Consider the following 143,704-nt stretch of genomic DNA (forward strand, 5'->3'; position numbering starts at 1 on the left):
GCTTGTCCTGAATGGACAATATGACTTGATGTTTCCGGGGAGGCCGCACCAGATTAGCCAGTAGTTTTCCCATTTTCCCGCCCCAGGTGTTTAATCTATAGCGTTGAAAATATATATCCCGAGCAGCCCTCTGCGTCAATAAGGCATCGATCTGCTGCCGAATGGCCAGCAAGTGAGACTTATCCTTTGCAGAGAGTGTAGCACAATGCTTCATGCGCAACCCCTGGAGCTCCTCCAAAAGAGCCAAGAATCCCAACTCCTGTTTTTTCCGCCTACAGGACAAATAAGCTATAATGAACCCCTGCAAAACCGCCTTAGAGGCCTCCCAGGTCATCGGGTCCACATCCTCAGTACTATTGTGATGGCTATAATCTAACCACTGTTCACGAAGGTATCTATGAAAATCCTGATCTCAATATAAGTAGCACGGGAATTTCCAGTGGCGTTCCTTCGGGTCTGATGTAATCAGTACTTCCATAACTAGGGGGGGGGAGTGATCCGACAAAGGAACCTCTTCTATAACGATCTCCGCCACCCGGGAGAACAGATAATCCAACCGGGCATAAATGTGGGTGAGAGTAAAACGTATAGGTATGTTCCGTGGGGTGCAAAGTCCACCACATGTTCATCAGATGCAAATGACTGAGCAGAAAATTGACCCCCTTGGCTCCATGGTCGCCCGCACCCACCCTCACCAGGCTGCAGTCCAGAGTGGGATCAGCTGTGATGTTAAAGTCCCCACCCACAATGGGTTGGTAATCTGGATACATGGCAATCTTGGCTAGGAAAGCAGAAAAAAATTTATGATTATACACATTAGGAGCATACAGATTACAGAATAATCATTTTTGGCCCCACAGTTCCCCAAGCGCTATGATATATCTACCACCTGGGTCTTGGAGGACCTTATGGAGATGGAAAGGCAGTTGTTTATGAATCAGGATAGCAACTCTTCTCTTTCTGGTACCAAAGGAGGAGAAACAGACCTCACCCACCCAGTCCCTACGGAGCTTAAGGTGTTCAATAGCAGAAAGGTGAGTTTCCTGCACAAAGGCAATGTCCGTCTTCCTCCTTTGGAACCAGGCTAGGATTTTCTTCCTCTTGATAGGTGAATGAATGCCATCCACATTCAACGTGGCGATTGTCAACTTAGTCATGGGCAGAAATACCTGCAGATAGAGAAGCGGATAACAAAACATCCCATGTGCAAAGGTGACCCCCCAGCCAGGACTCCAGCATAGATAACAAAGGCATTACACCAAAGTTGTTCCAAGGTAGTAAAACAGCACTCACACTCCCCCCCACAACTGCCAGCCACACAAACACCCAGACACACCAGCCATACCCCCCCCTCACACACTTCCCAATATACACCCCCAAGCCCCCAGATTTGCAGGCGCGGGAACAGGTGACATCGCCATCTTAGAAGCAGAAGAGACAGACTTACTTTTTGGATTCTTAGCTGGTTTCGTATGCATACCGTGCTGGAACCGCCGAGAAAGGATACACACTTTGTACCACTGGACCAGAGGGACCCACTGGTTGTAGCAAACCTGAGCTAGCAACACATTACCAGTCATATAGCTGATTAAGGAGACCGTGAGTGGTGGAGCTCAGCAGCAAACATCTGTTCAAGGCAGACGCATCATGTGACCGCAGAGACTTGTTCTAATTGTCCACTGCTTTTCTTGAGACAATCAGCCTGGCATTCAGTGGGGATAAAAGGTAGACTGGATCCATTAGTTAACTAATCCAGAGAGGGATGGAGACTTTGAATATTACTGTGTTTCTACCACATTTGAACTGGGTCATATAGGACATCATTGTCTCTTAGCTAATGAGGCTAAAAGCTTCCCTGTGCTGGACAGCAGTGGCACCAGGTCTTCAGGGCACTGGGAGTCTAAGCAGAAGGGATGGGAATGTGCACCCAATGCTCCTGGAGTATGGAGAAGAGTACAGTTCCTTGGAAGTACATCTTGCTGTTACGTATTTTTAGAGAGGGTATTTCCTAGATTAAATGGATTTCAAAAATAAAAGATGAATCGATATTGGGAACTCTGATGGGCTAAGCCTGTCCTGCTGAGGTATTTGCTGTGTATTTCCACTACACCTGACCGTTTCTGCACGCAATGGTAATTATTAAGCAGGGAGCTTATCCAGGCACAGGACTTTGGGCTGGTGCCTCCTGAGAAGCATGTCACAGAATATTTGGGGTGGAAAAGGGGAGTATAAGTGCATCATCTCCTATCCACCGTCCTCCCCAATAGTGGCAGATGAATGAATTGGCGTAATAATAATAATATCGAACCCATTAAATCAAGATGTATATCACTGATGCCTGACATAACATGTCCAGAATCACAAAATTCTGAGGGTTATGGTTCCAGGATAATTATTCTAGAATCGTAGAAAGATGGAGCTAGGAGAAACCTCCGGGAAGCTAGGTCCCAACACAGTTGTTTTGGTTTTGATAGGCTGCATTTTTGGACAGTGTTGTTGATACAGAAGGCTTCCCTTGTGTTGATTTTAGTGTATTTGGTGAAAGCTCAGTTTGAGGGTGGGGAGGGAATCATTTCTGACGAGTGAGCATCATTGAGGCTTTCCAGCCTGTTTTAATTTCTGAAGGTTCAATAATAAAGGTCTTTGCTTTATAAATTTGGTATGACAGAGAGGGGATTGTGCTTGGACAGAGCTTGCATGGGTTTTTGTCAATCCAGAGTCAGCCCTGAAATAAACCAAACTTCCTAAAATAGTGGTGGCCACTGCTTGCTTGAAGGGAGGGGGCCGCAGAAGTTAGTTGCAGGACTTCAATGGCCCCCGCTTTCTTCTCCTGTCTGGGGATAGGAGAGCCTCTACTGAAAGGAACTGGTGAGGTCTCCCTAAATGACCAGAGGCCATCTGCTTGTCACGGGGAAATGGAAAAGGCTCAATCAATGTTCCCAATTTGGTCCCAGTCAGATTTGTAGGATATCCACAATGTATACAATGCAAAGCAGACTGGCAAGAGGTTACTCCAGGACCGTCTTGGGAAGTACTAGAGAGGAGGAAGGAGTGGCCTAGTCGTTAGAGCTCCACCCTCAGCACCCTGAGGTTGTGGGGTCAAACCCCACACTGCTCCTTGTGAACCTGAGCAAGTCACCTAATCCCCCTTTCCCCAGGTACATTACATAGGTTGTGAGTCCACCAGAACATAGAGGGAAACTGCTTGAGTACCTCTTTGTAAAACACTTAGATAACCTTGATAGGTGGTATATAAATACCTAAAAGAAATAAATCACAGCAGCAAGGGGCAGAATTAGAAGAAGTGGAGGGGGAAATGATAGGGGTAACCAGATGTTGTCTGAAAAAAAGAAAGAACAGGTGGGCCCTGTGTGACCCCTCTCCCCTATACATTTAATAGAGGTGAAGATTTCAAGTGTGCTGCCCTCTGGGGGCCACTTACCAGATCACAGCCAAAAGTCCTGAGCCCTGGATTTATTTAGGGTTTGTGGGGTTTGGAGCTAGAGAATGACATGGGGACAAATATTTCCACGTCCCCGCAGGAACTCAATTTTCCCGTCCCGTGCCCATGAATTTTGATGCTGTTCCTGTCCCATTCCTGTACGCCTTAACCGCACAAGCCTCGAACACTAATGATTTTAAAGTGTTTGAAGCTTGTGCAGATGAGGACGGAGCTTGCAGGAAGGGGGCAGGGACAGGAAAAGAACTCACCAGGTCGGGACAGGAAAATGAGTTCCCACATGGAAGACAGGAAAAATGTGTCCTCGTGTCATTCTCTACTACAGAATACAAATTTTCCCTATTCCCGCGGGATCTCTCTATCCCCATTCTGTCCTCATGAGCTGTCCCTGCCCCATTCCTGCAAGCTCCATCCTCATCTGCACAAGCCTCAAACACTTTAAAATCATAAGTGTTTGAGGTTTGTGCGGTTAAGGCAGAGCTTACAGGAATGGGACAGGGACAAAACTCGCGGGGACAGGATGGGGATGAGTTCCTGCGGGGACAGGGAAAAATGTGTCCCCGTATCATTCTCTTCATGGAGCTACCACTGAGTGCACATTACCAGCCTCGGCCAGTCCTGCTTTTATCCTGGTGCTTGTTTGGAGATGGAGTCTTTCCCAGTTTGTAGGAGGAAGGGAAGAATTGGTGCCTTTCATGAAAGTGATAAAGCCTAGATTAAAGCTATCTTCATGATATGGGAGTGTTGGTGACAGGGTATATTTGGGGTTCTGAGATTTTTTTGGGGGGTTGAGGGATGGTGGATCCTGTTATTCACAGCTGCTGGGTTCACACACACTGCAAGTAATACTACAACTCCCAGAATACATTTCTTTATTGTTTACAGATATGGACAGGACATCTTCCAGCCCCAGCATACACTCACTCTGCAAGTTCCAGGATGCACTGGGATTCTCCTGTCAGAACATGGAGGTGCCTGGCAGCCGCTCTGACGTTAGCAGAAGCTTATCTGAAAATGGAGGGCAGGGAGGGTCTCACAGGCGGGCTCTACACATGCTTCACAGCAGGGTCTTGCGCGGTACATAAATGATAGTGAGGGTCCTGGGGGGTGCTGGGGGGGGAGAGCATTATAGACCTTGACACTTGCTAAGACATGTTCAGTCTCCTTTCTTGGGGGATCCCCTCAGATAAGGTGGGGTTGTCATGAGGCAGTGGAATAGTAAGAGTCGGGGCAAGGGGGCAGCCCGCCCTGGGCATCATCTTGCTTAGGTCACAGGCACCTCCCCTCGTCTCTTCCTCCTGCCATGCATGCTCCCCTTCCCTTCCCCCTTCTTCCTTTTTAACTTTGGCTCGAGCAGCCGCCAACTTGCTGCCTGCGCTGGCTTTGGCGCTCTCTCTGATGTCACTTCTGGGACCCATGCCTAGGAAGTGGCGTCGGAGACAGCACTGAAGTCGACACGGGCAGCAAGTTGGTGGCTGCTCATGCCGAAGTTACAAAGATATGGGGAAGGGGGCGGGGAGGAGCGCCACCACCCCATGCGCCGCATACCCTCCTTACAGCACTGATATGAGGTACTATAGGGATCAGTCTTTGGTCTGATTCTTTTAAAATGTTTTTCTAAGAAATATTGCTGAAAGGTATTGGGGAAGATTTGCCTTTTTCTGGATAATATCAAAAAGTGTAGCAAAGCTTCAGGAATGGTCAACATGCATCCGAACTACAAAAACCTGAGGGAATGGTACAGATTAGAGAAACTGGGCCTCTTCTCCCTCGAACAGAGGAAATTGAGAGGGGATGTGATCGAAACATTCAAGGTACTGAAGGGAACAGACTTAGTAGATAAGGACAGGTTGTTCACCCTCTCCAAGGTAGGGAGAACGAGAGGGCACTCTTTAAAGTTGAAAGGGGATAGATTCCGTACAAACGTAAGGAAGTTCTTCTTCACACAGAGAGTGGTAGAAAACTGGAACGCTCTTCTGGAGTCTGTCATAGGGGAAAACACCCTCCAGGGATTCAAGACAAACATAAGAACATAAGCAATGCCTCTGCTGGGTCAGACCTGAGGTCCATCGCGCCCAGCAGTCCGCTCACGCGGCGGCCCAACAGGTCCAGGACCTGTGTAGTAAACCTCTATCTATACCCTTCTATCCCCTTTTCCAGCAGGAAATTGTCCAATCCTTTCTTAAACCCCGATACTGTTCTCTGCCCTATAACGTCCTCTGGAAGCGCGTTCCAGGTGTCGACCACACGTTGGGTAAAGAAGAACTTCCTAGCATTCGTTTTGAATCTGTCCCCTTTCAACTTTTCCGAATGCCCTCTTGTTTTTTTATTTTCTGAAAGTTTGAAGAATCTGTCCCTCTCTACTCTCTCTATGCCTTTCATAATCTTGTAAGTCTCTATCATATCCCCTCTAAGTCTCCTCTTCTCCAGGGAAAAAAGTTAGACAAGTTCCTGCTGAACCGGAACGTATGCAGGTGGGGCTATTCTCAGTTAGGGCGCTGGTGTTTGACCAGACGGCAACTGCATGAGCGGACTGGTGGGCACAATGGACCACTGGTCTGACCCATTAGCGGCAATTCTTATGTTCTTATGAGTGAAGAGCTTATGTGCACGATGGAATAGCAAGACTTGGGTGTGATATTATGTGATGATCTTAAGGTGGCCAAACAGGTTGCAAAGGTGACGGCGAAAGCTAGGATGCTAGGTTGCCTAGGGAGAGGTCGGGCCAGTAGGAAAAAGGAGGTATTGATGCCTCTGTATAAGACTCTGGTGAGACCTCATTTAGAATATTGTGTACAATTCTGGAGGCCACACCTTCAAAAAGATATATAAAGGATGGAATCGGTCCAGAGGAAGGCTACTAAAATGGTGTGTGGTCTTTGGGATAAGGCGTATGGAGACAGACAATCTGTATACTTTGGAGGAAAGGCGGGAGAGGGAAGATGTGATTGAGACGTGATGTAAATACATATGAGTCGAGTCTCTTTCAATTGAAAGGAAGCTCTGGAATGAAGAGGAACAGGGTGAAGGTGAAAGGGGATAGAGTGCTGCCGACTTATCTTTTGCCAGTGTCACTACATTCGCATAACCCCTCTCCTCGAGTCATTTTGTTGGCTTCCTGTCCATTTCCGTCTAGAGTTCAAACTCTTCTTACCGACTTACGAGAGCATTCATTCTGCAGCCCCTCAATACAGTGCATTCTTGCTGTTCGCTGGGCTTGGTTCCTAGAAAACCCTGGGAATACCGATAACGTGAATATAGAGCCATTGATCCTATGGGGAAAAGAGGGTTAGGTTCCTATGCAATCCTGTTCACTGTACACTTTTGCTGCCTAACTCCATAAACTCATCGTTTCTTGTACCCTTCTTGTAAAGAACAGCTTGCTTATTCTGCATTCAAAAAATGTATTTTATCCACTGTTTTTTTTTTCTGGAAAAGTACAGTTTGTACAGTCTTATGGTGTAACAATGCTCACCAATAACTCTATCAATATCTTTATTCACATGGAAATACCCTATGCGTGGCCGTGAATAAGCAAACATTCCCATGAATAGTGAAAATGGTTATTTATTTTGTGTGAATAAGTGAATCTGCGGATAGTGAGAATGCACTGTATCTCTCCTCTTATCTCTCTGCCTACACCCCTCTCTGGCGACTCTGTTCAGCTAAATCTCTCATATCTGTACCCTTCTCCGCTGCAAGACCTCCATCTTGCTGCACCCTATGTATGCAGTGGATTTCCTGAGTCGGTACATCAAGCTCCATTTCTATCCCTATTGAAATCTGAGGCTGCTTTTAACCATATCGTTTAATTAATTCCCATAACCAGTGAAACTCTCTAATTCTTTAGTTGTTCTATTTGTCTTTAATGGACTAAACACTGTCAAGCGGGGACTGTCTCATACATGGTTGTGTACAGGGCTGTGAACATCTTGTAGTGCAACAGAAATGATAAGTAGTAGAAACAGAATAATCTAATAGAATAAGGAAATGCATCTTTAAAGAAAGCATGGTGGATATGTGGAAGATCCTCTCAAGAGACATAATGGAGTCAAGGATGTATCCAAGATCAAGAAAGCATGGTAGAAGCTCAGAGGATCTTTGAGGGAGAGGAACATAAGAATTGCCATCAAGCCCAGTATCCTGTTTCCAACAGTGGCCAACCCAGGTCCCAAGTACCAGGCAGAAACCCAAAAAGTAGGCTGAGATTGTGATGTCGTAATGCCTCATTCCACCAATGCCTAAGAGCCAACCTCATCAGTGATGTCACAATGGCTCCATTGTCCTATACCAGTGGTCTCAAACTCAAACCCTTTGCAGGGCCACATTTTGGATTTGTAGGTATTTGAAGGGCCTTAGAAAAAATAGTTAACGTCTTATTAAAGAAATTACAATTTTGCATGAGGTAAAACTCTATAGTTTATAAATCTTTCCTTTTGGCTATCTTAATAATAATATTGTAATTTATAGCTAAAGAGACTTATGATCAAGAAACTGTTTTATTTTACTTTTGTGCTTATGATAAACGTACCAAAGGCCTCAAAATAGTACCTGTGGGCCACATGTGACCCCTGGGCCACGAGTTTGAGACCACTGTCCTATACAGTACTTGGCTCACATAAGAACATGAGAGCTGCCATATTGGGACAGACCGAAGGTCCATTAAGCCCAGTATCCTGTTTCCAACAGTGGCCAAACCAGGTCCCAAGTACCTAGCTAGATCCCAAGGAGTAAAAAAGATTGTAGAGATTAGTAGTTGGTATGGATGGACAAACTGGAGAGGCCGTTTGGTCTTTGTCTGCTGTTAATTTCTCTGTTTCTCTTTTGCTAACTGGGTATGTGAATGAGAGCTCTCTATTACATGTGGGGGGCCACAGTGGGTCTGCTATATGCCAGGAACTGCTCCCTGTCCTTTTAATGCTGAAGGAAAATGCTTGAGTACCTTATTGTAAAACCGCTTAGATAACCTTTATAGGCGGTATATAAAATCCTAATAAACTTGAAACTTGAAGGAACAGAAGAGGAAAATCCAGATTGTGGGCATTTCTCCCTCTAAGGATTAGCCAGGTGCATCCACATTTTTTCTCATGTGCTCAGCTTAGAGGGAACATAGGTTGTGGGACCCTCAGACTGGGGTCAAGCGTGGTACATCTGCGAAAGAGCTGGGATCTGCCAGACGGACCCCTCCTGTTCCACACACACCCCTTCTCTCAGAACACTGGGCCAACATTTCAACATTAAGCAAAGAATTAGCCCCCTTCCCCCCCAAAGGAGAGATTTGGAAGAGTAACACAAGACAAGACATCTTATTCGGATAATAGCATCACTTGTCCTCCCACAGTCCTCTGCTGCTGATGGTAAGAGCTTCGGGGTGAAACACAGTCCATTCTGGGATTTCCACCAGTAACCTGGAAGGGCCAAAAGGGGAGGAAGAGGGTGAACTCAGACTCAAACTGAGGGCACAGCATGTACGTCACGGGGAGAAGGGAGAAGAGTGAGGATGTGGAGGGTCAGTGGGGAGTTCTGGAGGGTCAGAGGCTGGGATAGTGGGCAGTGCTGGGATTTGGAACATTTTCTTGGTTACTTACCTCTCTCTGATCTCAGCTGAAGGAAGCAAATATTATTGGGGCGCTGTTGAGAGAAGAGAGAGAAAGAGTTGGATGCGGTCTGTCTCTACTCCATCCCCCACAGGCAGTGTTTAATGAGGTACCCCCCTCCCCTAGCCACCCCAGCGTACCTCTGACCTCCAGCCGGCAAACCACCTCCGCCTCCCCCAGGTCATTCACGGCTTTGCAGGTGTAGGTGCCCCCATCGAAGGGACTTGGCTTGCGAATATTGAGGGTCAGAACACCTTGGTTATGCTTCATCAGGTATTTAGGGTTATCTCCGATCTCCATTTTGTTCTTCATCCAAGTAACACGGGGCTGGAGGGGTAGGATGAGAGAGACATGTAGTGAGTGGGGGAGGAGATCCAGTCAGGCCAGTTACTGTGTCCATACTGGCCTGTCTACATCCCTACTTCCAGCCACAAAGTCTCATATCATGACCCCTAGAGTCTCTCAACCCTTTCAGGAAGTACTCTATCCCCTTATTTCCCAGCATTTCCTGTTTCTCCTGCCCTGGATCCACCAACCCTCTCCCTCTCTCTCTGTCTCCACCTTATCCCCGCCTCCCTCTCCCATCTTCCTAGCATCTCCTGTCTCTCTTCCTCCTGGCCTGGATCTCTATCCCCCACCTCCATCTTCCCAGCATCCCCCTGCTCTAGACTCTCTTTGTTCCCCCTCCTTCACCATCTTCCAAGCATCCCCTGACTCTTCCTTCTACTCTGAATCCCCCTGAGCCCTCCCTCCCCCACTGTCTTCCACTGTATCCCCTCTCTTTCTCCTGCCCTGGATCTCTCTCCCCCACCACCATTTTCCCAGCATACCCCACTCAATACTCTCTTTGTCCCCTTCTATCCCCCATCTCTCTTTCCCCCCCCCTCATCTTCCCAGCACTTCCTGTCTCTCTTCTTGAGCCTGGCCCCCACCTTGCTGTGTTTAAACTGTGTCTCCAGGACCCCTTCTGTGCAGAACATATAAGATCAGGTACAGTTTGCTCATGGTCAGTCTTTACGGGGGTCTGCTTCGTGCTGTTTCATAAAACAGCTATTAAAATGTGGTGCTTTATAAAGAAAAGTCACCCTCCCTGCAGATAAAAGTTCACAGCAACAGTTTTTTGAGTTTATCTGGCTGTTGGGATCTGTCCTTTTTCATGGACTCCGCTTGTATTCTGCGACCACCACCCCCTCTCCAGAAGCTGTTGCCTCCCCATCTAATGGAGGATGTGAGAGGAGAAGCGGACCACTGCTTGTGCTATTCAGCTTTTCCAATATTCCCTCCTGTGTCTGCGGAATGGGATGATTCATCGCACACAGTTCATTGCGGGACGCTTCTTCGCAGCTGCAATGAATCATCCCAAGTTTCCAAGTTGTATTAAAATTTGATAAAAACGCTTATAAAAAATTTCTAAGCAATTTATAGTGGTCATAAAAATATTCTTTGAAACATATAAACAAGAGACAGAATTTTAGGGGAGGATAGGAAAGCACATAAAAATGGAAAATCACCAGGAAGGGGGCAGAAATTGACTAGAAGTAATAGTTGTATTTGTTTAGGCCTAGACTCTCTAATTATGAAGAAGAGAGTTAGTCTACCTAAGTATTCTTGTTATCTTTCTAAAGCGTCTGTATAAAGGAAGTATTTGAGGGAGCCTTTAAATTTCTCCAGGGTAGATTCTTCTCTGAGGTACAATGGGAGATGAGTCCAGATTTGGGGAGCAGTAATCGAGATTTCCGTACATCTTGTGTTTAGAACCTTTAATGAGGGGATGGCTAAGAGGTGTTGATTTGTGGTGCTTCCTTCAATCAATATACTGTTTCAGTCCCTCGTCATCTCGACCCTAATTACTGCAATGCTCTCCACCAAGGAATAACCCAGAAGGAAACTCGTTGCCTCCAATCAATACAAAACACTGCTGTTAAACTTATCTACCATGAAAAAAAATACGATCATGTTACTCCTCTTCACCGCAAAGCTCATTGGTTGCCCATCACACACCGCTTCACCTATAAAAATCCTACTTCTTGCTTTCAAAACAATAAAACTGCCATCAACCAGCTTTCATTGATAAACTTTTAATCCCATATGCATCTTGCAGGACCCTTAGATCTAGTAATCAAAATCTGTTCATCATCCCTCCAATATGAGAACTCTTTTATGACACCACTCGCAAATCCATCTTCTCTGTCACAGCTCCCACATTGTGGAATGCTCTTCCCACTGATCTTTGTTTAGAAAACTCTTTGGATAAATTAAAATCCAAACTTAAAATGTTCCTCTTTAAAGACGCCTTTACTCTGTAAATCCCATTTTCTATGAAAATTGATCATCCTTTGCAGAAATCCTAAGACAACCAAAATGCTTCTTTTGAAGTGACCTCCCCAACCAAACTGTAGTTCCCTATCCCGTTCTCCTCTTTTTATTTTTATCTCGATGTATTTATTAATCTCTCCTTCCCATCCTCTCCTAATGTATCATGTATGTCTATGCGTAAATGCTCCCCATTTTCTTAGTTTAGATAAGTTTTTATTTATTTCTTTTTATTTTTTATATATATACCAGTATATATATATTTTAATATATGTATTGCATTGTATTGTAAACCATTTAGATACCTGTATGATATGGTGTATTAAAAATAAAGACACTTGAAACTTGACCTTAGTGTCCTTGGGATTGCGTATGGAATTAGGAGCGTATCCAAGAAAGCTGGTAATTTTGATTGTTGAATTTTAAAGGTTATGATGGTTATTTTATAGGCGATTCTGTAAGGGATCGTAACCAATGAGCATTTTTAAGTAGTGGTGTGACATGGTCGAGTTTCCTTGAGTTTGTAATGATTTTTATTGCTGTGCTTTGGATTATCTGCAGGTGTCATTTCTTTTTGTGATATGCCTTTGTACAACGTTACAGCAATCAAGTTTAGAAGGGAATGGATTAGGACATTTAGATTCGTTGGTTGTAGAACTTTTGAGAGTGACCTTATCATCCGTAGTTTAAAGAAACAATTTTTGACAACTGAGCTGATTTGATCGTGGTGACTAAGTTTTTGATCTATCACTACTCCTGCGATTTTAATAGATCTTACTGTTTCAAGACTGGAGTTATTTAGTTTTATCGGTGTTGGTAAAGAAAGACCATCTTTCCATGGGAATAGCATTATTTTTGTTTTGGAAATGTTTAAGTGGGATGGGGCACAGGGAAGAGAGGGAATCACATGGAACAAGAGTTCCCTGCAGTTCAGGGCATGTTTGTCTGCAATTCGTGAAGAGAGAAGTCGAGTTGCGGGATTGGTGGCGGGTGACCTCAGGGGGACACAAACTGGAATGAGGACAGCAGGAGAAAGAGGCATAGATGACAGGGCCCCTGCATCATGAATGATTCAGCGCAGAATTGGCTGCAATAAATTTGCCTGCAATGAATCGTCGAAGACCCCTGTGTCTGTGCCGTATGGATGTTGACTCTTTACCAGCTCTCCAGATTTCTGCACCCTGGAGCTGGCGAATGCAGGGTGGGGGTGGGAGGGTGCAGGAAGGGTAGACAGACGCCAATCACAACCTCATTCACAGTGGTTCAGAGAGGTGACGCTCACCTTTGGGTGACCTCGGACCGCACAGTTCAAGGCAGTGGAATATCCTGCGACTACAATGCGATCTATCAGGGGAGTGAGGAACTTGGGGGCCATATTGAAATCGTGTTCATGGAAGTTTGCTGGCTTATAGGCGAGACCTGGAAGAAAGACATACCTCTTTACAGTCACTTTATCTCCCTGTGCCTGTAATCCCCTGTTCTGCCACTGACTTTGTGTGTGATCCTATTTCTCTGCGGTTGAGCTCTAATCCCCAGCTCCATCAATGATCATGACCTATCTAGATTGAGTCATTTCATCTCCACGTGTGGCTCACATCCACTCTCCCAGTTCTGGTCACTAACCACAGGAATTCCCCCCCCCCCCCCAAGGTTGCTCACTCCTCACCTGTTTTCTGAATGTGGGCAGTGTTCTTTGAGACTCCGGGCACTTCACTGAGGCCACATATATTTTCACTGTACACCCGGAAATAATAATCGTTGCCCATGATGAGGTCTGAGACAGTGCAGCGGGTTTGACGATTGTGCTCATAGACCATGAACCATTCCTTGATGAAAGGGGTAAAGAGAGAAGGGAAGGAGAGTGAGATGAAGAGGTCACAGATGTGTCCACTGGCGGAATAAGTCCCAGATAAAATTCTGAAACTAGGCAGACTGTGATACCTCTTAAAGATATCTTATGGTCATATTTTGGCGCTCACACAGGTTCCTTCTTTTGCCCTGGCTGAGAGGCAAAAGACAGGAAGCTCTTCTACCCGGGTGAAGATGTGTGTGGCCTCAGGACATATTGAGTGGAGGTCAGAAGCTTGCAAGAGAGGTGGGCTGAGAGCAGAAGATACCAGAAAAGTTCTGGAGAAGTTGACGAAGGGGTGATCCTGAACTGAGAGGGGGTCTCTCCCTTGTGAGTGTGCTATTGGTGGGTTGGTCTGGCTTGCTCCTGACTTGGAGGCCTTCCTTGTTCTCTCTCACAAACTATGTATCAGGAATATGTTCCCAGTAATGGAGAGGTTAAACTCCAATGCTAAATTGGTGGGCGATGCTTGTGCTTCCCAGATTCAAGCAATTTCGAGCTGCAAATCATCTGCTAATTCTCTCTGATGGATGCTGATCTCCATTCCACACCTCCTAATGGCTCATCCACAGCCTGCACTCCTGCAGCCACAGGGGAGATGATTCTGCTGTGATCTGGTGCACTTACTCCTGTGGGAGCTGCCTATTAAAATGAGTGCTAGTGTCTGCAGTCCAGTTTCCCCGCCCCTGTGAACCGGAAGAATGCACTGGGGTTTTGGCCATCTGCTCCCACTAAGATGCTGCGAGCCACGTGCTGAAGTGAACAGAGTAAACCCTGTTCACTTCAGCACGAGGCTTGCAGCATCTTAGTTAATGTTAAGACTTTCTGTGTTTCAATTAGATAGTGAAGATTCTTACTCCCCGCCTGGCCACATGGCCCTCCCGGGCTTTGCCTTACCATGGTTTTCTTGTCTGCTTTCTGAATTGTGTAACCGAGGATCTCTGAGTTGCCGTTGTCCCTGGGTGGCTGCCACTCAATCAGTGCGTTGAAGCCCCAGACCTCCTTCACCATAACACCAACTGGAGGGCCGGGTTTCTCTGTGAGAAAAAGAGAGAGACCAGGATGAGGTGGAGACGGTGGAGCAAAGTAGCTAAGAGAGAGAGAAGGGAAGGGGGGGGCAAGATAGGACTCTCGTATATATATATAGAGAGGGGCTGAGGGATACAGAAAGGAAAATCTCCAGGGCTCTGTCACCTTTGTCCTGTCATACCTCTCTTTACGCTACCACACATGAGCAGCACTCACCCACCACTCTGATGTTCACGGTGGCCTCATCCACCATGTTCTCGATCTGCACGGAAAGCAGGTACTTTCCGGAGTGTGACCGCTCAGCGGATCTGATGAAGAGGATGGTGTCCGTATCCGAAGTCCTCACGTTCACCTGCTGAGGGTCCACTGGCTGCTCGTCCTTCTTCCAGGTGACCTTTGGCCTGGGCTTCCCCTATAGAACATACAATTAGACTCTGAGAGGTTACTAAATCCACGAGCCCACTTTCCTATAGTTTCCAGAAAAAAGTGTGACAAAAAAAGTGTGACAAAGAAAGGGATCAAAATACACAGAAAAGTCAATTACACCCCCAAATAAGCGTACATGCCAACGGGAACAGGGACAAAGTATTCTTTATTCAATGAAAGTCAGGACACCGCCAGTGTTTCAGCTCCTGGCCTGCCTCAGGGGTCTGTCATATGAATTCCTTTTTTTTTTGTAAATCTTTTTTCATTTTCAAAACTTATATAAAGCGCAAAGTATACAATCAGAAGAAAACCAAATAGCACTTATCTTCAAACAGATAATAAATAAAATACTTTACTCCCTCCCCCTTCCACCTTCCCTCCCTGGATGTGTATAAAGATCATCAAGGAATTAAAGGTTCATCAATTAGTCAGTCTTTAAGTTAACAAATGTCTCTAATGGACCCCATATTTTTTTAAAATTTATATTATTTCCCATTTGTTCTGCATACATTCTTTCATATCTGTGAAACAGAGTGTTTCCCACCATAAAGAATAGTTTAGCCTTTCCCAGCTTTTCCAGTTTCTAGTTATCATCTGTATGGCCACCCCTGTCATGATCAGAAGTTTGCTTTTGTATATGTTTATTGGATTCTTAACAATCAACAATGTCCCAAATAGGACCACATTATAAGATAATGGTATTGATGCCTCAAGTACCATATTAATTTCCCCCCATATTGATTTCCAAAAATTGAGTATCAAGGGACAATAAAACAACAAATGATCCAGTGCCAGCATCTATTAGGTTTAAACTATCCAACTTTTGTAAACGAACATGGGTCCAAAAAATTCTATATAACAGAAAAAAACAAGTTTGTCTCATAGATGCTGACGCTGTACATCTCATTCTCCAAGTCCATATCCATGGCCATTGAGTAGCAGAAATCTGCTGCTTTATCTCAATGCTCCAAATATCTTTTAAGCTTGTTTTGGGTTTTTTATTCAAATATTCAGATATTAATTTGTACCACTATGTTTTCAGATGGATTTCCTAGGGCATCAGGCCGCTCAGTGGTATAAATTAATATCTGGTTATATGAATAAGAAACCAAAAACTAATCTTAGAGACATTTGGAGATGTACAGCGTCAGCATCTATGAGACAAACATGGTTTTTCTTGTTACATTGAACTTTTTGGACCCCTGTTCGTTTACAAAAGTTAGACAGTTCTAAATCTAATAGATGCTGGCACTGTCATCTTGATATAGGGACACTGGATCATCTGCTGTTCTATTGTCCTTTGATACTTAATTTTTGGAAGTTGATATGGGTACAGATTAATGCTATACTTGAGTCATCAATTCCATTGACATATGAGGTAGTCATATGTGGGATGATATAACATCTGAAGCCCTCATTGGACAGATATAAAGGTCGGCTTTTCCTTATTATGACCGGGATAGCCATGCAAATGGTTATTTGCAATTGGAAGAATTGGGATCGCCTTAACTTTACTTTTTGGTGGCCAAATATATGTTTAAGTTATAGGTATGAAAAGATGAATGCGGATATGCTGGGGCATACTAAGAGATTCAAATTAATTTGGGGCCCATTGACATCTTTTATGGATTCATTATAGTTGTCTTTTCCTTTATTTTTGTTGGTATAATACACACACACCCAGGGGGAGGGAAGGTGAGAGGGGGGTATTTCTTTTGTATGGTTCTATTCCCTTATGAAAATGTTGGTTGGGTGGGATTTTTTTAATGTTGTATGGATTCTGATTGATTATAAGTGCATATATGATTACTATTATTTGTATAGATATTGTATGCATTTTTGTTAGCTTTAGAAACTCAATAAAGATTAAAAAAAAATAAAAAATTGTACCACTTGGTGGCCTGATGCCCTTGCAAATTTGTCTGAAAACATAGGCTCGGTAAGCTATACTGATTTTTTAAGTTAAGCCAGTCAGGGAACCATTTATAACCTTGAGATTTTGAGATGCCAAATGATTGTTGCAATTGTAATAAATTTACTATTATCCCAGGACAAGCAGGCAGCATATTCTCACATGTGGGTGACGTCATCCACGGAGCCCCGATGCGGACAGCTTTTCAAGCAAACTTGATTGAAGATTTCAAGTTTGCTAGTGCTGCACCACGCATGTGTGTGCCTTCCTGATCCACTAGAGGGCGCATCCCCTCCTCATGGTCTTCAGTTCTTAGTTTTCCGCGGAGCCAGAAAGCCCTGTCTCTCTTCTCTGCGTTCTTATAAGTGCCTTTCTAGCACCGCGGCTTCTTTATTTTGTTAGGGAGTCGCTGTGCGTTTGTTGATTGATTGTGTATTTCTTTGTTTCAAAAAAAAAAAAAAAAAAAAGGACTTTTTATTGTGTTTCTGCTGGTTCCACCGGCAGGCCCTTCTTGGGCCTCAGCCATGCGGCTAGGCCTCATTTGGCTGCAGCTGTATTTTCTTCTTCCCTGGCCTCTCTCTGGGCTCACCTCGTGTGAGCAGGATGGCCAGGACCATTTTTCCTTCGTTGGAATCGGACTGAGTAGCTTTGATCCCCGGTAAGTCTTCTTTCTTTCTTTCTGTTCTTCTAGCTGCGTTACCTCGGTAATGCCACCGGCTGAGTCTCAGGCATTCCAGGCATCGAGTGCAGTTGTGCCTGCCTCTACGAGACCTTCGAAGCGTGCCTCCTTTCATGGGAATACTCATCTCGAGGTTGCCATTTATGGAGCGCACTGCTGCACCTTTATTACCAGTTTCATTGGTACAGTGCCGACTTCTGAACCTCGATGTGCCTCGACGTCGACTGGAGCTTCGTGCCTCGACATCGACTGAGGCTTCGTGCCTCGACGTCGACTGAGGCTTCGTGCCTCGACGTCGACTGGGGTTTCGTGCCTCGACGTTGACTGGGGCTTCGTGCCTCGACGTCGACTGGGGCTTCGTGCCTTGACCTCGACTGAGGCTTCGTGCCTCGACCTCGACTGGGGTTTTGTGCCTCGACGTCGACTCCGGTTTTGTGCCTCGACGTCGACTCCGGCTTTGTGCCTCGACGTCGTTTGAGGCTTTGTGCCTCGACGTCGACTGAGGCTTTGTGCCTCGACGTCGACTGGGGCTTTGTGCCTCGACGTCGACTGTGGCTTGGTGCCTTGACGTCGACTGTGGCTTGGTGCCTCGACGTCGACTGTGGCTTGGTGCCTCACCGCCACCTGAGGCCCTGTGCCTCGACGTAGGAGGCGGCTTGGTGCCTTGATGTCGTCTAAGGCTTTGTGCTTCGACTTTCTGCCTCGATGTCGGCTGGGGCTTGGTGTCTCGATGTCGACTGAGGCTGGGTGTCTCGACGTCGACGGATGCTTTGTACCTTCGACGTCGGCTGCGGCCGTGTGCTCCGCGTCACTTGACGCTTGTGCTTCGACGGCGCCTGAGGCTTGTGCCTCGACGTCGACTGAGGCTGGGGGCCTCATTGTCGGCTGGAGATCTGTGCCTCGTCGTTGCCGAGGCTTCGTGTCTCGCCGTCGACTGGAGCTTTGTGACTTGACGTCGCTTGGGGCTTTGCCCTTTGGTTGGCGGTGGCCTTGTGTCTCGATGTCGACTGTGGCTTGGTGCCGCAACGTCGCTGGGGGCTTTATATCTCGGCAGTGGCTGAGGCTTTGGGCCTCGGCGTCGACTGCGGGTTTGCGCACCGTTATCGATGGGGGCTTAGTGTCTCGACATCGTCTGGGGCTCTGTGCCTCGGCGTCTCCGGCTCCTGTTCGAAAGGGTTCCCCGCTTTCTCTTCGGTTCATTCCGGGCAGCCGTGACGGAATCTTGTAGTATGGAGTTTGGTTGCCTGGAGGAGACTCTCTCCCTGCTCCGGCTCTATTGCTCCTGCCATGCGTTATCTCGCTTGGCGCAGAGTGTGGCTGAGGATCCGAACCTCCAGGATCGTCTCGCCACTTTTACTTGCGTGAGTTCTGCGCTTCTTGAGGCCTCTCTTGCGGTGGCCACTAACCGCCTCTCAGAACGCGACCGGTCCTTCGCCTATCGGGACGCCTTCAGCTGAATCCCGTCTGCCTTGGTGGTTTGGACTCCTTCTCCGGAGGGGCCCTCTGGATACCTTTCTTGTGTTCTCGGCCTCCTTCGCAGCAGCCGCAATAGCTGCAGCAGCGCCGGGTTATGGTCCAGTCGCCGGCTTCGGCGACTCCTGGCCGTCTTTTTGACTATTCTCGCATAGCCTCCGGGCTGCTCTCCTTCTGGGATTCCTCCCCTCCCTTCGGGAGGGGTGTCTCCATGTCTACGCACCGGGAGTATAGCCTCGCTTCTGTCGGTTGGGCATTCCCATCCTCCCATCTGCGTCTGGTCTAGGCCCTTTGTGACCTGCACTAGTTCTAGTCCGGGAGTGGTTCAGACTCTGCCCGCCCCAGTCTCGGGAGTCCGTCGGGGCGGACCTGGACCCAGTTTGTCTGCGCTCCTTCTTGTCTCGGCCTCAGGGGGTGGCCCTTGTTTGTTTATGGCGGAAGGTGGCCCCTCTGTCCTCGGTCCGCCTCCGGTCTTTTCTGCCTCGGCAGGCCGCCTGTCTGCGCTTGAGTCGGCTGGTGTCTCCGCAGTCTTCAGCCTCGGCCGAGCTGATGCTGATCCTTTTGGGATCATGGGTCTCCACGGTTCATATCCCGATGTTTGCCTGGTTTCATCTTCGTGTTCCCCGCTGGACCCGAGCATCTCAGTGGTGGCAGGATCGGGATCCCGCTTCCAAGCACATTGTGGTGCCTCCCTCCTTGACACGCTTGTTTCGTTGGTGTGCCACCTCTTCGTATCCCCGCATCAGAAGGTTCTGCCGATGGACTCCTCGGCATAGGCTTAGGGGTGCACCTCGACGGCCTTCGGACTCAGGGTCTTTGGTCGGGTGCGGGCCGTCGCAGCCGCATCAATCTGCTGGAGCTCCGGACCATTTATAATGCCGGGGTGGATTTTCGTTATTGGTTGCAAGATTGCGGGGTCCTGGTGCGTCCCGACATCCCAGTGGCGATGTATTCTGTGACCAAGCCAGGGTGTACAGGTTCCCTGTTACTTTGCAGGGGAGCCCTTCGTCATTGGCAGGGGGCGTTACACCACTACTTATTTCTTTGGGCGGTGTATTTCCGGGGCGAGCAGCATTGTCTGGTGGACACGTTGAGTCGCCTTTCTCGGCCGCATGAATGGTCGCTCCATTCTCAGACTCTGCGGCATGTGGTTGTTCGGTGGGGAACCCCACAGGTAGTTCTGTTCGCTTCGCCCCTCACTCACTGGTTGCCTCGATATTGCTCGAGGATGTTCTCCCGGGTTCGCATCGAGGTGGATGCTTTCCTTCTCGATTGGATGGGCAGGTTCCTCTATGCGTTCCCTCCCTTTACTCTGATTCTCAGATCTTTGATGCACCTCCTGTCAGGCTGCACCACCATGATCTTGCTGGCTTCTCTGTGGCCCTGACAGCTGTGGTTCTCCCTGCTCCTTCAGCGTGTCAGGGAGCCTCTGCTTCTACCTATGTTCCCTTCTCTGCTGTCTCAGTGTTGAGGTTTCTGTTGCCTCCCAATCTGCAGTCTCTACACTTATCAGCTTGGTTCTTCGCAACGTGCCTCCCTCCTTCTGTTTCTCTCAGTCGGTGGGGATATTCTCGAGGCTTCTCGTATGGGCTCCACTCGGCTATGCTTTTCCCAGAAATGCTCCTGATTTGCTGCGTGGTGTGCTGAGCACTGCAAGGATCCACTCTCTGCCTCCTTCCCTTCAGTGCTGGATTTTCTGTTCCACTTGTCTCGGACTGGTCTCAAATCGACATCTATCCGAGTCCACCTCTGTGCGATTGCAGCCTTTCCTTGGCCGCTGGATGGGAAGCTGCTCTCCGTCCATCCGACGGTTTCCCGCTTTCTGAAGGGTCTCTTCAATGTTCATCCTCCGCTCAAGCCCCCTCCGGTGGTTTGGGATCTTAGGGTGGTCCTGGCTCAATTGGTGAAACCTCCGTTTGAACCCATTGATAACGCTCTTTTGATCTGTTTCACCTGGCGGGTGGTACTCCTGGTTGGTCTCACGTCTGTTCGTAGAGTCCGTGAGCTGCAACCTCTGGTTGCGGACCCGTCTTCTGCTGTATTTTATCAGGACGCAGTGGTCCTGCGTACTCATTACAAGTTCTTGCCCAAGAAGGTTTCAGACTTTCATCTCAATCGTTCCATTGTTCTTCCGGTCTTTTTTCCGAAGCCCTACTCTCATCCTGGCGTGGTGGCGCTTCATACGATTGACTGTAAGAGGGCGTTGGCTTTTTATCTTCAACGCACTCAGTCTCATCGGACGGTTCCTCAATTGTTTTTGTCCTTCGACCCTACTCGGGTGGGACGCCCTGTTTCCCAGCGCACCTCGTTCAACTGGTTGGCTGCTGGTTTGCTACGCTCAGGCTGGTCTCGCGCTGCATGGTCAAGTCCCGGGACATAAGAGTCCAAGCGATGGCAGCTTCTGTAGCTTTCCTCAGGTCAACGCCTATCGAGGAGATTTGCAAGGCTGCCACTTGGTCTTCGGTTCATTCTTTCACCTCCCACTACTGTCTGGATACTCTGTCCAGGAGCGACGGCCGGTTTGGCCAGTCGGTTTTGCGTAATCTGTTTTCTTGAATTGCCAACTTCCCTCCGTCCCTTTTTGGTTAGCTTGGAGATCACCCACATGTGAGAATATGCTGCCTGCTTGTCCTGGGATAAAGCACAGTTACTTACCGTAACAGGTGTTATCCAGGGACAGCAGGCAGATATTCTCACAACCCGCCCGCCTCCCCAAGGTTGGCTTCTTTGCTAGCTATCTAAACTGAAGACCATGAGGAGGGGATGCGCCCTCTAGTGGATCAGGAAGGCACACACATGCGTGGTACAGCACTAGCAAACTTGAAATCTTCAATCAAGTTTGCTTGAAAAGCTGTCCGCATCGGGGCTCCATGGATGACGTCACCCACATGTGAGAATATCTGCCTGCTGTCCCTGGATAACACCTGTTACGGTAAGTAACTGTGCTTTTTCCCATTCTGAATTACATCATCTACAGTAATGTTTCCAGAGGATTTTAGACTCGCCAATTTTTATCTTGGAGTTTAACCATAGGGATTGACACGTGGATTGTTGTATTGAAACTGAAGGTAAGGCATCAATAAATTTTAATGTCTTCCAGGTAGATTGAAGAATAATATTGTCCTTGTATATTCGAGGAAGCTTGATACTCAAAATATGGTTAAGATGTAATGAGGCCAAGAGATGACTTTCCAGTATCAACCAATCTGGCAGATTCTCCATGAGTTCAGGAAGGATCCAATACATACCCTGACTCAATATAAAGGCTTGATGATACCAGTAAAAATTTGGAAAATTTACCCCTCCCGCTGATTGTGATTTTTGTAAAGATACCAAAGCAGTTTTACCCAGCCATAAAAATTTTATAAAAATCACATTTAATTTTTTATAAAAGGAACTTTGGAAATAAACTGGTAACATACTAATTTGGTAACAAATCATAGGCAAAATCATCATTTTGATGGTTTGGACTCTCCCTCCCACCAAGAAAGATATAATGGATTCCAATGCTCACACATTTCTTTAATTTTCAACAATAAGGATTTTTCATTTACTGTCATTGTATCTTCCAATGTTTTTTGAATCATTATACCCAAACATTTTATTCCCTCTTCCTTCCAAAGGAAGGGGAATGGATCAAATAAAGCTTTTACACAATGTACATTTAATGGAAGAACCTCTGATTTGCTCCAATTTATTTTATAACTGGAAAATTTGCCAAATCGATCAATCAATTCCAGTAAACGAGGGATGGTTGATTCAGGATTCTTCAAATGAAGCAAAATATCATCTGCATAAGCCTAAATTGCATAAGCCTAAACTGCATATGGAATTTCCTGTATCTCCTTTGCCTGTTGTATAGCCAACAAGGGTTCCAAAACAATATCAAAAAGCAAAGGAGATAAGGGACATCCTTGTCTTCAGAGAAAAACGTTCTGAGAATGTATTATTAATATATAATCTGGCAGAAGGGGAACTATACAAAGTTTGAATCATTTGAATGAATCCAGATCCAATTCCAAATCAATCCATTACTTGATTCATAAAAGTCCATTCTATATGATCAAAAGCCTTCTCTGCCTCCAAAGAGTCAGAGAAGGCCAGATCATCCATTGTTTTTGCTAAATTTAGCATATGAATTACCAATCTGGTATTATTTGAAGAATGTCTGAGCAACGAAACCCTTTTGGTGCATTCCAGTCATATAAGGGAGAGCCTTAGCTAACCTTAGAGCCAATAGTTTAGCTAGAATTTTTCCATCTACATTGATTAAAGAAATAGGCCTGTAGTTTGACATCAACATAGGATCTTTGTTTAGCTTTTGCAAAACTATTGTTAAAGCTTCTGCCATAGTACCTGATATCTGACTTTTTGCCAGTTGTGAATGATATAATTTTAAAAGATAAGGTAACAGTATGGTTTGAAAAGATTTGAAAAACTCCACTACCCGGAGCGGATCCAGCTCTGAGAGACTTCAATGCTGACTGGAGTTCTGTAAATGATATAGGCGCCTCACGTTTTTCCTTTATATGCTCTGGAATTTTTGGCCCATTAATTGAATTTAAAAATTCTCTTCCTTCATTTTCTTTATTTGAATATAGCTCAGAAGAATATAAAGCTTTATAATAATCCAAAAATTGCTTTAAAACATCTAAAATGTGGGTAAATAGTTTTTCCTTTTCCATCAGTAATAGCCACAATCTTTACTCTTTTTTTCTTAGCTTTAAGATAATTAGCCAATATTCTTCCCGCTTTATTCGAGTTTCCATAATACACAGCTTGCTGACAAAATAAATCTCTCCTAGCCAATTGTGAGCAAATCTCATTATATTTATATTTAGCCTTCATCGGGGCATTCAAGGTATCATGATCCCATTTTAAAACTAATTGTGATTCTAAAGCAGTAATAATTTGTTCTAACTTAGAAAACTCTAATCTCAGTAATTTATCTAACATGCGCCGAATATGAAATGATCTGCCCTCGCATAGTTGACTTAAACACATCCCATAGAGTTTCCGAAGAGATTTCCTCTGAGGTGTTGAGTTGAGGAAATTCAGATAAAAATGAATGAGTATTCATTCATTTTTAACTGAATTTCCTCAAGAAAGTTTGAGTCTGCAAATTGAATCTCCAGACAGGTCTATTAGCATCTTCTTCAGAAAACTGATATTCTGTCCAAATACCAGCATGATCCGAAAGCTTTTGTGACCTGTTGAATTAAATGATCTGAAACAAAAAAATAATCAGTTCTTGAAAATGATTTGTGAACTTGGGAACAAAATGAAAATTCCCGAGCATTAAAATGTAAAATCCGCCATATATCCTTTAATCCACATGTAAGTGCAAGATTATCCAGACCTAATGATTTTAATTGCCTACTCAATTGATTATCCATTATTGGATCCATGACAGCATTGAAGTCTCCAGCTACGATTAAATTAGTCATAGCCAGTGACAAAATTGTTTGTTGGAGTTTTTTTTAAAGAAATCTGCCTGATTAGTATTAGGTGCATAAATATTAAAAAGTGCCAGGGTATCTTTTCTTGAAGTCATATTAACATAGAGCCATCTACCCATGGGATTAGCCTGAAAGTTATCAAATGTAGCAGAAATCCTCCTATTAACTAGGATTGCCACACCTGCCTTCTTTCCTATTGCTGATGTAAAAAAACAATGTTTCATTCACCCCCTTTCCAATTTAACTGCCTCGGCAACTGACAGGTGAGTCTCTTGTATGAAATAAATGTGTGCTTGTTGTTTCTTAAATTACTGTTACCTGATTTTCCTTTTTATGGGATGATTAAGTCCATTGACATTTAAGGAATATAACTTTAAAGCCATTTTATTTGATTACAAAATCTTAAAGAATAAACTAATAATTTCCTAATGACCAAATTTAAACATAAACTTTCCACACACATCCAGGACCCTAAACAATAAATTCCCCCCTTCCCACCCCCATCCCAGCCCTGTAAATCACACAAAAACCTGTATGCAAACATTTAGACTAGGAGATCACCATCCCCCCTCCCAAGCACCTTAATTTATTCCAATTTAACATTCCATGTTCTTAAAATTATTAATAAGATCAAGTATAAAAACACAATAGCTTATAAATACCACACAATGTAAAAGAACAAGACAACTCATACCTTCTAGGACATGAACATTTGCATGAAGATAATAAATAAATATATATATATAATTAATTCATTATAAACTTTACACTACTATGAATATCAAAATTCATGAGATTCTATTACCTAATTTCAGTCATGTTCCCAGAAATTATCCAGTAAGAAAATGAATAGTTATAAATCATAATAATAAACACCCATATAGAATCTACTGTTAGACGCCATCAAATGAAAACTATAAGGAATAAATGACACCATTATAAAGGCTCTCTTCATCTTAACCATAGTTAAACTCATAAGTACACCAAATGTAATAAAATGAAAATTCAGAATCCACAGAACAAATAAAATAAACAAAGAATTCTAGAGTTGAAGTTAATTCATATAGGGCTCCTTTTACAAAGCCGCGCTAGAAACATAGAAATAGAAAAAAGCAGCAGAAAAGGGCTATAGCCCACCAAGTCTGCCCATTCCAAGTATCCCCTCCCCTGAATTTACTCCCTTAAAGATCCCACGTGAGTATCCCATTTTCTCTTAAAATCCGTCACGCTGCTGGCCTTTATCACCTGGAGTGGGAGTCTGTTCCAATGATCCACTACTCTTTCGGTGAAGAAGTACTTCCTGGAGTCGCCATGAAACTTCCCTCCCCTGATCTTCAGCGGATGCCCTCTGGTGGTCGAGGGTCCCATGAGCCAGAAGATATCATCTTCTGACTCGATGCGTCCCGTGATGTACTTATATGTTTCAATCATATCTCCCCGTTCTCTTCTTTCCTCAAGTGAGTACAGCCACAATTTTTTTAATCTTTCTTCATACGTGAGATCCTTGAGCCCCAAGACCATCCTGGTGGCCGTTCGCTGAACCGACTCGATCCTCAGCACGTCCTTTTGGTAGTGTGGTCTCCAAAACTGAACACAGTACTCCAAGTGAGGTCTCACCATGGCTCTGTACAACGGCATCATAACTTCAGGTCTCCTGCTGACGAAACCTCTGCGGATACACCCCATCATTTGTCTTGCCCTGGAGGAAGCCTTCTCCACTTGATTGGCAACCTTCATGTCCTCACTAATGATCACCCCTAGGTCGCGTTCCGCCGTGGGCCTAACCAAGGTCTCACTATTTAGGGCTTTAATGCGTGGAATAGCGTGCGCTAAAATGCCGATAAGAATCCCCCAATGGATTAACAAGACCATTTAAAAAACATATAATTTACTGTTATGGTCCGTTAAATTAATTATAAAACCATATTCAAACTTTTTTGTTTAAACAATAAACCAATAAAAAGTCTGAATTTCTGACATATGACACTCATACTTTTCCAACATGGACTGCAGATCCTCCCATTCTTTGAGGGTTTTCATTACTTCAAAATCATAATTTAATGCCTGGACAGTTAGAGAACAGAGGCAAATGCAGCTTCAAAACATTTTAATCAGATTCTCTTTTGTGGTGAACCCTTTCTTATTTCAAAGCCTTAACAAAAGAATCTAATTTAGAAGGACACATCCCATGCCCTTTTTTTCAGCTTCTAAGTATGTGTTTTACCTGCTCTTTCAAGCTTTAAAACATGTGTACTAAGGGCCAGATTCACTAACCTGTCCTATCGGGCCCGATCTGGGCAGGTCCAACGAATTCAGCAAACCCCAACATGCATATGAGGGCAATCGGAGGAACGCCCCCATCTGCAGGCACGGATCGCTCTATAGTGATCCCCGCGCATGCGCAGACCATCTGTAGATGGTCTGAGCATGCGTTGGACCTCCGGGCTGTCAGGTTTTTTTTTCTTCTTCATGTCTTGCGCTTTAGCTGTAAATAAAACTTAGAAATGTGCTTTGGCTAATAGATATTTTTTAAGAGTCGAAAGAGGATCTTTTTGGAACCCATGGTTTTAACCCGCTTAAGCCCGCAGGTTAAAACCACAGGCTTGCAGTGCGGGGAAGGGTTGGAGAGTCGGGGCAGGCAGGGTGTTCGGGTTTGGGGCAGGCAGGCAGGAGGCGTTTGGGGCTGCAGGAGGCATTTGGGGCTGACAGGGCAGAGAGCAGGGCGGCAGAAGGCAGGCAGTGTGTTCGGGGCAGGAAGGCAGGCAACGTGTTTGGGGCTGCAGGATAGGGGCTGACAGGGCAGAGAATAGGGCGGCAGAAGGCAGGGCAGCCAGAAAGGGCAGCAACTGATCCTCAGCAGTCACTTTTTTTGATCGGCCAGCCCAGTCGGTGTTGCAGGGTTTTGTTTAGTGAATCGCGTCCCTACCTACTTTGCATGCCGTTGCCCTTATTTGCATGCACGGATCGGAGGATGGTCGGAAGACAGGTAAGTGAATCAGGCCGGGGTCGCAAACCAATCGGTACACAATCGGTTTGATTTGTGAATTTGGGCCTAAGTCTGTTTTTGTCTTCCTGGAGCTGATCTAATAAGATGTTCAGAGTCTGATTTTCTTCTTTTATGTATTCTAATCTGTCTCTGCTTTTGTTAGGTATCGCTTGGAAGTTTCAGTATCAGATGTTAAGTTTTGATTGCATTCTGAGCTTTTAAATAGTCCTTTGCTGGAGTCTGATTTTCATCTGTGCTTTTCCTATTTCCTATTCAGCAGTTTGAATCTCTTTCTTCATTGGCTCACATCAAAATCAACACAAATTTTCCCACAACAGTTTCACCACAAATCCAAAGAGGAAAGTATGCCCAGGTACAATTCATGTATAATTAACAAGGAACCCCCTCATGTCCAGATCACACAACAGCAAAAATAAAAAACGAAGTTAAAATAAAATCCAAAGTTGAAATAAAGATTGATAGCAGAATCTATCTTTCATATCACCCTCTATGTCATCAGGTCTAAATGCTGATTAATAAAGTCCTGTAGTTTAGTCGGGTCCTCATAATGAATGGTTATTTTCATTACTGCTGGATATAGCAGCCCATATCTTGCTCCCATTTGTCTCAGCTGAGGTCTGAGAAGCAGGAACTTTTTTCTTAAGCCAGCTGTGACTTTAGCAAAATCAGGCAGAAGATGGATTTTTGTTTCCTGCCATTTTACCACCCTCATTTGCTTAGTGGTAGACAAAATATCCAAAGCTTGTTTAAAATGCAGTACCCTGAATATCATGGGCCTGGGATCATTTTGACTGTTGGAGGCTCTGGATGGAATTCGATATGCTTTTTCTATTTCCAGAGAATATTTCAGGTTGAGGGAGAGCAACTTAGGCAATAAATCCTCAAGAAAAGATACAGCATCTGATCCCTCTACCCCTTCTGGGAGCCCTAATAATCTAATATTATTCCTCCGTCTTCTGTTAGCTTCCTCTAATTCCTTAGTCAGGTGATCCACTGCTTTATATTCAGTTTGAAGCTTATTCAAACTGTCTTCCATAACTGATACTCGGTGTTTCAACTGTACAGTTTTATCATCACTTATCTGTAACTTCTGGCTAAGATTTTGAACTTCTTTTAATATCTTTAGTTCAGTGGTATTAACCTGAATTGTCTCCCTTATAGCTTTCAGCTCAGATATAACTTGTTCCAACAATTCAGATGTGTCCTTAGGTAATGGAGTGGGTGGATCTTGTTTAGCCCTTTTAGCTGAGATTCCTGCAGCAAATGCTGTTTCCAGTTTAGACTGTCTTCCTGATGCCATATCAGCTGCAGAAGATTTCACAAATCAGATTTTTCCCTTTTGGAGTGTGAATTTGATCACTTGTGCTGTCAAATTAGCTGAATTGTGCTGATGAGGGAGGAACAGTAAAATCACCCAGCCATACTGTCTTGCAGCCAAGTTCCGGAATCCATACAAATTCCTTTTGAAAATGATTGTTCCAATATCGAATTAGATTGTTTACAACTGTCAACATTCAACACGTTTTCAGATCGGATATTGCTGTTCCCTGTAATATACGATGCCTCAGCTGAAGCTTCAATAACTTGCTAAGTTAAATTTCTCTCCTGTCCTCAGGAGGTTTTGCTTCACGTGTGCTATCCGTGCACTATAACCCTTGACCAGGGCTCAATCTTTACATGTCGTAAATGGTGCCGGCATCCTTGAGACCACTCAGGTCTATGGCTCCTTGAACAATAAGCTTGGAAAACTGATCGTGGTGAATGAGAGGAGCTCAGGACCTAGGCGACCACTTTTCCATGAGCTTTACATGCGTAAGTGTTTAGAATTCTAGAAGTTTCTTAGATTATCTATGCATTTTATCCACATAAATGCAATCAGGGTGGGATCCTGTTAGTCTGCAAATTCTGGTAATTTTACCCAACCTCTCTGCAGCTAAAAGCAGGTGTTAATGGTCTGCATAACTGGCAATTGCCCTTTCCTATTCCTCAGCAGCTGCCACCCTAGGCCACTGCCTACTCTTGCTTAATGGTTAAGTCAGCCCTGCCCTTGAACCTTTTGTGCCTTCTCCCTGAGAGATCTCCAGCAGTGTGAGCTTCCTTTCAGCGGTGCCCTGTGAGCAGTGTGAGTTTCCTGTCTGCAGTGGCCTTTCAGTTGTATGGGGGAGGGGAGCCAGCAGTGTGAGCTTCCTCTCAGCAGTAACCTGTGAAAGGTTTCCATTACCTGGAATGGGATCAGTAGATTTATCTGCTCCCCAACTTTTCTGATGTAGGTTTGCCGGAGGTGTCGGGGCAGACGGATCCTGGGTTGTTCTGAAATTCAAAGTAAAGAAATAAAATAAACAAACAGACAGAGCAAAGCCAGGGAGTGATAAAGAGACCCAGAGAGTGAGTGAGCAAGATAGACAAGTACAGAGTGTATGAGACAGGCAGATGGCATGTCTGGGGTGGAGAAAGACAGGTATGAAGCAGTGAGAGTGAACCAGGCAGATGGACAGACAGATGGATGGGAGGAGGCTTAATGGTTATCAGGATCATGCTGAGTGGTGGTGGGGGCAGGAGAATGGCAGAGGCACTCACCGAGGATTTCTCGAATGGTCACGGGCTGGGCTAGGATGGCTGGTTCACTCTTCCCTGCGATGTTCATTGTCCGAACGCGGAAGGTAACCTTCTGCCCTGTGGGTAATCCCTTCACCGTGTAGCCACAGCGCTCCACCAGCTCATCATTAGCCTGGATCCACTGATCAGCTGCACAAGCAGAGAACGAGAGAGGGAGAGAGAAAGAAAGAAAGACAGAGAGAGAAAGAGAAAAAAAGAGAGACAGAATAAGAGACAGAAAGAGACAAAGAAAGAGAGAAACAGAAAGACAAAGAGAAAAGAGAAAAGGGAGAGAAAGGAAAGAAAAGAAACAAAGACAGACAAAAAGAGAGAGAGAGACAAAAAATGAAAAAGAGAGAGAGATGTTAGGGGAAAATCCAGTGTCCCCCCCAAGTATCTGAGAACTAGAACTAGGACGATCTCACCCCTTTTCTCTCCAGGTACTTGAACAAGGGCAACTTCAGGGGGGGGGGGGTGCAGGGGATTCTGACCTCCACTTTCCCAAGCACCAGAGAGTGGGTGAGTTCAGTGTAAAATCATGGCCCCCTCCCCGCCCTCTCCAAGAATCTCAGAATGCGAAGCATGTGAGCTTTTGGGGCTTCAGTCCTGGTGATGGGCTCATCGGGCCCCCTCATATGTTTTGGGACTGCTCTGATAAGTCCCTACCGTTCAGCCTCCAAAGGAATTGTACAAGAATGAAAGATTAGGTTTCTTACTTCTGCTAATCTTATTTCTTGTAAATCTCCTCTGGAGGCTGAGCGACCTGTCCATAATTTCTGTCTGATTTGCAGGTCGCCTGCCAGTAACCAGTAAGCTGGTTTTCTGTTTGTCCCCAGCCTTGTTGGGCATCACATGCTTGTTCCTTATAGATTAGGTTTTTGGGGTTAAAGGGGTCCCTAGGTGGTGGTCCCTTCTGTCCTTAAGGCTGGGTCTACTTTATCCTAAGTTATCCTGTTGTTCATTGTTACTGTTCCAATTTGATGTTGTGCACAGTTTAGCCTTATGTCACTAATTGTTTTGCCTTTGTTTCTCATGAACAGAATTGCTATGTAGTGGGGAGTCCCCGCACCCCTCTTGTCGGTTCTTGTCTTTCCTGTTTGTACTAGATATGCCTGTCTTTGGTACCGACTGGTATTCTAGCAGAAGTACAGGGATATCACCACTAGAGGGAGAAGCTACAATTTTCATTGTGAGTCTCTGCAGCCAAGGCTGATAGTGATTGATTGCATGTGAGCTTGTTTTTTGCCATGGAGATGAGGTTGGGGTGTGGGACAGACTGAAGTGAATTAGCAACCCAGTGTGTGGAGGGGAAACTTTGTGTTTTAACATAGAAAGGGAAGATTATTGAACACGAACAGCACACAGGGTCTGGTATATGTGCAGCTAACGAGTGTGATGACATAAGCTGCTGCGGACAGGGGGGGGTGGTATCTCTGGGCATGAGTTGCTTTTGGTATCCCTCTTGCCTGCATATGGATTCATTCATGCCCCCACTCCCCTTTCTTGCTCATCCCGTACCCTTAACAGACCAAAAACAGTAGACCCTGTTCACTGCTGTTGCTGTGAATAAAACATGGTGTGAACTCACATCCCTCCACGCAGTACTCAATAAGATAGCCATCAATGCCACCAGCTCCGATGCGGTCTGGGGGTCGCCATTTAAGGGTGCAGGTGGTGTCAGTCACATCATCCACTATGAGGTGCTGGGGTGCACTGGTAGGGGCTGGAAGACAAAATGCCATGAAAAGAGACCTGCCGCCCAGGAGTGAGGTTCTTATCCCCCACATACAGCCTCCTCACCCCACACCCACCATCTCCCCACTCTCCAACACAGAGGATCTCACCCCAAACTACTACTACTACTACTTATCACTTCTATAGCGCTGAAAGGCTTACGCAGCGCTGTACATTTTGACATTTATAGACGGTCCCTGCTCAGAAGAGCATACAATCCAACTTGGACAGACAAGACATGACATAGATGCAGAACCCAAGGTGCAAGGAGTTAGGACTTGAAAGCACTCTCGAAGAGGTGGGCTTTTAACTGGGCCTTGAATGCTGCCAGAGACAGAGTCCACCGTAGGGATTTGAGCAGCTTGTTCCAAGCATATGGCACAGCAAGGCAGAAGGGGCGGAGTATGGAGTTGGCAGAGGAGGAGAAGGGCACAGGTAGGAGGGACTTACCAGCTGAGCGGAGCTCTCAAGAAAGGTTCACAGGGGGAGATAAGTGAAGAGAGATAGTGAGGGACAGCCAAGTGAATGCATTTGCTGGTCAGAAAGTGGAGTTTGAATCGGAAATGTATGGGAAGCCAGTGAAGTGAGTTTAGGAGAGGAGTCTCTTCTGGAATATGAGTCGTACAGCTGAATTCTGGACATATTAGAGGGGAGCGAGATGCCTGAGAGTAGCGAGTTGCAGTAGTCTAAGCACGAGGTGATGAGAGCATGGATGAGGGTTTTGGTAGTGTGCTCAGAGAGGAAGGATTGGATTTTGGTAATATTATAGAGGAAGAAATGACAGGTTTTAGCGAAATGTTATATCTGGGCAGTGAAGGAGAGAGAGGAGTCAAAGATGACCCTAGATTACGAGCAGACAAAATAGGAAGGATGAGAGTGTTGTCCACAGAGACGAAGAACGAGGGAAGTGGAGAGGTGGGTTTAGGCAGGAAGATAAGCAGCTCCATTTTAGCCATTTTGATTTTAGATGGTGGTGAGACATCCAGGTGGCAATGTTGGACAGGCAAGCTGAGACTGAGGTCTGGGTTTCAGTTAGAGATATTTAACACAGAGAGGTAGATCTGGGAGTCATCAGCATAGAGGTGATACTGGAAGCCATGGGAAGAGATCAGCACTCCAAGTGAGCAAGTGTAGATTGAGAAAAAGAGCAGTCCCAGGACAGAGCCTTGAGGTACACCAATTGATATCAGGAAGGCTGCGGAGGAGGCCCCACTGTTGCATTCACTGCATACATTGCAACACATCTACAGCCTCATCACATCTCCAGCAGAGAGAATCCCGTCTTGAAGTCCTCAATCTCCTCACATCTATTTTCCCAGACCCTGAGGAGACTGCCATGCTTTGATATTTCATGGCAACAGACAGGTTTCTGAGTGACACACGACTACTATCCTTTCCAGTTTTCACTTTACCCCAACACTACAATGGTTTCTTCCAGAGTGAGGGACATGTGATGTGTAGAGAAGTCATCTGGTTCTACTCATGACTAGAACCTGGATTTGATGGCTCTAGATAAGTCTAGTTCCATTCAGTGACTACCGCAGAGTTCTACTCCCCCTCCCTCCCTCAAACTGCTCTCTCCTCTGGCAGTTGCTCTAACTCACCGATCGGCATGAAGGGTTTGGACGTCTGGCCCTGCTGAGAAATGCCAATGGCATTGACAGCAAATACCCGAATTTCATACATAACACCTTCAATCATCTTGGTGGACTCGTATGTGGTTTCAGTATAGATCTCAAAGTTCATCTTCATCCATCTCTGGCTGCCCTTCTTCTTCCTCTCTATCAGATAACCTGTGGAAGAGAGGGAAGGAAGTTACTCATGTTATCCAAACCCTTCTAACCTATTGACTCAGTTTATCAACCCCCTTCAAGAGCTAACATAACCTGGCACACTCAGATGCCCCACCTATGCTATGTGTGAGGAGTCAAATTGCTTTATAAGTGAGCAGTGAAGGTTTCTTGACTGGAAGCACAGTGAAATTTGTCTCAGTGGTACGTCCCTTGCTGTCTCTAAAGAGAGCATAATCTGGCAAATCTGAGGAGTGAGGTCCTATAGGATAAGCTCACCTGTTACTGGCTGTCCACCATCATATTTTGGAGGGTCCCAGACAACGTTGGCCCAGTCCTCACCCACGCTGGTGATGCGCACAGACTCAGGAGGATCAGGAACATCTGCAGTGGATAGGAGAAAAAAGGGTGAGGAAGTTCTTTTGGAGGACTCCACAGATCTGCCTTCACCTGTTGCTCCCTCACTCTGAATATTAAGGTCTCCACTTTGAGTTTGGAGGGTAGTTAGATCTAGTTCTCCAAACTGCAGCATAATACAATTTGTAAATAACCTCACCAACCCTTTCGCACTTACCCACAACCTTGACAACGATAGTGGCTTTGTCTTGCCCTACAGGATTGGTCACCACAATATCATAAGTCCCTTCATCTGCTCTGATTGCTCCCTCAATTATGAAACTGCTCAACTCCTTCTTGAGCTCCACCCGCACCCTTCCTTCATTTTCCGCAAATTCCTGGAAGAGGAGGGAGAGGGACAGTGGAAGTGGAGGGGAAAGGAGAGAATAAGATGAGATGGAAAGAGACATGAGGACATGCTATGGAGTGTACAGGAATAATCTTATGCTGGAGCTTGAGGAAGGAGGAGCATCATGGGAGCAGCAAGAAATGAAGAATGGGGTTGCATCGGGGAGGATATAGTGCAGGAGCATGGGGGAAGAGGAGTAGGAGAGTATTGGATAGGGGGTGAGAAGTGGGTAGCCATCAGGGACAGGGGTTTTAGCCTACCTTATTGTTCTTAAACCATTGGACAGTGGGAGGAGGTTCTCCGGTGACGGGAACATCCAGACGCAGTTTGTTACCAGCTACCACCACGATGGTGTTGACATGACTGCTGCCTGAACAGTCCAAGTGGATTTTTGGAGGCTCTAGATTTTGGGAGATGGAATTAAGGTGGAAATGTTAGAATTTGTTAATCAAAGATATGGCAGTTGTCTAGAGCCTGAATTCATAGAGGATGCCTAGAGCTCCTGCCATGGATATGTTCCTGGGAGAGAGTTCCTCACCCAGGCTACAGTCTCAAGAGAGAATTCATACCCAGGCTACAATCTCTGGAGAGAGTTCCTGCCCAGGCTACGGTCTTGGGAAAGAGCTCCTTCCCTGGCTATGGCTTCTGGAGAAGGTTCCTGCCTAGGCTACAGTCTCCTGTCTGTAGCTCAGAGCCACATCTGCTGATAGTGAAGAATACGTCATGCGATTTTCTTTCTTTTATTATTTATATACCACTTATATCCTAAGTGGTTTACGTTCAGGTACTTTATCATATTTCCCTATCTGTCCCGGTGGGCTCAAACTCTATCTAGTGTACCTGGGGCAATGAGGGAATTAAGTGATTTGCCCAGGGTCACAAGGAGCAGTGAGGGATTTGAACCCACAGCCTCAGGGTGCTGAGGCTGTAGCTCTAACCCCTGTGCCACACACACCAAACTTTAACCAGCAGAGACGAGCTCTGTACGTCTCTGCGGCCCACAACTACTGAACACACAAGTTTTGGAGAAGTCCACTTGGGAGGTGGTGCCCAGGGCAGGTCTCATTCCACAGCCACTGATCACACCCAAAATATATCTTAGCGCCCCATAAAACAGTTACCGTATTGAAATCATGGGGTTGCCATGGGGGTTCTCAGGTGTGACGAGAAAGCCTGACTCTGGTGCTGTGTCAAGTCAGTGCTCAGAAGGATTTCTTTCTTTCCCCAACTCTTAAAACCCCTCGATAGCATGCAATGAGGACACTGTGCAGTGACAGGGGGAGGAGAAATGAAATTCGGCATGGACTCGATTCTCACCTTGACGGGGAACATAATCAATTTTAACCTCTGCAGAAAGGAGAGAAACAAAATACTGTTAGATATTTTCCACAGCAGAAAAGGAATAAACACTGCAATTTAGTGAGAGTGCAGAACAAGAATGAAATGGTGAATTGGTTCTAGACCCAGTGAGGAAGGGTGAACACAGTGGGGTTGATTCTGGGCACATCAAGGTATCGTGAACATGGTGGGATTGATTCAAGAGGTGGGGTAGAGTGGGATTTGTTCTAGGCATGACAAGGTATGGTGAGATGGTTCTAGGTATAGCAAGGAATGGTAGGATCAGTTCTAGACACATGATGGAATCAGTTCTAGGTGCTATGGAGTTCATTGGGGTCAGTTCTAGGCACAGTGAGGTGATGGGATTTAGTACTATGTACAGTGAGATGCAGAGGGTTTAGTTCTAAGTACAGTAAGGTGCAGTAGGATTGGTTCTAGGCACAGTGCGATGCAGTGGGATTGGTTTTGGGAACAGTGAGGTATGGTGGGATTGGTTCTAGGTACAGTGAGGCACAGTGGGATTGGTTCCAGCCATGATGAGGCACTATGGGATTGGGACTATGTGTAGCGAGGTACAATGGGGTTGGATCTAGGTGTGATGAAATTTGGCCGAATTGGTTCCAAACTTGATGGGATATTTACCCAGGAAGTTGAGTTTGGCAGACAGAGACAGGGCGTAACCATCAGGGATAAAAGTGTAGTCCGCTTCATCTTCAGGTCTCACATCATCGATCACCAGCATGTGAATCCTACAGCAAAACCCATGCCAGAGTCACCTGTGTGGTAATGCCAAATCTTGAATTACCCCCTTTCACCCCCCCATATTTCCAGAAGAGTCTTGGAAAACACAGAAACCTTTGTGGTAAATGCCACATGAAATGTGAAGTGATATGAGCTTCCACCCAGCAGTGCCGTGCCAGTGTTGGGGGAGGGGAGTCCTCAGCAATGTATAGCGAGGTGAGCTGTTGCTCTTTACCTGCCCTTGTGGGTCATCGTGATCCTTTTGCTGGGCTTGATCTCTATGCCATTCCTGTACCATTTGCCGGTCACTTTCTCATCAGAAACTTCGCACTTAAACACAGCTCGTTCTGCAGCCTTCACTGTCAGGTCGGCGATGTCTTGTAACACCTCCAGCTGTTTTTCTGCAGGTGGAAAAGGTGGGAGAGGGAGATGAAGGCAAGAGGAAGGGAGGGATGCAAAAGATGGGGAGAACGTTAGAGGCAAAGGGAGAGAGGAGAGGGAGGAAGTGATGGGACAGGAGGGTCAGTGAGAGGGAGAGACAGAATGGGAGAGAGAGAAGAGAAAGAGGAGAAGAGGGACAGAAAGTGGGAAACCGAGACATGAGCAAAAAGCAAGCAGGGCAGACAATAAAGGAAGCAAGAGAGGTAGAGGGGGCATGAGGAGAGGGATAGAGTAGGGCAGGAGAGATATGGGGGAGCCAGAAAGAGAAACAAGTTGAAGATGTCCCATTCTGGGTCTGATTCTTCCTGTCAGATTTTACTGCATCAGGAAAAGGTTTTTGGCAGAATTAATGACAGGTTAGTTTTATCCCTTATGACGATACGTCCTTGTGATAGCAATCGTGCTCCGTACGAGCCTCACAATCCTTCTGAATTTTGGGGGTTTAAACAAAATCTGCCCCTGACAGGGGTGCCCCCCCCACTGCTTCCCGACCCCCCTTCCCCCGCACCTCTTTAATTTTCCAGGCACAAGCAGCATCACGAACTTGCCTAGGAAGTGACATCAGAGGGAGAGCCGAAATGGCGCGGGCAGCAAGTTCGCGATACAGCTCGTACCGGGAAAATTAAAGAGTTACGAGGAAAGGGGTACATGTGCGCGGCAGGGAAGTTGGGAAGGAGCAGGGGGGGCAGAGAGGAGGCCCGGTGCCAGCGCTCTGGGGGAACACCCCCTTTAATATGCCACTGTATCCTGACACGGATATCCTTTATACACCTTCTGCACATAGAAGATCCCCAACAGGTGCAATGCACTCCCCTCCCCCAACCACCCTATGTCTGACCTACCTTCCACCACCACATCCGCTTCACACTGTCCGCCATTGGTCATCACCTTGTAGCGTCCGCTGTCCTCCAGGGTGGCTTCATTGATGATCAAGATGTGTTTCTTGCCGTCCTTTTTGAACCGGTATTTCAAGGCGTCATCCCTGGTCATTTCCACACCGTCTTTCATCCTAGGCAGGATTAGAAACAGGAAGGCAGAGAGACTCTTGTCAGTGGCTCACAGGAACAGTTGGTAGATGTGTCGGTTTCAGAGCACTCCCACGAGGACGCCATATTAAGGTGATCCAAAACCAGAGGTATCCACAGGGAGTAACACTCACCACATAACCTGTGCTCCCTCCTCCGACACGGTCACCTCCAGCTCCAGTCTGTCTCCCACAAACACCTGTTGGTCATCCAGTGGTTTTTCAATCAGGACAGGCGGTTCTGTGGGAGACAGATAGTCAGAGGGTTACACATGCAGTCCACCATGCCTGGCCCACTTTTTCTTCCCTCCCCCCCCGGACGGCAGAATTTGGCAGTCCCTGCTTCCACTTCCCCACCTCCATGCCTACCTCTCACGAACAGCTCAGTGTAACACTTTTCATCTACACATTGACATTCGTAGGCAGCATCGTCTGCCAGGGTACATTTATTAATGGTTAAGATACGCTTCAGGCCCACATTCTCAAAGACGAACCTGAGAGGGGGTAGAGAGCAGAGCAAAAGAGAGAGAGAGAGAGAGAGAGAGAAAAACAAATCCTGAACTGAGAGAATTCACGAGATCCTCACCAGGACAACCTCACTACCTGGTCTCCTATGTACTGTCAATAGACATTGCGATGGGGTCTCTCTCGTTCCTCCATCACTGACCTCACACACCACTGTGGAGGCTCTCTCATTCCACCCATCTCTGATTCCTGTCATTCCAACACAATATTTGACTTACTTGGCACTGGGTTTGATCTCCTGTCCGTTTCTGAACCATTTCACGTTGACGTCTGGATTACTGATCTCCACGGACATCTTGATCCTTTGACCTTTGTCTATTTGGTAGCAGGAGTCTAGTTTCTTAGTGAAGGCTGTGAAGGAAAATGGCAGTGCATTACCTCTCCCCTCCCTTTCCAGTTACCATCAATATGAAACTGGTGACCACCTCTAAGGTTGAACTAAGGGTCCCGATCCACAACATACATTGACCCTTCACCTCAGTTGCCCCTTTTGCTGCTGGACTAATTAGACTCCCTAACACTTTGAGATGTCTTATCTTGTAGCTAATGAAAAGCTACCAGGCAGGTCTTTGAACATTTCTGCTTCCTATAAGCCTGGCTGGGGCTACTGGGCTTGGCCTCTGCTTTCAGAGACCCTCCAACTGTACTTCTGGCATTTAATCTTGACCTCGTTGCCTTCAGGTTGGACTTCAGGCGAAGAAAACAGATATAGTTGGTTGGTCTCCGTTGACTATTTAAGGCCATGTTAATCACAAGGAAGATGGCTAGCTGAAGAAGGGATGGTGGCCAGTGCTAGAAATGCTGGGAATGGCTAGAGAGGTGACTTCTAAGGCTATTGCTTTGCCTGTCTTAGTACTCGAAATATCTCATCTTTTCATAGGTATGCAAACCCGGTTAAGGTTCTAGCTAACCCATCCCTTTCATGGCTCTCTCTTCTCTCATGGAAATTATTTTTGTGCAGACACTTTCTGAATGTGTCCTTCCTATCCACTCACCATCACTCTTCTTTATCACAACTTTGACCTTCTTGAGTCGCTTTAGCATGCCCCGGAGGTCAGTGACACCATACTGGAAGGCGATGCGCTCGTACTCGCTGGGCTTGGCATTCTTCAGCATCTCCCAGACATCCGGGGGGATCCCTTCAATCCCTTCCTCCTCCTTTTTCTTCTCCACCTCCCTGCAATAAACAAGAGGCAGAGGCATACTTTCAGAATGATGCAGGCTCCAGTGAAACAATGCACACTTTTGAAATAATGTACGATGCGTGCTCTTTCAAAACGCTGTACGCTCTGTCAAACTGGTGCACGCTCTTGAAAAACACATGTTGTTTCGAACTGAGACACACTCTTGAAACGGTGCATGCTCTTTTGAAACAGTTCACAGTCCTTTAGAAAAGTGATCACTCTTTCTGAATAGCATATGAATGCACTCCATCTCAAAAGCGTGCACATTATAGGCATCCCATGAGAAAAGATGAAATGTATTTTTTTCTGCTCGTTTTCATCAAACCAACATCTCTTGAGTGTACCTTATTTTAGGCAATATTTCTTGATGCACACAGAAATTCTTCATTCTCAGTTATGGCCCCTGTTCTTTGGAACTCTCTCCCCACTTACCTTCGTAAAGAAAAATAGTTCATTACATTTAAAGCCCAATAAAAGGCATTTTACTTCTCTCAAGCATTTTGCTCATAGTTTTGGGTTTATATCAGTGTTCTTCAACCTTTTTACACCTATGGACCAGCAGAAATAAAATAATTATTTTGTGGACCTGCAAACTACAAAGACTGAAATTTAAAAAAAAACATTTCCGCCCCGTCTCTGCGAGCTCGGTCCCCACAAACCATCTGATCCCATCCACACAAGCCTCAGTTATGATTTTATATTGAACGTATTTTATTAAAGTATAAAAAGAAACAATATTCTGTACAATTGTCATTTTATAAATATAAATATACAGAGCAAGGACCAACAAAACCCCTGTCTCCAGGGCAGGATTAACCAATAGGCCAGGGGGGCCTGATGAAGGAGGGCATCAACATTGTTTTTTCCAAACGGCGATAGGCCCCTCCAGCATCGATCAGCAACGCGGGCCCCTCCCCGATCAGCAATGCAGCCCCCCCTTGACGGAAAGTAAGACAAGCAAGCAATGCGGGCAAGAAAGGCTACGGGAACTGTAATTGTGCAAGTGGTGCTGCTTTCCCAAAGCTTCCCTCTGACGCAGCTTCCTGTTTCCGCCTGGGTGCATGATGGGGTGGGCAGGGGGCCCAGTGTACTTGTGGGCCTAGGGGCCCTTGACGAATTAATCCTGCCCTGCCTGTCTCCCCTCCCCTTCACATATATCCCCTCTACTATCAAGAAAACTGAACAAGCCAAATTATTACTGAATGCTACGCAAAAATATCATGCTAACAGAATACTGCAGTCACACATGACAGGAATAGTGTTAGGAGAGTGCCCCCTGGTCAGAGAGAGCCCTAAGCCATCTGGAAGCTAAAGAAGCACTGCCTGGGCTTTTCAGTCCTCAGTTATGTCTCTAGCAGGATATATATTTCAAATATGATTTATTCTAACTAGTATTTTAGCCCGTTACATTAACGGGTGCTAGAATATATGTCTGTCTGTCTGTCTTTATTTCCGTGTCTCTCTCTCTCTGTCCTGCTGTCTTTCTTTCTGTCTGTCTCTGTCCCTGGCCCCCTTTGTCTGTCTGTCTTTCTGTGTCTCTCGCTGTCCCTGTGTCTTTCTTCTTTTATTTCTGTCTCCCTTCCTCCCGCTGGCGGTAGAATATATGTCTGTGTTTCTTTCTGTTTCTCTCCATACTCTCATTCATCTTGTCATCTCCCTTTTGACCTCGTACAAATGGCTCACCACTTTCAGAATACCCCTCCCTCTCTCCACTGGTCAGTCTATATCTCCCTGTCCCTTTCTCTTCATCCCCTAGCATCTTTATAGCCCGTTACATTAACGGGTGCTAGAATATGTGTGTGTGTGTGTGTGTCTGTCTTTATTTCTTTCTCTCTCTGTCTCCTTAGCCACTTTCTGTGCTCCCCCTATCCAGCAGTAGGCTTTTCTTCCTTTCCCCCCCCTGTCCATCAGCACCTGGTCCTGCACTCCCTGTCCAGCAGTAGGCCTCCCTTCCTTTCCCCCCCCTGTCCATCAGCACCTGTTCCTGCTCCCCCTGTCCAGCAGTAGGCCTCCCTTCCTTTCCCCCCCCCTGTCCATCAGCACCTGTTCCTGCTCCCCCTGTCCAGCAGTAGGCCTCCCTTCCTTTTTCCCCCCCTGTCCATCAGCACCTGTTCCTGCTCCCCCTGTCCAGCAGTAGGCCTCCCTTCCTTTCCCCCCCCCTGTCCATCAGCACCTGTTCCTGCTCCCCCTGTCCAGCAGTAGGCCTCCCTTCCTTTCCCCCCCTGTCCTTCAGCACCTGTTCCTGCTCCCCCTGTCCAGCAGTAGGCCTCCCTTCCTTTCCCCCCCTGTCCATCAGCACCTGTTCCTGCTCCCCCTGTCCAGCAGTAGGCCTCCCTTCCTTTTTCCCCCCCTGTCCATCAGCACCTGTTCCTGCTCCCCCTGTCCAGCAGTAGGCCTCCCTTCCTTTCCCCCCCCTGTCCATCAGCACCTGTTCCTGCTCCCCCTGTCCAGCAGTAGGCCTCCCTTCCTTTTTTCCCCCCCTGTCCTATGTACTACCTGAGTGCTTTAGCTGTGCTGCCTTGAAGGAAGGTCTACTGCTGGACAGGGGGAGCAGGAACAGCTCCCCCTGTCCCCGCTCTGTGAAGGCCTCCTCCTGGCAGCCACTGCTCCGCACTGGTGTACGCGGCGAAACCGTCTCCTCCTGTCAGCCGCCGCTCGGCACTGCGGGCCTGAAACCAACACCGCGGCCTGCAGGCGCCGACAGCGGGCTGGAAATAGAGGACCGGTGTTTTGGAGACGGAGCGGCCGAGCGAAGCGCATGCTGCCGACAGGCGGGGTCCTGCTCCGGTGTGTCGCTTGTGCACAGCAGCGGGAGCAGCGCCACCAGCAGCAGCGCCGCCATCGCCGCTTCCGGACACTGCGGGAGCCCCCGCGCCTGCACATCACCCTAGCACGCTGAAGCGAGCGGCAGTTGGCTGCAGAGCGCGCGAGGCCAGCTTTTCAGCCCTTGTCGAGGGGGTGAGACAGGCTGGTGAGGAGCTCGGGGGCTGCTGCTGTTCTTCCACTGTGTCGCGGTGGCTGGCTGCGGTCCCGGCTTGTGGAGGTGACCTGCCCAGCGCTTGCGCATGCGCACTCCTACCTGCAAGGCCACGGACATACATCTCGGATCAGGGAAAACGGAATCACGCAGCTGAGTACGCATGCGCGGCTAGCTTTTTATTATTTCAGATGACAAAATAGAAATAAAATTATTTTTTTCTACCTTTTGTTGTCTCTGGTTTCAGCTTTCATCTTCTTTTCACTCTCCTCCTTCCAGTGTCTGCCCTGTCTCTTCAATCTGGCATCTGCCCCTTCCATCCACTGTCTGCCCTCTCCCCCTTCCATATGTATCTGCCTTCTTTCTATGCCCCTCTCCCCTTTCTATCCAGCCTGTGCTTCCTCTCTCCTTTTTACATCATTCATTCTAGCTTCACTGCTTTCTTCATTTTTATCTCTCTTACACCAGATCTAGCATCTTTATCCCTCTCTCATTTCTCTGCTGACCCCCTTTCCAGCATCAGTCTCTCTCTACTTTCTCATTCCTCTGTCTCTCTCCCCTTTTCCTCATCTGATCTCTCCATTCCACCCTGACCCCTTTCTCCCTTCCCCTCCTGTAATCTCCCTGCCAGCTGTTTCCTTCCTTTTTTCCTTCTCCCTCTATCCAACAGTAACTCTCTTCCCATCCCTTTCCCTCCTCCGGAGCAGCATCTCTCCTTCTACCTCCCTCCAGGTCCAGTAGCAGCTCTCTCTTTATCCAGCAGCTTCCCAGCCTTCAACAGTGGCTTCCTCCCCTTTCAGCAGCTTTCAGTACTTGCCTGCAGCAGTAATTTACTTAGGCAGCCTTGGGTCCATTGCCGCCTCTGAGGAAAGAGGAAGTTGCCGAAGTGAATCACTGCCCTGGCAAATACGAGAGCTGCTGGGAGGGGAGACAGCCACTGTCGAAGGCTCCCCATGAACTCGCTCCCACGCGCCCTGACATTTGCGGCCCCTCCCCCCAGTCGGCACAAACAGCGTTGCACTGCAAGCCCTGCTGTCCAAGACGAGCCAGAGGCCCCTACCCACCACCCTACTGTCGAGTCTCTATGAGTGAGTGGCCCGCAGACAGGAAATCTCAGGGCCAGCGCTGCACCACTCGCTCACCCGTGGACGCTGTCAACAACCCGGTGGCAGCCAGCAAACACGGCACAACCCCGCAGTCACATGGGCTCAACCTGTTGCACCTAGAGGCACCTCTCAACCACCAGGTGCCTGCACACATCCCGCACGTGGGTGGACTCTCCCCCTTACGCTACTACTACTGAAAAAAAATAGGCCTGTCATTTACTTCCTGGGTCAGAGCAACAGATACATAATCTGCTGATTACAGGGAACAAGAGAAACACTGATTGTGAGTACTGGGGAAGGTTAGGTGGACGCACAAGCGAGCCGTCGCGTAGAGAAAGCCCAGATGCTCCCGATGGCCCCAATCCACACACTGGCCCTGCGCACCGCCTGGAGCCTGAGGCTGGGTGAAACAGCAGCCTGCCGCCAGCACCACCGCAGTTGGGGTGCCCACTGCTATACACCCGGCAGGAAATTTAACGTCGATCTTGCTGGCCCTGTGTGGACCAGCAGGAATTTTTTGCGGACCAACACCGGTCCGCAGACCGGCAGTTGAAGAACACTGGTTTATATTATGGGTATTCCCTTTTTTTCCCCTTTCCCTATTTTCCTCTTGCAAATTTTATTGTTTTTCCCTTTAAATGTAACAGAGTTTGCCTTGTATTGTTTTCTTCCCTTATTTTATACTTCTTGTAAACCACTTAGATTTTAACATTTTTGTTTTATCTTTGTGGTATATTAAATAAATAAATTGTACGTGAAATGAGATGAGATGAAAAATTGTCCTTTTCCTACATCCTCTCAAATGAATGCATAGTCCTACAATCGCTACTAACCAACATCTACGATACAGCAAATTGGTCTGATCTCTGAATTAATTCTGTAGGGAATGAAGGACATTAATCAAAGTGACTGAACTCTTGGCCATATAGGAACATGTCACTGAGACTGTGGCTCTGAAAGCCATTGACTCGTATGCAAGTCCTAGCGACTTGATGAATTATAGATATAAAACGAGATCGGTTTTGTGCTACTCCGGTAAGGTCTTCCAGCATCATCCCCATGGTTGTTTTCAACATGTCCAACCATCTGATTGCAGATCGCTCTCTTCACCTTGTTCCTTCAATCTTCCCAAACATGATGTCCTCCTCCAGTGATCACTCTCTTCTGACGTTGTAACTTCATCATTTGGGTTTCGAGTAACTTAGCCAGTTTGATCTCTTCCAGAATCGATTTGTTAGTTCTTCTGGTCATCCATGGCACACCTAAAATCTTTCTCCAGCACCAAAGCTCAAATGAGTCAATCTTCTTTCTGTCTTGTTTCCGTAGTGTTGAGCTTTCTCATCCGTAATTGACCGCTGAGAAAATGATTATGTGGACAAGTCTGATCTTTGTTTGGAGTGTTATCTCCTTGTGTTTCAAGCCTATAAACAGAACTCAAACTCTCACCTGATCTGTGACTGAAGAAACTGCAGGATCCCCCTACTGTAGGCTGAAAAATGGTAGCCAAGTACCTACTCACTTGCAGCATATACAAAGGGGCTGACACGTACCTTTTCTTCAGTAAAGCACTGAAATCCAGCTCTCCAGCAGAATCATCCTTGGTTTCTCCCCTGAAAGGAATAGAAAGTGAAAAGAGTGTCAGGCAGCACCAGCAAGTGGCGCTCTAGGAAATGGTGTAATAGCGCTGTCTGCAGAGGAACTCAAAGGAGTCCCAGCCTCTTCCATAGCAGATGCTATGTAGAGAATGGTGCAGGAGCTCTGGGTGTAGGGGGAGGTCACGGCTCCTGCAGTCCCAGCCTCTCCCAGCAGAAGGTGCTGCAGGGAATGGGGCAGGAACCCTGGGTGTGGGGAGAAGTCACAGCTCCTCCAGTCCCAGCCCAAGTTATTGGTCATGGAGGGATAAGATCGGAGAAGAATGGAAGGAGTTGGGAGAGAGGTAGTTTGCTCACGTTGTTGCTGTTCGTTTGAAGCTGTCTAAAATGCCTCCTTTCTCCTCTGTTACTGCTCCTGAAAGGGAAGCAGAGAAATGTGCTTTATTAACATGTTCATGTACTCCTGGAATGTACATAGAGGAGGGGAGGGAAACTGATGATTCTGGGGGTGGAGGAGTCACTGTTCTTGGCAGAAGTGGCAAGAGGACCATTGAGTCTGAGCTTGAATAACTCAGCTACAGACAAGATATAGAGACCTCCCTCCTCTGCATCCCCTTAACCCCAGATAGGATGTAGGCTTCCCAAGCTTCCCCCTTCCCCCCCCCTTGAGTTCCCAACCCTTCCTATTTCCAGATGAGATCTAGAGAGACCTCCCTTCTCTCCTCTCCTCCCCTCCTAGGCTCCACCTTACCGTGAATATCAATTCTAAAGGATGAGCTGTCATATTTGTCCTTAGCCGACACTTCACATCTGTAGCCACCGGAGTCTGCTGCCACCACCTTGTTGATCTTCAGCTCATACGTGTATATCTGTGGAGAGATGCCCACGATTAAAGGGATGGGGACAATGATTGAGACCTGGGAAATCATGGATCTTAGAAGCAGTATTAGCCTGTGCATCTCCCACCTTTCTCTATGTGTCTGCCGAGTCCTTAACCTTTGGGCTGTATTAAAGCAGTTTGGTTACGGAAACATTTTGCTAAATCGTTCCTATCTGTTGTCTCGGTACTGTTCACTTGCTTACAGACCTGCTGCCTACGGAAGTACAAGCTGTTTTTGCCTTCCCTGGACCTCCCTGTAGAGGGAGCTGGAGAGTTTATCTCTGTGAGCCTCTGTGTCTCTGGGGGCCTCAGGGAGAAGGGCAGAATCTGCTGCCCCAGTGCCTCATACCTTCGTTTCCTTATTGTAGGACTCGCTGAACTGGAAGCGGGCTCCACTCTTGATCCCCAGTTCCATCCATTTCCCCTTGAACCATTTGATGGTGGGCTTCACGGTCAGTTGGCTGGAGTCCACCTGTGCTTGGAGGACAATGTCAGTCCCTGAATAGAAGAAATAAAACTTGTGAAACTCTCACTCAGCTATCGAAATTTCTCTCTCTCTTCCCCATCTCCTCCACATCCATATTCCACATAGACCTAGCCCAGTGCTATCTTCACTCTCCTCTCTTCCCCAGAACTATGCCTGAACCACCTGTATCACTCTCCCCTCCTCACATCTTGCACAGGCCAAGTCCTGATGCACCAGACTTCTCTCACCTCTCAATGCCATCCCATAATTTTGAGCCCCTCCTCTCCCCTCTCCACAAATTCACAAGACGGAGCTAATCCTGAGCCTCTCACCTCCCTTGTCCTGCACAGAACTATCCCTGAACCACCTCTTCTTTCTCCTCCCCACACACTGCAGAACTCACCAGTATCTATGGAGATATCTTCTGGCTTCACCACAATGAGTCCAGACAGCTCTCGTCTCTCTTCATCAGGGTTTGAGTCTGTAGAGACATTGAGAGTTTTCTAAGGTCAGACAGCAGGGCAGAGTGTTAACTGAACACATTCTAGTCATCTCTTAGCAAAAAAATGAATTCATAAATTAAAAAAAAGACAGGACAGAACTGATTCTCCTACCGTATTCCCACAGAAAAATACCGCAGTATCAACAGAGATTAAAGATTCACCTACCTCTGAGACAGAGAGGGGAAAAAGGACTGGAATACAGAGCAAATTGAAACAGTTAAAGTTTGGTGGCATAGAAAAAAACAATTGGTAATGCATCTCCTCACTGCAGATACACTGGTGCAGTGATTCAGGGTAGGTAATGCATTCATGTCTCCTCACTAGAGATTTCCTAGTGCAGTGATTCAGGGTAGATAATGCAGTTTTTTTTTTGTTTTGTTTTTTCAACTCCATCTGCGGTAGAGTCACCAAAAATTCCATTTGCAATTGAACTAGTCTTGTCCCATCACTAGAGATTCCCTAGTGCAGTGATTCAATGTAAGTAATGCAATCATGTCTTCTCACTGATTCTGGGTAGGTATTCTAATCATGTCTCCTCACTGGAGATTCCCTAGTGGAGTTATTCAAGGTAGGTAATGCAGTCATGTTTCCTCACTGGAAATTCCCTGGTGCAGTGATCCAGTGTAAGTTATGCAGACATATCTCTTCACTTGAGTTCACCTGGTGTAGTGATTCAGTGTAAGTAATGCCTTCATGTATCCTCACTGGAGATTCCCTGGTGCAGTGATTCAGGGTAGGTAATGCAATTATATCTCTTCAATAGATTCCCTGGTGCACTGATTCAGAGTAAGTAATACAGTCATACAGCCATGTCTCCTCACTGCAGATTCCTTAGTGGAGTGATTCAAGTTAGGTAATGCAGTCATGTTTCCTTACTGAAGATTCCCTGGTGCAGTGATTCAAGATAGGTAATGCAGTCATGTCTTCACACTGGAGACTTCCAGGTACAGTGATTCAGGGTAGGTAATACGGTCATTGTCTCCTCACTGGAGATTCCCTGGTGTAGTGTTTTAGGGTAGGTAATGCAGTCATGACTCCTAACTGGAGATTTCCTGGTGCAGTGATTCGGGTAGGTAATGCAGCCATGTCTCCTCACTGGAGATTCCCTGGTGCAGTGATTCAGGGTAGGTAATGCAGTTATATCTCCTCACTGGAGATTCCCTGGTTCAGTGATTCAGGGTAGGTAATGCAATTATGTCTCCTCACTGGAGATTCCCTGGTGCAGTGATTCAGGGTAGGTAATTCAGTCATGTTTTCTAACTGGAGATTTCCTGGTGCATTGATTCAGGTTAGGTAATGCAATTATATCTCTGCACTGGAGATTCCCTGGTGTAGTGATTCAGGGTAGATAATGCAGTCATGTTTCCTCAATAGAGATTCCCTAGTGGAGTGATTAATTTTAGGAAATACAGTCATGTTTCCTCACTGAAGATTCCCTGGTGCAGTGATTCAGGGTAGATAATGCAGCCATGTCTCCTCACTGGAGATTTCCTGCTGCAGTGATTCAGGGTAGGTAATGCAATTATATCTCTTCACTGGAGATTCCCTGGTGCAGAGATTCAGTGTAGGTAATGCAGTCATTGTCTCCTCAGTGGAGATTCCCTGGTGCACTGATTCAGGGTAGGTAATGCAGTCATGTCTCCTCACTGGAGATTCCCTGGTGCAGTGGTTTAAGGTAGGTAATGCAGTCATGAATCCTAACTGGAGATTTCCTGGTGCAGTGATTCAGGGTAGGTAATGCAGCCATGTCTCCTCACTGGAGATTCGCTGGTTCAGTGATTCAGGGTAGGTAATGCAGTTATTCTCCTCATTGGAGATTCCCTGGTGCAGTGATTCAGGGTAGGTAATTCAGTCATGTTTTCTAACTGGAGATTTCCTGGTGTATTGATTCAGGTTAGGTAATGCAATTATATCTCTGCACTGGAGATTCCCTGGTGCAGTGATTCACAGTAGGTAATACAGTCATGTCTCCTCACTGGAGATTCCCTAGTAGAGTGATTCAAGTTAGGAAATACAGTTATGTTTCCTTACTGGAGATTTCCTGGTGCAGTGATTCAGGGTAGGTAATGCAGTCATGTTTCCTCACTGGAGATTTCCTGGTGCAGTGATTCAGTGCAAATAGTCCAAGTTTTCATAAGTTTTATGGCATTAAAATGATTTTGGTGAAAATATATAAAGTAATAAACAGTCGTTGCATGTGCAATTTGACAAATGAAGAATATTATAAGCTTGGTGCATGGTAGATAATGCAATTATATCTCTTCACTGGAGATTTCCTTGTGCAGTGATTCAGGGTAGGTAATGCAGTCCGGTCTCCTCACTGGAGATTTCTTGGTGCAGTGATTCAGTGTAGATAGTCCAAGTTTTCATAGGTTTTATGGCATTAAAATGATTTTGGTGAAAATATATAAAGTAATAAAGAGTCGTGCATGTGCAATTTGACAAATGAAGAATATTGTAAGCATGGTGCATGGTAGGTAGTGCAATTATATCTCTTCACTGGAGATTCCCTGATGCAGTGATTCTGGGTAGGTAATGCAGTCATGTCTCCTCACTGGAGATTTCCTGGTGCAGTGATTCAAGGTAGGTAATGCAGTCATGTCTCCTCACTTGTGATTCACTGGTGCAGTGATTCAGGGTAGGTAATGCAGTCATGTCTCCTCACTGGAGATTTCCTGGTGCAGTGATTCAAGGTAGGTAATGCAGTCATGTCTCCTTACTGGAGATTTCCTGGTGCAGTGAATCAGGGTAGGTAATGCAGTCATGTCTCCTCACTGGAGATTCTTTTGTGCAGTGATTCAGGGTAGGTAATGTAGTCATGTCTCCTCACTGGAGATTCCCTAGTGGAGTGATTCAAGTTAGGAAATACAGTCATGTTTCTTACTGGAGATTTCCTGCTGCAATGATTCAGGGTAGGTAATGCAGACATGTCTCCTTACTGGAGATTTCCTGGTGCAGTGATTCAGGGTAGGTAATGCAGTCATGTCTCCTCACTGGAGATTCCCTGGTGCAGTGATTCAGGGAAGGTAATGCAGTCATGTCTCCTCACTGGAGATTTCCTGGTGCAGTGATTCAAGGTAGGTAATGCAGCCATGTCTCCTCACTTGTGATTCACTGGTGCAGTGATTCAGGGTAGGTAATTAGGTCATGTCTCCTCACTAGAGATTCCCTGGTGCAGCAATTCAGGGTAGGTAATGCAGTTATGTCTCCTAACTGGAGATTTCCTGGTGCAGTGATTCAGGGTAGGTAATGCAGTCATGTTTCCTCACTGGAGATTTCCTGGTGCAGTGATTCAGTGCAGATAGTCCGAGTTTTCATAAGTTTTATGGCATAAAAATGATTTGGGTGAAAATATATAAAGTAATAAAGAGTCGTGCATGTGCAATTTGACAAATGAAGAATATTGTAAGCATGGTGCATGGTAGGTAGTGCAATTATATCTCTACACTGTAGATTCCCTGATGTAGTGATTCTGGGTAGGTAATGCAGTCATGTCTCCTCACTGGAGATTTCCTGGTGCAGTGATTCAAGGTAGGTAATGCAGTCATGTCTCCTCACTTGTGATTCACTGGTGCAGTGATTCAGGGTAGGTAATGCAGTCATGTCTCCTCACTGGAGATTTCCTGGTGCAGTGATTCAAGGTAGGTAATGCAGTCATGTCTCCTTACTGGAGATTTCCTGGTGCAGTGAATCAGGGTAGGTAATGCAGTCATGTCTCCTCACTGGAGATTCTTTTGTGCAGTGATTCTGGGTAGGTAATGCAGTCATTGTCTCCCCACTGGAGATTCCCTGGTGCAGTGATTCATGGTAGGTAATACAGTCATGTCTCCTCACTGGAGATTTCCTGATGCAGTGATTCACAGTAGGTAATACAGTCATGTCTCCTCACTGGAGATTCCCTAGTGGAGTGATTCAAGTTAGGAAATACAGTCATGTTTCTTACTGAAGATTCCCTGGTTCAGTGATTCAGGGTAGGTAATGCAGTCATGTCTCCTCACTGGAGATTTCCTGGTGCAGTGATTCAGGGTAGGTAATGCAGTCATGTCTCCTCACTGGAGATTTCTTGGTGTAGTGATTCAGTGCAGATAGTCCAAGTTTTCATAAGTTTTATGGCATAAAAATGATGTTGAATATATATATAAAGTAATGAACAGTCATTGCATGTACAATTTGACAAATGAAGTTTATATCGTAAGCATGGTGCATGGTAGGTAATGCAATTATATCTCTTCACTGGAGATTTCCTGGTGCAGTGATTCAGGGTAGGTAATGCAGTCATGTCTCCTTACTGGAGATTTCCTGGTGCAGTGATTCAGGGTAGGTAATGAGGTCATGTCTCCTCACTGGAGATTTCCTGGTGCAGTGATTCAGTGCAGATAATCCAAGTTTTCATAAGTTTTATGGCATAAAAATGATGATGATGAAAATGTATAAAGTAATAAACCATCGTTGCATGTGCAATTTGACAAATGAAGAATATTGTAAGCACTTATAAAGAAACACTGGCCCTGAGGAATCACTAACTTGAAACGGTTGAGCCACCGTTGGGCAACAAAGTTAAGTGTTTCTTTTTTAAATGCAGAGTGATTTGTTTAATACATTGAATATTGAAATTTAATTAAAATAAAAGTGCAGATAAATTTCTTGAAGGACCAATGATTGAATGCACAACTTCAGTTAAGGACATGAACAAGAATTAATGTCCTATGTTTGAGGTCCTTTTATCTGTATTGAGTATATAAACAAAGTCAACACATGTTACAATGATTTTTTTTACTCTCTAATTTTTGTTCATTTGTGATTATTTTGAGTAAAAAATGGTTTCCTCTTTTGGATTGTCTACCGACTTCTAAGCAAAGACTTTGATGCTGAATTGTGCCTGTCTGGATCATTCTGGTAAACTGGAGACGATGGAGGAGTTGGGTTTTCACCGTTTCAAAGGTGAGCAAAGTTATTGTGAAAACCTGTATGATCCCCAATTCCCAAACAAGAAATAAAAAACTGACCATTCCAGTTTCTTTGTTGTTTCGAAAAGGTATTTCAGATATCCCAGAGTATTTGGCTCTCTGTTGGGAACATTTTACTTTCTCTTCATAATACTGTGGACTTGAATTTTATTCAATTTTATTATTGTTACCGTGTTTCTTTTTCTTATTTTTCTACTCAATCCAAGATGTTGATATTTTTTCCTATAAAATCCTGAATGTTTCTCTGCAAGTGTTTTTGCATGTATTAAAAATAATTATTGTTCAAATTGCAAATAAAAAAAGTATTTTAAAAAAAACAACCTTTTTGGACTAGCGCGAGGATATTTAAGGTTGAACAACTGGGCTTATGGACAGTCGGGATGTTTTGTTTTCATTATTCTGAAAATGTGGTATTTGCTGAAGCAATGGAGAGAGGTTGTATTTTTTTTTTTTTTTTTTTTTTTGTAGCAGTCGTTGGATATTATAAGGTCTCAACCTTTTCTCAGTTTTCCTGAAGTAAGAGTGACCAGAAATAATTCATGGGTCTTCACAGCCACAGATTTTCCTCCTTTGCCCCTGTAAGATGTCTTCTTAAATAGCAGAGGCTGAGATATTTCTGGGAACCTGATCAGTTAAAAATGCCCCTGGCATCTGCTCCTTTGCTCCTGGAGTGTCAGCTGAATCTTAAGTTCCTGCTTTTAGATTCATAAATTAGTTTTTATCTTCAAGGCTCCCCCCCCCACACTTTATTTTTTTTGGGTGGGGGGTATTCCTCTCCAAATCTTCTTTTAAGTGTATGGTTTTCTTTGCTTCTCTCCGTGCTGTGGTTGAATAATTTCCACTGATGATGTCGAGGGGGTCAGTTTATATCCTATTTTCTATTGTGATATATTATAACATTGATCACTAATAATATTTGAAAAATGTCTCATATTCACACGCACAGAACTTACCATCCTCGGGCAGCTCCTCTTGGTGGCCTCCTGCGGATCACATAAGGGAAAGGAAGACAGGTGGTTAGGTGGCAGTGTCTGAATACTATGGTGTCTCTTCTCTTCCCAGTCTGAAACCAGTTCTGCTGTCACGGTTGCGGTGGCAGTCCCATGCGGCCTCTCCTTTACAGGCAGGATGCATGTGAGGGATTTTGGGAAGCATGCAAGATCATGAGAAGCTTAGAGGATAATATGAGAGAGACCCTAGGGACAGTGACATCACAGGGTCTGAGAGAGGTGGAAGACAGTGTGACATCATAGGTCCTGCAAGAAGTGAGGGAAAGCATGATGTCACAGAGTTTATGAGAGGATAATGTTGTGATATCACAGCATCTCTGGAGGGCAGAGGATTGTGAAGAGAGTGACATCATAGAGCCCCTGAGAAATCAGGGATCCAAGGACCGGTGGGACATGGTCTGTGAGAGGTGGGAAACAGCGTGATGTCACAGGGTCTGTGAAAGCAAGATCACACAGCCAGATTTGGGACTCCTGACACCTCAATTGGTGAATCTTGCCTCTGTAAGAAGAGCTTGGCCTTTCTAAAAATAAGGTGTGTCTGGAGGATGAAAAGCAAGGAATCCAGGTCCAGAAAAAGAACTTGCTGAGTTGAAGAAAGCTTTCCTTTTCTCTGGTGGATGCTTTCGGCCTTTTTGACACCACGGGAGGACCCTAAAGCTGTGTGTGTAGAGTTTTCTCTACGTGAGACACACGTTACAGGAGAAACATGAGATCTACTTGATGAACATGATACATGTGAAAGACACACATAACAAGCCAGTACTGTAGAAAAATGTGAGACCGATGTGATGGACCGGCACCAGATTGAGAAGAAACACATGACACACATGATGGACTGGTACTATGCTGACATGGCACATACATGATAAATTGGTACCAGACTGCAGAGAAACATGAGACCAGGAATATAGGACACACGATGAACCAGTATCCAATTGTGAAGAATCATGAGACCCACGTGATAGATTGGTACCATGCTGACATGACACATGTGGCATACACACATGACAAACCAGTACCAGATGTGGAAAAACATGAGACTAATGTAATGGACCGAGTACCATGTTGAGATGACAGGAACATGATATGCATGTGATGAACCGGTACCAGATTGAGAAGAAATATGAAACACACATGGTTAACTGGTACCGTGCTGACATGACACATGTGACAGACACACATGACAAACTGGTACCAGATTGTGGAAAATCATGAGACCAATGTAATGGACCGGGTACCATGTTGAGATGACAGGAACATGATATACATGTGATGACAAGATTGAGAAGAAATATGAAACACACTTGATTGACTGGTACTGTGCTGACATGACACATGTGACAGACACACACGATAAATCGGTACCAAACTGTAGAGAAACATAAGACCAATGTGATGGACTGGTACCATGTTGACATGACACATGACAGGAATATGGGACACGTGATGAACCGGTCTGTGAAGAAACATGATACCCACATGATATATTGGAACTGTGCTGACATGACACATGTGACAAACCAGTACCAGATTGTATAGAAACATGATACCAATGTGATGGACTGGTACCATGTTGACATGACACATGACAGGAATATGGGACACATGATGAACCGGTCTGTGAAGAAACATGATACCCACATGATATATTGGAACTGTGCTGACATGATACATGTGACAAACCAGTACCAGATTGTATAGAAACATGAGACCAATGTGATGGACTGGTACCATGTTGACATGACACATGTGACAGAAACATGAGACACCCATGACAGACTGGTACCTTCCTGATAAAACACACATGACTGAGTGGTACTGGGCTGAAAACAAACAAGAGACCCAAGTATCATGTCAATAAGATACACATGACAGGCTAAGGGGAAAGAAGGGACACGTGTGACAGACTATAAGGGAGCCTAAGCAAATATGACATGAATGATGGAGAGCCCCCCATCTCTGGATCTTAGAGCTTAAGATCTTCTCTGAGCCTGGAAAGGAGAGACAACCCCATACCTGAGACCTAGGCCTTGGAAAAATGACTGAATCTCATCTTAAACCCTCACCAGGCCTGGAAAGTTAGCCATTGTGCATCTCAGGATACTCGACTTGGAAAGGAAGGTCAACTACATACTTGTACCTTTGTCTGGGCTATGAAGCAGGACTAGGCCCATTCCAGCCCTTCTAGCCTGGAAAGGAGCGTTCCATCCTCCCATCCATGGAAGGAGGGTCCTCCCTTACTCCTAGATCTTCCCCTGACCTAGAACTGAAGACCTGTGCCCTAATCTACTCAAAGACATTCAACTCTGGAATTTGTTGCCAGAGAATGTGGTGAAAGCAGTTAGCTTAGCAGGGTTTAAAAAAGGTTTGGATGATTTCCTAAAAGCTATTATTGAGATGGACTTGGGGAAATCCACTGCTTATTCCTAGGATAAGCAGCATAAAATCTGTTTTACTACTTGGGACCTGGGTTGGCCACTGTTGGCTTGATGGACCTTTGGTCTGTCCCAGTACAGCAGCTCTTATGTTCTTATGTGAGTCAAGTACTATATAGGACAATCAAGCCATTGTGACATCACTGATGAGGTTGGCTCTTAGGCATTGGTGGAATGAGGCATTATGACATCACAATCTCAGCTCTGGAATGTTGCTACTCTTTGGGTTCCGGCCTGGTACTTGGGACCTGGGTTGGCCACTGTTGGAAACAGGATACTGGGCTTCATGGATCTTCAGTCTGTCCCAGTATGGCAGCTCTTATGTTCTAACATAAGCGCCTACAAGATGCAATATTCACCCTGAACTCCAATGTCCACTGGAGCTTTGCGATCTCATTCATTCAAAATGCTTCTTACCTTTTCCCTGGGGTGCTGGGGCAGAAGCCGGGGCAGGAGCTGCTCCCTTTTTAGCTGCTAAAGAGAGAGAGACAGATGGAGAGATTTTGTTAGAAGTGAGAAAGGGAAAAGATCACTACTGTGTAAATTCTCAACTCTACTGTAGGCTTTCAGAGTTTTCTACCAGTGATCTTGCAAATGCAGTTCTGCTCTGGGGACACAGCAGTGTGAGAAAGGATCACGAAAGCTGAAAATACCAGAGTCTGTGGTGGAATGCAGAGAGTGCAGGGGATTTGAAAATACCAGAGACTGAGGCACAACGCAGAGAGTGCAGGCGATTGAAAATGCCAGAGACTGTGGCACAATGCAGAGAGCGCAGGGCACAATGTGAAAAGCATAGGGGACTGAAAATACCAGAACTAGGGCCCAACAAAGAGAGTGCATGGAGCTGAAAATACCAGATTCTATAGCATAATGCAGAGAGGAGGGAGCTGAAAATACCAGAGTCTGTGGTGTAATGCAGAGTGCAGGGGATTGAAAATACCAGAGACTGAGGCACAACGCAGAGAGTGCAGGCGATTGAAAATGCCAGAGACTGTGGCACAATGCAGAGAGCGCAGGGCACAATGTGAAAAGCATAGGGGACTGAAAATACCAGAACTAGGGCCCAACAAAGAGAGTGCATGGAGCTGAAAATACCAGATTCTACAGCATAATGCAGACAGGAGGGAGCTGAAGATACCAGAGTCCGGAATGAAACATATCAGAGTCTGTGGAATGAAACAGCAGCAGAGACAGCACCATAAGAGAGTCTCTCTCTCTCCATCCTGAGGTTCAGTTTACACCCTGGTTTTCATTACCACACGAATGCCAATCCAGCGTGTACGAGGTGTCTCCCGTTACCAGGCTGGAGGAGTACAGTTTCAGCCTATCTAATAAGTGTACTTGGATGCTTTTCTGTGTTCTCTCCTCACTGCAGAGCAGGGTAAGGGTAGACAGCTCAGACTTTTTCATTTCATTTCTTTCTGGATCTTTATTTTGCTTTAGAGCAGTGGTCTCAAACTCGTGGCCTGGGGGCCACATGCGGCCCCCCCCCCCCAGGTACTATTTTGAGGCCCTCGGTATGTTTATCATAATCACAAAAGTAAAATAAAAGTTTCTTGCTCATATGTCTCTTTAGCTATAAATGACAATATTATTATTAATACTTAGTCAAAAGGAAAGATTTATAAACTATAAAGAGTTTTACCTCATGCAAAATTGTTAATTCTTTAATAAGACATTAACTATTTATTTCTGAGGCCCTCCATGTACCTACAAATTCAAAATATGGCCCTGCAAAGGGTTTGAGTTTGAGACCACTGCTTTAGAGCCAAGATCGTCCAGGGTGCACATGTATGAATCATTGTTTATGTGTGTGCACATGCACAATCAGGAAAAAGTGTACACTGCGCAGTCTATAAAAAGAGCGAATGACATTTTGTCACATACGTGCATGGTCTGTGTTGTCATTCACTGCATCTGCTGAGAGGGGAGACACGCGTGTAACACGGCACAGGCTAGCACAGGGGTGCACATCTCGCCTCTGGTTACACCTGCTTTTCCTTCTGCCTCTGGATACATGGATGGGAACAGACCTGTCCCTGCCACTCATACCCCAAGAAAGAAACAGCTGATTCAGGGCTTGCAGTGTCTCTCCAGAAATTAAAAGATACCTCTCCTGGCCCTGCACTGAACAGAGATCTGGAAAGTCTCAGCTGTTCAAGAAGAGACCTGCTCTCCCCATCCTCAAAAGCCAGACTCCGCCACTCTTAGTGTAAATCTGGGACGGCTACCCCCCCCCCACCTCACACACACACTTACACACACTTGGAACATGAAAGAGTGAACTCACAAGACAAGAGGGACTTGGGTGTGATTGTATGTGATGATCTTAAGGTGGCCAAACAGGTTGAAAAGGTGACGGCAAAAGCTAGAAGGATGCTAGGTTGCATAGAGAGAGGTATGGCCAGTAGGAAAAAGGAGGAATTGATGCCTCTGTATAAGACTCTGGTGAGACCTCATTTAGAATATTGTGTACAATTCTGGAGGCCGCACCTTCAAAAAGATATAATAAGGATGGAGTCGATCCAGAGGAAGATTACTAAAATGGTGTGTGGTCTTCGTCATAAGGCATATGGGGAAGATCTCAATCTGTATACTCTGGAGGAGAGAGGGGAGATATGATAGAGACGTTTAAATACCTATGTGGTGTAAATGTGCATGAATCGAGTCTCTTTCATTTGAAGCTTCAAGTTTTATTAAAATTTTGATGTATCGCAATATCATTAATTCAAAGCGATTTACAATTAAAAACAGGGTCTTAATTATTAACTACAACTGACACACACGAACATGACATAAGGGAAGTAGGGAGAACTACAATAAGCCTAGTAAAGGACACATGAAAGGAAAGTACAGAAGGAGGGTGAAATTTTAAAAGTAATGATAAAATGGAATAGAAAATTAAGAACTGTTAAGAATCTGTTTTCATGGTATCTTGCGGCTCTGCATTGGTCAAAACAGTGTAGCAGCCTGGGAGAACCCTTGACAAAGCCGGTATTGATGGCAAAACGGGTTCCATTGGGCCATGGTTGTTGGTGACCACTAAGATAAGTGTGGACTGTTCTATTGAGTGTGTTATATTGTGTCAAGCATGAAGCATGAGTTTTAAGTTTTATATAGAGCTAATGGAAGAAAACGGAAATATTAAAAATAAAAATTAGTGAGAGGTTTTTTTTTTAGGATTGATGAGAGAAACCCAGCACCTTGTAAGACTCGGTTAAGGCTTATTCCTGAATATCAAGGAAGTTTCTGAGATCCTTTTCCTCTCATAAATATGCTTATTGACTAGTGTTTAGGGGGGATCTACATAGAAACATAGAAATAGACGGCAGATAAGGGCCACGGCACATCTAGTCTGCCCACCCTAATGTCTCTCCCCTACCTTTGCCCTGTGAATAGATCCCATGTGCTGATCCCATTTGGCCTTAAAATCAGGCACACTGCTGGCCTAAATCACCTGTAGTGGAAGACTATTCCAGCAATCAACCACCCTTTCCGTGAAAAAGAATTTCCTGGTGTCACCTCGTAGTTTCCCGCCCCTGATTTTCCACGGATGCCCTCTTGTTGTCGTGGGACCCTTGAAAAAGAAGATATCTTCCTCCGCCTCGATGCGGCCCGTAAGATACTTGAACGTCTCGATCATGTCCCCCCTCTCTCTGTGCTCCTCGAGCGAGTATAGCTGTAATTTGTCAAGCTGTTCTTCGTATGGAAGATCCTTGAGTCCCGAGACCATCCGGGTGGCCATTCTCTGCACCAACTCCAGTCTCAGCACATCCTTGCGATAATGCGGCCTCCAGAATTGCACACAGTATTCCAGGTGGGGCCTCACCATGGATCTATACAATGGCATAATGACTTCCGCCTTACGGCTGACGAAACCCCTTCGTTTGCAACCCATGATTTGTCTTGCCTTGGATGAAGCCTGCTCCACTTGATTGGCAGACTTCATGTCCTCACTGACGATTACCCCCAAGTCTCGTTCTGCTACCGTTTTTGCTAGGATCTCGCCATTAAGGGTATAAGACTTGCATGGATTTTGGCTGCCCAGGTGCATAACTTTGCATTTTTTGGCATTGAAGTTGAGTTGCCATGTCCTAGACCAGCGCTCCAGTAGGAGTAGGTCGTGCATCATGTTGTCGGGCATTGGATCTTCGTCTGTTGTGCATTTGCCCACTACATTACTTAGTTTGGCGTCATCGGCGAATAATGTTATTTTACCTCGAAGCCCTTCTGCCAAGTCCCTTATAAAGATGTTGAATAGGATTGGGCCCAAGACTGAGCCCTGTGGCACTCCACTGATCACCTCCGTCATTTCGGAGGGGGTGCCGTTCACCACCACCCTTTGAAGCCTACCTCCAAGCCAGTTCCCAACCCATTTCGTCAATGTGTCACCTAATCCTATAGAACTCATCTTGCTCAGCAACCTGCGGTGTGGTACGCTATCGAATGCTTTGCTAAAGTCCAGGTACACGATGTTCAGGGACTCCCCAATATCCAGCTTCCCCGTCACCCAATCAAAGAAGCTGATCAGGTTGGATTGGCATGATCTCCCCTTAGTAAATCCATGTTGTCGGGGATCCCGTAGATTCTCCTCATCCAGGATCTTATCCAATTGGTGTTTGATTAGAGTTTCCATTAGTTTGCTCACTATCGATGTTAGACTCACTGGTCTGTAGTTTGCTGTCTCCATCTTTGAGCCTTTCTTGTGGAGTGGAATGACGTTAGCCGTCCTCCAGTCCAACAGGACGCTGCCTATACTAAGGGAGAGGTTGAAGAGCGCGGACAGTGGCTCCGCCAAGACATCACTCAGCTCCCTAAGCACCCTGGGGTGCAGGTTGTCCGGCCCCATTGCTTTGTTAACCTTGAACTTTGACAGCTCACCGTAGACACTGCTGGGCGTAAACTCAAAGTTACTAAATGGGTCAACTGAGCCAACCCTTGTCTGTAGCTGAGGGCCAAGCCCCGGCGCTTTTCGGGTGAAGACTGAGCAGAAGTATTCATTTAATAGTTAGGCTTTTTCCGAATCCTTTTCCACATAGTCTCCGTCTGGATTCCTAAGACATATAATCTAGTGCGTTTTTATGGACCTAGAGCCACTGTCCCATCCCAGCCCAGGCCCCGATGTTCTAAACTTATCGTGCCTTTAAAGATCGATGTTAAACCAGGTCTAAGTATTTTAGCATCCGATGCACTGTTGGCTCTTGGCATTCTTTTCCGCCCTTCGTAGCATCCTCTGATAATACTATGTCAGTGTAGTGCAACGAGGTCATTAATATTAGAGGATGACATGGTGACAAAATTAATCACCGTTCCCGTCCCCGTGGATAACCGCGGGAAATAATCCCATGTCATTTTCTAGTGTCTATTTCAACCTCGGTCCTTCTACACCAGCATTCTTCAAAGCAAAGCTTGCGGGTCAATGGTTGTGCCCAATTATACTCTGATTCTTTCCTCTCTCCTTAAAGAATGACATGAAGATGGTTTCCCGCGGTTATCCACGGGGACGGGAACGGTTTAAGGTCTTGCTACTTATATTTAAAACTTTGATATTCAATGAACCTCAGTGCATATCAAAAATGTTAATTCCCCATTGTTCCGCACGTGCACTTAGATCATCTTTCCAAAACCTATTAGTTGTTCCCTCTTTAAAAATAATAGGTAATCGAAGATCAGATATGTTCTCTGTAGTGAGTCCCCAATGGTGGAATTCATTGCCCCAATATATAAAAATTGAAAGAGACATTTCTTCCTTCAAAAAATCCCTGAAAACATTCCTTTTTAAAGAGGCTTTTAATATTTAAATTTTACTTTATTTTATGAATTCCGTTTTTAAGAATCCCCCTGCTCCTCGATTTTTTCCCTTAATTGTTTTTCTTAATATAACAGATGTAACTTTTCCCCTCCTTCCCTTCCAATTGTTGTTTGTCTTGTCTGACTTCTAATGTTTATATATATCGTATGTATTTTAACTTAACCTATTTTATCATTATGTACATCGCTTTGTATAAAGATATAGCGATTCATCAAATATTTAATAAACCTTGAACCTTGAAACCTTATCCGCGGGGACGGGAACGGTGATGAATTTTGTCACCGTGTCATTCTCTAATTAATATTAAAATGAGCACTCTGGGCGATGCCCAAACATTTCCCTGGTGATGCACGACATGAAACACTGACCTATAACGCTCCAAAATCAATAGTGTTAACAGTGCATATCAGGCGCTTGTGGTAAAGGTACGTCAAAAGTGTACACCAGCAGATCTGGGGCTGTCGATTGTACAAGAGATGAAGATACTCTGCCCTATTACATCCTCTGGAAGCGCATTCCAGGTGTCCACCACCCGCTGAGTAAAGAAAACTTCCTAGCATTTGTTTTGAATCTATCCCCTTCTAATTTTTCCGAATGCCCTCTTGTTCAAAACATAAAAGAACAAGAGGGCATTCGGAAAATTAGAAGGGGATAGATTCAAAACAAATGCTAGGAAGTTTTTCTTTACTCAGCGGGTGGTGGACACCTGGAATGCGCTTCCAGAGGATGTAATAGGGCAGAGTACGGTACTGGGGTTTAAGAAAGGATTGGATAATTTCCTGTTGGAAAAGGGGATAGAGGGGTATAGATAGAGGATTATTACGCAGGTTCTGGACCTGTTGGGCCGCCGCGTGAGCGGACTGCTGGGCACGATGGACCTCAGGTCTGACCCGGCAGAGGCATTGCTTATGTGCTTATACATTTATCATAGTTGATGGGGTTTTTTTTAAAAAGCGCGTCTTATGCGCCTGTCTTAGGCGTGTCTCAAGCGCATTTGTTAAAAGCATATGCTGGCGGGTCTGGGGTTGCCGATTGCATGACAGGTGGAAGCTAAAAAAAAAAGGGAGGGGCTTACGTATGTTCTGCCAAAACAGCGTACAAAAAAGCATTTGCGTATGGCGTGCGCCCATGATGTGTAGCACATCATGGGCGCACGTCATACGCAAATGCTTTTTTGTACGCTGTTTTGGCAGAACATACGTAAGCCAGGCCTATGTTTCACGCTCGTGCGGGCCTGTGACATAGCTTTTTCTGGCACATACGCACATTTCCGCCTCTTTCCATGCACACGTGTCAGTCGCTTTCTCCAACGATTTGACCCGATGGAATTTCCGTGGACCTCTGCCGAGCTCATCTGCATGCGAGGTTTTTGCAGAATCGCTCGTCTTTTTGAAGTCGGAAAATTTACCGGCACTACAACGAGCCACAGGATTCTAACGGTAAGTTTAGAACATCGGGGCCTGAGTATCCTCCCCGTTGCAATGCTGCCCCTGGCTACCCTTTCACTTTGCTCTGGGGTGGGGAGCTATGCAGGACCTCTGCCCATCCATCTCTTTCTCTCTTTGAAGGGTGGTGTTTAGTGGTCCTGTTTGTTAACTCAAAAGGCAGTTCATTGATAAACCTGGCAAGGGTAGAAAGGCACTCAACATGTTGCTTTAGCTCAGTGGTCTCCAACTCCAACCCTTTGCAGGGCCACATTTTGGATTTGTAGGTACATGGAGGGCCGCAAAAAAAAATAAAAATTAATGTCTTATTAAAGAATTAACAATTTTGCATGAGGTAAAACTCTTTATAGTTTATAAATCTTTCCTTTTGGCTAAGTCTTAATAATAATATTGTCATTTATAGCTAAAGAGACGTATGATCAAGAAACTTTTATTTTACTTTTGTGATTACGATAAACATACCGAGGGCCTCAAAATAATACCTGGGGGGGGGCCGCGAGTTTGAGACCACTGCTTTAGCTCAACCTTTTCGAAGTTGTCTTGCTTTGGCTCATCCTGGGGGGGATTTGAATGAAAGATCCACATGCATCCGTGGTCACACAGGGCCTCAGGCAGTCACCCTGCCTGAAGCCATCCCTGGCTGCAAAGGCTCTTCTTGGCATCTCCCAGGCTTTCACAAACTCTGTAGAAACGAACATACCACCCCTTCTGAATCACCACTGAAGGCATGAGCAGCGGAACGCTGTTTTGTTTGGGGGGGGGGAACTATGGGAGTTTGCATTTGGGGGCTAGATTGAGAGAGTTGTTTGCTCAGGAGGAGGGGATGTCTCTTTCGGTGTCTAGTATTCATGCTATTTTGCAAAAACTATTACCAGACAAGGACTATCAGAAAATTCGGGATAAATGGGAGAAAGATTTATAGCTTAATTTGAGACATTGGGATGTTGTCCGTACTGTAAGAGCAACACTGGGGTGCCATCATGCTCATGGTTAAGAGAAACGTATTATAGGGTTACATTACGTGCCTATTACACACGAACACAATTGTTTTATAGTGGAGGTCTTCCTACACCTTTATGTCATAAATGTGGGAGGGAGAATCATACATGAGGTCATGCATTTTGGTTTTGCCCCATAATTCAGCACTTTAGGAAGCGAATAATAAATTATATGTCAAAAATAATTGAAAGATCTTTGCGCTGTTCTCCTTCTCTCTTTATTTTGGATTTGCCAGAAGCTTTTGGCCATTTATCTAAAGGAAATAGGGCGTTTGTGTAGGAAAATGAGTCTCTTGGCTAGAAAATGTATACTTCAATATTGGACGATCCCTGATCCTCTGAGGTTTTGACATTGGTGGAACCAATTACATCAGTTGGCCATTTGGGAAGCTAGAGATGCTGGAATTATAAGAAAGCGAAAGATTTTTATTTATACAAACCTGGGATTCATATTTGCAAGATTTGCATCCTAAGGGCCGTAGTGCGATTTTAAGTTGGGTCTCTTAATTGGGTTTTTATTTAGTTAAATGAAGAGCGTATCATTGGGAAGAGAGTACTATTGGGTGGGGAGGGGTGGGTGTGGAGAGGGATGGTAGAGGTTCAAACACATATAGATAAAGTGGGGGTTTATTGAAAGTGGAATTTGTCTTTTATTATGTATATTATATTATTATTATTGATGTGCTTTGATGTTGTATTTGATGATGTTTGCATCAATAAAAACTGTTTGAATCTAACTCATGTGTATTCATGGTGGATTTCTTGAAAACCAAGATGTGTCCCGCGGACTGGGTTGAAAATCCCTGGTGCCGAGGGTCATCATTCACCTTTCTCCAGCCCCTGTGGGATCTCTTCAGTCTTCAAAGATGGACTGAGCTTGTCCTTCAGTGTGTCAGTATGACATCGTGCTGTTCAGAACCTAACCTGAAAGTTAGCTTGCCTGAGGATTCAGGGCCTACCCAGGGAGTTGGCCATAGGCTTCTGGGAGATACATAGAAGCAGCTCTGACCCTTAGTGATGTCAGTGTAGGTAGACAAGATGTCTTCCTACCTGACTGAATTAGTTGGCTTGATAGGATTAGAAACCAAACAGGCCATGGCTGAAAAGTGGGCCTTCAAAGGAATACATAGGGTACTTCCTTGGCAATTAGAAGACATCAGATCAAACATACCAAATTATGTCACAGGAAGGTGTTGGAAAAGATAAATCAGATATGTAAACATACAGACACACACAACCACAAATCAGGTATATAAATACACAACCTGCCTGTTGTCATATTGTGTTACAACCTCACTGCCTCTGACAAGTGAACCCGGGACAAAAAAAAAGGAACTAGTAACATAATAGATGACGGCAGATAACGACCCGAATGGTCCATCCAGTCTGCCCAAACTGATTCAATTAAATTTTTTTTTTTTCATCTTATTAGCTATTTCTGGGCAAGAATCCAAAACTCTGCCCAGTACTGTGCTTAAGTTGCAACTACTGAAGTCTCCATCAAAGCTTACTCCAGCCCATCTACACCATTCCAGCATTGAAGCCCTCCCCAGCCCATCCTCAACCAAACGGCCATACAAAGACAAAGACCATGCAGGTATGCCCAGTATTGGTCTTAGTTCTTCAATATTTACAATTATTTTCTGATTCTAGATCCTCTGTGTTCATCTCGCACTTTTTTGAACTCCGTTACCGTTTTCCTCTCCACCCCCTTCCTCAGAAACGCATTCCAGGCATCCACCACCCTCTCCGAAAAGAAGAATTTCCTTACATTGCTCTTGAGTCTACCACACCTCAGCCTCAAATTATGCCCTCTGGTTTTACCATTTTCTTTTCTCTTGAAAAGATTTTGTTCTACATTGATACCTTTCAAGTACTTGAACGTCTGAATCATATCTTCCGTCCCTCCTTTCCTCTAGGGTTAACAAATTCAGGGCTTCCAGTCTCTCCTCATACGTCTTTTGGCGCAAACCTCCTATCATTTTCGTTAACCTCCTCTGGACCGCTTCAAGTCTTCTTATGTCCTTCACCAGATACAGTTTCCAAAACTGAACACAATATTCCAAGTGGGGCCTCACCAACGACCTGTATAGGGGCATCAACACCTTCTTTCTTCTACTGGTTATGCCTCTCTTTATACAGCCCTGTATCTTTCTGGCAGCAGCCACCACCTTGTCACACTGCTTTTTGCCTTTAGATCTTTGGACACTATCATCCCAAGGTCCCTCTCCCACTCCGTGCATTTCAGCCTCCCAGCATATACGGTTCCTTCTGATTATTAATCCCCAAATGCGTTACTCTGCATTTTTTTGCATTGAATTTTAGTTGCCAAATATTAGACCATTCCTCTAACTTTTGTAGATCCTTTTTCATGTTTTCCACTCCCTCCTCGGTGTCTACTCTGTTACAAATCTTGGTACCATCTGGAAAAAGGCAGACCTTTCCTTCTAACCCTTCAGCGATGTCACTCACAAACATATTGAACAGGATCGGCCCCAGCACCGAACCCTGAGGGACTCCACTACTCACCTTTCCTTCCTCCTCGCAACTTCCATTAACCACCACCCTCTGGCATCTGTCTGACAGCCAGTTTCTAATCCAGTTCACTAATTTCGGTCCTAACTTTAGCCCTTCAAGTTTGTTCAAGAGCCTCCTATGAGGAACTGTATCAAAGGCTTTGCTGAAATCTAAGTAAATGACATCTAGCATATGTCCTCGATCCAGTTCTCTGGTCACCCAATCAAAAAATTCGATCAGGTTAGTTTGCACTATTTACCTTTAGTAAAGCCATGTTGCCTCGGATCCTGTAACCCATTAGATTCTAGGAAGTTCACTATCCTTTCTTTCAGCAACACTTCCATTATTTTTTCCAACAATAAGTGAGGCTTACAGACCTGTAGTTTATCGCTTCATTTCTGTGACCAGAGATTTGTTGAATAAATCTTTATCAGGACTCGCCAGAACCTCTCTGAGCTCCCTCAATATCCTGGGATGGATCCCATCCGGTCCCATCGCTTTGTCCACCTTCAGTTTTTCAAGTTGCTCATAAACACTTTCCTCCGTGAATGGCACAGAATCTACTCCATTTTCTTGCGTAACTTTGCCAGACAGTCTTGGTCCTTCTCTGGGATTTTCTTCCGTGAACACAGAACAAAAGTATTTGTTTAGCACATTTGCTTTTTCCTCAGCACTCTCCACATATCGGTTCCTAGCATCTTTTAGTTTAGCAATTCCATTTTTCATCTTCCTCCTTTCACTTATATATCTGAAAAAAATTTTGTCTCCCTTTTTTACATTTTTAGCCATATGCTCTTCTGCCTGTGCTTTCACCAGACTTATCTCTCTCTTGGCTTCTTTCAGTTTCACCCGGTATTCCTTTCTATACTCCTCTTCTTGTTTTTTTAATATTTCAGGAATGCCAACTCTTTTGCCTTTATTTTCTCCGCCACTAGTTTGGAGAACTACGGTATTTAGAACAAGATGGACGACAAAGATTACACAGTGGAACTGACAGAACCTTTCTGAGTTCCTTTAATATCTGGATAATGTAAGCCATCAGGCCCTGGGGCTTTCTCCCACTTTCAGTTTTTCTGGTTCTATTCATACCTCTCTGTACATGGATCAACGTTGACCTCTCTCCTTTACATATATCTCTACCCATTAGATTGAGCTTTTCAAAATGAAAGGGTGTGCTAAACTCCTCAAAAATTACTCCTTCCTGGACACAGAGAAGGAGCTTGCTAAACAGCGAGGGTTCTAAAGCATCTTCTGCGCCCATTGAACTGGTACCTGTGCACCTGCCGACCACTTTAGAAGACCTTTTACCCTTAGTTTTCATCCGCCTCTTTGGACAGTGCAGTGAAAGATTCTATAACAACAGAGACAACATATGACCATGCTTGCTCAGATCAAGGGTCTGTCCAGCATAGAACCTCTAGCAGCTGTAATGCAAGGACCTTTTAACCTTGGGGAGTGCTACAGATACATTACCCTTGGAGAGTGCAGTGGAGGGACTCCGTGTCTCCCTCTCCCCCTCCCATTAAATGTACTGAAAATGTCTTGAGAGACCGCATGAAGCCCTGAGACTGCACACACTGTCACCTCAACACAATGCATTCGGGTGCATTGCATCACTGGCCTATCGCCCGCACTCCCTGACCTTTCCATCCTGTGCTCACATTGCTGCCTGTTCTAGGGTCTCTCCAATTAGGGAAACAGAGAGAGTGGATGGTGATATAATTAGCTGCAGTGGCCAGGGAACCTATTGTAACCCTACACCATGCAGTAAGTATTAATCACCCCCCGAAAAGCTTAGCACTTAACCCCTAAGACTCTTGGTTATCTTTTGCTGTTCCCACAGGGCCCAGCCTCTAGCTTTGGACAATGCCTGTTAGGTCAAGGGGCAGTGGAGAGATTAATTAAACTGTGGTCAAAGGTATTGTTGACTGTGAGATCCCCCCCTCCCAGTGCTCCTATACCATTCCCCATAGCACTTCCTGCTGGGAGAGGCTGGAACTACAGGAACTGTGAGCTCCCACTCCAGAGCTCCTGCACCATTCACTACAGTGACTCCTTCTGGGAGAGGCTGGTACCGCAGAAGAACATAAGAATCGCTAAACTGGGACAGACTGAAGGTCCATCAAGTCTAGTATCCTGTTTCCAACTTAGACCAACCCAGGTCCCAAGTACCAGGCAAAAACCCAGAGTAGCAACATTCCAGAGCTGAGATTGTGATGTCATAATGCCTCATTCTACCAATGCCTAAGAGCCAACCTCATCAGTGATGTTACAATGGCTTGATTGTCCTATATAGTACTTAGCTCACATAAGAGCTGCCATACTGAGACAGACCAAAGGTCCATCAAGCCAACAGTGGCCAACCCAGGTCCCAAGTACCTAGCTAGATCCCAAGTAGTAAAACAGATGGCATACTGGGACAGACCAAAGGTCCATCAAGCCAACAGTATCCTGTTTCCAACAGTGACCAACCCAGGTCTCAAGTACCATGTAGAAACCAAAGAGTAGCAACATTTCAGAGCTGAGATTGTGATGTCATAATGCCTCATTCCACCAATGCCTAAGAGCCAACCTCATCAGTGATGTCACAATGGCTTGATTGTCCTATACAGTACTTGGCTCACATAAGAACATAAGAGCTGCCATACTGGGACAGACCAAAGGTCCATCAAGCCAACAATGGCCAACCCAGGTTCCAAGTACCTAGCTAGATCCCAAGTAGTAAAACAGATTTTATGCTGCTTATCCTAGAAATAAGCAGTGGATTTCCCCAAGTCCATCTCAATAATGGCTTTTAGGAAATCATCCAAACCTTTTTTAAACCCTGCTAAGCTAACTGCTTTCACCACATTCTCTGGCAACAAATTCCAGAGTTGAATGTCTTTGAGTAGATTAGGGCACAGGTCCTCAGTTCTAGGTCAGGGGAAGATCTAGGAGTAAGGGAGGACCATCCTTCCATGGATGGGAGGATAGAACTCTCCTTTCCAGGCTAGAAGGTCTGGAATAGGCCTAGTTCTACTTTATAGCCCAGACAAAGGTGCAAGAATGTAGTTGACCTTCCTTTCCAGGTCGAGTATCTTGAGATGCACAATGGCCCTCACAATGGTGAGGGTTTAAGATGATATTCAGACAGAAGAGTTGGCCATTAATGACACATCCCAGGGTCCTGTCCAGTGCAAGACAAGCTCAGATCATATCTCCTTAGACTACCTGAACTGAGACACCTCTGCTCCTCTGATACACAGCTTTCTCTCTACCTCTGATTAGTACACAGCTGAATCTCTGATACACAGAGCTGTCTCCCCTCTCTCTCTCTGATAGAGTTTCTCTTCTACAAAGCTCTCTCCCTCTGATATACAGTTGCATTTCTGATGCTATCTCTCTCTCTACCTCTGATACACAGCTGTTTCTCTGACACATCACCTCATCTCCTTTTTAATCTAGGTGTGCACAAAGTCCTACATGCAGATTCCCCCTCTGCACATGCGAGGACACAGAAATGCAGGTAGAAGGACCTGACACACACTCTGTGTTTTCTGCCAGTGTCAGGAGCTGCCATCATTCTTCCTGTATGCTCTGGGGTGCTGGGCCCATCTCTATTTTAAGTAGCTGTGTATCACTATGAACATCTCGTAGCATTACACAGCTTCCCAATCTTACCCTCTGACCTGGAAGCTAGACAGGTTCAGGGATAATGGGCAATGATTTGGTGACAGGAGAGGGAGAAGCCAAGCCTCCATCTGCTGTCCCACAGGCACCGATAGTGACAGAAAGGTAAGATACTGCAGATGTAAATAGAGGGTAAGGGAAAGCCACAGGACCAGATGGTTTCAGGGGAGAAGAGCTGAAATCCTGGAATAGAATTCAGAGGAATACTCGGAGACCAAATCAGATGCATCAGAACCGCATGTCACAAGGAGAGGGCATCCTCTCAACCAGGTCAGTCTCAAAATGCTCATCTCCTCCTTTCCTCATTGCATTTCTGGTTTCCCTACAAGAAAACCACTATTCCCAGCAAGCAATGAGGGTCAAACCAAGCCTGGATCAGCCTGTTTGGGGTAAGGCCTGAATAAGGCCAGGCCTTGCTCCAATAAGATTGACTGAGCTAATAATTCTATAAAAATATAAAGCACAATTAAATTAAATAAATAAAAAGATCCAAAACTCCCCAAAAAGCATGGCTAGAAAAGGTAGAGGTAGAAGCTGACAGGACAAAGTCCCTTCAGTGCAATGACATCATCAAAGTGAGCTCATTACCCACAATGTACTGGGGGCACAGACCTTCTAAGTGACCCTGTTCCAGGAGCGAAATTTGAGGCCAGTCCTAATTTGACAGCTCACCCTGGTGCATTCTGGGACTCGCAGTTCTGTTTTAATGGGACTACAAATCCCACACTGATCTGCAATGTGCATTCAGAACCAGGACTGGTCATAAAAGTCTTTCACCTGGAATTTGGTAACCTGGGGGAAAAGCCTGACTTTGGGTTGGGGTAAAAGAAACAGATCAAAAATTAAACCAGCAATATGGAGGCAAAGAGAAAATCTTTCCATAGGCTCCATGTGGAAATGAAAATTGGAGGAAAATAAATGTAAAGAAGTGATTACTGTGGTAAATCTATGTCAGAAAGGGCTCCCAGCCAGGAAGACTGATCCATGCCTGGTTTTGCTACAGTGCATGATGAGATGTCGGTGTTCTCAGTTTCCATCAAAATAGCATCTCCCCGCGTGCTGCAGTCTCTTTCAACCCCCTGTGCTCTCTAGATTATGTAGTGGTTGCTGGTATTTTTAGTTCCCCACGCTTGTTGCATTATGCTGGGGTCTGGTATTTTCAGTACCCTCGACTATATGCTGCAGTGTCTGGTACCTTCAGTTCCCTGTGCTTGTTGCATTTGGCAGATATCTCTGATATTTTCTGTGCACTCTATATTGTGCTGCGGTCCCTGGTATTTTCAGCCCCCTCTGAATATAGATTATACTGGGGTCTCTGGTATTTTCAATCCCCTGTGCCCTCAACATTTTGTTGCATGTTTCTGAACACCGAGCATGCGTATCTGTCTCCTAGGTTCAATTTTGAAATAAAGCCCCTACAGAGCCCCGCAGCCCCTGAGGAGATGCAACAGGTCTCATACCCCCAGCAGGACATGCTGGTGTAAGCCGCGAGTGGACTAGCAGGCGTGAGTGAAGCCACATAACGTATTCCCAAACACTGCCATGCAGAACTGAAGGGAAGCCCCCGCTGAGACCCACTGGGATGGCATCCACCCTTTCTTATATATTACAAGATGAGACCTACCAGGCTTGCTGGGCGCCGGTACGGGCATGGCTGGCTCTGTCGCCCTCGCTCCTCGGGTGCTGGCACGCACTCCCTTCTTCAGCAACGTCTGGGACTCTTTAAAGACCTAAGTGGGTCTCCAGAGAGTCACCTGACCCCTGGACCCCTGCCACATTCTTGAGCTCTTCCATAACCTTCTTAAAACATGGGGGAGGGGTGAAGGGAGCATCTCTGTCTTAATTTTAGCAGGAGCAAGCAGTGGGGAGAGGAGCTGGGTACAGCTGCTTTCCCAGCAGAGCAAGAGTAAAGGATACAGCTTCTAGAGTCACATCCCTCCCCCCCCAAGGCATGGGAGTCCTGTCACCCATAAAATCAGGGTCTCTACTATGAATAAACATTTTGAGATACAGGGGTGAGGAGTTTCTGCTCAAAGGAGCTTACAATCTAGCCGAATATAGATGAAGGATCTCTAGAAGGAAAACCTCCTCAGCACTGCCAGCTCCTCCCTCCTGCTTCTTGGATACTGCCAGGTCCCTTTGCATGGTATTACCACCTCTCTGCCATTCTTCTGTACATCATTTATGCAGTACTGTTATCGGGAAGGGCTTCTCGTTAGGCATTATCAATCATTTAAGGACATAGTGCAGACGGGGCAGTAGCCCTGCAAAGTGCTTAAACTGCAGCTAAGATTTCTTAGGCTGTATATTTAGAATAGGTTTTGCACCTGTTCCCATAAGTTAAAGAATCTCCCATTGGGCACCCCAGAATGAGCGGATGGAATAGGGAGGTAGCCTCTGTACCTGGGATGCTCATAGGGAGGGAATTGTTGCCCCCTTACTCCTGAGATGTACAGGCAGTTTTGAAATTTGGGGGTTCCAAGGGATGGGGGGGCAGCACAGTATTGATCATCTGTGGAGTGGCTCTGCCACCTGGTGGCCTTTTGTGATACTACAACTAGAAGAGCGATTATAGAAAGGGATATGGCAGATAAAGACCCGAATGGTCCATCCAGTCTGCCCAACCTAATTCAATTTAATTTTTTTTTTCATCTTATTAGCTATTCCTGGGCAAAAATCCAATAGCCATGAAACCTAATTTGCAGTGTTTACCTATCACTTGTTTGGCCACTAACAGGGGATGTTGAGGATGTGAGTTAAGGGTGTGTTTTTTCTTTGATTTGCTACAAAGGGCAGCATTGAATATTACCATAGCACTGATTCTTATCGAAATACCATCCTCCTGTGGCCACTATGGAATAAAAAACAGCTAGCTTACTGAGTGGGTTTTTTAAAAAAATCCTATTATTTGTAGAGCGCTACCAGACGTACAAAGTGCTGTACAGAATCACAAAGGAGACAGTCCCTGCTTGAAAGAGCTTACAATCCTATGGCAGTGCTTGTCAACCTTTTGTGGCCGTGATGCCAAGATAGCTTTCAAAAAAAAGGTTGTGCCCCCTTCCGCCTGGAGGGGCAGAATAAAAATGCATCTAGGGAGAGCCTATCCAGGCCATGCCACTAGTTTTCATTTCTATAGTGCTCCTTGATGTACACACACCAAGCTTATAGTCTAATCAAACCGACAAACAGGACAAGTAGGGGAACAGGGAGGTTCTCAGGCATGGGCGGGTTTTGTTGTTCCCGCTTTTAAAAGGTGGCATTTTCAAGTTTCAAGTTTATTACAAATTTGATATCATGTATTTCAAGGTGGTTGTACAATTAAAAATTAGGGTACTACAAATAGCATATCAAAACAATTAACAACATACAAAACATCTGGACAATTTATAAAAAGACTAAACAAACAGGTAGAAAAGGGAAAAGGGAGAACTACAATGTAATGTTAAGGAAAGAGAAGATGTCGGGAGCCAGTAAAGAAGGCGTTTTTTTCAGTTCCAATCTTCCCCTGAAGCAGCGATTTCTGCATTGTGAAACAAGACCTGTTGGGATGTTTATTGCAGTGTCCATGGAAAGCTAAGTATGGCATGATTAAAGTGCTTTTGTAAAAAAAAAAAAAAAAAAAGGTTGGAAGATTTATTGCATTTGTGAAGACTTTCACATTTCATGAGGACACTGGCTGGCAGATTGGATCAGAGTTGACTTTTCTGTCTCTCATACTTTTCTCCCTCTGATTCAATTTTAAAAATAGACATGATCCTAAAGTGTTTACAGCGTTCCCAGTGGATGTGAGATGTTATTTCATTGCATCTTTCTACATGGAAAATTATTGCCCTCAGCACCTTGCAGCCATCTGTGAATAGGGTAACTGTTCCTAGCAGTTACATTTCTGGTTTTCCATTTTCCCACGCCTGTATTTGCTGCGTATCTCCCGTAATCTACTGTCCTGGGCTGCAACTCTCCAATTTCTTAACCTTTGGTTTCAGTTCCCTTTTCCTTAAATGTGTCCAGTTTTGATTGATTTACATTTCCCACTCTGTTTCCACATTAACCACTTGGGTTTTTTCCCATGCTGGCGGGAATGATGTTGAAACTCTGCCCAGGTAGAGGATAAATGATTCAGCCGGTATACTAGATATTTGCCACAGGAGGGCAGCACTGAGCATCACTGCAGTTAAATATACTGATTCCTGAAGCAATGGCGTCCTCCAGTGACTGGAATAGCGTCTGCAAACTACCAGCTTCTTGCTCCAAAAACAGGCCCACCTTCCACTAGGCTACCACTTACCCAGTGACTTTTGGGTTGACTTTTCTCCCCTTTATTCTTTTCTCTCTCTGATTCGATTTTAAAAATAGATAAAAGACATTTATTTACTGAAAGGATTTGAACCCTCAGCCCTTTGCTCCAAAAAGCATGAATACTTTCCACTAGGCCACCGACTTTTACATTACAGTACATTATATTACATTGATGTCTTCTATCACATCAATACCTTCTAGGCGGTTTACAAGAAATCAGCCTGGGCATTCCCAGGGAGATTACAAGGTTTATAGCTATAGTATGCATCGGGATCTGGGAATGTTCAATATGGTTTGGTTAGATCATTTGACAAATTTCTTGAATAGTATGGTTTTCGGTTCTTTCCTGAATGTTTTGTAGTTGGGCGTCGAGTTGACTTTTCTCTCCCTTATACCTTTCTCTCTGATTCGATTTAAAAAATAGATAAAAGACACTTATTTACTGAAAGCATTTGAACCCTCAGCTCCTTGCTCCAAAAGCATGAACACTTTCCACTGTGACTAGGCCACCACTTACTCAGTGACTTTTGTGTTGACTTTTCTCCCCCATATACCTTTCTCTCTTATTCGATTTTAAAAATAGATAAAAGACATTTACTTAAAGAAAGGATTTGAACCCTCAGTCCCTTGCTCCAAAAACAGGACCACCTTCCACTAGGCCACCACTTACACAGCAACTTTTAGATTGACTTTTCTCTCCTTTATACCTTTTTCTCTCTGATTTCATTTTAAAAATAAATAAAAGACATTTATTTACTGAAAGGATTTGAACCCTGAGCCTCTTGCTCCAAAAACAGGACCACCTTCCACTAGGCCACCACTTACCCAGTGACTGTTGTGTTGATTATTTTCCCTCTTATACCTCTCCTTCCCCGATTTGATTTTTTACAAATAAATATCTATTAATTGTGAGGATTTGAACCCCCCTGATTTGGTGTCCAAATAAATAAAAAAACATTGTACGAGGATTCAGTTAAAGAATTTGAACCCACCATCCCTTATTCCAAAAGCAGACAAAGCCCGTTAGACCACCACTAACCCAACAATCTCTGGCTTGAATTTTCTCCCCCTTATACCGCCCCCCGATTTGATTTTCCAAATAAATAAAAACATTTATTTACTGCAAAGATTTGAACCCATAATCTCTTGTTTTTCAACCAGACACATAGTCCGCTGGGTCGCCACTGCTGCTTGAATTTTCTTCCCCTTATATCTCTCATTCCCTGATTTGATTTTCCAGATAAACATAGACATCTATTTGGTGAAAAGATATGAGCTCACAGCCCCTTATTTAAAAAAATCAAGAACAGGTGCTCTGGGGTTTTTATCTCCCTCTCAGAGCAGAGACTTCTTTCTGTAGGGTTTCCCCCCCCCACCCCGTCCTGAGTAGGGTTACCTATGGCTCCAGAAAAAGGAGGATGGATTGAGACATCCGGGTTTTACTTCCATTGCTTTCAACTGAGATGTCTATTTATCCTCCTTACTTCTACTGCTTTCAATGGATGTAAAACCCGGATGTCTCAATCCGTCCTCTTTTTTTCTGGAGCCATATGGTAACCCTAGGACTGAGGGAGTAGGTGCTAGGGATATGTGTGAGGGAGACTATGTTAACCTCCCCAGGATTGACCACGGTGTTGATGTCCCAAGAAACATTAATTGATGTAAATTATTTAGTCAAGAAAGTCTATTTAGATGGGAAATACGTATCAACAGAAATTATGAAAGGTTGGTCAATGTTGAGACTTCCTTGTAATTTTTTTGAAATCTTGGGAGTGGTCGCGTTGCGGGAAACCAACTCTGAGGGATTACAACCCTGATGAAACCCGAGCAGGGTGAAACATGTCGGTGACAGGATCCCTTAGAATGGACCACCTAAGCTAAGCTAAGTATTAGCTTTATATTTATAAAAAGTTTTATCTATGCACGGATGCACTTTTTGAAAATCATCAATATAAAAAATTTAAAAAATAGTTGGATTGACTCGGTGAGGAATTAATGTATAAATCCAACCACTATGATATGCATTTGAGTGGCTGGTGGCATTTCTGAGGGTCTGTTAAAAGATACTATATATAAATAAGAACAGTTGGGAAAATTACAAGGAGGTCTCAACATTGACCAAGAAACATTAAGCCATTTGCCCTCCACCCCCCCAACAGGGGTGGCTCAGGGATAGGATTACCAGACTTTTGGATTTCCCCGGACATGTCTGGGGATCTGGATGGCTTTTCAAAACCTGGCACTTTGGGTTTTGGAAAAGCTGTCGGGCAGGAAGTCCTCGCATGCGTGGCCGCCATGCAATAAAGTCATGGGCATGTGTGCGTGATGTCATCACGTAGCGTTTGTGCCGATTTCCTCCCTTCTCAAGAGCAGGCAGTGGGGGTGGGGCTAGGGGGTCCAGATTTTCCAAAAGGGCCCTAGCCTTAATGGCCCTGCATCTCCCCTTCACAGGTGGGCAGCATCCTCCACCCCGGGAATGTTAGCAAAATAGTGGAAATGGATTATATCAACCCGCCTAGGACTTGCAGGCGAGGAGACGCTGCTTCCTCATTAAAACATGGGCAGAGCTGTCAAGGTACCCTGCTCAAAGAGGGAAATTTGGCCAGATCAAGTCCTGAACCTCTAGCTTCGATTCTCCCTGCTTTGCAACTCCTGATTTTACCCATCACCATCAGTGCTGCGGCTCCCATAATGCACCAGGGAGGGGCTGTTAAAAATCCAGGACTGGCTTCATCTCTGGCTGTGGGATCCAGGTAAAGGGAAAGTTTTTAAAACACCTTCAGCAGCATTAAGAAAGAAACCAGCATGAGGAGGAATTAAAGCATGTACTATTTCATCCATGACATCAATATACTATTTTAATGCTTTATTCCTATGTATTAAAAAGTCCCCGGGCAATGCCTAGGGCAGGGCTAGGCAATTCTGGTCCTCAAGAACCACAGGAAGGTCAGGTTTTCAGGATATCCACAATAAATACGCATGAGATAGATGTGTATCTCAAGGATACATATTCATTGTGGATATCCTGAAAACATGACCCGCCTGTGGCTCTCAAGGACCGGAATTGACTACCCATGGCCTACGCTAGGGGATGCCAAATGTTGAAGGCTCCAAAGACCCGGACCAAACAGGAGCCTTCTCCTGCTTAATGTGGGGTTGCCCATCCCCTGCTCTCCAGTCTCCAGGGGTTTCTGAGCTGCAAGGCAAGATTGCTCCTACCATCCTGTCGCTAAGGGCCCAGATCTCAAAGCCCAGAGCTGCCAAGATACTCCGCTTCCAACTGGATCCAGATTCACAGGACAGGGTCAATCCAGTCCTGGGGTTTACCCCATCGCATTCCCTAAGAAACACAAGACCCAGCATGCACTAGAATAGATCAACCCTTTTCTGCAAAGCAAGATTCAGTGGGCAACCTGTTCCCAAATCCTACATCTGCCCCTTTCACAGTAACGCTGAGTTTCCATTGCCCGTCTTGCTGTGCAGTCTCTCTCCTGCTGCGGTCCTGATCTGTGATTCTGCACTGGAATGAGCGTGGTGGGTTTTTTTCTAAACACTCCTGTCTTCCCCAGATTTACCAAAGGAGGAGAGCTGCCAAGTAAGTAACCTTTCCACGAAGATGTTTTTTGACAGGCCCTGGATTTCTGCCAACCTCACCCTGGTGCATTATGGGACCTGCAGCACTGATTTCAATGGATAGAATGATGGACTACAAATCCCACAGTGCTTTGGGATGCAAGTTTAAAACCAGGACTGGCCAAACCGTCTCCCTCCTGGAATGGGTAACTTGGCAGCTCTGCGTCAAATAACTGGACACATCAGTGGATAAACCTTAAACAAAACATTTCTAGGGCTCTTAAAAAAAACAATTTATTGTTTGCTGGTAAATCACTCTAAGTGTGCTGTGGATGGCACATGGATTCGATGCTCCTTTATGGAGACCCCTGGCAGGTTACTGCCTTACCTAGTATGTCCGGTGGCTCATATGCCCAGGGAGCCTTGTGACCTTCCCACACAGGTCCAGGGTGCTCTGTCCACTTTTATTTGCTCACACCATGCGAGTCCAGCCACAGCCACAGCCACAGGCACACACCGTATCCTGCTACAATCCACCATTTCTCGAGAAAGGGTGCTGGAGTACACAGAAGGAGGAAAGCTCTTTACTGATCCCTTCCCAGAGCTGCTACCCCCGTCCTCAGTGGTGATCCCATAGTGAGTAGCACTGGGTATGGTGGTGGCTGTATTAGACAGAAGCCACTCTGAGGAAGACCCGCTCACCGGACTATGTGTTATTTCGGGCTTGAAATAAACTGTAAACTCTCTTTGGGATAAGCTAGGAGACTGGCTTTGTGTGAGGGCCTGTGGAATAGCAGAGGTGAGGAGACATCTAGATGATGAAGCTAAACCTTTCCCCCTCAATCACAGGCTGCTGATTCCTCCTTCTGTTCTGAAATTCACACCAGTGTATCAGTTCTGCTGGATAGCCCCTGGCTATCTAGAGGGGGTTTGACTATCCAGAACATAGAGTTTATTCCTTCACGAGCCGGTAGGTGTGATATTGTGTGCCACGCTCACTGGTGGAGACCTCAAAGACATAAGCCACACACAGCAAAAGCTCTTCTGTATCTCGATTTGTGACCACCTGTTGAGAGAGGAGAGACGTGTTTACCCTGTACTTGAGAGAAGGAGCATATTGAAAGGCCTCTAGAGGAAGGGGAGGGCTGGTTAAGGGAGTTAGCATGGAGGGTGAAGACTAAGTGTTAGACAGGAAGGGTGGAGAGTAGGAAGGTTGGAGGGTATAGAGTGAGTAACAAAAAGGATGGAGATCATGACAGAGAAGAAGGATGGAGGGTGGAGAGCAGGTGTCAGAGAGAAAGGATAGAGGGCATAGAATGGGTGTCAGAGAAGAAAGATGAAGGGTGGAGAGGGGTTGAAGGTGGAGACAGGTGATGGAGAAGGATAGAGGGCGGAGGTGGGTGAAAGAGAAAAAGGATGGAGGGTGAGTAAAAGAGAAAGGATGAGGGTAGAGGACGGATGTTAGAGATGAAGAATGGCATTTGTAGTGTGAAAAGGAGAGTGGCATGACAGAGAGGAAGGATGGCGGGTGGAGAGGGAAGTGTCATAGAGGAGGGGTGGAGAGTGGGTACCTGCAAGATAGTGAAGTTTTCCAGCACACTATTCATCATGTATTTCTCCGGCAGCTGCTTCAGCTTGTGAATGAAATTGATGAGGTATTCGCACATGGGGGAGCGAAGCATACGGTACATGAAGCGTCCATTCTCAAACCTGGCGTACTCCGTCTATAAGAGAGACACAGCAGAGTAGGAGGACTGGGATTCCTAGAGTAGAAGGGGGAACTGGTTGGAAAGAGGGAGTGAGGAAAGGGGAAATGGAGCGATAGCAGCAGCCACATTCCTGGTGGAGGAGGGAAGATGAGTTCTCTGGCTGATTGCCTCCCAGTTATTAAGTAAGCAATCTCACCCCCACCCTTTCTCCTAGGTATCGGAGCCTTTGGGAAGCCGCATGGCCCAGGTGCTTTCTCACCTCCACCTTCTCTACTACTTGCTTTCCGAATGAGCAGACTTTAGAGGAGCAGGTTATGGTCATATTCTCGGGACCCTCATACTGGCTGGTCACCCCATAGAAGACCCCAGGCTCGTCTGGAACCCCTGTGTTCAAGTCGGCCTATTTTAACAGAGAGAGCATGTGAAAAATAACTTCTCATCTACTTTGTCCCTCTGACAGCAGCAACTCCCGAGAATGTGACCCCAGTAGATAATTACTACAGCCATCTGTGCAAGAAGAGAGCAGAAATGGAAAAACAGACAAGGATGTGATGGCGGAACTCACCCAGAACTTGACAAGGAAGAATGCACCAACGGGCCCCCTCTCGTAGAGGTCCTTCAGCCCCCCCTTTTTTTCAGGGAACTTGTCATAGATCTGTCGGACGTCCACGGACTCTAGCACTGTGCCGCTGTACGTGGGACTGCCCTGGCTGATGTGGACAAAGAGGTGTCGATTGTACTAGGGTAGGAGAAAAGAGCAAATGAGTAGGGGGGATAGGAAGGAGAGAGCAGGGGTCACAAGACAAGTGACTACAGAAAGGGCACTGTGTTACTCAGTAAGATAGTGGAAGGAACAGAGGTCACTCACTGCAGTGGATGGAAGGAGAGGGGGGTTGTCTGCTCACTACTGGACAGAGGGGGCAAGGGGGGTCACACACTGCAGTGGACAGAGAGGGCAAAGAGGTCACTCATTGCACCAGACAAAGGGGGAAATGAGTCACTCACTACACCAGACAGAGGGTCAAGGGGTCACTCACTGCGTCAGTTTCTCCCTGCTGCTCCATGAATGCAGAAAACTCAAGCAACTGCAGCTTGGCTGTGCCAATAGACCATCCTTGCCACGTGGGGCCATTGGACACAGGAGAGAGGCTGGCGGGAGTGGTATTGTAGCCTGCAGGCAAAACGCACCCATACTGATCAGCATTCACCACCCCAGAGTTTTCACCAACCCACTGACTTCCAGTATACCCAGTGTGGGATGCCCTCCCCCCACCCCACCCCCAGGAACCCTGCGGAATCCAGAGCTCAACCCATGGAGAGAAGAGAAGGCAGTGTCCACAGCATACCTGGAACAGCAGGAGAGGTTACAGGAGGCTGCATGGGGTAGGGCGCCTGAGTGAATGGCTTCATGCTGCAGGAGAAGAAAACCAAGAAAGAACCGTCAGCGGGGATCCAGCACTTCCCCTGTCAGCGCCAAGAAGACATCATCACTAGTCAACGGAGAGCATGAAAAGCGTGGCATAGCTGGGAGGGGATAAATTATTGCAGTCCTTCCCTCCACTGTCATGTCCCTCTGTTTGGCCATTTTGAACTTTGGGAAGTGATGGCGAAGTCTTCTTAGGGGAAGCTCCTTGACACAGCACGAAGCGAAAGGTGAATTCATGTCAGAGCCTCGAGTAGATTATATGAGATGAGTAAAAATCTCTCGCTACGTTCTATTTATGCATCTAAAGTTATTGTGAAATGCTGGATTATGATTATTACTTAAGACTGATGAGGAGGCCTGGCTACGTTGACCTCACATCTAAGTTGACGTCTTCAAGTGTAGCCGCTGAGATCTTTGTTCAGGTTTTTGAACTGATTTATGAATCGCCCGAAAATTTTAAGAGGTGAGCGATTTGAGGTAAAGCTTTTATAAGGGCCATGTCTCTACATATTGCACAAATCCCCCTTTTTTCATTAGAATTGTAAACCGCCTAGAAGGTTTTAACCAATTGAGTGGGACGGTAAATCCTGAAAAAACTTGGAACTCACAATCAGGCAAGAGAGGGGGGGGTGTACTTACTCCTGGGTGAGAGGGGGCTGCACGACACCTCCATGCCAAAAGGGATAGAATTCCATTGACTGCAATAAAAATTGGTGGATTAGTTTGGTGTTTAAGTGCGCCAGGAACTGTGGGGAGGGTAATTTTTTTTTCAATTGAAAAGCTTTTATTAAACACTCCAAACAGTACAGAACAATTGCACATGAAAGGCAAAAACAAAAATACATAGAGCTGAATACCACACTCCAAAAGAGCACATAGAATTAAAATCAACAGCATAGACATGTGCAAGTCCTTCAAACTAATAAAACAATCTAGAATACCCCCCAAAGCACTGCCAATATCCCCCCTCCCACCCCCCAGGGACAAAGCACAATACCCACAACTCTCTATATGGTTGAGAGATAATCAATTCCAAACAGATACCAAAGATTGAAAAGGAATATGGGTATGTGATCCCCCCAAGCATCGCCCATCTATTCCAACCCCCAGACAAACTCAAAGCCCCTGACCACCCCTACCATAGATCCCCACAGAAGCCCGAAAATTGCGCCACACATGAGCATAACCATGTAGTTTACCATGCCGTAAGGCCGTTAAATGATAAAGATTCTGCCAAGTAAGCAAACGTTGCTCCACCAGGCCCCACGTGGGAGAGAGCGCCTGATTCCACAAAGAGGCAATGGCCAATCGAGCAGCAGTGAATGTCAACTTACAGAACAAAGAGTCACCCCCAGCCAGATCCAATTGATGCCAAAACAACAAGGCGTGTCGCCAATCGGCCGGTATATGGACATCTAAGATCCGGGACACCCGATCAAAGACCTCAGTCCAGAAGCCACACACCTGCCCACACTGCCACCACATATGAAAATAGGTACCCACTTCCCCACAGCCCCTCCAACACAGAACACTCGCACCTCCCCGCCAACGAGCCACAACCTGAGGGGTATAGTACCACCGAAAGAGAACCTTGTAACCATTCTCAATCAGCAAAGCAGAAATCCCCGCCAAGGAGATCTCTGACCATATGTCACCCCAAGTATCCCAGGGAATAACCGAACCCAGGCCCTCATGTAGGGAAGGGAGGCCCCCCTATCATTAAGGCACCTATATATTGCAGAGAGAGCTCCCTTCCGAAGCACAGGACCCAATAGCAGCTCAAAGGGCATCTTACCACCCCTCAAGTCACCCAGGAGACCCGAGGTCCTAATATAAAGCAAAACCTGTAAGTAGGGGAACAGATCCCGCATACCGAACCCAAACTTACCCCTGAGTTCTGTAAAGGGTCTAACACCTCCCTGGACCGGGTCCCACAACTGTCCCACACACACCAAACCCCGTGCCTCCCAGTCTGCAAACACTCCCCCATCCCTTCCCGGTGGAAAGTCAGGGTTGTGTCTCAACGGAGTATACCAGGAATGCCGCCTACTCCCCAATAAACAAGCTCGGGTCTGATTCCATACCCTCAAGGAAGTCACTACTGAGGATACCCCCCCTACCAGTCGCGCCCTACCAGGTACCCACAGCCTATGTAACAAAGGCACCCCATCACTTAAATTTTGCTCAATTTCCACCCACAGTTTCGGCGTCTGCGCCTGTCATTCTAAGAGGGCGCGCAACTGAGCTGCCTGATAATATTTCACCACATCTGGGACCCCCAGCCCTCCATCCCCTCTCCCCATACATAGGACCTTCCTACTCACCCTCGGCCGCCTACCAGCCCAAATAAAATTAAAGATTTGTCTTTGAACTCCCTCTAGCGTTTTTCTACCCACCCAAAGAGGCAATACTTGGAATAAAAACAACAAACGGGGCAAAATCATCATCTTCACAATGGCCACCCGGCCCAACCAAGAGAAATACAGATCTTTCCAATTAAGCAAATCTTGGCGAATACGACGAAAGAGCGGGGGAAAGTTAAGGTCATATAAATCCACACCCGGCGGTCCAAAATAAACGCCGAGATATCGCAAAGAGCGCTGAACCCACCGAAACGGATATCGAGCTCGGAAATGGGACACCCGGTCCTCAGGCAAGTTAATGTTGAGGAGCTCTGATTTACTAACATTGACCCGAAAACCCGACACCCCACCATAAATGTCCAACTCCCTCAATATAGCTGGCAGGGAGGTCGCAGGTTCTTCCACCGTGAACAGAATATCATCCGCAAACAAGGCCAACTTAAAGTCCCCTCCCGGCACCATAACCCCCTTAATATCCTGATTCATCCTCACTCGCTGCGCCAGGGGTTCTACCGTCAAAGCAAAAAGGAGCGGGAAGAGCGGGCACCCCTGACGTGTGCCCCTTGCCAGAGAGAAAGTCTCCGAATAACCACCTTTCACCTTAATGCAGCTCAAAGGGCCACTGTACAAGACCCGAATCCAGTCCCGCATGCGTGGGCCCAACCCCACTGATTCTAGGACCCGAAATAAAAAGGGCCAAGCTACCCTATCGAATGCCTTCTCAGCATCGATAGATAAAAACACCGTTTCTCGCCCCCCCCCCCCCTCGCCCTATCATATAAGTTATAGACCCTACGAGTATTATCACCTACCTGTCTGCCTACCACAAAGCCCGACTGATCTGGATGGATCAGCCGAGGGATCCAACTCATCAATCGGTCCGCCAAAATTCACGTGAAGATCTTAGTATCAACCCCCAGCAAGGATATCGGCCTGTAGGAAGCACATTGGAGGGGATCCTTCCCCTCCTTAGCTAACACCGTCACTCCCGCCAAGCGCATAAAGTAAGGGAGGGTACTATTCCCTTGCAACGAGTTAAGAAACCGCAATAAAGGAGGCAGTAGCAGATCTTGAAAACGTTTGTAGTACCGGACAGTAAAACCGTCCAACCCAGGTGATTTACCAAGCTTCATAGAACGCAACGCGCTACGAGCCTCTAGCAATGTAAGAGGGCGGTCCAACCGCGCCCCATCAGCCTGTGTAATCTGGGGCAACTCTGATGAATTTAAGTAAGCGTGGGGAGGGTAATTAATAGGCATGAGGGCCACACAGCCATGGGGTGATGGGGATGGGAGCATAGCGTTACAAGTCTAAACTCACACGTGACCCTCTTCATTGCAAGGCCCAGTGCATTTGCTCTCTAAAGGGATGAGGGAAGTAAACAGGAAGTGGCAGGCACGGTCTATGACTTACCCCAGTGGTAGGAGGAAACGGGGGTTTGGTGAGGTTGGATATTCCCAGTTTGTTCTGGATACCCGTGGCAGAGGGTATGGACGACATGCTCTGGAGAACTGTGTCTTTAACAGCCTGGTCCTGAAAGACAGAGAGAGCAAACGTTACACTGATGGGTCCAGTGGCTGAGACGTCTGGGATCTAAGCCCCTGCATCTCCGACCCAGACTCGGAAGCCTCGGAGAAAAATACACAAGGGCCTGCAGTCAGAGCATTGAAGAAGGATGGGCAGCCCAAAAATGTTCATTTCATTCCATTCCCCATGTCGTTGGCAGCACAGTTTATTTTCTCTTGTTTTGGGTAATCTTCAGTTTCTTTTCAGGGGTCACATTGTTAACAGAGCACACGATCAGTGAGTGACGGTGCACCAGCATCGCTGTGTCTGCCAGGTTTTTCTATAATTCCTTTGTGGCCTGGCTTTGCCTCAAACACGTTCCTGTGCCAGGGACATGTTGAAACATGTGGGCAGCTCCTCCCTGAGCCCAGACAGTGTGGGTGGACAATAGCTGAGTAGGGACAGCAGGTGCAGAAGGACCCCAAGAGCTACCGACCTTCAGCTTGGATTGAATCTCCCGTGACTTCCTGCGAGCCAAAACCTGAATGTGACTGGACACCTTGGGGGAGGGGGGGAGGGGACACAGAGAGAGGAAAAGAATTATTCAAGACAGCAGGTATCACAAAGGTCACGGCCTTTCTTGTCCCCTTGCATGCTCACGTCACATTACTGCCCCCTCCCCATCCACCCCTCCGACTCTGAGGGTCTCTCACGGTGATTCAGGGCTCCAGACCAAGGAGCTAAAGCTGTCAACATGGCTGAGGGGGTTAGAGAGTTAGGCCCAGAAAAACAGAGTAGGTAGCAGAGGTGAAGTGAGGGGGAGATAGTGGGGGTGAGAGAAAAGAGGATGCCTTGTTGGACTTTTTTTCAGTAGCCAAGTTTCAAGTTTATTTAAGCTTGATATACCGCTTTTATTACCAAAGCAGTGTACACTGTACAAAATTTATAGTAAAAGAAAAATTTTTAAAAAATATAAGTAACATGGGTAAAAGACAACAAATAACTGGTAATACATGCTACAAAAGGGAAAAGAATGGGATACATTTCATGAAAATAAAAGGGGGGGTAGGAAAATCCAGTGTAAATCTGGGGCTACTCTGTGTTATACAACTGGTCAAACATTAAGGGATGAAGGTGTGGGTGTTTGGAGGGAAGGCTGCTGGAGGGTCCTTCCTGCCCCAGGCAAGCACCGGAGTCTGGCGGTGTGCAGATGCTGACAGCTTTCTTCAGTAGAAGTTTGGAGCTCCTTGGGATGAAGTAAGCTGGTATTACAGAGAGAGAGATAGACATCAGGGCCTGGGACTTTCCAAGACTAATGCAGATTAATGTACATTGCAGCGTTCCCTCCCTCCCCCCCCCCCCCTTTGCCATGAGGCCCCATGACCCCACTGCCTTTGTTTGAAAGTTCCCCAGTAATGTTATCTCCTCACGGCCATGGTAGAGAGACTCACTGAGAGGAAGACCCAGGAATGGTGCCCTGACTCTGCAAGCCAAATTGGATGAGGCAAAGGAACCCGAGGCAACTCCAGTCCTTGCTCTTATACCTGTTTTCTTGTGCGTGTCTTCCCTGTCCGGAGCTTAATGTACCGTGCTATCAGCTCATTGCGGCCTGAAAAGAGAAGGAGGTTTCAGACAGAGGGAAAGGGATGGAGAAAAACCTGAAAGGCATCAATCACCCTAAATTCATTACGTATATTAATAAAAGTGATCCAAATTACTAATTTTGTCAGAATTATTTATATATATCAATGTACGCTAAAATTATTTTTAAAAATTCCAGTTGCATATTGTTTCTAGGGAACATGATATAGAAACATGATGTCAGATAAAGGCCAAATGGCCGATCCAATTTACCCAACCGCAGTAACCATTATCTCTTCCTCTCTCTAAGAGATCCCATGTGTCTATCCCAGGCTTTCTTGAATTCAGACACAGTCTCTGTCTCCACCACCTCTTCTGGGAGACTGTTCCACACATCTAAACATAGAAGATGACGGCAGAAAAGGGCTACAGCCCATCAAGTCTGCCCACTCTGCTTACCACCCTTTCTGTAAAAAAGTATTTTCTTAGATTACTCCGGTGCCTATCACCTCTAAACTTCATCCTATGCCCTCTCATTCCAGAGCTTCCTTTCAAATGAAAGATACTTGGCTCATGCGCATTTACACCATGTAGGTATTTAAACGTCTCTATCACATTTCCCCGTCTCCCGCCTTTCCTTCAAAGTATACAGATTGAGATCTTTTAAGTCTGTCCTCATACGCCTTATGATGAAGACCACACACCATTTGAGTAGCCTTCCTCTGGACTGACTCCATCCTTTTTATATCTTTTTGAAGGTGCAGCCTCCAGAACTGTACAAAATATTCTAAATGAGGTCTCACCAGTCTTATACAGGGGCATCAATAACTTAAATGAGAAACCAAGGTGGCAAGGGAGCCCCTTCTGGTGATACAGACAGGTCGTGACCTGTTTGGGCCGCCGCGGGAGCGGACTGCTGGGCGGGATGGACCTGTGGTCTGACCTGGCAGAGGCACTGCTTATGTTCTTATGTTCTTATTACCAAGGGGCCTCACCAAGTCTAAATCTGGCACTGTCCTCTACACCAGTCATATCCTTGATTCACTGTTGAATGCTTAATTTACTCTTCTGAATGTTATTTTTGTAACCTGTTCTGAGCTTCCGGGAGGATGGAATAGAAATAGAAATAAACAAATAAATACACTTCAATGGCATCACATCTTAAAACTCTCTTTCCACATCATTTACCTGCATAAACTTCAAAGGTTTCACCCTCTTAATATGTCTCTCTCACGTCATTCATTCCCACAGACTTCAATGGTATATCACCTCTTAAAAATCCTATCTCCGCATCATTCATCTCCTTAGACTTCAATAACTCCATAGCCTCTTAAATAACTCTTAGAAACAGAAACATGATGGCAGATAAAGGCCAAATGGCCCATCTAGTCTGCCCATCCCCAGTAACCATTATCTCTTTCTCTCTCCAAGAGATCCCACGTGCCTATCCCAGGCCCTCTTGAATTCAGACACAGTCTCTGTCTCCACCACCTCTTCCAGGAGACTGGTGGAGACAGAGACTGCGTCTGAATGACCTGGAAACGGGGACAAAATGTGAAGTTATAAAATTTGCGGATGACACTAAACTCTGTAGAAGGGTCAGAACTACGGAAGAGTGTGAGGCCCTACAAAGAGACCTAAGCAAACTGGAGGAGTGGGCAAATAAATGGCAGATGAAATTCAATGTAGGGAAATGCAAGGTCATGCATATAGGGAGAAAGAACCCGATGTTCAGCTACCAAATGGGGGGATTAGTATTAGAGGGAAGTAACCTTGAAAGAGATTTGGGTGTACTGGTGGATACAACAATGAAGTCAACGGCGCAATGCGCAGCAGCCGCGAAGAAGGCGAACATAATGTTGGGTATTATTAAAAATGGTATTACGACCAGAACGAAAGAAGTCATCCTGCCGTTGTATCGGGCAATGGTGCGCCCGCACCTGGAGTACTGTGTTCAGTATTGGTCACCGCATCTTAAGAAGGATATGGCAATACTTGAGAGGGTCCAGAGGAGAGCGACACGAATGATTAAGGGCATGGAAAACCTTTCATACACTGAAAGATTGGAGAAGCTGGAGCTCTTCTCCCTGGAAAAGCGGAGACTCAGAGGAGACATGATAGAGACCTACAAGATCATGAAGGGCATAGAGAAAGTGGAGAGAGACAGATTCTTCAAACTTTCAAAACATAAAAGAACAAGAGGGCATTCGGAAAAATTAGAAGGGGATAGATTCAAAACAAATGCTAGGAAGTTTTTCTTTACTCAGCGGGTGGTGGACACCTGGAATGCGCTTCCAGAGGATGTAATAGGGCAGAGTACGGTACTGGGGTTTAAGAAAGGATTGGACAATTTCCTGTTGGAAAAGGGGATAGAGGGGTATAGATAGAGGATTATTACGCAGGTTCTGGACCTGTTGGGCCGCCGCGTGAGCGGACTGCTGGGCACGATGGACCTCAGGTCTGACCCGGCAGAGGCATTGCTTATGTGCTTATGTACCACATCATTCACCTCTGTTAACAGTGGTAGTATCAACCTGTCTCTTCTACATGCCATGGATTTCAGAAAGGGTCCCTGCCTTCGGAATGCCATACTTCAGGACTTCTTCGAGGGAACATCTTACTTCTCCTTCCGGAAACTATTGAAACCTACGGTATTCTTTTTCATCTTCACTATGGATCCATCCAATCCAAAATCCGTTAACGAACGTCTCTAGCTAAATATTGTATCTGGCACTGGCCTTTCTTGGATGATAAAATTGAGACGTCTGTTCTGTTGATTGGTCTGAAATGAAGCTTTAGACCTAGGAACTGTTTAAACTAGAGTTTACTTTAGTTTAATATTTAATCTTTCTCATTTTCCTGATATTAATAAATTTATATTGTTAGTTTAACTATTCTGTTTTTCCTTATAATGTGACCATAATACTTATTTTCTTGGATCTTTGGGTTTTGTTTGCCTGTCTTCAATGTTCTATACTTTCTTTTCCTTTCCTTTTAATTATATATCTCCTTAATATTAGTGATGTCGTCTTTCGTTTGCTTTAATTAGATTGTGAGCTTGTTTGGGACAGAGAGAGTAGCTTAATACGTATGTTCAAGTGGTAGATCCAATCCAATCCAAAGGTCTCAGGTTGATTTCATTTGATTTACCACTTAGGAAATGAATCATAACACTGGAGTACAAATCAATAATATAAAAGTCTGAACACAAAGGGCTCATAATTGAAACAGAAATATATCTAAAAAAATCAGCACTTGGACGACCTAAAGGGCAGTTGAAATGGGTTTTTAGACTTTTTAGGCCTCTGAATCCCATTGTGTGCCCAGAGCTGAGAGGGGCGTTTTTGGAGGAGTGGTTAGGGTGGGATGTGGGCCGACCTTAGTCATCCTGCAGGGATAATCGAAAGTTTTATGAGGCTGCCTGGACGGAACTTATACGTTGTGATTTAGGCGATCTGAAAGCAGGTCTAAGTGCCTAGAAGTGACCAGATAACCACTGCAGGGACAAAATATAGCCCTCCAAACACCCCCCACCCAGTGATCACTGCCCCCCCCCCTAAAAATCAGAACAAAAATGTACATACTTGCCTCCAGAACATCAGCATCTGGCACAGGAAAGCCTAGTAGAGCTGCACAAAGGTGACTTAAGCCACTTTAACCACTGCATTCATGGTGAAAAAACATGAAGCCACCAAACCCCCCCCCCCCCTCAAACCCTACTGTACTATCACAGAGGTCGACATCAAAAAGAATCCTTAACAGAATCCAACTAAACCTGCCATCCACAAAATACCTCTACTATAAACGAATTTTCCACTCTATGCTAACTTATCTGGGTGTAAAAACCTGGAATGACCTACCAGAAACCATCAGGAAAGAAACAATCTACACTACTTTCAGAAAAAAACTGAAGACTCACCTCTTTGACAATTAACTGTCTTCAGTTCTATTTAGCACCCCCTACTTCTACGTCCCTCCTCGTTTTTCTCCATGCCCCCTTCCTCTTTGATCTGTCGCCTTGAGCCTGTATAGGTATGCGCAACTCACAAATGGAAGATTAGATTAGATAGGTGGCACTTGCAGGCATAAGGGCTATTGGGGTGGTAGACAGGTTGGTATAGTAGGTTTGGGGGTCTCTCCATGACCTGCAAGGGAGTTGTGGTGAGATGTTTATGTGGCACCCTTTTTGTGAAGTTCACAGCAGTGCCCTGTTGCCATGTCTGGTTGGCCAGTCCATCACTTTGGTGGCCCCTTCTGGGCGTTTGGGACTTGGACAAATTTTTGGTTGTGAATGTGGTATAAAGATAGATGACTTGGCGGCAAACAGCTGAACATATAAGCAGACGATTTTCGGGAAAAAAAATCTGACGTATTTTTGGGACTTTGGATGCTGCCGACTTTGGGCAACTAGCGCCCTAGGCCCAAAACGGACTTAAGACGTTTGTTTTGACTATGCCCCTCCACCTGTCCAAAAGGCTCCAACATCAAGAGAAAGTCAAAGAAAAAGCTAAAAGCATCACTGGACTCCAGACCCCAGCAGATAAAGGATGCATCTACAAAAGATTCTTGGACAAAACCCTCTCTTTCCAAGCAGGCAAATGGAATGACTGCTTGACCACCCTCATCTCTCTTGCCCCAACCTACCTATCCTTCAGGAATCTCTCAAATCATACCTCTTTGATAAATTCCTCTAACTCCCGCCCTCCCAACCAAACTACTAATCTCAACCTCGCCCCCCTCACTACCCTTCCCCCCCTCTTCCACGGCTACTGTTCGCACCCCCCCCTCCGTGCAACAGTTATCGGATCATTTTGTAATCGGCCACTGGTTTATACCATACACTTGATAACTAATTCTCTGTACCTTCATTGCATAATTACAGCTCTTATCTCCTGTATACTACTCTTAATTGTTTTACTGATACTCTGTAACTTCGCTGTATATGTACAGTCTCTTCTCCTGTAAACCGCTCTGAACTGTTTTGTGGTATTGCGGTATACAAAAATAAAGTTATTATTATTATTATTATAATCCCATCTAAGCCTGCAGAGATGGCAAAATAATGACAACTCTGGTTAAATGTAAAGGTCCCACATGAAAAGTTTCCCAAAAAATATATGTCTTTAACAACATTTTAAAAGATGGTAAGGATGGTTCCATTCGTTAAAAAAAAAAAATAAAAAGGGAAGCTGATTCCAGATCATAGGAGCGCAAAACACAGGGGAAACAAATCCACAGAAAACAGAATAATAAAAACAAGTGGAATTGTCCAATAAGAAAAGGTGCAACAAATAAAGATGTCTCTCAACTCATCTGGACAATCAGGTTATCCTTTATTCTTCCAAAAATACTCGACCCGACATGTACATGTTTCAGCCCTACGGCCTGCGTCAGGAGTCTATAAGTAATGTATAAAATCATATAAACACGTATAGAGACATATAAACACTGTAATGATAAGATATATGGTAATAAAAATATTAAACACAATCGAAATGTTAAAGATATTAAAAATATTGAAAAAACAGCAAAATGCATATAAAAGTTTCTTAAACTAATGTAGAACACCATATACTTTAATAAAACGATACATAAATGCAAATATATAATAACTAATATCGTATAAATTTATCATATAAATATCATATAAATTTAAAATCAAACGTAATTTAGATATCACAACCAAGCACTCTGAATATTTTGTATATTATTAATAGAAATCAATATATTATTAAAAGAGAGAGATTATATATCTCTCTCTTTTAATAATATATTGATTTCTATTAATAATATACAAAATATTCAGAGTGCTTGGTTGTGATATCTAAATTACGTTTGATTTTAAATTTATATGATATTTTTGTTGATATGGTTGATTTTAAATTTATATGATATTTATATGATAAATTTATACGATATTAGTTATTATATATTTGCATTTATGTATCGTTTTATTAAAGTATATGGTGTTCTACATTAGTTTAAGAAACTTTTATATGCATTTTGCTGTTTTTTCAATATTTTTAATATCTTTAACATTTCGATTGTGTTTAATATTTTTATTACCATATATCTTATCATTACAGTGTTTATATGTCTCTATACGTGTTTATATGATTTTATACATTACTTATAGACTCCTGACGCAGGCCGTAGGGCCGAAACATGTACATGTCGGGTCGAGTATTTTTGGAAGAATAAAGGATAACCTGATTGTCCAGATGAGTTGAGAGACATCTTTATTTGTTGCACCTTTTCTTATTGGACAATTCCACTTGTTTTTATTATCCAGATCATAGGACCCACATTAAACATGGAATTTCAAAAAGTAATCAGGGAGACTTGACAAGGGGATAGAACTACCAACGGATCGAAGAGTAGGCGAAGAAAGATAAAAACCTTAACAGAAAAAGAGGAGAACCAAAATCAAGACCTTAGAATAAAAAAACATAAAACATGAAGGCAGATAAAGACCATCAAGTTTATCAAGTTTATTAACAGAATTTGATTTATCGCCTATTGAAATCACTAAGCAATGTACATTACAATATATAATAAGGTAAAAGAGTTTCACAAATTAACAATAAACATTTGACTAAAACAAACAAGTAGTTGGGATGGAAAAATTAAAAGTTACATATTTCGTTTAAAATAGAAAATTGGGAAAAAACGATAGGTAAGGGTACATAAAAAATCTCAGCTATTAAAAAATAAAAAACATAATCTGCTTTAAACATTGAAGGCATCTCTAAATAGATAAGATTTTAAAGATTTTTTAAATATTAAAAGATCTTTTTCATCACGAATATATTGGGGAAGGGCATTCCACCATAGGGGACCTGTCACTGAAAAAATATCTGCCCTTCTAGTACCAATAATCTTCAAGGAAGGAACTGAGAGAAGGTTTTGGTTAGAGGAACGATATCGAACTGCTGATATCGAACCGACAGACCAGAATCCAGCAAATACGCCCAGTACCTTAACGTTTCCCTTAACTGTATCCATGACATCTTGTTTGTCTGTCTTGCCTGTTTAGATTGTAAGCTCTTTCGAGCAGGGACTATTTTCTTACTCTTTATGACTCTGTACAGCGCTGCATGCGTTTGGTAGCGCTACAGAAATAATTATTAGTAGTAGTACCTTAATCTCGCTGCAGATTGGGATCTGAACCCACAAATGGATAATGAAATAATAATAATAACTTTATTTTTGTATACCGCCATACCTCGAAGAGTTCTAGGCGGTTCACATTAGTTAGACAGAGATTACAAGTGGTTACATATCAAATTGATCATAGAGTTGCAAACAGCAGGAGAGAGTAGTTACAAGTGGTTATATATCAAATTGAACGTAGAGTTGCGAACAGCAAGGAGAGAAGTAGGGGGGAGAGGAGGGAGACGGGGGAGGGGAGTAGTTCAGAAGGGGGGGAGGAGGAGGATAGAAAAGGGGCATTAAGGATCTTGGTCTCGGAATAGGTGAGTTTTGAGTAATTTTCTAAAGTCGAGGTAGTTGTAGGCCTTGAGGACCATTTGGGCTAGCCAAGGGTTTAATTTGGCGGATTGGAAGGTTTTGGCGCAAGTAGGTTTTGTTGAGGAATTTTTTTGAGTTGCATAGTTTTAGGGAGGGGAAGGCGAAGAGTTGAATTTTACAGGAGTTCTTATAGTTGTGGTTAAGGGTGAAGTGAGGGGTGATGTAGCTTGGGGATAATAAGCCCTACAGACTGTCGATTCCTACATAAGAATATCTCTGGATTCAGTTGCATTCTTAGCCCCTAAGCCATAACCAATGAGCAATCCGAGAAAGGTGAGAGCTGAGTGGATCTAATGACTTGAGTTCCCCATGTATTAAAGGTGGCCAGAATTTAAATGTCATCTGCATAAATGTATGGACCCGGTCCTAGAGATTTTTAATCGGAACTGCCAATGGTGTTACAAAGAAAATGCCCTGGGGCCTGGCAGCTGCTTCAGCGGTCTGAGGTCATTGCTCATGACTTCATGGGATCAGTTGTCTGAAGGCTGCATCTGTTGGGTGTGTCTGTCATTCAATGCAACAGAAAGGACGGCAGAGGGGGAAACAAGGAGGGGAGGGAGGAGAGAGAAAGACGGAGATGCAGAGAGAGGAACTGAATGAGTGTGTGTGTGTGTGTATGTATGTGTACAGATGGAGGGAGGGAAAAGGAGCCATGATGGACAAGATATCTATGCGATATCACCAACATCAGGAATATTGTAAGCATTCCCTTCCTCCCTAAACACATAAAAATCCTAAACAAAACGAGATACACTAGCCTCTCACACTCTCCCCCACCAAAGAAACAGAGCTGGGGGTGCTTTCCCTTGCCTCAACGGTGCCTGTGGAAACTATGCCCAAACTTATCCCATTCTCCCCAATACACATAGTGTTTTCAGACTGAAATTCATATGGCAGACTGGAAGAGGGAGGGGTGAGTCAGAAAAACAGCCCCACACACACACACAGAAAGGAGAAGAATGAGGAAACCCAGTTAGAAAAGGCAGTTATGAGGAGGAGGCCCAAAGGCTGACATCGTTGCCTGGCAACCCTACTGTAGGCCTCAGTCCAGTCCCTATCACAACATGGTGCGGGGTCAGACCTTCCACTGGGAGGGAAGGGAATAGCAGCAAGATTTTTCCTTAACGGGTGGCGAGTGTCATGTTGTGGGGGGAGAAGGAGTCAGGTGGTTAGAAGTCCCAGAAGTTGCAAGAAAGCTGTGAAACCTGACCCTGGACGCATGGTGGAGAGGGGCTTTATGCCATCCGGGGCTAGACAGGCCAATATGTAAGAGCCTACTGCAGGGGTGCCCATACTTTTTGGGCTTGTGAACTACTTTTAAAATGACCAAGTCAAAATGATCTACCAATAATAAAATTTTAAAAAAACACAAAGCACACTGTACGCAGAGAAAATGTTAATAATCATTTATATTCCGGGGGTTTTCAAAGAGGTCAAGGCAGATGACTTTATGCAATGTCACCTCAGTAACAACTATACAAAAATAGACAAATATACCCCCTCCCTTTTTACTAAACCGTGATAGCGATTTTTAGCGCAGGGAGCTGCACTGAATGCCCTGCGCTGCTCTCGATGCTCATAGGCTCCCTGTGCTAAAAACCACTATTGCGGTTTAGTAAAAGGGGGCCATAGAGCAAAATATAGACAGCAGATATAAATTCTCAAAACGATCACATTTTGATCACTAAATTGAAAATAAAATCATTTTTCCTACCTTTGTTGTCTGGTGATTTCATGAGTCTCTGGTTGCACTTTATTCTTCTGACTGTGCATCCAAAATTTCTTCCCTTCTTTCAGCCTCTTGTATGCTTCCTCTCCTCCAGACCTCATTCCCTCCCCCCAACTTTTTCTTCCTCTCTCCCTGCTCCCTCCCCTTTCTTTCTGTCTCCTTGCCCCCTTCTTTCTTTCTCTCCGTCTTTCTTTCTGTCTCCCTGCCATATCAACTTTTAGGCCTCTAGTGCTTCCCTCAAATGGTGTTGATCATTAAACTGGAGTATTATAATTACCCCAGCACCACCCTTCCCAAGAATCTTGCTGTAAAAATGCTAAATTGGACATCCTCTCTATAAATCCTTAACTCTGTTTCATCTGTGTGTGGCAATTTTAAAAAGACATTTACTCAAACAAATGGAATTATTTGAAAATGGCCCATTCGTCATCCCTGCAGGTAACAGCACACATCGATGCTTCTTGAACTGCGTGGCGCTGTCAGAATCTAATGGTTTTCTTTGACTACATCTGCTCTTCTTGTCCCCAGAAGCCGCCTCCCTGTCTGTCTGTCTTGAGGTTAAGCTGCCTTACACCCTGAGGGAATAAGAACTTTTGCTGGAGACGAGCGGGAAGGGGAGAGTTCATGATATGAGTTTGTTTCTCATGTAACCACAACGGGAAAACTCTTAATAGCTCAGGCCCTCTTCTCTCCTAGTCAGGGCAGGGCCCGGCTTCAACCTTCCCTGCATTTCTAGGAAACATGATATCTACAATAGCTAGAAGGTCTTGGGGCAAAACTCCAGATGTGGACTTTTTGTGCAACACCCCCTTCACTCACACACACACACTCTCTCTTCTTTATAACCCTCCCTCCCCTTCTGACTACTTGTAGATCCAGCTGCTGCTATCAAGCTAGACTTAACAAAGTTGCCTTTGTAAACCTGAGCCCAAGATAGCAAACAAAGCCTCACCCTCCCAATTCATCCTCCCTAAGGCAAAGGGAAAAGCAGAGCAGGACCCCATCACTCTTAAAAAAAAGTATAGTCTGCCGTTTCCAATGTTCACAGCAGGTTACAATTCACGTGCACAATATTATTAAAACAGTAAAACTAACCTACAACACACGCAAGTAACAGAGTTGCCATATTACATATCAATTTCATCAATATCATCGCTCCTTTATCACATAAAAGGTGTCTTTTTCAGCGCTTTCTAAATGGCAGCATGTTAGAAAGTCAGCCGTAGAGCGTTCCCCAACGTTGGCTCCGCTACAGAAAAGATTCGTCCGCGAGGGTCACCTCACCGATTTTCCAATCTTAATGCTCTAGTTCAAACTTTTTTAGCTCCGACACACTAAATGGAGCAAATATTTTTCATGGCACATTATAATTGAAATTATAAAATTGCAAGACCAACAAAAATTTAAATTTGAGAGTTATTTATTTAAATTAAGCTATATATGGGTAATTGTAACAACGGTGAAACTAAGTGGTCTTTTTATGCGCTAACCAAATATAATGGATGTCTTAGCATTTAGCATGCGCTAATCTTTAGCGTACGCAAAATCGGTTCGCATACCTTAATAAAAGGACCCCTAAAATAGACAGAATAGAATTACTAATCAATGCGATGGATGTACTTGTTTTTGAGTGCAAATTAACTCCAAACGCGACAACAGTCGACAAGCAAACACGCATTTCATCATCCACCATTTGCAGTCGTTCCTTTTTTTTTCGATTTAATTTCTGTCAGAGCTGAAAATCCAAGTTCGCAAAGATAAGACCATCCAAACCTTCGTTGCTTTGTTGCTGAAATTGGGATAACTACTGCATAAAAAATAAAACTAAAATGACTTGCCATTAGTTTTCAAGGCCCAGTCGCGTCAAAGAATGATGCTTGTCTGGGTTGTATCCTTACGCACACAGACACTCATAACATTGACTCTTAAGTATGTGACGTACATGTCATTTATTCTAGTGTATACTTATGAAGGGAATTTTTTCTAAATGAAGTACAATTCTGGCATCTCTTTCGGGGCACACCCGGAATCTCTTTGGGACACAGCAAACTGCTCTAGATCAGTGGTCTCAAACACGCGGCCTCCCAGGGACTATTTTGCGGCCTGCGATCTCTCCTGCCTAAAGCAGGGGTCCCCAATCTGCTTCCCTTCCCACTGCCCTCCCCCAAGCCACCGCAATCGGGGAACAGGCCAGCGCCCGAGGTCTTAGCTCTCCCTGCATATCTTCCCCAGCTCCGAGCCGACCAATTCTCGCCACCCGACGTCAATTCTAATGTCGGGGAGGAAGTTCCAGGCCAGCCAATCGCTGCCTGGCTGTCCCAGAAGTTCCTCCCCGATGTTAGAATTGACATTGGGTGGCGTGAATTGGTTGGTCCCGCGCTGGGGAAGATAAGCAGAGAGAGTTAAGACCTTGGCACTGGCCTGTTCCCCGATTGTGGCGGCGGCAGCTCGTTCCCTGATGGTGGCGGCCTGTTCCCCGATTGTGGCGGCGGCAGCTTGTTCCCCGATTGCGGCGGTGGCGGCCTATTCCCCGATTGCGGCGGTGGCAGCCTGTTCCCCAATGGTGGTAGCTTGGGGGAGGGCAGGGAGAAGTAAAGAAAGAAAGGGGGAACAGAGAGACAGAAAGAAAGAAGGGAAACGGGACACAGACAGAAAAGGGCATGGAGAGAGGAAGGGCGGACATGCAGAAAGAAAAAAAGAAAGAAAGGGGGCACGGAGAGAGAGAGAAAGACAGACATTTAGAAAGAATGGGGGCATGGATAGAGAGAGAAAGAAAGAAGGGGGCAGGGTGAAAGAAATAAAAAGTTGGGGGAGGGAAGGAGACAGATGCCAGACCAGGGGAAAGGAAGGAAGGAGGGAGGGAAAGGAAGGAAAGAAAGAGATGTCAGACCATGGAAATAGGGACAGAAGAAGAGGGAGATAGAAGGAAAGGTAAGACATGGAAACGTAGATTTTGAAAAGAAAGCAGAAAAATTTAATATTAAGTTAATGCCAAAGATGGATGCAAATGAACATTCATCAACATAATTCCTTTTCTGACTGGTATTTATATTGAGTCCCTGTATGCCTTTTTAACAAAGATGGATGCAAGGCAGAAAGTGAAGACGGAGAGAAAACCAGTCAAAGGACAAGAAGACCCTGGAAACACAGTTAAACGCACAGAAAAATAAAGTCACCAGACAACAAAGGTAGGGAAAATGATTTTATTTTCAATATAGTGACTGAAATGTGTCAGTTTTGAGAAAGGAAAGATATTAAACTTTAAATGTGAGGGCTGCAGAAAAAATAGGGTACTTGGAGGGCCGCAGAAAAAATAGTTAATGACAATTTTGCATGAGGTAAAACTCTTTATAGTTTATAAATCTTTCCTTTAACTGTTAAAGGAAAGATTTATAAACTATAAAGAGTTTTACCTCATGCAAAGTTGTCATTTCTTTAATAAGACATTAACTAGTTTTTCTGCAGCCCTTCAAGTACCTCCAAATCCAAAATGTGGCCCCACTAAGGGTTTGAGTTTGAGACCACTGCTCTAGATGGAGGATATAGCGCCAACAGCGCAGCTCGAGTTACAGGTACTTCATTCCTCAAAGGTTGAGTCCTGCACTAAAAAAAAATCTGAAATCTAAAAAGGGGAAAATGTCCAGCTGAAGTGGTCAGAGCTTCTGGGCTGCCGCTGACATTATGCCTGAGTATTCAGTACTGAACCATGTCCGAGCACAGACATTGACTATCCGAGTTATGGGGCCGGCTGTCTCTTAGGTCAGTGTTTTTCAACCTTTTTACACCTATGGACCAGCAGAAATAAAATAATTATTCTGTGGACCGGCATCGGTCCGTGGATCGGCGGTTGAAAAACACGGGGCTAAGTCGTGGGCCAGACCCCGCCCATCTCTACCCAATCTCCACCCCACACCCCGCCCCCATAATAGTACTAATTGTACCTTGCACGTCCCGTGCCTCATCTGGAAGCCTTCAGATGCGACGTCAGAGAGAAGGCTTCTGGTTCAGGCGCAGGATGCCCATAGGAGCCAATGCCCATGGCTTTGTGCACTGAATCAGTTAGGAAGAGGGAGCTGGCTCGAAGATAACGCCGCATTGATCGCACCGTGGACCGGCGGTTGAAGAACACTGTTTTGGGCCTGATGCACGTGCTGGCTCTGTGGACCGGCAGGAAATTTCTGTGGACCGGCACTGGTCCATGGACCGGTGGTTGAAGAACACTGTCTTAGGTGGTTAAGTGCGATATTCAGCACTTAACATAGTAACATACATAGTAGATGACGGCAGATAAAGACCCGAATGGTCCATCCAGTCTGCCCAACCTGATTCAATTTAAATTTAAATTTTTTTTTTTAAATTTTTTCTTCTTAGCTATTTCTGGGCAAGAATCCAAAGCTTTACCCGGTACTGTGCTTGGGTTCCAACTGCCGAAATCTCTGTTAAGACTTACTCCAGCCCATCTACACCCTCCCAGCCATTGAAGCCCTCTCCAGCCCATCCTCCACCGAACGACCAGACACAGACCGTGCAAGTCAGCCCAGTACTGGCCTAGTTCAATATTTAATATTATTTTCTGATTCTAAATCCTCTGTGTTCATCCCACGCTTCTTTGAACTCAGTCACAATTTTACTCTCCACCACCTCTCTCGGGAGCGCATTCCAGGCATCCACTACCCTCTCCGTAAAGTAGAATTTCCTAAACCCCCCCCAAGTGAAACCGGATAAAGACAGCACTTTGTTTTATGTGGTTTGTCTGGTTATTTAGGCATTTAACTGCATAAGTGGCGACTCCACCACTAGACTGTTCACAAAATAGCCAGCTTTAAATTTAGCATCTAGAGCTTAATTCGGCAACATTAACCAGTTTTGGGTCGTTGATATCTGCGGTTAGCCCTGCTCAAGTGATTTAACTGCCAGAAGCCTCTCCTGTGCGGTTTATTGACTTTGACTACAGTAAATAATAGGAAGCCCGCGGAACGACTGTAATAACAAAGTTGCACAGTCAATACACCTTCCTCCGTGCTGTCTCAGACTGACAGCAGGGTAAACCAGTATAAACCCAGTACAGAAATCAAAAGGAGACACAACCAGAAGATCTTTGCAATTCAAATAAGGCTTCAAATCAACAACTTAAGACCATAAGAATAGCCTTACTGGGTCAGACAAATGGTCCATCAAGTCCAGTAGCCCGTTCTCACAGTGGCCAATCCAGGTCACAAGTACCTGGCCAAAACTCAAAGAGTAGCAACATTCCATGCTACTGATCCAGGGCAAGCAGAAGCTTCCCCCATGTCTTAATAACAGACTTTTCCTCCAGAAACTTGTCCAAACCTTTTTGTAAAGCCAGCTACGCTAACTGCTTTAACTACATCCTCTGGCAATAAGTTCCAGACCTTAACTTTGAAAAAAATATGTCTTCCTACTCGTTTTAAAAGTATTTCCCTGTAACATCATCGAGTGTCCCCTAGTCTTTGTAATTTTTGACGGAGTGAAAAATCGATCCACTTGTACCCGTTCTACTCCACTCAGGATTTTGTAGACTTCGATCATATCTCCCCTCAGCCGTCTCTTTTCCAAGCTGAAGAGCCCTAACCTTTTTAGTCTTTCTCATACGAGAGCAGTTCCATCCCCTTTATCATATTGGTCGCTCTTCTTTCAACCTTTTCTAATTCTGCTATATCTTTTATGAGATAAGGAGACCAGACTTGAACGCAATACTCAAGGTGAAGACGCACCATGAAGCGATACAGAGGCATTATAATATTCTCAGGTAAGAGCGGGGTCTAAGTAGAAACATCATTGCACACACATACCGTACATCTTTCCCTCATCTGACAAGATGATTTTGCGTCGGCCGCAGGGCGGGTAAATGGCCAGAGCCTCCTGGAAACTCTGTTCGATGTCTGGACTCCAGACTCCTTCAGCTTCACTGTCCAAGCTCTTCTCCATGGAGTCCCCAGCGCTCTCCGTGGAACTGCCACCCTCACTCCAGCCGCTGGGATCCATCTCTCTGGCCAGAAGGAAATAGTCAGGGAGGGTGTGGAGAGGCAGCTACTGCGGGGAGGGGGGGGTGGATCCTCCAGGTCTTGGGAATGGGGGAGGTGGTGGGCCCTGAAACACAAAGACAAAAGCATGAAGGTTTAAAAGGGACACCAGGTTTCCCTTCCTCACAGAGGTAACTCTCCACCAATGGGACCGCCCCCACCCCAGCTATGGGGACTGAAAGAGGAAGAGCCAGGGGGATCACCGAGTTCAGGGGTTGGATGTGGGTTTAGCAACTCCAAGGCTTTGCATTCAAATTCCACTGAGGCAGGAACAACATCCATTCCAGTCTTGGAAATAGCTGCAGTCATATATAATTGTCTGGTATTTGTTTATGAATTATTTTATGATATGTTGTTATCAAGTAAAACAATTGCTGTGTAATTGGGGTTTTTTTGGGGGTTTTCTTTATAAATCTTTATTAATTTTCAAATCTTACATCAAGTGTATAATAATCAATCAGAAAATTTTTAACAAATCACTTGACAATCTTACTTATAGTCCTTAAAATATATAAAAGAATCCCTTCCCACCCACCCATTTATTAATAATAATTGTAATTGTGTAATTGTTTTTAAAACTGTTTGTGTTTTGTACACTGCTGAATATCAAAAAAAGTCAATCCAATCCATGGGAAGAGTGACAAGTGCATGGAGGGGTTATCACAAGGGACCCCAAAACAGTGACAGAATCCACACAGTCTGAGGTGGGCATAGAGGACCCTCAACTAGGAAAAGTTGAAGGAGAAAACCAATGTGACTGGAAACTGTGTGGGCCTCGTAGCTCTACAAGGAGGCCTGTCAAAAAAATGGGCTGGGGGAGAAAGAGAGGAGGAGGAGGGGAGAAAGCAGGAGTGCGGGTCATGTCAGTAAGAGACTGTCAGATTCTGAAGCTGGGCGTGAAACTCCTGCTCTGAGGAACCAGATCCACAGCTCAGGAGGGAGGGAGAAGAGGCTTGTTTATCTCCTAGAGTCCAGATTTGCTTTAAAAGTCAAACAGGACCAGGAGATTCAAGAACTGGTGCTAAATTAGAAAAATCGGCACCACTTCTACTGCAGGGCTGGGAGAGCAGGTGACTTGCTGGGTTGAGGGTGAGACTCTCCCCATGTGACAGCGACAGGGCCTCCCTCTAACTGTGACATGCCAGCAAATGCACATCCCTGTGCCAGTAGGGAGGGGGAGGGACTGGCAAATCCTCTCCTATGTCTGCTCTGCTACCCTGCAATAATTTCCCCCTTTTTTCTGTTTTCCTTACATCCAGGGCTGGATTTTCCTATAGGCTAACTAGGCTTCAGCCTAGGGCCTCAAGATCAAGAGAGGCCTACATTCAAATTGTTAGCAAAATTAAAATTACACTATTCTAAAAACAGTGAACACTAAAACACTGAACCGAAAATAAGGAGAAATTTATCTGAATTGAATTTGGTTTAATATTCAATGTATTAAATATATTTAATTTAATAGAAAATATGATAATTTTTATTGCGTATTTTATTTTCATAGTCAAAGATTTTCATTATTTGAATTTTGTTTCTTTGTAAATGTTGTGTATTATGTTTGATTAGTTATTGTTACAAGTACTATATATGGTGCTGAGAATAAATGTCCAAATAAGTGTTCTCAACTTTTTTTTATTTGTTATCCGTGTCACATTTTTTATAAAGGTTAGTATCAATAACAACATGTTTCATTTAACATATTGATATATATCACAGTAATGATGTATTTTATTATCTCTCATGTAATTTACAAACTTAAAAATGGGAGGTGAAAGGGCCTCATAAGTGGAATAGCCTAGGGCCTCTTTTCATCTAAATCCGGCCCTGCTTACATCATTATAAATTATCACAGTTATTCCCAAGCCCTCCAAGAATCCCCCCCCCCCCCACATACATACAAAATTAGGATAGAGCTTTAGGAGCAGAACTGAGTTCCAGGATTGCCTTGTGAGACTGGCACCCTCACAGACCTTTAATAAGAAACATCGCCAGAAACCCCAAGTTCTGGGACAGGACCACGTGGTTACCCAAATGGGCTACAAATCAGGGGGTCAGGGTTCAAACTGTATCCCTGCCACTAATACCCCTTGTGACCTTGGGCAAGTGAGCCCTGGGGGGAGGGAATAGAATCCAGCGCAGTTAAGATTTCCTCTCTGGATCTGGCATCCTCTCTTTAATCCAGACGTGGAGTTCCCTAATCTTTAGCTCTGCTTTGTCTCAGGTACAGAATTAAGCTGGAGGCTCTCGGGACAGGGAGAAACCCTCTCCCCCGAACCTAAACATAACTCATCTTAAGACTTCTGCTAAAGGCCTGAGCTTAGTCCAAAATCCCCCCCTCCCCACCCACACTTTCTGCCTCCCTCTGTGAGGATTTAGCACCAGTGGGATTTGCAAACATTTGAACCCCATCAATTTGTCACCTGTTCCTCCCCCAGTGGTTTAAATCCCTTAAAATCTCCTCAGAAGGTGACTCGGGGGTTCTAGTTGGGTGCCGAGGGATCCATTCCTCACTCCCAGACAGCCAGGCTCCGGTTTTCCTTAAAATGTAGGCCTTCCAGTGGGGACCTGGGGAAATTCGCATTAAGACGAACTAATTATTCATAGTCTATAAGTCAGGCCCACTACTTGATTTAGAAAACACAGCAGCAAGCATTATAAAGAAATGCACTTTCTAAAGAGCTTGTGGAAACACCCCAGTAATTCTATATTATTTCTATAATTTCTCTTCTGCCCTGTTGTCCCCAAAGGGCTCAGAACAGCTTACAGGTTATTCCTTTGGTGGCATCCTTAGCTAGGGATATGGATCGGTGGGCCTCATTATATGTGTCTTGGATGGGGCGCATGGAGGTTATTAGGATGTTGGTCTTACCTAAGTTCTTATATTTTTTTCAGGTTTTTGCCTATAGAAGTCCCTAGACAGTATTTTCTCCGATGGCGGCGGAACCTTTTACGTTTCGTGTGGGGCGGTAGACGGCCCAGGGTGGCTCAATGGGCCATGTTCAAGTTTAAAGCAGAAGGGGGTTTGGGAATCCCTCATTTGGAGCATTACTACCGCGCGGCTCAGCTCCGAGCGGGAGTGGAGTGGCATGCGCCATCTTTGAAGTTGTGGGTGCAGGTAGAGCAGGGGGTTTTGAGTGGCTCGGGGGGGGGGGGCTCGAACCCTTGGGTCGCTTATGTGGGGGGACTTGGGGGCACAGGAGTTGGGGACCATTTCTAACCCGTTTACTAAACGGACGTTGAGGGTATGGAAGGGAGAGGCTAGCAAACTCCTGGGTCAAAGTAAGGGGTTGCATCATTTATCATTGTGCAATGCCTCTGATTTTGTACCGGGCAGAGATGGGGGGATATTTGTGCGGTGGGCAAGGAAAGGGTTGCAGTACTTTGGCCAGTTTCTAGAGGGGGAGTCCATTTGTGCTTTCCCGGAGCTCCAAAAGCTATATCAGCTTGATTCTAAGGACCTCTTCCCGTATCTACAAGTGAAAAGTTATTTGCAGAAGGCTAAAAGGGCCGATGCTGCAGCTTACAGTTGTTCCGACTTTGAGCAGCTTTTGGGGTCCCCAGTGCGTAGAGGTTGCATTTCACTGTTGAATAAATGGGTGCATCAGGATCGGGACCGGAAGCCTCCGTATTTACTGGCTTGGGAAGGGGACTTAGGGCAGGTGTTTGAGGCATCTCTGTGGGAAACTATTTCGTCTAGGATACACCATTTAGCTGTGGCCCCTATGTTGGTGGAGAATCCGCTTAAAATGCTGGTGCGCTGGTATCTCACCCCAGTGATCCAGAGTAAGATGTCCGCTACGGGCACGGACTTCTGTTGGAGGGGATGTGGGCAGCGGGGAACATTCTTTCATATGTGGTGGAGTTGCCCCTCCATTCAAGACTTCTGGAGTCAGGTGTTTAAGGATGTGGGGGCTCTCCTTCAAGTGCCCCTCACGGAAAGGGCGGAGGTGGCTTTGTTGGGGTTTCCCTCTGGAGGGGCAGATGACACTCAGGATAGACTGGTACGATTGGCCTTTACAGCGGCTAGGCTGACTGTGGCTCAACACTGGCGCAGTACCGCTCCACCTACTTTGGCTCTAGTGCGAGAGAAATTGGGCTGGGTGTGTGAGAAATATCGGCTCTCGGCCTTGTTGACTAGACAATGGCAGCAATATCACGATATTTGGGGGAGATACCTGGCAATGGAGGGTCTGGATGTGGATACTTCTGGTGCCAGCTGAGATACTGGATCCGGCCCGGATGGGATCTGTGGGGGTTTGTCTTATTGGGGTTCTGTGATCTTTTGTCCCCTTCTTTTCTGTTTTTTTCTTCTTTTCCTCTCATTGGGGTGCCATCGAGCCTACTGGTGGTGTTCTTGGGTTTTCGGGGGGTGCAGGGTGCTGTCACTAGGGGGGTGGGGTGGGGGGGGGGGGGGAGGGGGAGGAGGGTGACATCAGGGGTTTTGTTGTTATGCAGACTGCCTGCCTGTATTGTTGTTGGATTTTCCTGATGTTTTGCTGTGCTGTTTTTTTCTTATCATAAATAAACAATTGCAAAAAAAAAAAACACACAAAAAAACATGCACATTATATAGCTGACAGGTTACAAATTGGCATAATTACAGAACAAGTGTACAATACAAGCTTGTGCTCTGACGTGATCCAAACTAGGGATTTAAACAGGATTATCCATGCAGCCCAGAAGTATTTATTTATTCATTGAATCTGCTGTATTTCATGGGGTGTCTTAGCCACAATAAACTTTACTGGCCCCAACTGTAGCCGAAACCCCTTCACTACACCTGAATAAAATTTGGGGGGAGGGTGTGTGTGGATGCTTCACCCCAGTCTGGACCCAAGTGTGCACAAGGGGGACCCTCAGCAATCACCAGGTGTTTAAACTAGAGAGTTGCGCGGGGACAGAAATCCCACCCATCCCCGTCAGGATCCTCTCCGTCCCCACCAGGATCCTCTCCGTCCCCACCCATCCCCGCAAGGAAATACCTCCATCCCCGCCTGTCCCCATAAAAAGTAGCAATTACTTCTGACAGGATCATCAATTCCACAGTTTCTTTTGTGTTTGCGCTGCTGTTTTCCTTGTGGAATCTCTTTGGTGGAACCCTTTTTTGGTTTTCTGTTCAGGTAATTAACTTATAAACCCCCTCTTTTACTAAGGCTGACGGGTCCGTTATATTATATGTACGAACCCCGCTTCCAAAGCCTTCCATCCCTGTGGGAGTCCCGTGGGCCAGAGGGGGGTCCCCGTGGGAGTCTCGTGGGTTAGGGGAGATTCCCGCGATCCCTGTTCCCATGCAGACCTCTAGTTTAAACACTTATTTTCAGAAGGGGGGGGTGTTGTTTGTTTATAATATATGTAAATGCACAAAGTCTGCTCAGGGATAAATGGACAGACACAAACCAGAAGTACCAGTAAAATGGTGGGGTAGCCCTGTTAGCCCACTTTTAAAGGTATTAAGTTAGCCCAATAGAAAAAGCATTACCTTATTTCACTTATGTTTTATTTTTATATAATTTACCTCTAAAAATGAGTAAAATCTCCAGCTCACCAGACAGACAGGGGAGTTCAGATGTCTGTAAACCTCTAAATCTTTCTTAGAAACATCAACGAGGGGTTGCAAAACTTCTCAGAGGAGACAAAGGAACCAGTAAGACATCCCCTCCCCCAACAGCAGGAAGCTTTGGGGGGTGGGGGGGGGTGGAGGGCTCCGTCTCCCCCACCCCAATAAACTCAACACCAGCCGGGTAACGTTTCATTAAAAACAAACTTATTCGCACATCGCAAATCAATCCAACACAATCTAGGGGAAACTTTTGAGATTCTTCCTCCCCCGACCCCAGCCCAGGGGAAAGTTTTACAAAATAAATCAGATTCCAGCCCCCCCTTAAAAGTCCTTTAGAAAGGGGGGGGGGTCTCCTAACACCACAAGGTGACTTTCAGCAAAGTTATTACCACCATATCCCGACCCGAGACTACAAACTTAGGGGGGGGGGGGGAAACTCACAGTTGGATCCCACCTTTCTGCCTCTGGAACGAGGGGGGCAGCCTTCCTCCTCCTTAGCGACCGTGACAGGCTCCAGTCTGGGGTGGGGGTCTGCCCCCTGGGAAATGGAGGCTGCAGCATGGTCGGGCTGGTGCACAAGAAAGGAGACGAGGAAGAAGACCCTCCCACTCCCCCCTGTCTTCTGCCAACAAAGGGTCCGTCCTCTCTCACCCCCCATCGACCCCATTGCCCTCCCCTCCTCAATGGGAAGAGCATGGAGGCAGGGAACACAGAGATGGAGGGGAGGGCAGGAAGCCGAAAAATGCCAAAAATGTTCCCAGCAACTCCCCCCCCCCATGACATTGGAGAGGGGGAAGGGATGCTCAGACAGAGAGAAACTTTTGGCCTTACCTTAACAGGGGAGGGAGAGGAGAGCACACCAGGAAGGGGGGAGTGGCTGAACTTTGGGGGCTCACAAGGCTGGGGAAGGAGGAGAGCAGGGCAGCCCCTGGGCTGGGACACGATCTTAGCAAAAAAAAAGGGGGAAGGGGGTGCTCGGCTCTTGCTGTGGGCGGACTGCCTGGTATTTTGGAGAGCTGACAACTTTTCCAGGGAATCCCAGGAATGGAGAGAGACTCCAAGGGAAGGAATTCAGTGACTGAGGGGCACTATAGGGGCGGAGCCGGGAGGGGAGGGGAGGAGCTATGAGAGGGGGCAGTCATCAGGAGCTAAGATGATGCCATTCTCTCCCCCTCCAAGCAACGGCAACTAAAAATTTGGGAGCAGCGGGGGGACAGTTTTTCTGGGCCCCCTCCAACAACAAAACGTGTTCCAATCAGTGCCAGAGCAAATGAGAGGCTGCAGGTGCCACTATCCCCCACCCCAGGGCACTGCTGGCAGGAAGCTCACACGGCCAGTCACTGTCAAAGTGTCTCCCCCTTCCCCAGGCTCACACTTCCTGAAGTCACTATTGTCCCCCTCCCCTAACCACTGGGACACTACTGGAAGTTAGCTCAAGCTACTGGAGCCACTCTCAGCGTGTCTCCCCCCCCCCCCCCCCATCTCCCACTCAGCTCTGCTGGGAGGAAGCTCAACTGATTAGACACAGATCTTAGCCAATCTTAACTGTGCCCTTTGGGTGTAACATAAATCCTAGAAACGTGACTCATGGTCCAGCTGGGAAATGAACTCCGCTCCCCCCCGTCTAGAAAACCACAATCTAGGCTTCCGCAGAGGTCTCTGGGGTCCTAGGATGGCAGCCACAGTGCCAGGGTGGGCTGAGGTGCCCTCTGACTGGCCCAGTGTCGAAAATCGCTCAGAGGGTGACAAAAAGAGGGGAAACTCCCCGTCTCTGAAAACTGCAGAGCTTGGGGGGTGGGGGGTGGGGGTCAGTCTTTTATCCCCTCTCAGAACAGAAGGAAACTGCCCTATCCGCAGTCTAATTTGGATAGTTTGTCTTATGCTGCCCTCCTGTGGCACTTTGCATTATTGCACTAGGGAAGGAGCCCCTCGCCCTCCCCTGGGCAAACCAGAAGGGGAGATGGGAAAGAGACACGCAGGGGCTGGGAGAGCGTGTGGGGGGGGGGGGGGGGGGGGGGAGAGGGGAGGAGACGCTGGGACCCGCGTGGGATGTCTCTCTGTGACGCCCCCCGGCCCAGGGTTCGCGTTCTGGAGTCAGAACTGAGGCGGTTGAGGCTTAAAAGAAAACTGCGCAGGAGTTGCTGAACCGCTCAGGGAGTTGTCGGGTAAAGGGAGCGGAGGGTGGGGGGGGCAATAAGGGGGAGGGGGCTGTGAGGGTACCCCAGTAAGGAGAGGGAGGGGAGGAGGGAGGGATCCCCTGAGAAGGAGGGAGGGGGAGGCTCCCAATGCGCTGAGATACCCCAGGGGGCGGGGCTTTCGTGGCGGGGTAGGCGGGGCTTCCGGCTGTGCTCTTTGCCTCGCGCTCACTGCTCTCCTCTCCTCTGCTCAGCTCTGGGACCTCTCCACCCCCGCCCCCCCGGGATGCTGCTGCTGCTGCACTGTTTGGGGCTGGTGCTGCTCGGGTCCCGGTCCTGCTGCAGCCCGGCTCTCCTGCCGCGGCCCATTCAAGCCATGGAAAGCCTGTTTCGGGACCTCGGACAGTTCCTGGAGGACGATCAAGTAAGGCGATGTCTGGGACCCTCCTCCCCATTTGCACCCCAGGAGGTATCGGGGGAGGGGGGGGGGAAGAACCATCCTCCCTCCCTCACCACACCCAGTCTGGGGCCTGGGAAATCATCATCCCCCAGTCCTTCCTATCACCTCTGGACTCAGTCTCACTCACTCTGGCAAAGAAGAGGGTTTATAGTAGAGAATGACACGGTGACAAAATTCATCCCCGTCCCCGCGGATAACCGAGGGAAACCATCTCCATTTCATTCTTTAAGGAGAGAGGGAAGAATCAGAGTATAATTGGGCACAGCCACTGACCCGCAAGCTTTGCTTTGAAGAATGCTGGTGTAGAAGGACTGAGGTTGAAATAGATACTAGAAAATGACATGGGATTATTTCCCGCGGTTATCCGCGGGGACGGTGATGAATTTTGTCACCTGTCATTCTCTAGTTTATAGCACAGTCTCTGCTTGATTTACACCAGTGGTCTCAAACACGCAGCCTGGGAGCCACATGCGGCCCACCAGGTACTATTTTGAGGCCCTTGGTATGTGTATCATAATCACAAAAGTAAAATAAAACAGTTTTTTGATCATATGTCTCTTTAACTATAAATTACAATATTATTATTAAAACTTAGCCAAAAGGAAAGATTTATAAACTATAAAGAGTTTTACCTCATGCAAAATTGTTATTTCTTTAATAAGACAGTAACTATTTTTGCTGAGGCCCTCCAAGTACCTACAAATCCAAAATGTGGCCCTGCAAAGGGTTGGAGTTTGAGACCACTGATTTACACAAACAGAAATCCTGAAACCCGGGGGGGTGAGGCGGGTTGGGGGGTGGTATCTTCATCTGTGCCTGGAAGGGTGGGGACATTTCCACTAAAAGATGTTGGTACAGCCTGTTCTCTTTCCCCTTCAATATATCTGCAGGAAGGAACAGACAATGAACAATCCTTTGATTATTCGGTGGACTTCAACCAGCTCCCCCCCAATTACCACAATGAGGAGCATAAGGAGAGAAAAGTGGGCAACGCCACTATTTTCAGCCACAGGAAGATTGACAAGGTGAGGGGGGGGAGAGGAGGAATAGATACAGATGCTGGGAGGGGATGAACAAGGTGAAGAAGAAGGGATAGAGGAAGATGAAGAAGGTGAGGGACAGAGGGAGGAATAGTTATGGATGCAGGGATGGATGGAGAAACAGCTACTGTCACTGAGAAATGGACAAGGTGAGGGGTAAAGACTCAAACCTGCCTTTTTCCAAGTTGCTAAAGATAACGTTGTCTCTTTATATATAACGGTCATTATGTCTGTTTTCTTCATTCCAGGATTTATTACATAGGGTCTCTTTCACATAATATTTTTTATTACTGGCACGGAATTAGGAAAATTTATTTGCTTTACATTCAGGTACTCTAGCTTTTTCCCTGGGGCAATGGGGATTAAGTGATTTGCCCAGGGTCAGAAGGAGCAACGTGGGATTTGAACCCAGAACCTCAGGCTGCTGAGACATAACCACCTCTCATTCTCTTGCCTGGCAGATGACCAACAACCGAACAGGAGAGATGGTGATTTCCCGAAAGACATTCACCTCCATAGAGGAGGGGGACCAGGGCCTCATGGACCGCTGGAAGGTGAGGTCAGGGACCTGGAGGTCCCTCTCATATCCTCCACATATTAAATCACAAAATGCGGATATTGTGCACTCCAGATGTTTAGTCTCCCTTCTTCTGGAAAAGTGGAATCTAACACTTTGCTTCTGGAAAAGTGGAATCTAACACTTTGCTGTTTGCAATATAATTCATCATTTTATATGGAAATGTCCTTAGAGGCTGTTTCCATTTCATCGATGAGGATTTGAAAAAGCAAAGAAAGGGATCCACTGGAGTAGTATTACAGTGAAGGAGAAGAAGGAAAGGAATGATAGCAGACTTTGGAACAATAGTCACTGTTATCATGTTTCCCCCAAAATAAGACCTACCCCAAAAGTAAGCCATAGTCCGACAGCAGCAGTGTTTTCCCCTGCCCCCGCCACACAGCCAATCCCCTGCTGACCCTCCCATCTTTCCATCCCATCTGAACCCCGCTGACCCTCCGACCACGATACCTACAAAAAGCGTCAACAGCACTCTAAACAGACTGCTTCATGGCCTTCTCCCGCCGGGGCATTCCCTGTGCTGCATCACTGATAATGTCATCAGTAATGAGGTGCACGGAAGGCCCCGGCGGGAGAAGGCCGCAAAGCAGCCTGTTTATAGTGCTGCCGATGCTGCTTTTTGGAGAGAGGTATGTAGGTCTCAAAATCGGCAGGGTTCAGATGGGAGGGAGAGCTGGAAGGATGCGAGGGTCAGCGGGGATTCAGCTGCTCGGTGGGGGGCTGCTCAAGGGTTCTGCTGCATGGAAGGGAGGGATAGAAGCTGTGTAAGGATTCTGCTGCACGAGGGATAGGAGGGAGGGATAGAAAGATGCTGCAGAGGGAAGGCACAAGGGGATAGGTGAGAGGGGAGGAACGATGCTGCACATGTGGGGGAGAGAAAGGAAAGAGGAAGGATTGGGGTGAAGGAGAGGAAGGGAGAGATGATCTTGTACATGAAAAAAATAAGATCTACCCTGAAAATAAGACCTAGCGTGTTTTTTGGGCCCTAAATTAATATGACACTGTCTTATTTTCGGGGAAACATGGTATATCCTGGTCCATCATAAGCAGATATTTTTCTCTGAAGGTGATGGAAATGTCATGTTTTATACCTTGGCTTCTCTGTTTGCATATCATTTAGCTTTCCAAGGTTTACACAGCACCTGGCAACTGGGATTCAGCATATACAGAAAAGGGAGGAGAGCGAGCATGAGATCTTTCTCACCCATGATGAAACCACGTGAGACATTCGCACGCGGACAAACCCGCCCAGACAATCGCGCGCAGGATGTCAGTGTGCTGGATTTCAACACTATTTTAAAACATTCCAAGGGGGGGATGTGTGTGGGGACTCCCCCCCCCATTACAGAGGAAACAACCTTTTCCCCTGTTTTGTAGGAAAAAATTACTGTTTCCTCTGTAATGGGGTTTCCCCCCAATGGGAGCAGCAACATTTATAAATAAAGTGGGGGGTTCCCCCCCCCCCACACACCCTCAGAGCGCTTTAAAATAGTGCTAAAAAACCAGCACGCTGATGTACTGCATGCGATTGTCTGGGCGGGTTTGTCCGTGCGCGCTTTGACTGGATACACCCATGGCCACATACCCTTCCTTTTCCACTGCATCTATTTTTCCCTATTTTCTCAGATCTTGCATTGAAAATGTGCCTCCACCCCCCACCCCGTGGCTCTCACCCAACTGCTCTAGATGCCAGCTGATGAACATAAGCCAAAGACACTCCCCTCTCCAGCTGTTAAATTGAACATTTAGGCTCCCCTCACCCACCCTATGACCTTTCACTGAACAACTTTGGCGTCAGTTATGTTAAATTTTAGCGGGTAGTGATTGCAGAGATGTCCTTTGTCTCACTGGACATGCTTGTGTGTTTTCCAGAAGAATCAGGAGAAAGAGAGGCACCACTCCGATAGACTTCAGGCTCTGAGAAGGCCTCTGAGGACCCATCAAGAGTTGGTACACCCACGACTCGCTTTTGTCATGATGCAAATTCCTCAAACCACGAGAGCCAAGCTGCCCAATACCGACATGTTCCTGGAGCTCAAGCGGGAACTTCACCGGCAAAGTATGGCAGCAGAGCCAACCCAGCAAAAGCTGGTCCCACAAGCCCCAGCACTGCACGAGTACCAAAGAAGTTGGCCAAGTCTCATAGGCCTACTGAGGAGAGTGTTTACTTTTGATAGATAAACCAGTTGTATTGTATGCATGTCCTGTGAGGTAACACAGTGCAGTGGAGTCTGGAAATAAAGATGTTAACGGCTGAGAGCCAATGAAGTGAAATGATGTGAACGACAAGCACAGGTTAAAACAGACACACACCCCACATTTCCTTCAAGCAGTCACCCAACCTAATCTCAGATCCCACAAGAGAAAGCGAGGTGGAGCTGGACAGAGTGTCTCCCATTAAACTCAACTGTTTTTCAAGAGAAAATGTAGAGTATTTTGAGAGGTCAATTAAGGAAACAGTGGCTTAATTGTAAGGGTAAACAACTAGTCGTGAAGAGGAAAGCACTCCCAGCTCTCCTTATTATATATCACCACTAGTCTTTAAGCCCATTACATTAACGGGTGCTAGAATATATGTCTGTCTGTCTTCAGCACACACCTCCCCCCCAAATGTCTCTCCATGGCCCTCTTCTGTCTTCCCCCCCAGAGCAAAGCTGTCTGTCCCCAGCACACCTCCCCCCAAAGCAGCCTCCTTTCCCTATCTCTCCATGGTCCCTTCTGTCTCCCCCCAGCACACCCCTCCCCCCAAAGCAGCCCCCTTTTCCTCTCCCGCTAACTCTCTCTCTGGCCCCCTTTGTCTTTCTGTCCCTCTCCCTGCTCCTGTGTCTTTCTTTCTTTCTGTCATTTTCCCCACTTCCCTATGCAGCAGCAACAGCATTTTCCTCCTATCCCCCCCTTTCCTGTGCAGAAGCAGTAGCAGCATTTTCCCCCACCCCCCCCTTTCCCTTCTCTTACCTTCTCTTCCCTGCTCCGTTCGGCCCCTCCCCCTTTTTTTACTGCCGTCGATACGGCCTGCTCCTGACCCTCCCACTGCCGACAAACCTCGGAGCTCCAGCGGCGTAGACAGCACTATAAACACGCTGCTTCGCGGCCTTCTACTGCCGATTTCCTCTGCCGCATCTGTCTCCGATGATGTCATCAGAGACGCGGCAGAGGAAATCGGTAGAGAAGGGCGCGAAGCAGCGTGTTTATAGTGCTGTCTACGCCACTGGAGCCGGGAGGCGACGGAGAGGGCAGGGGGTGCTAGCGGCCGGCAGCCGCCACTCCGCAGGTGGAGAGCAGGGAAGGGCCCGCCTGCGCACTTGTCTTGCCTCGCATGAGGCCAGACTGTAAGCCGCGCATGCGCACTTCCTATGGGTCGCTACAGCTCACGGAAAACCGGCGCACGCATAGGAAGTGCGCATGCGCGGCTTACCGTTTTATTATATTAGATGACAAGGGCAACTCAGCATCCACAGACATGGTGAAGACAACAGACGAACCCAGCCATTGAAGCATATCACTCTTCCTATCTCTAGGAAAAAATCATTTTTAAGCCTGATTATGTAAACACACATGTTTGTTATTCTGTGTCTGTCCACAGGAAACAGTAAAGAATCACAGGACTTTTCTTGGTATTGGTGTAGGGCTTAAAACCCACATAAATAACAAAATTGAGGTATGGGAAGAAAGAGAACAACATGAAAACCTGTCTTCATCTTCAACAGAACCATTGTCAGACACATAGACACATCGACATCCAAACCAGCTTTCGTTTTCTTTAAAACAATTATCAGCTATATAGACATTCATCCAAACCAGTCCTTATCTTCACAAAACCATCATCAGACACACAGACATTCATCCAAAACCAGCTCTCACCTTCTCCAAAACCATCAAAAACCATTACAAATTGTCAATAAAACCATCAAGACACAGACATTCATCCAAACCAGCCCTTATTTTCACCAAAACATCATCATATACTGTATGTTGATATTCATACAAACCAGTAACTCACCTTCTCCAAAACCACCATCAAGAGGTTGACATTCATCCAAACCATCCCATGCCATCATACCAGCTCTCATCTTCAAGAGCATGGTGAGTGGGGTGTAAGACGGGATCAAATTTTTGATTATGTGGGGAACGCAGAGAATTGGTCAAGATTGTGAGGAAGAGTGGGAACTAGTTAGGAGAGAAAGAGCCATGACTAGGTAGCAGCACATCTTAGAGTCTTGGGCTTGAGGAAGTGGTGGTGGGAATTAGAGTATATTGAGGGGTTTAACCCAGGACAAGCAGGCAGCATATTCTCATGTATGGGTGACATCACCGATGTCACCCCGGTATGGACCACTTTAAAAGTGCATCGCCACTTTAAGAACATAAACATAAGAACATAAGCATTGCCTCTGACGAGTCAGACCCTAGGTCCATCACGCCCAGCAGTCTGCTCCCGCGGCGGCCCTTCAGGTCAATGACCTGTAGTGATCTATTACTCATTATACCCTTGGATCCCCTTTCCCTTCAAGAACTCATCCAATCCCTTTTTGAAACCCAAAATCGTACTCTGCTCAACCACCTCCTCTGGAAGCGCATTCCAAGTGTCCACCACCCTCTGGGTGAAGAAGAACTTCCTAGCATTTGTTCTAAATCTATCTCCCCTCAATTTTTTTGAGTGCCCTCTAGTTTTTGTTGCCCCCGCCAGTCTGAAGAATCTATCTCTCTCTACCTTCACCATACCCTTCAGATTTAGAAAGTTCGCGATAGCACAAACCGTGCATGCGCGAGTGCCTTCCCGCCCGACGTAGGGTGCGCGGTCCCTCAGTTTATTAGTTTACACGGAGCTAAGAAGTCGTGTTTTTCAACAGCTGTTGAAATCTTTTTCTCCGCTGCCTTCCCACTCTCTCCGGATTTCTGACTTTTTAATCAGCTTAGCCTTTCTTTTCTTTTGTTAATTCGTTTTAGTAAAAAAGTAAAAATTTTTGTTTTTTCCCTTTCGCGGGTTCAGCCCGGCAGGGCCTGTTCGTCCACCTTGGCCTCCGACTTTAATTTGGCCGAGGACGTCTTTCCTTCAATGTCCCACCTGCAGACGGGCTTCAAAAAGTGTGGACGTTGTGCTCGCCCTATCTCTGTAACACCTGCATCGCTGGTGTCTCGTGTTTAGGGCCCGAGCACCGTCCTGAAACCTGTTCCTACTGTTCATCGCTGCAGAAGAGGACTCTTAAAAATCACCTAATTCAGCAGCGTCTCCTCTTCGGTGTTGCAATGGATGGCGATTTGACACCGCTGCCGACAGTGGCACCAGCCAAATCGACACCGCACCACTCGACATCGGTGGAACCATCTTCGGTGTCGAACACTTCAGTGAGTAAGCTTCCCCCACCCCCCCTGGGGCTCAGGTCAAAGCAGCAGTGAGCCAAGTCCTGCCAACCTCAAGAAGACCCAAAAAACGCTCCGCTCTGATTTCAGTGAGTGCCTTGACATCGGCATCCTCTTCACTGGAGCGTAGAGCCGCACCGATAGTACCGGCAAAGAAGCCAGCGGTACCGGTGCTTAATATGAAGCAACAGATTCAGGAGTTGCTCAGAGAGGATGTTGCTACTAATCTGCAGCCAAGTTTTTCCCATGTCAACATCGACTCCCCCGGTGCCAGTCCGGTCTGAGCGTTCGACACTGGTTGTGCTGGCGGTAGAGTCTCCATCGGTGCCGCTACTTCTTGTGAAGGAACCGACACCTACAACTCACCGGCACTGGTTATTTTCAACTCAGACATCACCTGACTCGACGCCGGTCCGGTCTGGAAAGGCATTGCAGAAGTTGAAGCATCTTGAGCCTTCGGTACCAGTTACTCGACACCGACTTCTAACAATGCATGATTCAGACCTCTGTGAGGATTCAGATCAAGAACCTGTTCTATCTGAGCATGAAGGTTCTTCAGATGAGGATTCTATTCACCAGCCTTCTTAAGAGACTCCTCTTTTGTCTGAGAAATCTTCCTTCTCCAGATTTATGCAGGAAATGTTTGAGACCATGTCCATTCCCCTTCAAGCTGATTCTAAATGGTCTAAGGAGTTTCTGGATGCTTTAGATTATGATCAGCCACCTAAAGAACTCCTCAGGCTCCCTATTCATGATATCCTACGGGAGACCTTTTTCAAAAATTTTGAAACGCCACTTACCATTCCAGTGGCTCCTCGTATATCTGGATTTTCAGAAGGCGTTTGACAAGGTTCCACATGAATGAGTACTTTGGAAAATTGCGACCCATGGAATCGAGGGTGAAATATGTGGATTAAAAACTGGCTGGAGCATAGGAAACAGAGAGTGGGAGTAAATGGACAATACTCGAACTGCAGGGTTCGGTGCTTGGACTTGTGCTTTTTAACATATTTATAAACGATCTGGACATTGGTACGACGAGTGAGGTGATTAAATTTGTGGACGATACAAAGTTATTCAGAGTACTAAAGACACAGGGAGATTGCGAAGATCTGCAATGTGACATAATCAAGCTCAAGAAATGGGCATCAACATGGCAAATGAGGTTCAACATGGGTAAGTGTAAAGTGATGCATGTCGGTAACAAAAATCTCATGCACTAATACAGGATGTCCGGGCGGTACTTGGAGAGACCTCCCAGGAAAGAGACTTGGGAGTTCTGATCGACAAATCGATGAAGCCGTCCGCGCAATGCTAGGAATGATAAAGAAGGGGATCACAAACAGATTGGAGAAGGTTATGCCACTGTACCGGGCCATGGTGCGCCTTCACCTGGAGTACTGCGTCCAGCACTGGTCGCCATACATGAAGAAAGACATGGTACTACTCGAAAGGGTCCAGAGAAGAGCAACTAAAATGGATAAGGGGCTAGAGGAGTTGCTGTACAATGAGATATTGGAGAATCTGGGCCTCTTCTTCCTTGAAAAGAGGAGACTGAGAAGGGACATGATCGAAACATTCAAGATACTGAAGGGAATAGACTTAGTAGATAAAGACAAGTTATTCACCCTTTCCAAGGTAGGGAGAACGAGAGGGCACTCTAAAGTTAAAAGGGGATAGATTCCGTACAAACGTAAGGAAGTTCATAGAAACATAGAAGATGACGGCAGAAAAGGGCCACAGCCCATCAAGTCTGCCCACTCCAACAACCCTACCCCCTTGAATTTACCCCCCTAGAGATCCCACATGTGTATCCCATTTCCTTGGCCTGAATCACCTGAAGTGGAAGTTCATTCCAACGATCGACCACCCTTTCGGTGAAGAAGAACTTCCTGGTGTCGCCATGAAATTTCCCACCCCTGATTTTCAGCGGATGTCCTCTTGTGGCAGAGGGACCTTTAAAAAAGAAGATATCATCCTCCACCTCAATACGGCCGGTGATATATTTAAACGTCTCTATCATGTCTCCTCTCTCTCTACATTCTTCGAGTGAATATAGCTGCAATTTATTCAGCCTTTCTTCATACGGGAGGTCTTTGAGTCCCGAGACCATTCTGGTGGCCATTCTGTGAACCGACTCAACTCTCAGAGAGTGGTGGAAAACTGGAACGCTCTTCCGGAGTCTGTTATAGGGGAAAACACCCTCCAGGAATTCAACACAAAGTTGGACAAGTTCCTGCTAAACTGGAATGTACGCAGGTGAGGCTGGACTTATTTAGAACACTGGTCTTTGACCTGGTGGCCGCCGCGTGAGCGGACTGCTGGGCACGATGGACCACTGGTCTGACCCAGCAGCGGCAATTCTTATGTTCATAAGTTGGACTCTTTGTATAGAGTGGTTCCTATCCCAGGATTTGATAAGCCCCAACTTCCTCACGAGTCTCTCCTGGTAGAATCTACCCTAAATAAATCCTCAGGAGCTAGTGTGTATGCCTTTGTCCCTCCTGGCAGAGAGGGCAAGACCATGGAACAGTTTGGCAAAAAGCTATTTCAAAATGCTATGTTAGCCAACCAGTCTGGTAATTACACTTTTCATTTCTCTCTCTACATGAAGCATCTGGTCAAGCAAGTTGCCACGTTCCAAAAATACCTCCCAGAACGTAAGCTTCCTGCTTTCCAACATTTCATGGTTGACCTGCTTCTACTTTGTAAGTATATGGTTCGTTCCATCTATGATACTTTTGAACTCACTTTCCAGGCTGCAGCAATGTTAGTTGCCTGGCTGGCCTGGCTTCGAGTTTCTGAGCTTGACGTCAATCATCAGGACAGGTTGGCCAATGCTCCTTGTCTGGGGGATGAGCTTTTTGGTGCATCCACTGATACCACTACCCAGAAGTTGTCTACGCAAGAAACCTGGTGGGACATTCTGGTTAAGCCCAAAAAGAAACCACCACCTTCTATTCCTTTTAGGCAACAGTCTTCATATCAGAGACGGTTTGCTGCAAAGTTTGCGGCTCCTGTTCCACCTCAACCAAGGAGACAGAAACAGCAACAACCGCGTCAGCAGTAGCAGAAACAACAGGCTGCCCCTCAGAAGACCACTCAGCCTTTTTGACTTGTTTCTTCAGAACATAGCCAATGTCAGCATTCTACAGACTTTGCCTCAGCCCATCGGAGGCCGTCTTCAATTTTTCATAGCTCGCAGGGAGCTCATAACATCAGACCTCTGGGAACTCAACATTATTCATCAGGGTTACACTCTCAATTTCCAAACCAGACCATCCTCCAAGAGAGTCTGCTTTGGACCCTGCACAGTCCTCCTTTCTTCTGCAGGAGGTTCAATCCCTTCTCCTGCTGAATGCCATTGAGGAAGTTCCCCTCAATCAACAGAAGCAGGGATTCTATTCACATTACTTCTTAGTCCCCAAGAAGACAGCAGCACTTAGACCCATCCTGGATCTCAGAGCTCTCAACAAATTTCTAGTCAGGGAGAAATTAAGAATGTTATCCCTTACCCTGCTTTATCCTCTCCTCAATCAGAATGACTGGCTATGTTCTCTGGACCTCAAGGAAGCCTACACACATATTCCTATTCATCTTGCTTCCAGGAAGTACCTCCAGTTCCAAATCAATAACTGTCATTACCAGTACAAGGTTCTTCCCTTCGGCCTGGCATCTTCTCCCAGAGTCTTCACGAAGTGCCTGATTGTAGTGGCCGCCTGTCTTCGTTCCCATGGCCTCCAAGTCTTTCCTTATCTAGACGACTGGTTCATCAAGGCTGTGTCGTCTCAGGAAGTGGTCCAAGCAACATCTCAGACCATTTCTTTTCTTCAGATTCTAGGATTCAAAGTCAACTTCCCCAAATCACATTTCATTCCGACACAACATCTGCAGTTTATTGGGGCCATACTAGACACCACTCTCATGAGAGCCTTTCTTCCTCCAGATCACCTTCAGGCTCTCATACGTCTGTGTCAGCAACTGATTCCTCTTCAATCCATCTCTGCCAGGCACATGATGATTCTTCTAGGCCACATGACTTCCACTGTCCATGTAACAAAGTACTACATAAATGAGCAAGGAGGCACAGGCTCTCTCCTGTTATGCCAGGAAGCCCAAAAAATCTGGACTTGAGCAATGGCTCGCAACCTTTTCTTAAAGGCTGTCTACATTGAAGGGGAGAAGAATTCCCTAGCAGACAAATTTCAGCAGAATTCTTCAACCTCACAAATGGACTCTCGACTCTGCAACTCTCCAGTCCATCTTTGTTCAGTGGGACATTCCACAAGTGGACTTGTTTGCGTCTCCTCACAATCACCAGTTGCCCCAGTTTTGCTCCAGACTTTACTCTCCTCTCTGTCTGGAAGCAGATGCCTTTTTCCTCGATTGGACGGGCCTGTTTCTATATGCATTCCCTCCTATTCCTCTCATGTTGAGAACTCTGTTCAAGCTCAAGTGAGAAGCAGCCACCATGATTCTCATTGCTCCACGGTGGCCCAGACAACATTGGTTATCCCTTCTACTTCAGCTCAGCTCCAGGGAGCCCATACCTCTTCCAATATTTCCTACTCTGCTTACTCAGACTCAGGAATCACTCCTGCATCCCAACCTGCAATCATTACACCTGATAGCTTGGTTTCCTCTTGCGCTGAGTTCTTCTGAATTACGCCTCTCTCAGCCTGTACGTTCCATTATTGATGCTTCCAGAAAACCAGCCACTGAACAATGTTACCAACAAAAGTGGACTAGGTTTTCTTCCTGGTGTCTTCATCATCACGATCCAACTTCCTTGGTAGTGGAGTTGGTGTTAGATTATCTACTTTCTCTGTCTGACTCTGGTCTTAAATCTACATCCATCAGAGTTCATCTCAGTGCTATTACTGCTTATCACGCACCAGCAGAGGGAAAACCTCTTACTGCTCATCCTTTAGTGTCCAGATTCATGAAGGGGCTTTTCAATGTTAAACCACCTCTCAAGCCTCCACCTGTCGTCTGGGACCTTAATGTGGTTCTTTCCAGCTTAATGAAGCCACCATTTGAATCAATGGCCACAGCTCATCTCAAGTTTCTCACCTGGAAAGTGATCTTCCTTATTGCTCTCACCTCTGCCAGGAGGGTCAGTGAGATACAAGCATTAGTAGCAGATCCACCCTTCACAGTTTTTTATCATGACAAGGTGGTTCTACGTACATCTTGTTAGAATGTTTATTTTCTATTTTTCCTCTATCTCTACTTTTCACTTCTTTATTACTCTCTAGGTACTTTAGTTAGAGTGTGAGCCTACGGGACAGTAAGGGAATTTCTAAGTACCTTTCTTACTTATAATTTTAATGTATATTTTCTGTAAACCGCTTAGAACCTAACGGATGTAGCGGTATATAAGAAATAAATTACATTACATTACATCCAAAGTTTCTTCCAAAAGTTGTCACTGAATTTCATCTTAATCAGTCAATTGTTCTACCAGTGTTTTTTCCTAAGCCTCATTCTCATGCTGGAGAAACCGCTTTATATACTTTGGACTGTAAACGGACTTTGGCCTATTACATTGACCAGACAAAGCCACATCGCACATCTACCCAACTGTTCATCTCGTTTGATCCAAACAAGTTGGGACATCCTGTTTCCAAGAGAACGATTTCCAACTGGCTGGCTGCTTGCATCTCATTCTGCTATGCTCAGACTGGACTGGCACTGGAGAGTCGTGTCACAGCCCACAAAATTAGAGCTATGGCAGCTTCTGTGGTGTTCCTCAGATCTATTCCCATTGAGGAAATCTGTAAAGCTGCCACCTGGTCCTCTATTTATACATTCACTTCTCACTACTGTCTGGAGTCCTTCTCCAGACAGGATGGGCACTTCAGCCATCCTGTATTACAAAATGTATTTTCCTAAAGGTCAACTCTCCCTCCATCCCATTTCTGTTAGCTTGGAGGTCACCCATGTGTGAGAATATGTTGCCTGCTTGTCCTGGGATAAAGCAGTTACTTAAGCAGGCTGAAAGTCCAAGTTCAAATATAGGACAGGCCTGTATATAAAGTCTGTACATCAGAGGTTAATATGAGTTCCATTTCATGGGGGACAGAGGACCCTTCTTCAATCCCCTCTTGGCAGGTCTGAAGCCTAGGGGCCAAAGTGCATGGGTCATTATGATGGTAGAAGTTTTCGTAGATGATTCCTTTGATGAGATGATGGTACACAAGATGAAAAGAAAAAAGGTCAGCCTAATATGGTCAACAAGGCAGTGAGCAATAGGCCTCCAAGCCTAGAGCCTATCTTTGAAAACCAGGAAGTGATAAAGGACCAAAGCCCCTCTAACTATAAACCTCCCTGACAACCCTTAATTAACAGTTTAGCAAAGGTAATGTCTACCTATTGTGTAATATATTTTTATCATCTAAAACTCATTTAAAACTAAAACCTTACAATCATGGTATGAGTTACTTATGAGGACAGCACTCTGTGTCAACAACAAAATTATAGTCTACATCATTGGAAAGCTGCTTAGTAAGAACATAAGAACATAGTAGGAATAGAGTAATAATAATAATAATTTTATTTCTTGTATACCGCTATACCGTGAGGTTCAAAGCGGTTTACAGTATAGATACCATAGTAGTAGATGACGGCAGATAAAGACCCGAATGGTCCATCCAGTCTGCCCAACCTGATTCAATTTAAATTTTTTTTTTTTTCTTCTTAGCTATTTCTGGGCGAGAATCCAAAGCTTTACCCGGTACTGTGCTTGGGTTCCAACTGCCGAATACACATGGGATAGCATAAATTGGCTGGTTATATTCTCAGTTATAGATTTAAAGAAGCTTAAAACAACAGGGCAGACAACATGGAATAAATAATAATAATAATAATTTATTGTTTATATACCACCAAAGCCAAAGTAGTTCGAGGCAGTTTACAATAAAGAAGAACTGGACATTCAGCGAAAAGAACAATGAAGTCTTTGAGTACATGAATATTTGTACAGAGTAAGGTTACATTGTAGGGGCGGGTTTACAATAAGAAGTAGGTCAAGGCGGTTTACAATAAGAAAGGTTGGTCATACAGCGTGGGGTAAGCAGTGAAGACTTTAGGAAAGAGAACAATAAAGCACAGTTACTTACCGTAACAGGTGTTATCCAGGGACAGCAGGCAGATATTCTTAACATATGGGTGACGTCACCGACGGAGCCCCGGTACGGACCTTTTTAACTAGAAAGTTCTAGTTGGCCGCACCGCGCATGCGCGAGTGCCTTCCCGCCCGACGGAGGAGTGCGTGGTCCCCAGTTAAGATAAGCCAGCTAAGAAGCCAACCCGGGGAGGAGGGTGGGACGTAAGAATATCTGCCTGCTGTCCCTGGATAACACCTGTTAAGGTAAGTAACTGTGCTTTATCCCAGGACAAGCAGGCAGCATATTCTTAACGTATGGGTGACCTCCAAGCTAACAGAGAGGGAGGAGGGATGGTTGGCCATTAGGAAAATAAATTTTGTAACAGATTGGCCGAAGAGTCCATCCCGTCTGGAGAAGGTATCCAGACAGTAGTGAGTAGTGAACGTATGAACTGAGGACCAAGTGGCAGCCTTGCAGATTTCCTCAATAGGTGTGGAGCGGAGGAAAGCCATAGAAGCAGCCATAGCTCTGACCCTGTGGGCCGTGACAGCACCTTCCAGTGAGAGACCAGCCCGAGCATAACAGAACACAATGCAGGCAGCAAGCCAGTTGGAAAGCGTCCGTTTAGAGACAGGACGACCTAGACGGTTAGGATCGAAGGTCAGAAAGAGCTGAGGAGACGAGCGGTGAGCCCTGGTACGATCAAGGTAGTATGCAAGGGCACGCTTACAATCCAGCGAGTGTAACGCCTGTTCCCCAGGATGGGAATGGGGCTTAGGGAAGAAAACAGGCAATACAATGGACTGGTTGAGGTGGAAGTCCGAGACCACCTTAGGCAGAAATTTAGGATGGGTACGCAGAACCACCTTGTCATGGTGAAAAACAGTGAAAGGTGGGTCGGCAACCAGTGCATGCAGCTCACTAACCCTCCTGGCAGAGGTGATGGCAATGAGGAAAAGCACCTTCCACGTAAGAAATTTGAGTGAAGTTGTGGCAAGAGGCTCAAATGGAGGTTTCATGAGGGATGATAGAACCACATTCAGGTCCCAGACGACTGGAGGAGGCTTCAGAGGTGGTTTGACATTGAAGAGGCCTCTCATGAACCGGGAAACCAGGGGATGAGCCGTAAGAGGTTTTCCGAGGATAGGCTCATGAAACGCAGTGATGGCACTGAGGTGGACTCTGATTGAGGTCGACTTGAGGCCAGCGTCGGAGAGAGCGAGCAAATAGTCCAGTACAGTTTCCACCGCCAGTGAGGTGGGATTGTGATGATGAAGGAGACACCAAGAGGAGAACCGGGTCCACTTCTGATGGTAACATTGGAGGGTGGCCGGTTTCCTAGAAGCATCCAAAATACGACGGATAGGCTGAGACAGATTCTCTGGAGAGGTCAGCCCGAGAGAAACCAAGCTGTCAGGTGGAGCGAGGACAGATTGGGATGTAGTAGAGACTGATGCTGCTGTGTAAGTAGAGTAGGAAACACAGGAAGAGGAATGGGCTCCCTGGAGTTGAGCTGAAGCAGGAGGGAGAACCAGTGTTGGCGAGGCCACCGAGGGGCGATGAGGATCATGGTGGCTCTGTCCCTGCGGAGTTTGAAGAGCGTTCGCAACATCAGAGGTAGGGGAGGAAAGGCATAGAGGAACCGATCCGTCCAGTCGAGCAGGAATGCATCCGGGGCCAGACGATGAGGAGAGAAGAGTCTGGAACAGAACTGGGGCAGCTGATGGTTGTGAGGAGCTGCAAAGAGGTCCACCTGAGGAGTGCCCCAGAGAGCAAAGATGGAGTGGAGTGGAGTGTGGGAGGATCCAGGGTCCACTCGTGAGGTTGAAGGATGCGGCTGAGATTGTCGGCCAGGGAGTTCTGTTCGCCCTGGATATAGACAGCCTTGAGGAAGAGACTGTGGGCCGTGGCCCAGGTCCAGATGCGGATGGCCTCCTGACAGAGGAGGGGAGATCCGGTGCCGCCTTGCTTGTTTATGTAGTACATGGCGACTTGGTTGTCTGTGCACAGGAGAAGAACCTGAGGGTAGAGAAGGTGCTGGAAGGCCTTGAGAGCATAGAACATGGCCCTGAGTTCGAGGAAGTTGATGTGATGTTGACGCTCCTGAGGGGTCCAGAGTCCCTGGGTGCGAAGATCTCCCAGGTGAGCGCCCCATGCATAGGGGGAGGCATCTGTGGTTATGATCATGGAGTGAGAGGGTAGATGAAAGAGTAGACCCCTGGAAAGATTGGAGGAGTTCAACCACCATTGAAGAGATTGCCGAAGAGACGATGTCACAGAGATGGGATGAGAAAGAGGATCGGTGGTCTGTGACCATTGGTTGGCTAGAGTCCACTGAGGTGTCTTGAGGTGGAGTCGCGCCAGAGGAAGTACATGGACCGTCGAGGCCTTGTGGCCCAGGAGGATCATCATCTGCCGAGCTGGAATGGAGTGATGAAGGAGCATCTGACGGCAGAGGTGGAGCAGAGTTCGATGGCGGTCGGAAGGGAGAAATGCCCTCATTAGAGTGGTGTCGAGAACTGCTCCAATGAACTGAAGTCGCTGTGTGGGAAGCAGATGCGACTTGGGGTAGTTGATCTCAAAAACCCAAAGAGATGGAGGAACGAGATGGTGTGGATGACTGGCTTGAAGTACAAGCGGAGACGTAGGTGCTTTCACCAGCCAATCGTCCAAGTAGGGGAACACCTGAAGGTCGTGAGGACCTGAGAAAGGCCGCCACCACAATAAGGCACTTGGTGAACACTCTGGGTGATGAATGCGAGGCCAAAGGGTAAGCACTTTGTACTGATAGTGATGGTGCATATATCTGGAACCGTAGGTAGCGACGTGAAGACGGATGGATTGGAATGTGAGTGTAGGCCTCCTTGAGGTCTAGGGAGCATAGCCAGTCGTGGTAGGGGAGAGAGAGGGTAAAGCGTGGCTAGGGAGAGCATTCTGAACTTCTCTTTGACTAGACACTTGTTGAGGTCCCTGAGATCGAGGATGGGACGAAGGTCTCCTATGTTTGTTGGGGACCAGGAAGTAGCGGGAGTAGAATCCCTGACCCCTTTGGTCCGGAGGTAACCTCTTCGATGGCATTGAGGAGAAGGAGGGATTGGACCTCCCTCAGGAGGAGGGGGGTTGGGAGGAGTGAGAAGCAGACTCTGGTGGAAGAGTCTGGAAGTTGAGAGAGAAGCCGTGGCGAATGATGTTGAGGACCCACTGGTCCGAAGTGATGACCTCCCAACGGCTGAGGAAAAGCTGAAGACATCCTCCGATAGGTTGAGGGAGAAGGCAGCGATGGTGGGGAGAGATGGGCTATGCTCTGGAGAAAAGAGTCAAATGGGTTGAGATGGCTTAGGATGAAGGAGGAGGGTTTGGCAGGTTGAGTCTGTGGGCGAGCCTGAGTCTGATGTTGGTGGCGAGGACGGCGAGACTGTTGTTGAGGCGGATTGAGAGGAGGTCTGGGCTGAGAACCTACGCTGGTAAGGAAGACTGTTGTCTGTAGGGACGAGCAGGTGGAGTCTTCTTTTTAGGTTTTGATCATAGTGTCCCCACCTGTCTCATGTGCTGAGAGTTCTGGGTTTGTTGAGTCCAGGGACTCTCCGAAGAGTGTCGATCGCCCAGACAAGGTGCGTTAGCCAGGCGTTCCTGGGTGGTTAATGTCTAGGTCAGAGACTCTCAGCCATGCCAAACGGCGCATGGCCACCGCCATGGCAGAGGCGCGAGAGGTCAGCTCAAATGAGTCGTAGATGGAGCGAACCATAAATTTCCTGAGTTGGAGGAGGCATGGAAATTTGTTTGCTGGAACAGAGGGGACCTTACGTTCAGGAAGATAATTTCTGTAAGGAGGAGGAGCTGTTTGCACCAATGCTTCATGTAGAAGGAGAAGTGGAAGGTGTAAGTTGTTGGCTCTATTGGCTAGCATGGAATTTTGGAAAAGGCGCTTACCAAATTTATCCATGGTTTTTCCCTCTCTGCCAGGAGGGGTGGAGGCATATACACTGGAACCCTGAGATTTTTTCAAAGTAGATTCCACCAGGAGGGACTCGTGGGGCAATTGAGGTTTGTCAAACCCTAGGATTGGGATAACCCGGTACAAGCTATCCAATTTACGAGGGGCTCCGGGAACAGTGAGGGGAGTCTCCCAATTCTTATAGAAAGTTTCCCGTAAGATGTCGTGGACGGGCAACTTTAGAAATTCCTTGGGAGGTTGCTCAAAGTCTAGGGCATCGAGGAAAGCCTGAGACTTCTTAGAGTCGGACTCTAAGGGGATGGAAAGAGCTGCTGACATTTCCCTAAGGAATTAGAGAAAGAGGAATTGCTCTGGTTTGGAGGCGGTGTCGGTCATGGAGGGTTCTTCGTCGGTTGACGAAGCGTCCTCTTCGGTACCGTGAGGGGAGTCTTCCACAAGTCTGGGTCCCTAACGTCGGGGTGTGTACGTTTGGACATCGGCGTGGAGGGCTCGGCATGGCGGGGTCTTTGAGAGAGATTTGCCTAGAGCTACACCGAGGCGGTACCGGGTGAGGAAGACTGATGTCGTTCCTGGGACCGGACAGGGTCGGCAGTAGCACGGGTATGCACCGTAGGTGTTTCGGCCAAGAGCATGGAGGTATTAGTCGGTACCGAGGGGGTCGACACCGATGGGACAGTGCGAGGCTGGGACCAGTCCTGTACCGGAAGGTGCGGTGCCAGCAACGCCGGCAACAGTTGTTGGAGTTGTTGTTGCAGCTGCTCCTGTAACTGTGTTTGGAGTATGGCTGCGATGCGGTCATCCAGGGGAGGCACCGGTACCGCTTTTTTCTTCTTCGGTACCATAGGTGCCGCTCTACGCTCCGGCGATGAGGAGGCCGATGATGAGGCACTCACTGAGATCGGAGCGGAGCGTTTGCGGGGCCGATGCGGCGCCGGAATGGCCGGTGTCGCAACCGTGGCAGGAGGGCACTCGAGGGAAGTGGAAGGCTTCTTAGCCGGCTTACCTGGGCCCAACGACCCCGAGGAAGGGTCCGGTGGTGTCAACGTCGTCGGTGCCGACTTTTGGGGTGCCGTCGACGTCGCGGCAGGTTCCATGGCAGATCCGGTACCAAACAAAATATTTTGCTGGATCTGCCTATTTTTCAAAGTGCGCTTTTTAAGCGTAGCACAGCGGGTGCAGGTGTCAGCCCGATGCTCTGGACCCAGGCACTGGAGGCACCAATTGTGCCGGTCTGTGAGAGAGATCGGGCGTGCACACCACTGGCACTTCTTAAAACCCGGTTGAGGGGGCATGAAGGGAAACACGGCCTCCGCAAAATCAAAGCCGGAGGCCTGTATGGTGACAACAGGCCCCGCCGGGGCCGGCTCGAAAAAATAAAGAAAACTCGACTAATTTTTTTTTTTTTTTTTTAAGGAAAAATAAAGTAATCCAAAGGGAAAAAAGGAAGAAATTCGGAAAAAATACGCGAGCGGGAAGGCAAACTAATGATTTCAACGGCCGTTGAAAAACATGCGACTTCTTCGCTCCGCGGAAACGAAGAAACTGGGGACCACGCAGCGCTCCTCCGTCGGGCAGGAAGGCACTCGCGCATGCGCGGTGCGGCCAACTAGAACTTTCTAGTTAAAAAGGTCCGTACCGGGGCTCCGTCGGTGACATCACCCATACGTTAAGAATATGCTGCCTGCTAGTGCCTGGGATAATACAAATAACAGCTAGAACACAGTAAGAGTGGTCTAAGGGCACCTATGTTAGGAAACCAGGAATCAAAACCACTCGGCTACATTAAGATTATTCCAAGTTTGGAGAGGGACATGCGCAAATTTTGCGCATTCGGTCTGTAAATTCTCAATTACCTTTCCAGTAAGATCAATCTCAAGACAACAAATGGGATAGATTAAACTTCCTACAAACACCACCTTCTGCAGCTAGCAAATAATCCAAGGCCAATTTGTTTGGATATATAGCTGTATGCATTTTAGTATTTTGTTGAGCTAATAGGGTTCAAGGCTAGTGCAGTATCAATTGAGCATATAAATAGGGGTTACGGTACCCCCAAGAGTCCATCTTCGTTTTCCTCAGCCAGGTAGCAGGGCCATAGTACTGAATTATTCGTTCTGGGGGCCATTCATTTATCTTTCCAGTTACCAATTTGTAGATCACGTTTGAAAACGATTTTCAGCAAATACCAGGATACCTAGGTGTGTAGGGGTATCAGGAAGAAACTAGGGCGGACAATTCCTAAGGTACAAAAATCCAGACCATGAACTTATCAGGGATCTCCAGGCCAATTGGCCGCATATCCAATAGAAACCATCAGGAGCATACCATCGGCGTGTCATTGGGCCAACTGTCAGAAGAGAATCATAACATGGATGTAAAAGTAAAGAATGAAAGGTGTGGTTAAACAGGGGGGGGAGGCTATTTGGTGGCCAGGTGTCCATTGGAATGAAGTTGTATTCCATTCATAAGTGGTTTGGTAAGTTGGAAAGTCCAACTGTTTGGAGGATACAAGGGCAGGACAACAAATACAATTCTTAGCAGTTTGTAAAGCCCAAGGGGCAGCTATTTTCTTTAACAAGATTAGTAAAATTTAAAACAATGGGAATATCAGTTCCTAAATAAAGATCCTTGCTTTCCCATGGCCAGCGCTCACCCATGATGGTACCTCAAGTTTCAAGTTTCAAGTTTATTATGGGACTTGATAAATCGCTTAATCAAATATTCTAAGTGATGTACATTTAAAATTTACAATATAAATCTAAAATACAGTAACAATACATTACATTACAATGCAGACAATATATTTAAGTAATAACTAAAAAACAATAAATTTAAGCATAGTTAAACAAAGAAAAAGAAGGGAAGAAATCCAATTTTAAATAAAGATAAGACAATGAAGGAAAACACAGAATAATGTAATTAGAACAGGATTGATCAAATAATCATCATTCTTAAAATATAAAAGAATTATGTGAAGAAGGCATCATTAAAACAGTAAAATTTTAACACAGATTTAAATTTACCCAATAAATTGACCAATAAACAGAATTTATAAAATAAATAAATTATGTAAAAAAAGCGTCTTTAAAAAGGAAAGTTTTTAACGCAGTTTTAAATTTACCCAAGTCTTTCTCATCCCGCAGCACAATAGGAAGGGCATTCCAAGTTTGCGGTGCCATACAGGAAAAAATAAATTGTCTCCTAGTATTAATAATTTTTAATGATGGAATTGTTAGCAGATTTTGTTCACTAGATCTTAAAATTCTTTTAGTAGAATAAGGAATCAATGATCTATATAAAAAAGCAGGAGTCTTATTAGTCAAAGTTTTGAAAATAGTTATACATAACTTATAAGTGATTCTATAATTAACAGGAAGCTCCACAAACATAACAGTTAGATACACTGAGAGTGTTTGCTATTGTTTCAGCAAGACTAATATAGAGGTTACGCTGTGACTAGGGGCCTTGTTCAATGTAGTGGAGATATCCTTAAAGACTTATGACACACTCGGGACTGGATTGCAGACTTCTGGGGAATAGGTACTAAATGACTATAAACAGGAGTTCCAGGTCCAAACCTATCCCCTGAATTAGTCCTCAGGAGTAAGAACTGACCAGGGGTTATGAATGGTAAGATTCACTTAACGTGCATTGCCCACGTTCACACAAACAGGAGGGTAGGCATAGAAATGAAGGGAGAGAGGCGGGTGAGGCCTGTAGACCCTCCAGCCAAGTAGCGGTCATCAGAGAACCCCGAAAACATTCCCTGTCTAAGAAGAGGGGGGTATACCGTGCACACACAGATTTATGATCTTTAGAATAGGTTACGTTCCCATGATAAGCTGCCATATTGAACTGACCCTATCTTCTTTAATGAGATAAAACCTCAAACATCAAAAACAAAGGACATCAGGTTGGGTGTATATAAAAAAAATGGGCACTGATGTATAAACGTGTGCTACTGAAGAGTGGTCGGGATAATATTCCAGACGCAGTTCCCAGCGTGGGTTGGGACTAACAGGACCAAAGCATATACTAGAATCACCCTCCTTATATAGGAGTCCTTTTACATAAGGCATGCTAGCCGTATTTAGCACGCACTAAAATGCTAAAGTGTCCATTATAGCACAGGTTTCTTGCTAAATCGGCTATTTGCGCCTTAGGGATAGTGAGAGCTGGGTTGTCTTATAACACAAACCACCTATCGTATGAGAGCAGGGATATGCAGAGTGGTACAAAAGAGTAGTGATTTATCACTGATCCCTGTCGAACTTGTTGTTAGCTATTCAACAGGTGAAGGAGATACAGGGTATTTTCCGTTCAGATAGAGAATATAAAGTATCGGCATATGCGGATGATATCTTGCTTTATTTGAGGAATCCAGAAAAAACCATTCTATGTTTGCTTGAGTTAATTGAGAAATTTGGAAAATTTTCCGGTTACAAAATAAATTGGAATACATCAGAAGTTCTTCCACTAAATGTACATTGTACAAAAGGTTTATTTGATCCATTTTCTTTTATTTGGAAGGAAGATGGTATAAAATACTTAGGAATTTGGATTGCAAAAACAGTGGATGATACAATGAAAATTAATGAAAAAAATGTATTACACAAGGTAACAGAAATTTCATGGCGACACCAGGAAGTTCTTCTTCACCGAAAGGGTGGTCGATCGTTGGAATGAACTTCCACTTCAGGTGATTCAGGCCAGCAGCGTGCCGGATTTTAAAAGGAAATGGGATACACATGTGGGATCTCTAGGGGGGTAAAATGTAGATGGGATACACATGTGGTATCTCTAGGGGGATAAATTCAAGGGGGTGGGGTTGTTAGAGTGGGCAGACTTGATGGGCTATGGCCCTTTTCTGCCGTCATCTTCTATGTTTCTATGTTTCTAACCTGTGTCAGACATGGGGCGCAGGCAGGAAGTGGACCAGAACAACAAAAAGGCAACCGAAAGGACAAAAAGAACCACCAGTGCGGTTGAACTGGAACAAGATAATGCTAAAAAAATAAAACAAGAATGAACAGAGCTATGCAACAAGAGACCTACAATACGACAGGCACTAATAATAGTATCCTTGCAACACGGTTTCTTAACGTTGCACAATACAGTAATTAAAATAGCAAGCACAAGCACCAGTACCACTGCGGGTTAATCATATATCTGCACTCAGGGCAGGATTAATTCATCGAGGGCCCCTAGGCACCCAAGTACACTGGGCCCCCTGCCCTGCCCCACCCCACCACGCGCCCAGGCGGAAACAGGAAGCTTCGTCAGAAGGAAGCTTTGGGCAAGCAGCACCGCTTGCACAATTACAGTTCCCGTTACCTTTCTTACCCGCGTTGCTTGCTTGTCATACTTTCCGCCGATGGGGGGGGGCGCATTGCCGATTGATGCTGGAGGGGCCATCGCCGTTTGGAAAAATCAATATTGATATCCTCCTTCATCGGGCCCCCCTGAACTTTTCGGGCCCTAGGCAAGTACCTACTTGGCCTATTGGTTAATCCTGCCCTGTCTGCACTTCCTGTAAAGTGCTTGGTGCAGATTTAAGATCCCTAGTCCGAACTAGAGCTGTGTGTCCTTGAAGTTTAACAGCAAATGGAATGGAAACACTGCTTCACTGATGTAAGGTCCTGAAAATGGTTGCCGTTTCCAAGTCTTTTTGTGGAAATTCCTCCTATAAACAGTTTGTCCTTCAATAAACTTGTATGTCCAAGAGGTAGGAGCGGCATCGGTGGGGCCCTTGCGAGTATCCTGCACTTGCTGCATTGCAGTCTGCAAGGAAACAACATAGTCTTGTAAAATAACAGAAAGAGACTTATTTCCTAGAACTTGAAACCAAGGCTCATAGGGCAGCCATTCCGTGAGCAATTGAAAAGGGTTAATGGTCAATTTATATAATTTCAAGGTCTTATTCCAAACAGCACAGAGAGCTGCAGGTAGGTAATTTAGCCAATTAGAATCATAGAAACATAGAAAGATGACGGCAGAAAAGGGCTACAGCCCACCAAGTCTGCCCACTCTACTGACCCACCCCATTAAGTCTGAGTGCTAATGACCCAGCTCCTTAACTCGACCCTCGCAGGGATCCCACGTGGATGTCCCATTTATTCTTAAAGTCGAGCACGCTGGTGGCTCTGATCACCTGCTCCGGAAGTTTGTTCCACTGATCCACCACCCTTTCTGTGAAGAAATACTTCCTGGTGTCACCACTAAATTTCCCTCCTCTGAGTTTGAGCGGGTGCCCCCTTGTGACCGAGGGTCCCTTGGGAAAGAATATGTCATTTTCCACCTCGACACGACCTGTGACGTACTTAAATGTCTCTATCATGTCACCCCTTTCCCTGCGCTCTTCGAGAGTATAGAGCTGCAATTTGCCCAGTCTTTCTTCGTATGAGAGACCCTTGAGTCCGGAGACCATCCTAGTGGCCATCCGCTGGACTGACTCAGCTCGAAGCACATATTTACGGTAATGTGGCCTCCAGAATTGCACACAGTATTCCAGATGAGGTCTCACCATGGTTCTGTAAAGTGGCATTATGACTTCAGGTTTGCGGCTAACGAAGCTTCTATTGATACATCCCATTATTTGCCTTGCCTTGGATGAGGCCTTCTCTACCTGTTTGGCAGCCTTCATGTCTGCACTGATGATTACTCCCAAGTCCCGTTCTTCTGAAGTCCTAGCTAGTGTTTCTCCATTCAAGGTGTATGTTCTGCATGGTGGCATGGTGCATGGTTCATTTGGTGGCATAAGTTTGCGGAGGGCCACCTTCAGTAAATCGTTCACTTTCTGTACGTAACTGTTACTCTGGGGATGGTAAATAGTGACAAATTTCTGTTGTTCACCCAGCCTGGCGCACAGTTCCTTCATGAGGTCATTGCGGAAGTGAGGCCCATTGTCTCAATACATAGTCTCTGGCAGGTCATGACGGCTGTATATTTCTGCCTGATGATATGACGCAAGATCTACTACTGCTTGAACAGTGGTCGGCAACATGGCAACTAGGCTTCAATGCTAAAAAGTGTAAGGTAATGCACCTGGGTAAGAGAAACCCGCACAGAACTTACATACTAAATGGTGAGACCTTGGCCAGGACCACGACGGAACGTGATCTAGGAGTGATCATTAGTGAGGACATGAAGGTTGCAAATCAAGTGGAGAAAGCTACCTCCAAGGCAAGGCAAATGATGGGTTGTATCCGTAGAGGTTTTGTCAGCAGGAGACCTGAAGTTATGATGCCGCTGTACAGGTCCATGGTGAGGCCTCACTTGGAGTATTGCGTTCAATTCTGGAGGCCACACTACCGGAAGGACGTGCTGAGAATCGAGTCGGTTCAGCGAATGGCCACTAAGATGGTCTTGGGGCTCAAGGATCTCACGTATGAAGAAAGACTGAATAAACTGAGGCTGTACTCACTTGAGGAACGAAGAGAGAGGGGTGATATGATTGAAACGTTTAAGTACATCACGGGCCGTATCGAGTCGGAAGAAGATATCTTCTACCTCATGGGACCCTCGACCACCAGGGGGCATCCGCTGAAAATCAGGGGAGGGAAGTTCCATAGCGACTCCAGAAAATACTTCTTCACTGAAAGAGTGGTGGATCATTGGAACAAACTCCCACTGCAGGTGATTGAGGCCAACAGCGTGTCGGACTTTAAGAGAAAATGGGATATTCACATGGGATCCCTAGGGGAGTGAAACCAGAGGGCGGGTATTTGGAATGAGCAGACTTGGTGGGCTATAGCCCTTTTCTGCCGTCTTTTTCTATGTTTCTAAAGGATCTCTGCCGCTGCTTGTGCTGTTTCTGATGCACAAGGGAAAGCCTCTATCCACTGTGAGAACGGACATACACAGAACAAAAAGAAATTTCTTACCCTTATGGGGTAAATCATATCTGTAAAATCAATGTACCACCGTCTGGTGGGTCCCTCAGGTATGGGGATTGTCCCGCTCGGCACAGGTGTACCTCTGGGATTATTTTTTTACGCATGCTACACAGGCCTGGACAATTTGGTGAATTATTTTTGCCATTCCCGGGGCCAATAGTGTGCAAATGGTCAATGTCTGAAGACCAATGATATTGTAAATTCAGTTATTGTGCTAAAATTTGCAGCAAGGTCATGGTGACACATAGTTTTCCTTCTGTAGTAACCCAATGTCCTTTTTGTTTTATACAACCCCGTTGTTCCCATTTCCTAAGCTCATCAAGGGTTATCCCCATTTGGAGATTAATTTCTTCAGCTCCTGTTTGTGCGCTAGTCTGTACAAGCTGCTGGTTTACAAGGTAACGTGTGTGTAGCTAAATTTGCTAAATGGTCCACAAACTGATGTGTGACTTGGGAAGGGCTGAGATCAGTGTTATCATGGGCTTTTATCTTGACAAACACCACGGGTTTTCCTCCAGTGTCTAGCTTAGTCATGATCTCCCGCAAGATGGGGAGATGTTGTAGAGCAGGGGTGTCCAACCTGCGGCCCCGTGAAGTATTTTGTGCGGCCCCGGTCGAGGGCGATGCAGTGTTTTCCTCTGCTGCCCCCGGGTGTTTACCATCTTGCCGGCTCCCTCCTTTGTCCTTTTGGAGGACATGCCCTGGCATCCGGACGGCTTTTCGAAACACAGCACTTTGTCCGGGTTTTGAAAAGCTTCCAGCTAGGAGCATTGTCGATACAGCGCTGGACCTGCCACTAGGCCTGCCTGCCCTGTACCCTGCCCCGGCCTACCACTAGACCACCAGAGGGGGGACAGGGTACAGAGCCTGGCAAGGACTGTGGGGTTGTGTGCAGAGCCTGGCAGGGAGAATTTGGTTCAGAATGTTTTTTTCTTGTTTTCCTCATCTAAATCTAGGGTGCGTCTTATGGTCAGGTGTGTGTTATGGAGCGAAAAATATGATACATAGTTTTATCGGCTCCATCACTGGTGCGCCTACCGGATTGGTGCCTCTCACGTCCGTGCTGCTTACTGTCCACGATCGTTGCACCAGCTGGGTCATAGCTTTGACTTGTCCCCAAGCATTTGCATCATCTGTGCATGGCGTTCCTGCTGTGCCTTCTCCTGTGCTCGCCCCAACTCCGTCTAAGCGTTTACAGTTTCTTGGGCGACCTGTATAGCTCTCCGTCTCTCCATCTCGCTTTATGTGTTGAGCTGGGTTGGATCCATCTAGGATACAAAGACAAATAAACCAAGTGCGATACTTCCACACCAAGTTCCCAGCCCCGCTGACCAAATCAGCTGTGCTAAAACCCACCCTATCCTACACCAGTGAGCTTTGGTACCCTTTACCTGCTTCACTGGGTTTTAGTCCGGGCTAGTGCTCCTCTGGATTCCTCCACCGGATACTCCGACTGGCTTCTCCCACCCCCCGTCTCCCCCCTCTCCCCCCTTCTTCCTCCTTGTAGTTCGTAATTCTATGATTAATTTGGAATGTAACCACTTGTAACTACTTTCTCCTTGCTATTCGCAACTTTAAGATCAATTTGGTACGTACCCATTTGTAACTTCTTTCTCCTTGCTGTTCGCAACTCTATGATCAATTTGGCATGTAACCTCTTATAATTTGTTCTAACCAATGTGAACCGCCTAGAACTCTTCTGGGTATGGCGGTATACAAAAATAAAGTTATTATTATTATTATTATCACTGCCGCCTCCTCACTGGATTGGAACACTGCTGCTCCTCTAGACACTCTCCGCACCGGAACTTGTGATGAGACTCCACCTTCTTCCGGATCTGCTTCCCACGCTATGCAGGATCTGCCTCTAACCACTGGACCACCGGAATCTGCTCAGCACACAACTTCAACAAAGCCATCAGGTCCAAATTTGTAATCCACAGGTAAGTGTTTTAAGCAGTGCCTTTTCAAAAACCAGTTTCAAAAACATAAATTTGTAATGCACAAAAATGTGAGTTCCGTGAAAAACTGCAGCAACTAATTGAGTCCAGCAACTTCTCCCCCTCACACAGGGAGTAATCTAAGTCATTCAAATATTCCCACAAAAAGCCCCGTTTTTTAATGCAGTACCTACTACTACCAGTGTGGGGCACCAAATCCCACCACTGCCACAACTAAAGCTTGTATGTGACCAGGTAAGGCCTGGACTGGACTAGATCAGAGCCTTGACCCGAGTCATCCAAACTTCAGCCAAGCGGTTAAGTGAGGTATGGAGGGTAGAAGGGTGTGCACATCAAATAAAAATCAAGGAAAAGTGTTCAGTGTGAATTATTTCTTAATTCTCTTCCTTATACTAGGGGGCAATTCAAAACAAAAAAAAAAATCTCATTGATGGCTAACAGCCCACCATGCTTAATCAGCTTTACTGTTCAAGGAAATCTGGCAGTTTCCAAAAGCTTGCCTCTGGAGTAATTCTCAGGGTGTAATTAGCTTCCTCACCCTGAGCATGGGATTCTTCCTACCTTAATAGATCTGGGTTGTTTAGATCCCCTGCCCAACAATTGATGGCAAACCAAAAATTCCACAAAAAGGTCCTTTCACCAAGCTGTGCTCTGCCAGTCTTTAAATCACAAAAATTAACTTTTCAATTTTAAGTCCTGGAACCTTCCCACAGTTCTCCTGTGATTGTGCAAATTCAGAAGCAGCAATTTCAAACTCTTCTGTTATCCTTAATTCAATCAGAAGCAGCGATTCTTAACTCTTCTGTTATCATTAGCTTTGTGAGGCAACCCCATCTTATCCGAAACAGAACTTTTACTCTTCCCAAGCTTTACTCTGTAATCATGTCTTCAAACAAGCATGACTCCTCAGGCTCCATTTCAACATCATTTGCAAACATTGCTTCTGGCATTTCTATATCAAATTTATCATTACCTTCAGAAGAATGAGTAGAGGTTTCAGTCCTGAGGTTTTCTACTTGCTTCCTTTGGGAAATTCTGGCTTCTGAATCCTGCCTTGCACAGGTCTGCTTCTTTCTATGGATTCAGGTATGCTCAAAGTTTGTAGCTGCCTCCACTGCCTAGAAACCAAATTTTCTTCAACTTTGGGCTGATTGCCTCTAAGTTCAGCTGAGTGCCTGTAGTTCTTTGCTGCTGAGCCTTGGTAGCTTCTCTGCTGATTAGCCCTGCCCCCAACTGGGCTGACTACAGGAACTAATCCATTTCTGAGTTTTGCTACCACCTGCCTAGTGCCTTCTGGGACTTGTAGTTGTTTACCTTTAGCTATTCCTAGGCAAGGATAATCGGGTCAGGGCAGTGCTACCTTTCATTTGGGATTTATTCATCAAGGATGTTTCCTTGCCCTGCTTGCTTCTAAGAGTGGGTTTAGGTTCAGTTTTAGAGCACTGCCGGGTTTCTTCTGACATGACAGGGCTCTCCCTGTCACAATATAGAGAAATGACAGCATCAGGCAGTATTTGGTATATTTTCTGCAGGGCAGTCGCAGCCGCGACTACTGCTTGCTTACACTCATCGAAGCACTGTTCTACCGGAGAAAAAGATCCAGCCCACCCCTCTTGGTCATTGATAAGGTATACATGTACTGGGCTGGAGGATATGGGGAACATGAACTAGGGGAGGCAATCAAATCCTGTTTCAGCTCCTTCAGAGTTTGTTTTTGGGATTCGGATAGTAATATGTGCTGACTAGTTAGGATTCCCTTTCAAATGATTTGGTCCTTGTACTCAAACAGGGTATATAGTCTTTACAGTAATTAAAGTGGCCTAATAGTCCACGGAGATCTTTTATTGTGCACGGGTCAGGGGTGTTCTGAATTTCCTGAATCAGGGTGGCTGATGGGAATTTCGATTGTGGGCCAGAGGTGTGGCCTAAGAAGGTAACTTCCTGCTGGCAATACCGAATCTTTCCTTTATTAAAGGCATATCCTCTCTGAATGAGTGTTCTCAGAAGTTGGCCGCTAAAGTAGCGGCAGAGAAGCTCGTTGTCCACCAGCAACAGTATGTCATCTACATAGACCAGGGGTGTCAAATTCAATCACATAAGAGGCCGAAATCTAAAACATAGGCTAAGTCGCAGGATGAATTTTTTATTAAAATACTTAGGAGTCCTTTTATTAAGGTACACTAATCGATTTATGCGCACCTTAATAAAAGGACCCCTTAGTTTCAAGTTTAATAAAATTTTTGATTAATCGCTTAATCATATTTCTAAGCGATGAACATTTTAAAATTACAATATTTGGGGAACAATACAATACAATATATAACGTCCAAGCGGACTAATAGACAAACTTAACAAACCATAAACACAAGGAGAAAGGAGAATGACATACAAAATCATTAAAGGAAAGTAAGACAATCAGGGAAAAAACAAAAGGCAGGGAAAACAAAAAACCTTAATATTGTACAGTGGAATTAAAAATGTAACCAGCAAACTAGTTAGCTAATTATCAAAAGCATCTTTAAAAAGAAAAGTTTTTAAATTACTCTTAAATTTCTCCAGATTGCGCTCTTCCCTTAAATAAATAGGGAGGGAATTCCAAATTTGAGGTGCAGTAACAGAAAAAATAAATTGCCATCTTGTATTAATAACCCTAAGAGAAGGGATCGTCAATAGATTTTGTTCATTGGATCTCAATGTTCTATTTGGAGTATAAGGGATTAATAATTTACAGATGAATGCTGGAGTTTTATAAAATAGGGATTTAAAAGTAAGTATGCATAATTTATATGTTATCCGGTGAGATATAGGAAGCCAATGCGCTTTCCTAAGAAGAGGAGTTACATGGTTGAATTTCCTAGTTTTAGTTATAAGTTTAATGGAAGCATTTTGAATAATTTGTAAACGTTTAATTTCATTCAGAGAAATGCCCTTAAAAAGGGCATTACAATAATCAATTTTAGAGATCACATCGATAGACCTTCAGTATGCGTATCTCCATATTTCTATCCATCAATCTCACAGACAATATCTTCGCTTTGTATTTCTGAACCGTCACTATGTGACACGAATATGAAACGGATGGTATGAAAGAATTATTAATATTGAATGACACTGCCTAGGATCCATGATAGCTGTTACAGGGAAACACAAGTATTATGAGAACGAGCAAGGCCATAAGTTTTCAGCACCTGCTGATAAACTGCCTATTATGAGAGCAGGTCATTGTCAGCTCAGGCAGGCTAGGAGTTTCTAACACATACTGATTGGTAAACATCCTCCCGGCATTCAGTTAGCTCAATCCACAAGCATTCAGTTAGCTCAATCCATAAGGGGGGGATGTGTAGTCAGATTGGTAAACATCCTCCACAGGAAGGGGATGGGTAGTCAGCTCAGGCAGGCTAGGAGTTTCTAACACATACTGATTGGTAAACATCCCCCCCCCCCCCGGCATTCAGTTAGCTCAATCTACAAGGAGGGGATGTGTATAAATATTGCCTTCCCAGAAAGAAAAGCAGGGACATTTCCACTGCTGATAAGCTGTGTGATGACATTTTGTGAGTAAGCCTCCTGATCGTGGTCCCCCGACGGAGTGATGATGTAATAACCGGTAACGTATTAATTCAAACTCTGTACTTAATCAATGATTATGGCTAGAAATATTGTATATATGTAATAAAACTTAATTTGTATACTATTTTGATTTCCTGGCATTCTGTCCAGTGAGGAAAGTGACTGAAGGTCTTTGGTAAGCCTTTTAAAATAGTAATACACACTATCAGTACAAAGTTCTCCCTTTTGGCATCTCGTCAGCACCAAGGGTATTTTCCAAATGTGTTATCCCCATAGTAGCACATCTTCACAAACAAGGCCTGTCAATCTTTCCTTATCTGGACGACTGGCTCATTTCAGCTATGACGCCAAGCCTCACCCGCCAAGCATTGAGTCAAACCGTCAACCTACTTCTCCATCCCATCTCAGACGTTACAATTCATCGGAGCAGTTTTCCAGACACAACGAGCTACCATCCCTGCGAGCCCAAGTCCTCCAACATCAAATGACCGGCTGGTACCCAGGGTTTTGGATTACGGCGAGAGATATTATCACCTTGCTGGGTCACATGGCAGCAACGGTGCAGGTTCTCCAGTTTGCTCGTCTCAAGATGAGACCGATTCAATGGTTTCTCAAAGCAAACTGGAACCAGTTTCTTCAACCACTTTCCAAGAAATTGCAGTTAAAGCCCCAGGTGTTCAGGGACTTGCAATGGTGGCTTCACATGGATCCTCTCTCTCATGGGCTTCCGTTTCATCCCCCTCAACCTACCATCACCATCACAACGGATGCCTCCAGGAAAGGATGGGGGGCTCATCTTCTCTCCTGGTCTTTTCCCTGTATTAAAAGCTGATACGATATAGGCACATTGCAGCATCAATTTCCTGGAACTGCATGCCATACATCTTGCGCTGCAGGTGTTCCAACACCACCTGCACAATCACATCATCAGAATACATACAGACAACCAAGTCACCATGTTTTATGTCAACAAACAAGGTGGGATGGGCTCTCCTCAGTTGTCCCGAGAAGCGGTCTTCATCTGAAATCTGGCTATCCAGCTCCAGTCCACATTGCATGCAGTTTACCTTCCAGGCAAAGACAAGCTCGCCGACAGGCTCAGCAGACAACTCAGTGCTCAAGAATAGTCGCTTCAGATCACAGTTACGCGAGAGATATTCGCCAAGTGGGGAACTCCTCAAATAGACCTCTTTGCGTCCCAGATGAACACCAAATGTCCCAAATTTTGCTCCAGGTACGGAGAGCAACACTGTGTGGCAGAAGATGCGTTTCACCTCCACTGGTCCAAGCTTCTCCTTTATGCTTTTCCTCCGTTTCCTTTGATTGGAAAGGTTCTTCAAAAGGCAATCTCAGACAATGCATCCATGATCCTCATTACACCGTATTGGCCCAGGCAAGCATGGTTCCCCATCCTCCTCAACAGGACTTCTCAGCCTCCATGGTTTCTCCCGAAGTCCCCGGACCTTCTCACGCAACACGACGGGCAGTTACTTTATCCCAAATCTTCAATTTCTCAATTTGATGACCTGGCTTCTGCTTCCTCATTGACTGGGGATTCAGCATTCCCTCCTGAAGTCCTTCACATTCTCCTAGCCTCTAGAGCAGCCTCGACTCAATGCTCATGTTCAGCTAAGTGGAACCGTTTTCAGCGCTGGTGTTCTACACATCATGTTCATCCTAGCTCATCACCCTTGGCTCAGGTCCTCCGCTACCTTACCACTTTGCAAGTCAGCGGATTAGCGTATAACTCAATTCGCATTCATCTGGTGGCCATCTCAGTTTACCATGACCCAGTGGACGATGTATCTCTGGTGCGCCATCCTGTGGTCAAACGGTTCTTCAAGGGATTTCTACATCTTCACCCTCCCATCCAGCCCCCTGTGCCGGTCTGGGATCTCAACCTCGTGCTGCAGGCTCTCATGGCTCCACCATTTGAACCTCTCTCTGCTATACCTCTCAAATTTCTCACATGGAAAACTTTATTCCTGGTAGCCATTACCTCAGCTCACCTCATTGGGGAGCTCCATGCATTGGTATACTATAGTCCATATGCACAATTTCTTCATGATAAAGTTTTGTTACAGACTCATCCTAAAGTCCTGCCTAAAGTAGTCTCAGCATTTCATTTAAACCAAACAATTGTGCTGCCTATTTTTCATCCACCGCCGTACACTTCTCCAGAGGCCGAGAGACTACACACCCTGGATTGTGCCAGAGCATTGCGTATCTATTTGGACAGAATGGTGAGTCCTCAACGGCCGTCTCAGTTGTTCCTCTCCATATGCCCAACGTTAACTCCTTGACCAGTTTCCAAATTGACGTTATCGTCTTGGATTTCACAGCTCATCGCGTACTGTTATTCCTCCGCATCCTGTCCTGATCTCCAAGACTCCTCTCCACATGTCACAGCTCATGATCTCAGAGCTATGGCTACCACCTGGGCTCACATTTGCCTTGCTCCACTCCAAGAAATCTGTCGAGCGGCTACATGGTCCAGAGTTCATACCTTTGCAAAGCATTACTGTCTTGATGTGGAATTCAGAGCGGATACATCGCTGGGTTCTATGGTACTGCAAGCGGCTTTATGAGGTGTCAACTTCCCTCCTCCGCTGCTTCTCAGGTAACAGAT

The 143,704-nt window shown here is 45.8% G+C and overlaps 3 protein-coding genes across 14 annotated transcripts; 1 reads left to right on the forward strand and 2 right to left on the reverse strand.

Moving 5' to 3' along the window:
• Positions 1–8,070: 8,070 nt before the first annotated feature.
• On the reverse strand, positions 8,071–71,424 carry MYBPC2 (myosin binding protein C2). Its single transcript, XM_033961612.1, has 29 exons — positions 71,323–71,424; positions 55,675–55,731; positions 46,746–46,823; positions 46,226–46,374; positions 45,748–45,865; positions 45,354–45,411; positions 44,955–45,014; positions 39,133–39,314; positions 38,356–38,488; positions 37,982–38,106; positions 37,748–37,853; positions 37,431–37,597; positions 36,383–36,548; positions 36,049–36,155; positions 35,386–35,415; positions 34,329–34,468; positions 33,898–34,057; positions 33,603–33,707; positions 33,138–33,326; positions 31,388–31,522; positions 29,782–29,949; positions 29,426–29,514; positions 14,465–14,660; positions 14,117–14,256; positions 13,037–13,196; positions 12,653–12,789; positions 9,198–9,384; positions 9,049–9,091; positions 8,071–8,868 (listed from the first exon to the last, which is right to left on the reverse strand). Exons 1-28 carry the CDS (start codon positions 71,348–71,350, stop codon positions 9,081–9,083), a joined length of 3,381 nt encoding a protein of 1,126 aa, XP_033817503.1. The 5' UTR covers positions 71,351–71,424; the 3' UTR covers positions 8,071–8,868; positions 9,049–9,080.
• Positions 71,425–77,839: 6,415 nt separating this feature from the next.
• TEAD2 (TEA domain transcription factor 2) lies at positions 77,840–108,399 on the reverse strand. 10 transcript variants are annotated; one of them, XM_033961753.1, is made up of 13 exons: positions 107,844–108,399; positions 103,873–104,017; positions 101,225–101,522; positions 86,116–86,180; positions 85,068–85,130; positions 84,479–84,598; positions 81,342–81,400; positions 80,623–80,687; positions 80,314–80,447; positions 79,842–80,015; positions 79,536–79,676; positions 79,139–79,291; positions 77,840–78,633 (listed from the first exon to the last, which is right to left on the reverse strand). In XM_033961753.1, exons 3-13 carry the CDS (start codon positions 101,415–101,417, stop codon positions 78,520–78,522), a joined length of 1,281 nt encoding a protein of 426 aa, XP_033817644.1. In that variant the 5' UTR covers positions 101,418–101,522; positions 103,873–104,017; positions 107,844–108,399; the 3' UTR covers positions 77,840–78,519. The 10 variants fall into 10 exon arrangements, with proteins under 10 accessions (XP_033817644.1, XP_033817643.1, XP_033817642.1 ...); XM_033961752.1 differs by lacking the exon at positions 107,844–108,399 and adding an exon at positions 107,467–107,806; XM_033961751.1 differs by lacking the exon at positions 107,844–108,399 and adding an exon at positions 107,454–107,806.
• A 142-nt stretch (positions 108,400–108,541) lies between these two features.
• On the forward strand, positions 108,542–113,480 carry DKKL1 (dickkopf like acrosomal protein 1). Of its 3 annotated transcripts, none has more exons than XM_033961762.1 (5): positions 108,542–108,667; positions 109,402–109,571; positions 110,498–110,632; positions 111,109–111,201; positions 113,097–113,480. In XM_033961762.1, exons 1-5 carry the CDS (start codon positions 108,616–108,618, stop codon positions 113,403–113,405), a joined length of 759 nt encoding a protein of 252 aa, XP_033817653.1. In that variant the 5' UTR covers positions 108,542–108,615; the 3' UTR covers positions 113,406–113,480. The 3 variants fall into 3 exon arrangements, with proteins under 3 accessions (XP_033817653.1, XP_033817652.1, XP_033817654.1); XM_033961761.1 differs by having other exon boundaries at positions 108,580–108,754; XM_033961763.1 differs by lacking the exon at positions 108,542–108,667 and adding an exon at positions 109,023–109,177.
• The last annotated feature ends 30,224 nt before the right edge of the window (positions 113,481–143,704 follow it).

Source organism: Geotrypetes seraphini, chromosome 10 (assembly GCF_902459505.1).
Source record: "Geotrypetes seraphini chromosome 10, aGeoSer1.1, whole genome shotgun sequence".
Taxonomy (NCBI): Eukaryota; Metazoa; Chordata; class Amphibia; order Gymnophiona; family Dermophiidae; genus Geotrypetes; species Geotrypetes seraphini.

Excerpts from the sequence above, each read along its gene's own strand:
- MYBPC2 (XM_033961612.1), bottom strand. The coding sequence starts at position 71,350 with ATGCCCGTACCGGCGCCCAGCAAGCCTG. Across the intron at positions 46,824-55,674 it reads CCCAGCACCCCAGGGAAAAG|ACTCAAACCCTGATGAAGAG; the intron begins GTAAGAAGCATT and ends ATGTCTCTACAG. Across the intron at positions 12,790-13,036 it reads TGCCCACATTCAGAAAACAG|GTCTCGCCTATAAGCCAGCA; the intron begins GTGAGGAGTGAG and ends TCTTTCTTCCAG.
- TEAD2 (XM_033961757.1), bottom strand. The coding sequence starts at position 101,417 with ATGGATCCCAGCGGCTGGAGTGAGGGTGGCAGTTCCACGGAGAGCGCT. Across the intron at positions 80,448-80,622 it reads AACCTCTCCTGCTGTTCCAG|GCTACAATACCACTCCCGCC; the intron begins GTATGCTGTGGA and ends TTTTGCCTGCAG. Across the intron at positions 78,634-79,138 it reads AAAACTTCACTATCTTGCAG|GTGGTCACAAATCGAGATAC; the intron begins GTACCCACTCTC and ends CTCTCTCAACAG.
- DKKL1 (XM_033961761.1), top strand. The coding sequence starts at position 108,616 with ATGAACTCCGCTCCCCCCCGTCTAGAAAACCACAATCTAGGCTTCCGC. Across the intron at positions 108,755-109,401 it reads TGTCGAAAATCGCTCAGAGG|CTCTGGGACCTCTCCACCCC; the intron begins GTGACAAAAAGA and ends TCCTCTGCTCAG. Across the intron at positions 110,633-111,108 it reads GCCACAGGAAGATTGACAAG|ATGACCAACAACCGAACAGG; the intron begins GTGAGGGGGGGG and ends CTTGCCTGGCAG.